We start from the raw sequence: 126,076 nt of genomic DNA on the forward strand, positions 1-126,076 counted from the left end.
AGCAGGCATAGCAGGACCCATTCCAGTGCCCACGGCTACACCTATTGTTTGAAGGAAGAGGGAGGAGCCAAAGGAGAAATTATTTCGAGTGAGGACAAGTTCTGCTAGGTGGAGGAGAGTGGTGGAGGAGAACAACTGGTTGGGTCTGGTGTCCAGAAAGAAACCAAGAGCTTTGAGACTTTCCTGGTGGGGTTGGAGGTGTACAGGGACTGAACAACCATAGTGAAAATAAGATGATGGGGGCCAGGGAACTTGAAATCGTTTTCCTTCTCTCACCTTATCCCCTTGCTTGTCTATCAGCTCCCTCTGGTGCTCCTCCTCCCTTTTCTTTCTTCCCTGGCCTTCTGTCCTCTCCTATCAGACCCCCGCTTCCCCAGTCCTGTATCACGTTCACCTATCAACTTCCCAGTTACTTACTTCACCCCTCTCCCTTCTGGTTTCACCTGTTTCTCCTCTCCCAAGCCCCACCATTTAAATTTACTCTCTACCTCTTTTGCTCCAGTCCTGGTGAAGGGTCTCGACCCGAAACTTCGATTGTACTTTTCTCCATAGATGCTGCCTGGCCTGCCAAGTTCCTCCAGCATTTTGTGTATCCAGCTCCTGCAGATTCTCTCTTGTTTGTGAAGTAGTGAGGTATAACCGTTTTCACGGTCTGTGACATTCCTGAGGTGCTCACAAATATGCAAGAATTGAGGGAAATTTCAGAGACAAATGAAGCAGAGAAGTGGATAACACAATAATCTACTTGAAGGGGTATTGCTGGAGATCCAGCTCACCGGTGCTTTGGAAGAGCCTTGAGATCACACTCCTATTTGAACTCCACATTAAACCGCAGTCATATAATGTCAGAACCCGAACCCCCAAGGGCCAAGAACACTCAGTAGGCAGCTGGCAAAATCACAGTGTTGGAAGATGGAGTTTCACTACTGAAATTTGACATTCAGTTATCAATATCAGTTACTTTCCAAGAACTCTCTACCTCTGATGCTCCAACAAAGAAACTATGAAGTGATGTTATTGCATCATATATATTTGTAATGCACCTGCATGTTCAGCACCTGCACGTTGACTGAAGTGTAAATACAATAGGCTCACAGAAAACTAGTTTTTCATCTGGTCTCGGCATGCGTCATAAGTGTTGCGTTATTTCCAGGCTACCTTTCTTCTGCAGAAAGACTTCCCCTCTCCAGCATCCAGACAAGAGAAACCACATCTGCCACTGTGATGTTGTTAGACTAAATGTTGCTAGGGCTGCTGTTTCTTTTAGTGTCAGTATAATCTCAAAATGAGATCTTAAGTTTAAACTAGGGTTGCGGGGTTAAGGGAGCCAATGCGCCAGAACGAATGTGGAGTGGTTGTGGGGAAAGGTGTTGTTAAGCCCACGTATAAAGTCAGGAGTCAAAAGGTCGAGCACTGAGGGACTAATGCTCTGAGCTGCATATATTTCAATGAAAAGAGTATTGCAGGAAAGGCGGATGAGCTTAGGGTGTGGATCAGCACGTGGAATTTTTGAGATTGTAACCGTTAGTGAGACTTATTTGCAGGAGGGGCAGGACTGGCAGCTCAGAGTTTCAGGGTTCTGTTGTTTTAGGCGTGGCAGAGCAGGAGGGGTTAAGGGGATGTGTTGCAATTATTAATCAGAGAAAACGTCACAGCAGTGCTTAGTCAGGAGAGCTCCCGAATCAGAATCAGAATCAGGTTTATTATCACCAGCATGTGACATGAAATTTGTTAACTTAGCAGCAGCAGCAGTTCAATGCAATACATAATCTAGCAGAGAAAGAAAATAAAATAAGTAAATCAATTTTGTATATTGAATAGATTAAAAATGTACAAAAACAGAAATATTGTATATTAAAAAAAAGTGAGGTAGTGTCCAGTATTTCAATGTCCATTTAGGAATCGGATGGCAGAGGGGAAGAAGCTGTTCCTGAATTGTTGAGTGTGTACCTTCAGGGTTCTGTGCCTCCTACCTGGTGGTAACAGTAAGAAAAGGGCATGCCTGGGTGCTAGAGTCCTTGATAATGGACGGTTCCCTTCTGAGACACCGCTCCCTAAAGATGTCCTGGGTACTTTGTAGGCTAGTACCCAAGATGGAGCTGACTAGATTTACAACCTTCTGCAGCTTCTTTCGGTCCTGTGCAGTAGCCCCCCATACCAGACAGTGATGCAGCCTGTCAGAATGCTCTCCACGGTACAACTACAGAAGTCTGGTGATGCTTTATGGGTAGAATTGAGGAATAACAAAGCTATGACCACAGTAATGGGATTATATTATAGACCATCCATAAATCCACAGGATTTCGAGGAGCAAATTTGCAGAGATCACAGACTGTTGTGATAGTAGGTAATGTTAACTTTCCACATATTGACTGGGACTCCCATATTGTAAAAGGAATAGACGGGAAAGAAATGGTCAAATATGTTCTAGAAAGCTTCCTTACATAGAAATCCCAACTAGGGAGAGTTGAGTCAGAGCAGGTGACAGACATTTGCATCTAGTGATCATAATAACTTTAGTTTCAATATAATTATGAAAAAAGATGGGCTTGGTCTTCAAGTTGAGATTCCAACTTGGAGAAAGGCCAGTTTTGATGGCATCAGAAAGGATCTGGCAAGTGGGGAATGGGAGAAGTTATTTCCTGGCAAAGGTGTACTTGGTAAGTGGGAGGCCTTCAAAAATGAAATTTTGAGAGTAAAGAGTTTGTATGTTGCAGTCAGAATAAAAGACAAAGATAGCAGGTTTAGGGAACCTTAGTATTTGAAAGGTATTGAGGCTTTGGTTAAGAAAAAGGTGCATAGCAGGTATAGGCAGGCAGGAACAAATGAGTACAAGAAAAGGAAGAGACCACTGAAGGAAGAAATGCGGAGGGCTAAAAGAAGGCATGAGGTTCCTCTGGCAAACAAGGTGAAGGGGAATCCTAAGGGCTTCTACAGATTTGTTCAGAGCAAAACGATTGCAAAGGACAAAATTGTTCTTCTGGAAGATCAGAGTGGTAATCTATGCATAGAGCTCAAAGAGAAGGGGGAGATCTTAAATGGATATTTTGCATCTGTAATTATACAAACTTCAAAAGTTCAAAGTACATTTAATACTGAAGTATGTATTCTTTATACAACCTTGAGATTATTCTTCTTATAGGCAGCCACAAAACAAAGAAACCCAATAGAACAAAAAACAAACCATCGAGCACTCAATGAGCAGAGACAAAAAAAACAAATTGCGCAAACAATAAAAGTAAGCAAATAGCTTTCAAAATTGAAGTTCATGAAAGTGAGTTAGTTGCAGGCCACAGCCTCAGTTCAGCGCAGGGTTGGCTAAACCTCACCGAGCAGTGAGCTGAACACTGGCCTGACACCCTGGCCTTTTCAATCTGGCCCAGTGCTTAAATCACCCAAAGCTTGGGTCTTTCCTCGCTCTCTTGACCGGGCTCCACCTCACCTCTGCTCACCCAGCCTCAGTTCCGCTGCATTGAATTTCCCCCAAGTCCACTCCAGCAATAACCAAACATTGGCTCATCCCCTGCTCTTTGCCCTGGACCCCGCCTGAACCTGCTTCACCACAATGCGAGGCAATGCAGCAGTGAGGTCATGGACCCTATCCAGAGTACAGAGCAGGAGAGTTTGCTGTCTTGAGGCAAATTAAATCCCCAGGTCCTGGTAATATGTTCTGTCGGTCCCTATGGGAGGCTAGTGCAGAATCTGCAGGGGCCCTAGCAGAGATACCCTTAGCCATGGGTGAAGTTCTGGAAGATCATATGATAGCTAACGTTGTTCCATTGTTTAAGGAAGATTCTAAGAATAAGCTGGGAAATTATAGGCCAGTGACCCTGACATCAGTAGTGGGTAAGTTATTGGAAATTATTCTAAGGGACTGGATATACAGTCGGCCTTCCTTATCCACGGGGGATTGGTTCTGGAACCAATCCCCCGCGGATACCAAAAAACGCGGCTTAAGTCCCTTATTTAACTTGTCTCAGTGCGGTGATCTTTTGAACCCAATGGAACCCCGGACCTTATTTAACCTGTATCAGTGCGGAGGACTTTAGGACCCGGCAACCTCTGAATCCGCAGTGTTTCTGTTCATGAAGATAATCACGATCACGAATGAAAATAAAATGGAAGTAATAAAGTGATCGGAAAGAGGTGAAATACCATTGGTCATTGGAAAAGCGTTAGACTAAAGTCGGTCAACAATCGGTACAATTTTAATTAAGCATTTGAAAGGCCCTACCCCAATGAAAGCTACAATTATTACTAAGCAACACAGTGGTTTAATTATTGGAATACATATGTTTCTTAAGTGTTTTATATGCATATAAAGGTAAAATATGTACTATATACTAAGCAAACATTTTACTAACTGAGGCTGCATAATACTAGATGTACCTGTTCCAACTTCAAATCCAACTCAAAGACAGACTCAGGAACGGAACTCATTCATAACCCAGGGACTGCCTGTACTTTTAAATCATCTCTAAATTACTTATAATGCCTAATACAATGTGAATGCTATGTAAATAGTTGTTATACAGTATTGTTTAGGGAATAATGACAAGAAAAAACAGTCTGTACATGCTCAAACAACGAGTGCTGAAGAGAGAACTTCTGGGTTTTCCTGGTCCACAGTTGGTTGAATCCGCGCCTGCGGAACCCGCAGATAAGGAGGGCCGACTGTACAGTTATTTGGATAGGCAGGGACTTATTAGGGATAGTCAACATGGCTTCATGGGTGTACATCATCACGTCTAAGCAATCTGAAAGAGTTTTGCGAGGAAGTTACCAGGAAAATTGATGAAGGCAAAACAGTGAATGTTGTCTACTTGAACTTTAGCGAGGCCTTTGACAAGGTCCCGCATGGGAGCTTGGTCAAGAAGGTCCAGTTGCTCAGCATTCAAGATGAGGTAGTAAATTGAATGAGACATTGGCTTCATGGGAGAAGCCAGAGAGTGGTAGTAGATGGTTGCCTCTCTGAAAGGAGGCCTGTGCCAAAGGAATCAGTGCTGTGCGCACTGTTGTTCATCATCTATATCAACAATCTCGATAGTAATGTGATACACCAGATCAGCAAATGTGTGGATGACCCCAAGATTGGGTGTAGTGGACAGTGAGGAAGATTATCAAAGCTTGCAGCAGGATCTGGACCAGATGGAAAAATGGGCTGTAAAATGGCAGATGGAACTTAATGCAGGCAAGTGTGAGGTGTTCCACTTTGGGAGGACCAACCAGGATAGGTCTTACACAGTGAGCGATAGGGCACCAAGGAGTGTGGTAGAACAAAGGGATCTGGGAATACAGATCTGTAATTCCTAGGAAGTGGCGTCACAGGTGGGTAGGGCGGTAAAGAAGGCTTTTGGCACATTGGCCTTCATAAGTTAATGTACCAAGCGAAGGAGCTGGGATGTGGAAGACTGCAGAGAAATTTTACAAGGATGTTGTTAGCACGGGAGGACAGAGTTATAGGGAAAGGTTGAGTAGGTTAGGACTTTAATCTCTAAAATGTAGAAGACTGAGGGGAGGTTTGATAAAGGTATTCAAAATTATGAGGGGTACAGATAAGGTAAGTGCAAGCAGGCGTTTTCCATTGAGGTTGGGCGAGACTAGAACTATAGTTTATAGGTTAAGGGTGAAAGGTGAAATATTTAAGGGGAACATGAGGGGGAACTTCTTCACTCAGAGGGTGGTGAGAGTGTGGAACGAGCTGCCAGCGGAAGTGATGGATATGGGGTTGACTTCAACATTTGAGAGAAATCTGGATAGGTAAATGGATGGGAAGGATATGGAAGGCTAATGTCTGGGTGTGGTTCAATGGGGCTAGGCAGATCAATAGTTCAGTACAGACTGGATAGACTAAAGGGCCTGTTCCTGTACGTAGTGTTCTATGACTCCATGACCAAATCCACTTTGGTATGTCAACAAGTTGGCTCTGCATTTTACTGTGATGTCAGTTCAAAGAACTTAAATACCCAAAGAATGACCCACCTACCATCTCTGTATGGTATCAATTTTCTCACACAGAATGCCGATGTGAAAAATGCAGCTTAATTCCCATTTTTTTAATCTCTTTATGATTGAAGACATAGATGAATTAGGTGCTTGCAATATGCCAACATTCACAATTAATATTGTTGCCAGAATCTGCCAAAATAGTTACTGACAAAAGACAGCAGTATAAAGCTTTGTCCATTGTGTGGTTCCATGTGGAACTAATTGTATTTTGTGCTTTACACATTTTTATTATTAATGTAATGAGACTGAGTAGTTGGTTTTTGAATCAAAATCCAATTCTCCTTTCACTGCTTTGCAAACGGCCATCCTCAACATTGTTCAGTTTATATTTGACACTGAGATGTGGTGGAGTTTGTATCATTTACACAATACCATTTAATTGCAGTCATACGAACTGTTCCCAGATCAACGTTCATGTAATTCACATAGCTCATCAAAAAATGCTGTTTCACAACCTAGATATATATAAGTTTATCAAGTAACTCGACCAGAGTAAAAAAAAATGACTTAATTTCAGAGTAGGAAAAGTAGACGTGGCCTAGATTTATGAGAGTGTTTGATGGTCAAGCATTGGAAAATATTCAGACATTGTTCAGGTTAAAGATGTCACATTGATTACACAGGAAACACCAAACTGAAATAGCTGGGACATAACCAACAGACTTCTAAAAAAAAATTGTATATTGCCACTATATGGGAAAAAAGTAGAATAATTGCAAATTTATATCTTAGAAACAAAAATAAAGTAAATGAAAGAGTAAGAAGTCTGCATGTGGTCCGTTACACAATAACATCATTAATAAAAATACTAGAGACTGGAGCTCAGTTAACAAGGCTTTTCACTTACGGAACCCGAACTGAACACAGATATACAGATCAATACGCACCCAATAGCACATGCTCAATAATGTGTTACTACAACATAAAATAGTCCCATATTTTAGAGTAGGTTGTCTGGTGAACTCCTCCCCTTTTATTTAAAAAGTGTATCATCTGTTTTTTTTACGCTAAACAAATATTGTATGTGTACCCTTAATATACAAATGCCCACCCACAGTTAATAACTTAATATGAAATTATAACAAAGTAATGCAATAATAATAACTCGAGTCTTTGGGGGGGGGTCTTCTCGGCTTGTCCGGGTAACGTCTTCCCTGCAACATTTGCTTTGGGGAAGAGTCTCCACAGGTGGGTCCTCTGCACTGATGACAGGCTCATCTGTGGGCGAAGCTGATGTGGTCACATCAGAAGTGTTATGTCCGGGGAGTCCGGGCAAAGTGTTGAGTTTTTCGCCTGAACATCCAGGAGTTAATAAACACGACGTCTCCATACATTCTCTCCCACCTGTACTCTATGCATCAGTGGCCCGTCAATGGCGGAAATTATACCCGGCTGCCACTTTTCAGTACAGTAATCCCGTGCAAGAACTGGCTGTCCCACATTGAAGCTCTGTGTGGACTTGGCATTCAAGTGTTTGAACTGTCTGTTCTCTACATCACGACATACATTTGGTTCGGGACCTCAGGTTCTTGTTCAGAAACATCATCACCGGAGTCTGGTTAGTGGTTGCATGTACTGCATTACAATAGGCAAGGAGGGAGTTGTCCACCTTGTGTTGCAGTGGTCAATCACACAGATCTTAAACTGGTCGTGCCCAAATTTTACAAAAATGTGAATTTCCCAACACAAGAAAATAACGTACTAGACCAAGTCTACACACATATTCCAGGAGCATTCAAAGCATCCCCATCTGTAGACCTAGGACAATCAGACCATATCTCCCTCACACTGAGCCCAGCTTACAGACCACAGATCTGCAGAGTGAAACCAACTATCAAGACAGTCCACGTGTGGTCTGAGGAAACCATCTCAATGCTACAGGACAGTTTTGACAACACAGATTGGGGCTTGTTCGCAAAGGGAGCAAACCTGGAGGAATATGCTGGTTCAGTCCTAGGATATATTAAGTTTTACACAGAAAATGTAATAGCACAAAAGACAATTAAGGTGTTTCCCAATCAAAAGCCGTGGTTCAACAGCAACGTGAGGGCACTACTCAGAGAGTGCAATGCAGCCTTCAGGTCAGGAGACAAACAAGCCTACAGTGAAACACGGGGGAATCTCCGCAGGGGCATCAGGGATGCAAAGCGCAAATACAAATTGCACATTAAAAATCAGTTTGATATCAACCCCCACAGTATGTGGAAAGGCATCAAGGCGCTAATCGTCTGCAGCCAGATGATGGCGCCACACTGCCTGATGTCCTAAACCAGTTGTCTGCCCGCTTTGATACTCAGAGGGAGGAGGCTGGTCCACTCATCAGCCCACCTGACAATGAGTCCACACTGGTCCTTAAGCAACATCCGGTGAGATCCACCCTGAGGAAAGTGAATGCGAGTAAGGCAGCTGGCCCAGACGAAGTGTCCGGCCGGGTACTGAAAGCATGTGCCGACCAGCTTGCTGAGGTGTTTACAAGTATATTTAACCTCTCACTGCAACAAGCCGCTGTTTCAACATGCCTTAAACCTCCACCATCATCCCAGTGCCCAAAAGATCAGCTGTGAAGTGCCTGAATGACTATCGCCCTGTAGCACTGACACCCATAGTCATGAAGTGGTTTGAGAGACTTGTGCGCTCACACATTAAGGCTACAATCCCAGCTGATCTGGACAAACACCAGTTTGCCTACCGGGCAAACCGCTCCACAGGGGATGCAATCACAACAGCCCTCCATATTGCTCTGACTCACTTAGAGGAACTGAACACCTATGTGAGGATGTTCTTTGTGGACTTCAGTTCTGCATTTAACACAGTCATCCCCCATAAACTGGTCAGCAAACTGAACTCTCTTGGCCTTGGTTCCTCCCTGTGCTCGTGGGTCATGGACTTTCCCACAGACCGACCACAGCAAGTCAGAGTTGGTCAGCACACCTCCACCACCCTCATCTTAAAAACAGGGCCATCTTAAAAACAGGGCTGTGTGCTGAGCCCTATGCTCTACACACTCTTCACACATAACTGCACCCTCATCTACACCTTCAACTCCATAATTAAATTTTCGGACAATAGCACAGTGGTTGGCCTGATCTTGGACGAGGATGAAACAGCCTACAACCTCAAGGTGGATCATCTGACGGAGTGGTGTAAGGACAACGACCTGGTCCTTAACACTTCTAAAACAAAAGAGATGATTATTGACTTCAGGAGATCAAAGGACAGAGTACACACCTTCTCCATATACATGGAGAGGTAGTCGAAAGTGTGGAAAACCTAAAGTTCCTTGGAGTTATGTTGTCAAAACAGCTGACATGGACCACCGACACCTCGCTGCTTGTAAAAAAGTCACAACAAAGACTCTTCTGCCTCAGAAAGCTGAAACAGGCCAAACTCCCACAAAAGCTGTTGCTTAACTTCTACAGAAGCACAGTTGAAACCATCCTGACCAACAGCGCCACAGTGTGGTGAGCCAGCTGCACAGCTGCTGAGCGACAGGACCTGCGTCGCGTGGAGAAGTCGGCCCAGCAAATTGTCAGGATGGAGCTCCCAGGACTGGACACCATCTATTCCAGCAGACTCAGGAGGAAAGCAATCAGCATAACCAGAGACACCACACACCCCGGCCACTCCCTGTTTGATCTGCTGTCGTCCAGCAAAAGGTTCAGAACACTAAAAGCCAGAACAAGTAGACTGAGTAACAGCTTCTACCCCAGAGGTGTGGCCTCCATCACACCACTCCCACAGAACAATGACTGAAACTGTGAGCACACACAGGGACTCAAATACTTGCACTAACGGCACTTTGTGCATTACTGTGATATTCTGGTGCTGCTGCAACTTATTTTCTGCCACTTATCTATTTAATCCCGTTTTTCTATTACTGTCTTGTTTTTATCTACCACTTTGATTGATTGCCTGAGAGGAAGCTAAACAGAATTTCATTGTACCTATGTATAATGATTATAAAGATCATTCAATTCATTCAATTCAATTTTCACTGTCCATTGCCTTGAGAGCTTTCTTGAATGTCTGTACAAATCCTTCTGACAAGCCATTTGTGGATGGATGGTAAGGAGCCGATGTAAAGTGTGTGATTCCATTGCTCTTCACAAAACTTTGGAATTCTTCAGAGACAAATTATCATCCATTGTCTGTGCAGAATTGCTGTGGTATGCCGTTTCTGGTGATCATGGCCCTCAGCACTGTAATGGCCTTTTCCGATGTGATTGTCTTCATATTGATGACCTCTGGCCATTTGGAATGTGCATCAACAGTGATTAAAAAGATAGAGTCCATGAATTGTCCAGCAAAGTCGATGTGCACTCGTTGCCATGGTGATGAGGGCCACTCCCATGGATGGAGAGGGGCTTGCGGTGGTGTGTTCTGGATCTTTGCGATCCAGCACAGTTCTTGGTCACGTCCTCAATTTTTTTAAATCAAATTCTGGCCACCATACATAGACACGGGCAAGACCTTTCATCTTCACAGTACCCAGGTGCCCCTCGGGCAGTTCTTCCAGCATCTGGTGCGTAGCTTGGGAAGAATCACAACTCGTGAGCCACACATTTGTGTTCCCTGACACACTGACAACTGCTCCTTCCTCACTGAGAAGGCTAGAAACAGTGTGTTACCAGGGCTGGCCATCCCTTTACCGCGATGCCATACACCTTTGACAATGTAGGGTCTTTGCATGTTTCTCTTTCAATGCGGCTGTTTGCTACTGGTAATTGTTCAACTATTGTCGTGTGAAAGATCTCTGCTGAGTAAATTTGCGTAGTTCCTTGGAAGTGGGCAGTGGTGAACGTGACAAACCATCTGCGTTGCCATGTTGCTTGGTCCCCTTGTGATCAATGTCATACCTGTGTGACCTCCTAAGAAAAGGGACCATCGCTGCAGCCTTTGTGCTGTCATCATTGGAATGCCTTTTCTTGGGTTGAAGATTGACACGAGGTAGTGACTGAATTTCTTGGCTCCCCAGACAAGGCTTCGGGCCTCGCTGTCAATCTATGCATAGTTGCGTTCAGCTGAAGTTAGCGTTCTTGAGGCAAAGGCTATTGGTCTTTCTGACCAACTGGAAACTTATGAGATAACACAGCTCCTATCCCATGGGGCAAGACATCACAAGTCAGTCGAATTGGTAAGGAGGGGTCAAAGTGCGTGAGCACCCTGTCTGAAGTTATGAGACTTTTAGTTTCCTGAAATGCTTTCTCACAGCACTCAGTCCACTTCCATTGTGTCCCAATCTGTAATAGTGCATCTAGTGGGTGTAGGACTGTGGATAGGTTAGGCAAGAACTTGTGCTAGTAGTTCTCTCGTCCAAGATATGCTCTCAACTGAGACATATTTTCAGGTGGTGGTGCCTTAAGCATCTCTTCTATCTTGTCTTGAGACATGTGTAAGCCATCCTTGTTGATCACATGCCCACAGTATGAGATTTCCCTTTTGAAAAACTCACATTTCTGTCGACTAGCTCTGAGCCCATATTCTCGTAACCAGGTGAGCACTTGTTCAAGGTTAGAAAGGTGTTCATCGTCATCTTTGCCAGTGACAGTGATGTCATCCAGGTAACACTGAGTCCCTGCAGCACCTGGTCCCTTGCCCTTTGCCAGACTGCAGGCGCTGATGCTATCCCAAACACCAACCTGTTGTACTGGTAAACTCCTTTGAGTGTATTTATTGTCAGGTATTTCTTAGATACTTCCTCGGTTTCCATTTGGAGGTTAGCCTAGGTCAAATCAATTTTTGTGAAATGTTCCCCAACTGACAAGGAAGCAAAATGTCCTCAATCTCAATCTTTTCTTTCATGCCCTGAAGTGTTCCTATTCCTTTCATGAACACTTTCTCAGAGTCAGTAACTTGTGACAGTCTCTCAGATGTAGCCTCGCTGCCCTCCTTTGCTGACACAACTAGTGTCTTGATGGTGTGCCAATCCAACTGGATTTTCCCGAGCAATTCACGTCCCAGAAATGGTGGTCCTCCATTTTTCAGTACATGGAGGATCAGCTGCTGTTTTTACCTCTTGTGGGTCACTGTCTCTTTAATTTTGCCTTTGGGATGCACTTTCTGTCCGGTGTAAGTCTTTAGCAGTAGTTTAGTTTTGTTACGTACCCTATAACTAGATCACTTACCAGCAAAGATAGAGAGGTCCGTTGAAGTCTGATGGTACTATTTTTAACAGTATTTATTGATAAAGATACACAAAAATAATATCAATGCAAACATACAGATAATATACGTAGTCAATACTAAATCTAAAAGTGCGGGTATTATAATAATCGATAAGGAATAGCTCTATCGTTGTCTCGGGGATAATGTATTATCCAATGGGAATATAAAAGTCACTTTAGTTCATTCAAGCTGCAGCTGTTTGGTTGGAGAGAAAGACGGGTTAAAACTTGCCCATTCCTTTTATGATGTCAATCCTTCGAGAGTCGTTGGGAGTTGATTTCCCCGTTGTTAGCTAAAAACCGTTCTTCCGTGGTAAAGGACCACCGATACCGGGGCAAATGGAAACTGACGCACATGCCCTTCCCACCGGCTTTCGCTATTACGGGATCGCTAGCATTTCTTCTGGTGCGTCTGAGGGGCTGTTCCCACAGACCCTCTTTTATCCTGACTCACAGGGTCTCAGATGTCAATCAGGTTGGGATGATGCAATCCCTCCACCAACCTCCTCCTCAGTTCATTGCCTGGGGGCTTCGATACATCGTACAGGATTCAATACACAAGTCTGTCTCCAAGAGACAATAGCTGGTATCAATGGTTCCGCCTTTTGGAGGCCAGGACACATTCCAAATTCTTTGTGGATTCTGCATGTCTTTCTCTCATTTCCTGGGTCTCCTGAACTGACTCAATAGTGATCTTGCGATTCTCAAAAAGGAGGGGGCCACGGACGTAACACCCCATTTCTTCAACGTGTTTTTACCATCAGTAAAAACGGAGTAATACAGAGTCTTGCAGGATTTTAGAATCTAACACAACACCAAAGTTTTTTTTCTACAGAGTAATACAGGTATACATTCAATCCAGCATCTAAACAGTTAACGATTACAGTGTCACTTCCTGTAATATCTTAACATCTTGTACCTTACTAAAGTCTTATAGCATCAGACTTCAATTTAATAACCGTCTATTTTTATTTCTTTCCTTCAGCAAACAAAAACTAAAGAGTTGTGATCTTAGCTTACGGGTATACTACAAAAGTTCATGCAAATACTAATCTTTATGCTGCTTTCAAACTTAACAGGCAGGCTTCCATGGGGTTGTCTTTATTATTCACATGCTTTGTCAAAATCCCGTAAAACCGGCTTTTGCTATTTAAAAATAGCGTCCCCATTAACTCTCGCCTCTTTTCCGATTAATTCCCACATGGGGAGCTTGGGTACCCTGGCAAAGTAGGCTTTCACCCGTTTCTTCCATAGGAGTTGTTTTATCAACACTGTGTCCCAAACTTAGACCATCTTCTGAATTTCCACCCAATTCTTTAATTTTACACAAGTTGCTAGTTTTCTCTTCAGGACCCTTCAGGCTATTAGTTTTCAGTTCGAACTCTTTGTTCAAGCAGCATTTCAAATTCTGCCTTTTCACACCACACTCTGGAATAGCAATAGCGTGTGGGGCACCGTCACCTTCCAACCCAACCTGTAAGTGATCCGCAGGCTTTGTGGTACCACGCCACTGAAATGACTGGAGCCTGGTTGCTGCCTTTGATATTCTTTGATATTAATCCAGCCTTTAAATTTCCTTCATTTGATTTGGGAACTACATATTTCCCTTTTCCTTCAATAATAATATTCATCTCTCCACTTTTGATCTCCACATTAACTTTTAACACACCTTCAAGCACAAACACCTGGGAATTCTCACTTCCCACTATTACCAAGGTTAACCCTTTCTTCCCTGAACCAAGTCTATCTGACCCACAAGGACTGCCTTCCTTTTCAACTGAATCAAATACCTCAGACTTTTTCTGAGCTCCATTACTAGGTTCAGTACCACGTGCATCCCCATCTTGGACACACTCAAACGGAACATCTGCCTCTTCCAGGCTTTCAATACCCGTACCTGGTCCAAACTCTAAATTCCCCTGATTCTCCCGGCTACTCTCTGGGCAACTCCCTTCCAGAGTAAACTCAACCCCGCGGGCCAAAACAACCTCATCTGCCAACCCAGCAGACTTCTTCAAGGTAAGGGCATCTTTTTCATCTAGGACTGCCCTCATTTCATTATCGGGAACACCTTTAGAATTTTCAACTTCTTCAAACATTTCTGCCAAACCAGACAGATCATCCCTGTCCAACTCTGGACCTTTAAACAGCTCTATCTGTTTCTCATCTTTATTTTCTGCCTCTAGAACTTTTCTCCTTGCTAAGGGCAGATCTACCTCCTCTCCCTTACTCTCTTTCACTTTACTACTCTTTGTTATACCACCCTCTAAACCCTCGTGGTACAGGGTCGGTAAAAACTTCTCGGCCAAATCGAAACTGGCCGGATTTAAACTGCTCCCTTTCTCAGCTGCCTTTCTCGACATGCTGCGAGTGATCGCACATGCGGGATAGATCTTGGAATCTAGGGGCGGGGCCGCAACACTCACCTGCCGGCTTGTCAGCTTCATTGCTGACCAAACCTTACCACCGGCTAAATCATTACCCAGAAAGACGTCCACGTCAGTTCTCGGGAATTCTGATCGCACCCCTATTTCAACTGGTCCAGACACCAGCTCACAATCCATAGTGACCCTATGCAAGGACACCATTTCCGTCCCTTTTCCTATTCCTTTCACAGCTACCATTCCCGTCTTGTGACCAAAATCTAGTACCTTACTGCTGATCAATGATAGTTCAGCCCCCGTGTCTCTCCAGATCCGTACGGGAACTGGTGTGTCTCTCTCCCTCACAGACACGGTTCCGTTTGACATACAAGTCTCAGACCCTTCTCATACTCTGTCTACCTGGGGATCTCTTGTCGATTTTCTGATTACCATGGCACATCCGATAGGGACTGCTGCTTTCCCTTTTCCTGTCTCTTAGATGCAATTTGCCCCCCCTTTCCACAATTAAAACAGGTCAAGCCCGGAAATCTCTGGCCGTCTGGCCTTTCCCCCTCAATCTTACCACTAGCTCCCGGCGGGACCTCTGCCTCAGCCGGAGCGCTTTCTCGATCGTTCCCATGGTCTCTCTGGGAACTTTTATTCGAGGAAAACTTTGTCTTGTGGGTTAGGGCATATTCATCTGCGAATCTAGCAAATTCTGAGATGGACTTATTCGGCTTCTCATTCAAATACATCCGGATATCCTCCGAAACACAATCTTTAAATTCCTCAATCAAAATTAACTCCCTGAGACGCCAATAATCCTTGTCCACTATTTCCGTTGTACACCACGGTCCAAGAGCAACCCTTCTCATAGGCAAACTCGGTATACGTCTGATTCCACCCTTTCTTTAAATTCCTGAACTTTTGTCTATACGCCTCAGGTACTAACTCATAACTCCGGAGAATGGCCTCTGTCATAACTTTCCTCCTCTTCCTCCTCCATGGCCAATGCCGTATATGCCCACTGTGCCTTCCCTTTTAACACACTTTGTGACAGCGCCACCCACTGACCTCTGGGCCACTTCTGATTCACTGCCACCTTTTCAAGAAGCAAGAAATAACTATCAACATCCGTCTCCTCGAACGGAGGTACTAACCTCAACTCCCGACTAACATCAAACCGCTCCTCTCGGTCTGACCCTTGATCTCTTCGCCCTTGCCTTAACTTCTCCATCTCCAAGTCATGTTTCCTTTGTTTCTCTGCCTCCCCATACTCTCTGTCCTTCTCAGTGCTCTCCTTCTCTTTCTCAGATGTTTTCAACTGTTTTAACTGATTCTCATGCTCTCTTTGTTTCTCAGCTCTTTCCTTCTCCCGTTTCACCTCTAACTCATTTAGCTGGAGCGCATGCTCCCTTTCTTTCTCGGCCCTTTCTTTCTCTTTCTCTCTCTCCTTCTCAGCTGCTTCCAGCTGCTTTAACTTAATTGCATGTTCCAACCTTAATTTCTCCAACTCTAACTGAGCCGTCCCATTAGCTGGTACCTTTTCAGGGATATTTTCCAACACCTCGGCTGCAAACACATTCTTCGCAATATAATACTGAGTTATTGCCCTTCGCACCTCCCGCTTTTTCATGGACAACCTCACCTCTGCGAGGTTTAACCCCTTCGCCAAATTTATCAAGTCTGATTTGGTGGCCGCCTCTAGCGCCTCCAGAGTCGGGTTTTCTATAAATTCACCCATGTCCATCTTTGCTGGTTTCCCGTCTGACTACCCGCATAACCAGATCCAAGTTTGGACTTACAAGCCCGATTCACTGGCCTCCCAATTTGTTGTCAAATCCTGAGACGAGAACCCCAATTGTTACGTACCCCATAACTGGGTCACTTACCAGCAAAGATAAAGAGGTCCGTTGAAGTCTGATGGTACTATTTTTAACAGTATTTATTGATAAAGATACACAAAAATAATATCAATGCAAACATACAGATAATATACGTCGTCAATACTAAATCTAAAAGCGCTGGTATAATAATAATCGATAAGGAATAGCTCTATCGTTGTCTCAGGGATAATGTATCGTCCGATGGAAATATAAAAGTCACTTTAGTTCATTCAAGCTGCAGCTGTTTGGTTGGAGAGAAAGACAGATTAAAACTTCCTTTTATGATGTCAATCCTTCGAGAGTCGTTGGGAGTTGATTTCCCCGTTGTTAGCTAAAAACCGTTCTTCCGTGGTAAAGGACCACCAATTCCGGGGCAAATGGAAACAGACGCACATGCCCTTCCCACCGGCTTTCGCTATTACGGGATCGCTAGCATTTCTTCTGGTGCATCTGAGGGGTTGTTCCCACAGACCCTCTTTTATCCTGACTCACAGGGTCTCAGATGTCAATCAGGTTGGGATGATGCCATCCCTCCACCAACCTCCTCCTCAGTTCATTGCCTGGGGGCTTCGATACATCGTACAGGATTCAATACACAAGTCCGTCTCCAAGAGACAATAGCTGGTATCAATGGTTCCGCCTTTTGGAGGCCAGGACACATTCCAAATTCTTTGTGCATTCTACATGTCTTTCTCTCATTTCCTGGGTCTCCTGAACTGACTCAATAGTGATCTTGCGATTCTCAAAAAGGAGGGGGCCACGGACGTAACAGTTTGTTTCAGAGGTACGTGCAAAAACAGTCGTTTGTAGTCGCATACACAGATCACTGTTAAGGCTGAACCTGTATCCAACTCCATTTTCAGTCTCATGCCTGCCACTTGTGGAGTGATCCGTATTACTCTTTGATCATCTGTTTCTTTCACGCTGTGAACTGGCAGACAAGACAATTCACTTTTGTCTGTGTCATTTTCATCAGAACTGCTCTCTTTCATTTTGTATTCTCATTGTTGTATTTTCCTTTCTGGAGTTTCTTGTTTCTCTGTATTTTTCTCTTTTCATACTGTGTCAGTGTGGCCCTGTCTGCGAGTTACAGCATTCTTTATCTCTAAACCAACAACCATCAGGGTCATGTGACCTGTTCCCACAATGGTAACATTTCTTTCCTTCATTTCTGCTCAGTGACATTTTATTCATAGCATATTCTAGAGACTTTTGTTGTATCTCTGAAGCACCTCATGTGGCTGTTTCTAATGATATTCAGATGTTTAGCACTTTCTTGAATGTAAGGTCTTTTTCACATAGGAGCTCCTTCTGTGTGGTTTCACAATACATGCCACACACTAACCTATCCCTCAATGCATCTGATAAACTAGCTCCAAACTGACAATGTTCTGATTATTTGCGTAATTTGGCACAATATTTGGAAATGCTTTCATCTTTGCTCTGATTCCGTATGTGGAATTAAAATCTTTAAGCAATGACCAATGGTTTTGGGTTTAAATGCTGTTGGAAAGTGTCTGCTATATGCTTGAATGATTTTTCAGCTGGCTTTTCAGGGGTTAACAAACTCCGTAGCAGCCCGTATGTTTTCGCGCCCATTACACTGCCTTTCTTGCCTTCATTCACATCATTAGCATCACAATATAACTCTATTCTTTCAGTCTTCAATGCCACTATTAAATGCTGTAGTGGTTCCAATTAACGCCGTTCTTGTATTAATTTATCCTTGTTATGTTCATTTGGCCTTGGTCTCTTGTTTTCTTTTTGACTCACGTGACCTTTTCCCCCGCTAGCATCGTGAGCGTACTCTGGCTAGAGGCGCGTGTCGCTCCTTTTATTTCTCTCTCTTCAGATGCAGGCCGACCCTCAGCCCTGGGCCTCAGCGCCCGCTGTGGTCTTGCTGGACGCGCCGCGGCTCTGACTGTGTCTTTCGGTCTCCTGACGCTCCCGACTCCGGCTGAACTCCTGCTTCCTTTCAGACTCGCGGCCTCACTCTGCCTCTTCTGAGTGCACTTATCAATTAAAGCACAGCGTTCCGATATAATGCAGGTTCATTAACCCTGTTGCCAATTTGTTATGTGTGTGGCCCTTTGCACAACAATATCATTAATAAAAACGCTAGACACTGAAGCTATGTTAGCGGGATTATTTACTAACTAAAACCCGAACTGAACACATATATACACACCAATACGTGCCCAATAGTGCATGTTCAATAACGTGTTACTACCATAGTCCCATATGGTTATATGGTACATCGATAAAAAAACAGATATGGCTATTTACTCAGTGGCCATTTACTAGGTACACCTACTTGTTAATCCATATATATACTCAGCCTAGCATGTGGAAGCAACTCAATGCATTAAGGTTCAGCTGTTGTTCAGAACAATCATTAGAATGGGGAAGAAATGTGACCTAAATAACTTCGACCGTGGAATGATTGTTGGCACCAGATAGGGTGGTTTGAGTATCTCAGAAACTGTTGATCTCCTGGGATTTTCACATAGAATTCACAAAGTATGGTACAAAAAAAAATCCCCAGTGAGTGGCAGTTCTATGGGTGAAAATGCCTTGTTAATGAGAGAGGTCAGAGGAGAATGGCCAGACTGGTTCAAGCCGACAAGAAGGTGACTGTAGCTCAAATAACTAAGTGGTGTGCAGAAGAGCATCTCTGAACACATGTTGAACCTTGGAGTGGATGGCCTACAGCAGCAGAAGACCATGAATGTACAATAGATAATAGACAGTAGGTGCAGGAGTAGGCCATTCGACCCTTCTAGCCAGCACCACCATTCACTGTGATCATGGCTGATCATCCACAATCAGTACCCCGTTCCTGCCCTCTCCCCATATCCCTTGACCCCGCTATCTATAAGAGCACTATCTAACTCTCTCTTGAATGCATCCAGAGACTTGGCCTCCACTACCTTCTGGGGCAGAGCATTCCATAGATCCACCACTTTCTGGGTGAGAAAGTTTTTCCGCATCTCTGTTTTAAATGGCCTACCCCTTATTCTTAAACTATGGCCTCTAGTTCTGGACTCACCCATCAGCGGGAACATGCTTCCTGCCTCCAGTGTGTCCAATCCCTTAATAATCTTATATGTTTCAATCAGATCCCCTCTCATCCTTCTAAATTCCATGCATATGGCAATTCCACATGCATAATAAATTTCATATGCACAATAAATTCCAGCATAAATTGCATTCATGCTGCTACTTTGAATGGAACACACTTCTATGAATTGAAAATGGATACTAGTGGCTAATGATCAGTAGCAAGGGTAAACTCTCTCTTATGCAAGCACTGGTTGAAATGTTTTACACCCTAAACCAGACTCAAATCTTCTCTGTCAAACTGTGCGTGATTTTTCTCTGCAGTGGTGAGGAAATTTGATGCAAAGGCTACGGGGAGTTAATTTCCATCACTCATAACATGTGACATGACAGCACTCGTATATGTTTGTGGATCATACAATGTGAGTACAGTGTCTAACGTCACCATTACCTTTGCCCTTTGGAATGCCACCTCACACTGCTTTACCCATTGCTATTTCTTAATCTGTAGTAATATATTCAAGGGGTAGAGCACTGTAGCCAGGTTTGGCAGAAACCTGCTATAGTAATTAGCAATCCTAAAAATGACTACAACTGTGACACATCCTTTGGCCTTGGGGCATCCACCACAGCTTGAATTTTCTCAGCACTCCTGTGTAATCCTTGTGTGTCAATGATGCTTTATTTAAGGAAGTCACACTTGTCTTATTGTGCTCTGAGCCCATAACCTTCTAATCTTTTTAACACTGTCTTAAGGTTTTGGAGATGTTCCTTGTCATTCTCATTGATAACAATGATGTCATCTGGCCAACACTATGTGCCTGGGGGCGTTGTAACACTTTCTGTTGTAAATAGCTTTCTGCCAGAGTGCTGATACTGATGTTACTACAAAAATAAGCCTATTATAGTGATTAAGGCCTTTGTGAGTGTTTATGGTGAGAAACACTTTGGACTCTTCTTCCATCTCCATCTACAGGTAGGCCTCCGCTAAGTCCACAGAAAGGTTTGCAAAGATGGCCTCTATCCTGGGCAGAAGGTATCGACCTACTTTTAGAACTTGGTTGATGGTGATCACTAACATCACCACAAATCCTGACAGACCCACCCTTTTTGGTTACTGGGACCATGGGCTTCACTCAAACTTTGAAAGATTCCTCCCAGCCTCCATGCGATAAAGTAGCATCACTGATACTACTTTATCAAAGATGATATGAAGAGCCAGACAGGCTTTGTAAAACTCAGGTGTGGCATTTTCATTTAGCACCTTTTTTCCCTTTGATATATCTGAGTTTTCCAGTGCCATCCTTGAATATTTCTGTGGCATGCAAATAGTGGATGGATCTGCAATCAAGTTGTAGTTGTCTCAGCCAATCACAGCCCCACAATGCTGGCCCTCCTGTTTTTGCATCAATGTGGCCTGTCGGTTATCATATTTCACTGTTATGAATGTCACTGGAGTCATCTTTTCTCCTGTGTGAGTTCTTAGTTGGATAGCTGCAGGCTTCAGTGTCAGTATCTTCGAAATGCCATTTAAACTCATTTTGTGATATGACTGAAACAGCTGAGCTAGTGTCTAATTCCATTTTAATTAATTTGCCATTCACTTCTGGTATATGCCATTTTGATTCTCTTGCTACTTTTCACTTTGTAAATCTCAGGATTACCCAGTCCTGAGTCACCCTCGTCATTATCGTAATTTTCATCAACAGCATGCAGAGTAGTGCTCTCTTTGAAACTGCAACTTGACTTTTTATCTTTTTCTCTTCCCTGTGCAGTCCATTTATTTTTGTCTGCCTGATGTGCACTTTGTATGTGCCCTACTTTGTTGAATTTTCTAAAAGTTTTACCTTTAAACTGGCATTGGTTTGGTGTATGTGAGCCCCTGCCAACACAGTAACATAATTAGATTGGCCAGGCTGGTTTCTGTTTGGATGTTGCAATTTTGTTCATGCTCACTTTAATTTCTGACTGCAACTCAATTGCATCTCTATCCGTTGTTTCCATTGATAAAGTGATTTCAACTGCTTTTTAAAATGTGAGTTGTGCTTCAGTTAGGAGCCATTTTTGAATGCTCTTGTAAGATTGCACAAGCTAAGCAATCTCTCAGTGCATCAAAAATCCCATCACTGAACTGACAATGCTCAATTTCTTCATCTCAGCCATGTAATTTTTGATTCTAAATCTTGCTGCATTTTGTTCATGATATCAGTTAGGCTTACTTTGTCTGTTTTGGTTGGAGCTGTTAAACCTCTGAGCAAACTGTATGCTTTGCCTCCAATTGCACTCAGCAAAACTGGGATGCAATTTTCATCAGCTATTCCTTTTGTTTAAAATACTCCTCAATTTGTTCAGTATACGTACATCATCCAGTTATCTGTCGTGCAACAGAATGCATCAGTCCTTTTGATGTAACCAATCATTTCTGCTTCACTTATTTATTATTATCGCCTAGTACTCACTGTTTATGAACCCGTGTTAATTAACATTATTTGTTAATTACATCCATTTTCTGCCTTTTTTTAAAACTCAAATGGCTCTCTCTCCCCTTCAAAAAAAAATGTGCTGGCTTCAACTGGTAGGTAGTCATCTCAGGTTCATTTTAAAACTTTGTTGCCACCGTTAAAGTTTTGTAGCTCCAGAAACTAATTGAAAGAAAAACACAGGAGCCAGAATATGTTCTGTCTACTTAACATTTGACTATCGCGTCCAAACTGACCCATAAGTCTGTCGTGCCTGTACTGATGCTTCACCCAATTGTGTCCGTCCACTCCCTTCAGCTGATTGTAAAAAACTATGGGTAACCCAAGGTAATTTCTAAAGTAAGTACATGTTCGGCACAGCACTGTGGGCTGAAGGGCTTGAATTGTTCTGTAGGATTTCTATCTTTCTTACACGGTAGGGATTTTGGACACTGGTCTCTGCCGATATTGTCTCATTAAAGCTGTTGCATTTTAAAGCCATAGCTTCAATAAATCTTTTATCACTATTGTCTCTCCTCCAAGGGTTTCACTCTGAGATTTTCAAGTTAGTAGGGTAAAGATACTCACTACTAATTCCACTCTTAACAGTTCATGTCTTCAGCTTCTAATCATTGTTAGGTTTCTCTCCTTGTCTGTCCTGTGTCAGCCACACCCTGCCCTCATATGGTGCTTTTTCCAAATTCTCCTTTTTCTTTAAAATCAGTAAACTTCGTTTTCATTCCTCCATAGGTAGAACTTTCTAACATTACAGCTTTGGGTTTATTTAACTTGTGTAACGTTCTCCTTCGCGTGTAACGAAACGCCGAATTAAACGTCGAGATAAATCACAGTCAACACGAACCAGATCGCAGTAAGATTAACCATTTACTGTTCACTCTTCACATTAACATATGGTGAAAACTGTTGATAAAACAATACAAGATTGATACAGTATTTGTTCCTTCCTTAATATCACATTTCAATTGTAAATACTTGCAAAGGTGACTATAACTATCTTACACTAAGGTGCAGTATACAGGCAGAGTTTACCTGCTCCATTGACTACTTTAAATACACTTCCATGCAAACTATCCACAACTCTTTAACTAACGAAAGCATAAACATTATCGACCGTCGTTACTTCTAACAGGATCGGCATTAACATCTTAGTTCAATATATCGATTATCTATTAACTTACAGCGTTGCTCTCACTGTGATTTCTCATGCCTGCAAAACAACTTCTGCTCAGGTGTGCCTCGTGGTAAGCCCCCACCCTCGCGCTAATTTCAAACCGGTACTTTCCCACAAGACGCGGCGAAACCGGATGTGACGTCATCGCATGCCGATATATTTTACATGCAATGAATATACTTTAAACACTTCTAATTCTAACTAGAAAACACTATCGAATGAATTACTAAGCGAAAATATTATAAACTAAATAACTGTCGTAAAGACAGCACACTCCCCGCTTGACCTTCGTAAGGTCACAATGAGCAGAGTACAAACTTAGTCTCTTAATCAGTCATTGGGTAGAAGTAGAATAACCTCTGTAACTGGCCTTTGGTAAGTTTTCACATCGCCTTGGTCGGTAGTCTTCAATTCGATCTTCCTGACATGTCCATCCCCACTAGGGAATGTAGCAGTGATTCTGGCCGTTGGCCAGCTGTTGCGGGCGATTTGCTTGTCCCTGAGCAGGACTAAGTCTCTAACTTGAAGATTCCTGTGGGGTTCTGTCCACTTTCGTCTCTGTTGCAACAAAGGTAGATATTTTTGTCTCCAGCGAGGCCAGAACTGATTTGCCAGAGCCTGGACTTGTCTCCATTGCTTTGTGTACAAATCCTTGTCTGAAAAGTCTCCTGGTGGAGGAGGTGCTCCTGCCTTCTGCGTAAGGAGCGATGAAGGCGAAAGTATAAAGGGGTTTTCTGGGTCAGAAGACACAGGTAGGAATGATTGTGCGTTTATAATGGCTGTGACCTCTGCCATTAGGGTGCACAGTACCTCGTGGGCCAATCGGGTGCGTTGCTGCATCTCAGGTTTCCTTTTCCGGGTTTTCCGTAAGGACATGAACCGTTTGACTGCCTGCTCTTTGTTATCTGGTGAGCGCTGGCGTGGTTCTCTGAAAGGCAACGGGGCAACCCCATTATTTGCTTCATCTCTGAAGACCTTGGTGTCTTTAGGTTTTAAAGAAATGGTATCTTGAGCTGATTGTGCAAGTTTGTTTCCGTGCTCGGTTTGAACGAAAACTGACTGACCTAGCGTCTCGTCGGTTACTTTACGCTTGGTAATGTCTTGTTGTGCTTCTTTAGGGTACACCTCAGTGAGGCAGATCTTGGAACAAGAACGGCTTGACTGAGTTTGACTGCAAACTTCTGTACAGTTCGAGCTGACAATTGTTGTCCTGGAGTGAACCTCTCCCTCCCCGCCGTCCTGTTGTGGGGGTGAAGGAGCGTTGTCGGTTCTTTCATTCTTGACTTCATCACGGAGCCGTGAGGGTAAATTTCCTTCCTCGTACGGATGTGATGCAATCGTGACTCTCTGAGGTTCCTCGTAGCTGGGGAAGTTATCGAATACGTATGGAGAGGGGAGACGAGCCTGCCTGTCTATTTGAGATTGTACATAGTCGCTTGTGCGTTCCAGTCTGGTCCTTTCTAAAGTAGATCTTACTTCGGTCAGATCACGCGACCCTTCAGCTTCTTCTATGTACTTTGCTTCCGCCATGGCAGCTTCTTCTTCTCTTTCTAGCTGCAGCACTTGCAACTCTGTCGATATTTTTGCCATTTCCAACTGGGTTTCGGCTTCTCTGTCGGCCTCTTCTCTTTGTCTGGCGGCCTTTTCGGCTTCTCTGGCAGCCCTTTCTTTCTGGATTTCGGCTTCTCTGGCGTCCCTTTCTTTCTGGATTTCGGCTTCTCTGGCAGCCTCTTCTCTTTGTCTGGCGGCCTTTTCGGCTTCTCTGGCGGCCCTTTCTTTCTGGATTTCGGCTTCTCTGGTGGCCTGTTTCATTTTCAAAACTGCTTCTTGTCTGGCGTAACGCAGTCGCACCTTGGCGGCTTCTGCCTTGGCTCTTTCCTTGTTGGACTTACTTGATGTCGGTTTACTGCCCTTGTCACTGGGCGGCGTCGACTTGATGCTGGATCGAGCTGACATTGCAGCACTTGAAACACCTGATAATGCCGCTTTTTTCACTGTAATGTACTCCTTCGCGTGTAACGAAACGCCGAATTAAACGTCGAGATAAACCACAGTTAATAAGAACCAGATCGCAGTAAGATTAGCCATTTACTGTTCACTCTTCACATTAACATATGGTGAAAACTGTTGATAAAACAATACAAGATTGATACAGTATTTGTTCCTTCCTTAATATCACATTTCAATTGTAAATACTTGCAAAGGTGACTATAACCACATTACACTAAGGTGCAGTATACAGGCAGAGTTTACCTGCTCCATTGACTACTTTAAATACACTTCCATGCAAACTATCCGCAACTCTTTAACTAACGAAAGCATAAACATTATCGACCGTCGTTACTTCTAACAGGATCGGCATTAACATCTTAGTTCAATATATCGATTATCTATTAACTTACAGCGTTGCTCTCACTGTGATTTCTCATGCCTGCAAAACAACTCCTGCTCAGGTGTGCCTCGTGGTAAGCCCCCACCCTCGCGTTAATTCCAAACCGGTATTTTCCCACAAGATGCGGCGAAACCGGATGTGACGTCATCGCATGCCGATATATTTTACATGCAATGAATATACTTTAAACACTTCTAATTCTAACTAGAAAACACTATCGAATGAATTACTAAGCGAAAATATTATAAACTAAATAACTGTCGTAAAGACAGCACAACTTGGGTAACATTTTTTTTCTCTTCTTTTAGCGAGGCACTCATATATGATGTGGCGGCATACTATCGTATATCATTCACATACTTCTACATATAACCCATAATGAGTTATGCAACCAAAGAATGCTTCATCAAACAGCATATTTTTCAATATTATTCAAACATTACTGAAATGGTAAATACAGTCCACAGCTCATCACTAACAACAAGGTGAACGAGCGTGAGGCCTGGTGCCTTTAATTTTAACACGACAAAGGAGATGGTTATTGACTTCAGGAGAACTCACATAAATCTCATCTCTCTTTACATCAGTGGCCCAGCAGTGGAAATTGTAAATAGCTTCCAATTCCTGGGAGCAAACACCTCACACTACCTCTCACGATCCCAGAGCACATCCTACGCAGTCAGGAAAGCTCACCTACACCTCTGCTTTCTGAGGAGGCTGAAGAGAGCCGGACTATACACATCTATACTCACATCCTTCTGCAGATGCGCAGTAGAGAGCATCCTAACAGGCTGCATCACTGCCTGGGACAGAAACTGCACTGCGGCAGACAGGAAGGCTCTACAACGGGGAGTCAAAACTGCCCAATGCATCACCGGCATACATACCAAAAGGTGCCAAAAATGGGACAGTAACTTCACGGAAGGTCTCACCTGCCGTGCTCGTAGACAGTTTGTCCCACTCCAGTCAGAGAAGCATCCACATGAGGACCGCCAGACTGGATCACAGCTACCTTCCCCAAGCAGTAAGCCTGATCAACACTTCCAACCACTAACACATCACCACTATTTTATCAGATCCTGTCAGTCACCTTATGTGGACACACCTGTGCCTAAAATCACTTTATGGCTATACTGTACAATTGATCTACGCATATAAGCTATCTTGTGTATTTATATTTATTGTGTTTTTAATTATTCTGTTCTTTATCCTATTATGTTTTTCTGTGCTGCATCAGGTGCAGAGTAACAATATTGTTGTTCTCCTTCGCACTTACGCATTGGAAATGACATTAAACAATCTCGCGTAGTTTCACTTGACTCAGGAGCAAAATCTTTCAGGAACAATCAGCATTCGCAAGAAAAACAGAAATTAAGCATATTCAATCAACTTGTCAGAATTTTTAATAAATCTGTGAATGGACAAGTTTTACAAGATGAGGGCCGAAGTATTCATAGTATGGCTTCACTATAACGATGAGGTTTTTCTCGCTGGTTCCAAAACCGAATGATTGAAGGGAAGGAGTTGATCTTCAATGTCTGTGCCCACGTTTCTGTACATCCTGCCCTGTGCTAGCAGCCAAAAAATGGCACGGCCTGAGTGGTGGGGCTCTTTGAAGCGGTGCCTCCTGTAGATACTACCGGTGGTGGGGGTGTTGGGGGATACCTAAATTCAACCTCGGTTGTGGTAGAGTGACCAACCCTCCGGCTGATGGATTCCAATAAGAATGGAAACTGGGCTGGAGTTCCGGCTGTTGCTATAATCGGCCCGCCGAAAGTTAACTGTACCAGATCTGAACTTGGCAGTAGCATGAGAGAAAGCGGGAGAGAGCTGGGAGGAAGGTGGTCGGAGGCGGCAGCAGATGGTCTCAATCACTTTGATTAAAGTGCTGGCGACTTCTCTGATCTTGAGCTCCGTGATGTTTTAAACATGCAGGGTCGCTCGGAGAAAAGCAGTCAAACGTGAAAGCAATGGGATCCGGGATGTGGGTTTTCATTGTAAAAGGACTGGTTGCTAATCGGTATTTGTATCGTCACTCTGAGGTAGTTCATGTTTTAATCTATAAACGATGCACAAAGGGCTCAGTTTAAACATTGAAGCAGCGGGACTTCAGGACTTGAAGTACTGTGGCTAATTATGGTACAAAAAGTCGAATTAACCACCTTTTTTGCTATTTTCCTCAAAAGCGGGTTTGCTCATTATTAGTGACCCGGTTTACAACCGCTCCCCGACTGAAGCAGCTTCTCCGGTTTGCGGCGAAATGCCACCGCGCGTGTCCCGACTGCAACACACTCAAAATGTAAGAAGTGCTGGCTTTCCCGGGCTGCGAGGGCTCGGTGTATCCCTTCAGATTAAAGTGAAAGTTCTCACTGTCTTTCCAGCGTGAAAAAGCAGCCTAATCTTCCCTTAAATTGTCTTTCACAGAAACTCGAAATCAGCGTCCCAGGCGTACTGGTGACTTGCCGGCTCGCAGCGCTTAACAAGAGCTCCCGGCTGAAGAGTCAAACTCGGGTTCCTTCTTTTTATATAGTGAACTTTATTACCAAACTGGCGAATTAAAAGAAGCTGCAACTATTTAATCTCGTGCAAATTTTCATAATCCCTCCTCCCTTTGTGACTACTCGCGCTTTTCGAATCGTATATAAATACCGTGTCTGACTCTTGGACCAGCTGTAAGTGTTCCTCTACCGGAGCCAATGGAGGGTTATCCCGCATCCTCCTTAGCTTATGCGTGTGTCATCAGCGTAGTAGGCACTATTGCTTTTCTGAGACTGATCATGGCTGAAATACAACTGACTCATCGCCTGGTCATTTACGCGATACTCCTCGTCGCCCTGGAAAGGATCTGTTGCATTTTTCTGGCGGGCTTTTCAGGAATTCTGATCTTCACTGCTGCATGTTTCCTAGTCATTCAAGCACTGTCCCCGCCTAAATTACCTGTGCAAGGGAAAGCTGTATTCATTACAGGTAAGACCCGGAATCAGGTTATCACTGGCATGTTGTGAAACCTGTTTTGTGGTAGTGCAATAGGTTAAGTCTATGCATTATAATAAGAGATGTGTATATATAGAAATATGTAGTATATAAACAAAAACAGGGAGGAGGTGTTCTTGGGTTGGTTCATCGAACTTCAGAAATCTGATAGCCTAAAACTAGAGTGTGTGTCTTCAGGCTCTGACCTGCTACTACAAACTGAATAAATGTAGTGATTTCAGATTTTCTTTGTCCTTGATGGATTTTTTAATATATATAAATGCAGTCTGAAATAGGGTTTCTAAAACAATTATTTGAAACAGTGAAAGTAATGGGCTGTGAGCAACGGAATGTGAATTCAAGCTGAGAATGGATGGTTTTACCACTTTGAGTTTGTGTCAGACACCTAGGGCTCTGGAATAATAAAATGTCTTGTGTGTAAAATAGTTCTGTGCCTTTGCCCCATAGTGACAACAAATGAACTATGTTTGGAACAGCTCTCAGAATGCTATATGCTAAGTTGTAGAAAGCAAGAATATCTTGCAAATTCAGTGTGTTGGAACTCTCAGCGTAATCTCACCCAGACACTGCTTCGTACTATGTTTAAAACAATTTCAGATTTTCTTTCTGAAACAAAAACAGCTCGAGTGTTTATTTACTGCTTTTAAAACATAACTCACTTTGCAGATTTGATCTCAACTGCATTAAAGTAAATCTTGGTCTCTGTTCTGGTAAGCAGTGGGAGAGATTGTGATTTGCTGCTTCAACAGAATCTGTAATGAAATAGAGAATGCAGTTTAGTTTGTGCTGGGTGCCCTTGCAATTTGAATATTTTGCAATGAATTGAGTGAAATGGATGATGAGTTTGCCCTAATCAGTGGGAAAGCAGATCCTAACGCCCACTCGTCTTTTCAGCACTAGACATCACTGTCCACTTTCACAGCTTCCTGATCCATTCATTCCCATCAATACCAGCAGGAGGAATTGGCAATGATCTACCAGGCCCATAAGGGCCATCTGCACTGAACCATGCCCTTCATTGGAATCTGTATGTTTATATTCCTTTTAATATTCCAGCTTTAGTTTATTGGATATTCCATGGATGAAGACCAAGCACTGTAAAAGCTGAACTTGAAAGGCATTTCTGTAGAGTAAAAGGTTATTTTTACTTTCTTTCATCCCTCAACCATGTATTTGCCATGTTTTGTTTCAATGAACAAATATTACTGAAAGTTGAGCAAAATTTCTGCAGTCAGGATCAATGAGAAGGCTAGTCAGGTCCTTGAACCTGATCCAATTAAGAGCTCATTCACAAAATTCTATCATTTGGTTGTGATAAGTTCATGGAACTTGATCTTTATTGTTGGCTGCCTAGTGTTCCAGATATTTATGTTTATTGCATGGTTTGAGAAATTCTTCCTGATATCATTTCCAATTGGCTTGCCTTTAATTTCCCTTATAATCATAATTTAATCATCATAAACACCTCAATTGGATCACTCTAGCTGTTCAATGTAAAGAGTCTGGAATGCTCCTAAATGTCCAACCAAGCATCAATCCAACACTAAATAAAATGTGTTGACATTTGGAATGTTTGGAACTGTGTATGAAGGAATAATCTATTTGTACGTGGCGCCTGTTAATAAAATAAGATATTCCAAGTTTCCTCGCAAGGGATGAATTAAGTTCAAGTTAACACCAAGTTGAAAGAAGAATGATCAAGCTGGCATTTAGAATGCTTTGGCTCAGATTCTGATTTAATTAGCACAGGTTAATGCACAATGAAATGTGTCATTTGCACTAGCAACCAACACCTAAGGATGAGCTGGGGCCGCAAGTGTCTCCACACATTCCAGCACCAATGTAGCATGCCCACAGTGCTAATGCTATGCTGCTGATTAAAGAATGCGCGGATTTCTGTAACAAAGATTAGACTGTGTAGGGAGAACGTGTGGAAGCCTAGAGCTTGCTTATGCAGCTGAAGGTAAACCTTCTGGTGGTGGTTGATGGTACTGCAAATTTACAGAAAGTTACTTTGCAGACTGACCAGAACTGCACCAAATAAAATCAGTCTGTTTCCAGTCTGCAATGGAGACATTGTGGTTACCATTTCAAAGAAACTTTAAAACTTGTCAAGTTGAGTTGTGTAGCTTTGAAATTTGAATATTTCATATTGAAAATAATGAAATTGTTGTTGTTTCCCTGAACAGAGGGAGATAAATATTGGCTCCCACCCATCTTTCAGTATAAGATATCACTGTTTTCACTGCCCCCTCTTCCATTAATGCCACCAGGGGAAATTGGCATTGATCTGCCAGCTCACTGGGGGACAACAATACTGAATTGTCTACTTTCCTATTGCAACTTTGTGTTGGTGTTTCCTAATATTCCAGCTCCAATTTATTGTTTCACAGATCAACACTATTCACTCAGTGAGGGCTGAGCTTAAGTGGTAGTTTCTGGATGGAAAAGGGATTTTTCATCCATTCCTTCCCACTGGTATTTAAACAAAATATTCGAGTTTGGCAAAATTTCTGTACTTGGAACCAGCACTAGTTATAAGCTCTGCCACAAAATGGAGTCTCATGTGAGGTGTGAGAAGGCTCTTCTGACCCTTTGAGTTAGTTCCAAATCAACACAAATCTGTACCTCCACAATGTTCTGTTGTTTGGCAGTAAAGCATTCATTTAGTCATAGCTAGACAGCAAGGAAACAGGCCGTCAGGCCAACTTGTCTGCACCAACCAAGATGCCAAACTGAGCTGCCCCTTCTCTTGCCTCTGTTTGGCCCATATCCCTCTAAACCAGGTGTTCCCAATCTCTTTCATGCCACAGACCAATACCATTAAGCAAGGGACCTGTGGACCACAGGCTGGGAACCCCTGCAAAATCTTTCTTATCCATGTAACTATTCCTCTATTTTTCTGGTACCTTTCTATATACTTGCCACCCTCAATGGGAGGAGGAAAAGGGGCAGCAAGAATGGTTGCCTCTTGGATTCCTTTGAAAAAAATTCCCCTCTTTCAATCTATGCTCTCTAGTTTTGGATGCCCCCCCCCCACCCTGGTAAGAAAAACTCTTCACCTATTCACCCTATCAATGTCCCACATGATTTTACAAATCTGTAAGGATTCTTCTCAGCCTCCACACTCCAGCGGGGTGAATACCAGCTCCTACCCTATCCAGCCTCACTTCATAACCAAGTCCGTCAGTCCTAGTAACATCCTCAAATCTTTTTAGCACCCTCTGCTGTTTAATAACATTCTTTAACCTATCTTTCATTGTTGGGTATCTCGAATGGCACGTTCTGGATTTCTAATCCCCATTGTATGGGGGTGGGAAATGCTTCCTGATATAACTTCTGATCGGCCTGCATCAAATTTCATTCTGGATTTCACCACCCAGGAAATGCAGCAAAATCTTAATTGTCAGTTGGCTCACTTTAATTTTCTTTTATTCAATGAAATCCAACCTTTGTCCATGAAGGCCAACCTTGTAATGAAACCTTTCTGGCCTTTATCTACTTCAGCTGGTGTCCTTATTGCATTGAAAGTAAATGCACCCAGCTTGGGGTGTCCAGGAACTGTACTCCACATCTCTAACCAGAGCTTTAGCCTAATACACCTGTGACCTTGCTGCAGTCACAATGGGGGCCATTCATAGAAGATGTTGAAAATACTCAGTAGGCGCAATTTAATGACTTCTCATTTATCTCAGTATGTCCAGCCTCGTTGTCCAAATCATTAATACAGATCATAAGTAAATGAAACCTCACCACTGATCACTGCCTTGCATCTATTTGCACTTTGTCAGCCACTTGGTTTTCTGCCAGTCAATGAGTCCTTTACCCATGCTGGCACGTAACTGTACACAGGGCACACAAGGTTGGGCAGCAGTTAGTGCTGCTGGCTCGGTTTCAACCACCCAGGCTGATTCTGGCTCTGACTCTTGTCTTTGTGGATTTGCACACTTTCCTGTGGGGTTCCTCTTGTGCTTCCCTTTCCTCCTGTCTCCCAAAGTCATGCCGGTTGGTTGGTTTAAAATGCTGCTAAGTGTTCCTGGGTGTAATTGGATAGTATTAGAATCAGACTGGAGAGTTGAAGGATGTGGGAGAGAGCAGATTACTAGAAATATAAGAATGGGACATGCCTAGAGTCAGCAGAACTTAATGGGCCAAATGGCCTCTGTTGACAGAACTGCAAATAAGCCTGAGTATTGCATGCAGCATTGTATTGAATGTCACCTCCACTTGCTCACCATCATCCAGTCTGCTAATTACTGCATCAAAACCTTTCAAATCTTGCCAGACTTTTTAGTTTGCACTGTGATCAGCCAAAGGGCTGGTATCTGTACTGTTCTATGACACTGACATTTTCTTTCTTGGAATCAAAGGTTGAGAACTATCTGATTCTGCTTGAAACTATGATGTGGGAAGAGTTGACATGATCTATTTTCAACTGGCATTTTAAAGGTCCGTTCTGATTTGGTTGAACATGTTAGCAACTGGATTTATGGAATGCCTACTGTCCATTGGCATGAGAATGGATATTTGATGGAGCTATTCAGTACAACATTAGAAGGATAGAAATACCTTTGGCATAAATATTTATTCTATATATAAAATAATATAACATGAAGAATTAAATAACCATGATGTTATTGAAGCCCATCTTCTCTACATCAGCTCTATGATGTCGAGTTCCAGTTACAATGAAAAGGTGTGTGTGTGTGTGTGTGTGTGTGTGTGTGTGTGTGTGTGTGTGTGTGTGTGTGTGTGTGTGTGTGTGTGTGTGTGTGTGTGTGTGTGTGTGTGTGTGTGTGTGTGTGTGTGTGTGTGTGTGTGTGTGTGTGTGTGTGTGTGTGTGTGTGTGTGTGTGTGTGTGTGTGTGTTTCAATAGCAATGATTCTCAAAGTTCAAAATAAGTTAATTAAAGTACATACAGGACATCGTATACTACCCTGAGATTCAGTTTTAGTGGACATTCACAGTAGGTACAAAGAAATAAATGGAATTGATAGGGGGGAAAAGTATTCTACAAAAAGCAATATCAAAAATTTAACCCTATTCATAAATATTAACTGATGAAGGAAGGTGATTGCTGGGAAGATTTATCACCTCTGGTGTAAAGATCCCAGAGGGCACCCATTTCAATTCTACTTCCATTCCCATGTCAGTCCATGGCTGTCTCTGCTGTTACCATGAGGCCACACTCAGGTTGGAGGAGCCACACCTTGTATTCTATCTGGGTAGCCTCCAACCTGATGACATGAACATTGATTTCTTGAACTTTCAGTAATTCCCCCCCCCCAACATAGCCCCATTCCTGTTTCCCCCTCCCCCCAACCTCATTTCCTTACCTCATCACCACCCTCTGGTACACCTCCTTTACTTTCTTCCATGGTCTTCTGCCCTCTCCTATCAGATTTCCCCTTCTCTAGCCCTTTATCTTTTCCACCTATCAGCTTCCCAGCTCTTTACTCCACCCCTCCCCATTTCATCTGTCACCTTGTTCCTCCCCCTCACCCACCTACTTGCTCTAACTTCTGATCTTTTTCTCCAGCCCTGATGGAGGGTCTCTGCTCAAAACATTGACTGTTTACTCTTCCCCATAGATGCCTGCTGAGTTCCTCCAGCATTTTGTGTGTGGTGTTCTCTGTATTGACTGAGCTGGCAGATTCCTGCACTAGAACCTAGTATGCCAGTGGTAAGGGAAGAGACTATTTCTGCAAGTGCATTTGTCAATAGCTGGAGAAAAATGCAGCTGGTATTTCCAACAAGAGTGATGTCTGAAATTTTCTCTTGACCAAATCCATTTAAGTATTGTGTCTGTGTGTGTGGCCAGCCACCCCCATTCCATGTGTTCATTTTAAACAATTACACTTCTAAATTAGTAGTTCATGCCATTATGAAAGGAAATGCCGTAGTCTGTGTTTGTGAATTAATGCAGTTTTTGTACAACTGTGGAATGAGAAAAGTAAATGCAAATATTTAAGTATTTCTGTGCTTCCCACCTTTATAAACTTCTGACTTCTCTACATTTATCTTTAGAGATATGGGGCAGTAACAGGCCCTTTTGGCCCAATGAGAGTGTGCAGTCCAATTACACCTAATTACCCTACTAACCTGTGCCCCTTTGGGATCTGGGAGGAAACCAGAGCACCCAGAGGAAACCCACGTGCTCATGAGAGACAACCTCATACAACCTCCTTAGAGGCAGCAGTGGCAATTGAAACCGGGTCACTGGCACACACTTCATAGTGAGAGTGTGTTCCTAGTGGTGTGGAAAGCTTTCCAGGCTTTCTCAGAATAAGAAAAAGAATCTGAAGACACTTCAGGTCAGCAAGCATCAGTACAAAAGAAACATTTAGCACTTCAAGTCCTAGACGTCACGCCAAAGTCAGTGGAACTTTTATTTCAATGTTATTAAAATTCTGATTTATGAAAGATGTTGATTTGGAAACCTTGCAACATTTCAATCTTTCACGTGTGTATATATATATAAAAAATTAAAACTACATTTTGTGGAGATGGATTTCATATAGAAATAACATTTTTTTTCCTTTTAATATAATGAATTAATGTAACACATGAGCTTAATTTCAGGCTGAGAATTTTGGCAAACTACAATGCAATTGATATTTCTTTCTTCTAATAAATTAAGTACTTTAAAGTGTTTTTAAAAGGTTTTTTTTAAAGTGCTTTGGAGGGTTGAACCGCTGAGCTTAATTGAGGCAAGTAAAATATAGGTTCAACTGTCTTTGAAGCTGAGCAGATCCATTTCTACATAATGTAACAAGCATTTGGAAATGTAATTTACACTACAAAAAACAAGTTTGCAGAATTTCTACACAACTGCAATGTGTGTGACTGGTTGGGGGAATCTTCTTTCATTCCTGAAATACTTAAAGTGCTGTCCTATGTAGTGTCGTTGGTCCTTCTCAATAGCTGTCTGGGCCGTTTAGTGAAACAAAGTTGTGTAATCTCAGTCGAGCTCCAAATGGGCAGGAATACATAGTACAAAGCTGCCCCATAATTTTGCACTAATGGACAGAAAATTGGCAGTTTCACAAGGAGGCCACAATGAGCAAGAAATAAAAAAAAAATTCGCGTGTAGGAGTACTGTTGTTCCAGCTTTCTTTGGATGCTGGAAGTGGAGATTATCAGTAGTCACATTGTGTGTACAACATCAAAAGAGAAAATGCTGTAGTCCCCAACCTACAGGCCCACTGCTCATGGGAACTAAATTCTATAGACCACTTTCATGAGAAGACTTAATTTAAATTTAATCCAGTAAGAAAAAAGCAACTGCTCCTGTCTCCTTGGCCATCACTGCCCTACACAGCCAATAATGCTTCTGGCACGATATTTCTTCCATGGTCGATGATGGCTGTGAAGCTGGCTTGAGGTGTAGTGGAGAAAGCACCTATCTTTGAGGCGAATGGGGTTGATTTCGAATCTGGTCGGCCCATTGCACGCTTTCCATCTGTCATGAACATGAGAAAGTCTGCAGATGCCGGAAATCCATGCAACGCACACAAATTGCTGGAGGAACTCAGCAGGCTGAAGTGTTGACTGTACTCTTTTCCATAGGTGCTGCCTGGCCTGCTGAGTTCCTCTAGCATTTTGTGTGAGCTGCATGCTTTCCATCTGTGCTGGCTTGAGGTTCGAGCTAGCAACTCAGCCTAGTTTTATTTTTAAAAAAGGGAATAAACAGTCAATGTTTTGGGCTGAGATGCTTCGTCAGGACTGGATAGATGTTCCCTGATTTGAGCTCCTCCAGCATTGTGTGTGCTCTGGATTACCAGCGCCTACAGAATCTGTGCTTTGCATCTCCTAAAGAGTTTTGCTTCTGCATACCCACTCTATCAAGGTCTTTCACCATTCGATAAGTTTCAACTGGGTTACCTGTCATTCTTAATTCTAGAGAATACAGGTCCAGAGCCATCAAACACGCTTAGTATGACATTCCATCCAATCCTGAATCATTCTTGTGAGCCTCCTTTGAACCCTCTCCAGTTTCAGCACATCCTTTCTAAGATGAGCTAAGATCATCAACTGCTAGTGTCCATTTTCAATCCACAGAAGGAGTTCCATTAACAGCAACAGCACAAGTGCAGAGATGGGCTGTTTCTTGGAGGACACAATCACAAGATTGAATTCGAGGATGACCGGTTATGGAAATGCTGACGGATTATCCCATTTACCTTTGCGAAAGGAAATCTGGGAAAATTGACAAAAAAATACACTCCTCTTGATTAATTCTCCCTTTCACAAATGAAAGTCCCTATTGCAGCAGGGATGATCCAAAGACAAGCCTGAAAAGACCCCATTTTGCCTCGGATCTACATGGCTACCCAAACTGTGGATATGTGTAGCAGAAGCTCCAGTTCTACCATTTTTACCAGCACACACCACAACCAACAGCTCACCAGCTGTACTGTTCCCTTGTGCCCGCACTTGGGTCTCCTCAAACGCAATCTCAGTAGCCGACACAAAGTGAAGGTTTCTCAACCGGAGGTTCGATGTTTCACTTGTGGACAAGAATTCTTAGCAAGGGATTGCAGATGTGATCAAAAGTGGGTACTCAAAGATAAAGGACCAACTTGGACTCTCCTGCTGTGGAGATGATGTCTGATATCATTTGGCAACACATCGTTCAGTTGAGGAGAGCGGAGTGAATTTTTTTAAAGAAAGGTGGCCAGAGCTGTCATAACCACACCCAGCAGTCTCAGTCAACTCCTGCAACCTCCACGGAGGAGGCCCCAGAACCTGAGATTGTTTCTCAGCCACAAGTCTCACCTGCCAAGCAGAGTGATCCCCTTGTCAGGAAAGTTGTTATCCCACCAGAGTAAGAAAGCCTCCTCAGTGATTAAATTTTTAGGCCTGAATGGGGCCGTTTAAAATTTAGTCTGTAGATAGCAGTTGTATTATTTAGTGTACTGTGTATATAGTTGAGATGCATTCTCTATTGAGTTGGGACTTGGAGCTTAGTGGAGCGGAGTGTTGTGTCTTTATTTCAAAAGTATTTGAGTAATTGTGTGCGTGTATGGGGAGATAAGGCATTCTTGGTCATTTGAATAATTCATTATGGGTTGTACGTATAAATGTATTAATTACATGTCTCCTTACACTACCACATGATTAATACATGGCTCACTTAATGTAAACATAAACTAAATCTTGCATCTTAGCTCTTTTCCTTTGAATTAATTTAATGTTCTTCAGTTACAAATGAACTGAAGTGAACATATGTTATGTTACAAGTGAACATAACACTATTTTCATAAGTTAGCATCTGCTTGGCAAACAAGTTCATCTTTTATAATGTATTCCTCCACTTCTGCTCTCTCAAGTACCCTGGCATTTTTTTATTTAATGGTAAGTGATTGTCAGTCAACAAAACCCCGCACTCGAGTTTGTTCTTCTAAGGTCTGCCACTCCTCCTCTCCCTTCCTTGTTTAAGACCCTCTCTTTGACCAACCTGATCTCTTCAAAATTCTCTGTAATTTGATATACAACATCACACCAAGTACTGAAGAAAAATGTTAACAAAGAAAACTGACTTTTAAGGAGTTTGTATAATGTTCATGTTATCTTAACTGGCCCTTTTGTGCATGTAGCAAATGTGGTGACAAGCCATCAAAGTCCTAGGATGGTAACCTATCTCACAGGCACAACCTCCAAATAGAAGGGCATCCCTTGAACAGGGGTAAGGAGGAAGCGGAGGTTGATGCTGCTGTTTAGTAACTTTGAAACATTAAATTAGTTCAAAAGAAAATTTGCGAGTCTGGGAATACTGCTCTAGTTCAAGCTTACTTTAAGTGAGGAGCCTATGTAATGCTTGCAATTAACGTTTTTACATTTAAACCGTTATTTAAACTAAAAGGATATTTAATCAACCAGTTATGTGCATGTATATGTAAATATATATACAAGACTACTCAAGTAACAAATATTAAATACACATAGGTTCTTGATAAGAGCGTAAAAAGCTTATGGAGAGAAGATGGGAAAATCAGCCATGATCAAATGGCAGAGAGGACTCAGATGAATGGCTTTATTTGGCTGCTATTTCTCATGGTTTTGCCTACTGGCTTGTATTCTTTCTTCCGCTTCTTACTCCCCCACCACACTTTATTCTAACTTCTTCCCCTTCCTTCCAGTCCCGATGAAGGATCTCGGCCCAATATTTGGTTTATCTCCTTCTACCGATGTTGCTTGACCTTCTGAGTTCCTGCAGCATTTTGTGTGGTGCAATAGATTCCTGACCCTTGCTGCTTGAGCTGTCCTCAGCGATGATAACTGATCAAGGCTGTTATTCACTCCTACAACTGGCAGAGGAACGTGGTGCAGAATTCCTGTCTTGTGGTTTTGCGTACATTCTGAGCCAAGTTTAGATTTTGCTGTGACCCTACCTAGAGCCTGTGTGATTGCTTGCGTTCACTTTGCATGCCTGTCCGTGAAGAACAGATGCTTTAACAAGGTCAGCTGACGACATGTACTAACAATTAATCCCATCACCTTGTGGGCTGTGTGGCGTAGATGATTGATGTGCGGTCCCATTGGTCAATCAGTGGAGTTTACAACTCAGCTGTTACAACTCATTACTCCAGCCTTGGGCTCTGAAATTGAGTCATGACCATCTTGCTTAGCCATTTAGTTCAACAACACTGAAAAATACTTGGCTCTCATTCTCCCCTATGTTGGCGTCAGCTGTGAAACTCAGCTGGAGCTTCTGAACAAGGGAGGACAGAAGATGATGTAGAAAAACATACAATTCAGAACTTTTTGGGTTTTGCCCACTCTGAGCTTTTGTGCCGAGCGTACATCTCTACACTTCGGGTAGTAAGGGGATTTGGGATTAAATAAGGGGTCGACAAATATCTATCCTTAATCTGGCCCCTAAAAGCAGGCAATCTGAAATCCTGTGCATGTCCGTTAGGCATAATGAATGTGTGGCAAAGTTATTTCTGTGGCAAGCAGCAAGGTAGGGTGCACTGTGACAACAAGTTGCGCCTTCTGGAGAAGCTTTTTAAAGGAGGACCAACAGCTAGATAACAAGAGAACTTTTCAACATGCCCTTGGGGTTGGGGACAGACATTTGAAGATAGAAGGCCTGAATTTAGAATTTGCCTCGATGTAAATTCAGTGCACTTGCTACCAAGGAGCCATGTGAAAGCTTGCCCAGAAATGTCATGACTTGTACTTTAACATGACATGAAAAGCATTTACCCCTGAATATTCTTAGTCAGTTGCTTGTTGCTTCCTGAAATGCTGAGCAGAGAGAGTGAGTGCCTCTTGCCTAGTACAATGCAGGAAACTATCCATCTCCACAGGTCCATGAGCTTCCAGTCGAATCAGTCCCATGGGTCCTGTTCTCTGTTCCCTCTCCTCCTGTCTCCCCTGTAGCCCTTGCTTGCATTTCCACCCTTTGCTTTTTTTGCCACTTGCTGAGGTAATTTACACTAGGCAATTAACCTACCAGCTCATCTTGTAACTGGGAGGAAAAGTCCTACAGATGAGGAGAATCCAGACTCCATGCAGACAGGCCAATGTCGGGATCAGTTCTAGGAGTTTGGAGCCATCAGTTAGCCAGCAGTGTTAGCTGCTATACCACCAGGCTGCTTCCTGTAGCTGTCTGAGACGCAGCCAACACCCACAGGCCTTGCCCTGAGTGGAAAAGCAAAGAAGCACTGAAAATCTGTTAAAGGTTTTTCCCATGACTGACTGACAGAATTCATTGAGGACTTTGCATCTACCAATTTAATAATGCAACTGGCTTATTACTGCCACATGTACTGAAATGGTGAAAAGCTCGTCTTGTATATTGTTCATTCTGATCAGATCATTACTGTGTATTGAAGTAGAAAAATGTAAAATATCAATGAAAAATAGTGTTGGAGGTACGGAGATGGTGCTGTGCAGGTAAACAATGAGGTGCGAGGTAGATTGAGTAGAGTCCAAGTTGGCCTACTGGGGAGTTATTTAATAGTTTTTTAACAAGGAGGTTCTCAAATGTTTGAGTAGTGTTTGTAACCTTGTGTCTGTTGTAGTAAAGTTCACGCAGCAACTTTTCAACGGCAAAAATCTCCTCCTAGCTTGTTCTTGTTTCATTTCACCTGAGCATGGACCTACAGCAGTGAAACCATTGCAGGGCAGGCTTCATGTTCAGAGGTTCAAAAGGAATGGGGGTGGGTGGGGAAGCTCATAGCTAATCAGTAATAGTATCACAGCTGCAAAAGGAGGGTGGTGTGGTGGGATGAGCTGTGGAAGTCAGAAACGGGAAGGGACTGGAATAATCACTCTATATTGGAGTATTCTGTGGACCCCACCCCCCAATCCACACCTCATTTGCAACAGGCAGAGAATGTGATCAAGAGGCAGATTTTGGGAAGGTGCAAAGATAACAGGCTGGTGTTGTAGGGAATTTCAATTTCCTTAATATTGGTTGGCAAAAGGTTTGAATAGGCTGGAATTTGTTAGGTGTCCAGGAAGGATTTCTAACTCCATACAGAGGGAGACTGACTACAAGAGGCCACATTGGATTTGGTGAACCAGGTCAGGTGTCAGATCTCCCAGTTGGCGAGCATTTTGGGCAGTGACCCCCAACTCCCTGACCTTTGCCCTTGGGGAGGACTGGGAACAGATGAAATCGGAAAGTATTTAATTGGGGGAGGAGGCATTGTGATGTGGCTTGGCAGGACCTGAGGAGCATAAAGTAGGAGCAGATGCACTTGGAAAAAATGCACAACAGAAATGTAAAGGTTTAGGGAGCACTCACTGGGAGTTCTGCCTAGGTTTGTCCCATTGAGGCAGAAACCAGGTTGACAAGAGATGTGGGACATCTAGTCAAGAGGAAGAAAGAAGCCTGATTAAAGTTGAAGAAGCAAGGATCAGACAGGGGTTTAGAGATTTACCAGATAGCCAGGAAGGAGCTTATGGATTTGGGAGTGCTAGAAAGGAGTACAAGAAGGGCTTGGTGAGTAGGATTAAGAAAAATCCCAAAGTGTTCTCAATATGTGTAGAACAGAAGAATAGCCAGAGTGAGGGTAGGACTGATCAGAGATGGTAGAGGAAACAATGTGTCTGGAATTATAGGAGGTAGGGGAGGTTCATAAAGAATACTTTGTTTCAATATTCACCAGCAAGCAGGACCTTGGTGATTGAAGACAGCATAAAACAGGCTTGGCCATCTTGATGTTAAAGACCATGTACTAAAGTTCTGCACAACATTGGGATAGATAAGTCAATGAAGCCAGAGAGGATTTTCCCCAGGCTATTACAAGAAGCAAAGGAAGAGATTGCAACACCCTGGTGATGTTTGCATCCTCATTGGCCACAGGATTAGTACCAGATGGTTGGAAGATTGCAAATGTTATACTTTTGTCCAAGAAAGGGAGTAGGGATAACTCTGGGGATTGTAGACCAGTGAGTCTTTCTTCAGTGGTTGTCAAATTCTTAGAGAAGATTCTTAGATGGGATTTAAATATTTGGAGGAACATTAACCAGCATGGCTTTATGAAGGGTAAATTAAGCCTCTCAAGCCTGATTGATGAGGATGTGATAAAAAGCACTGATGAAGGTAGGGCAGTGGATGTGGTGTATAGGGATTTAAGTAAGGCATTTGATAAAGTTCCCCATGATGGGATTCTTAAAATCAGGAGGAATGGGATTGAGGGAAACATGACTTTGTGGCTTCTGCATAAAAGGCAATAGATGGAGGGTATGCTGCCTGTAGGCTGGTCAGCGGTACTCTGCAGAGATGTGTCCTAGAACTCCTGTTTGTGTTTTTTGTTTTAAATAAATGACTTGGATGGGGAAGTGGAAAGGCAAGTTGGTAATTTTGCAGTTGGCACAGAAGTTGGTGGTGTTGTGGACATTGCAAAGCTTTCCATGGGTTACAACAGGACATTGACATGAGAGAGCTGGGTTGACGAGTGACAGATAGCATTTCGCCCAGGAAAGTATAATATGATTCCTGTTTGGAAGGTCAAATTTGAAGGCAGAATATGGGGTTAATGGCAGGATCCTTGGCAGTGTGGAGGAACAGAGGGATGTTGGGATTCACATCCAGATCCCTCAAAGTTGTCACGCAAGCTGATGGGGTTGTTAAGGAGAATGACGTTGGCCTGCATTAATTAGGGGATTCAGTTCAAGAGCTGTGAGGTAATGTATTCACCAGATAGAAGGACCTGGCAATTGTGGGGATGACTTAAACACTTGAGCATACAGACATTAAGAAAGAGGATGTGCTGGAGCTTTCGCTGGGTCCTGACTAGATATACCCCAAGCTTCTTTAGATATCGGGAGTGGGTGAAGATTGCTGAGCCTCTTGCAATGAGCTTTGCATCATCAATAGGGACAGGAGCTTACCATATTTTTGGAGGGTTACAGATTTGTTCCATTGTTCAAGAAAGGGAGTGGAGATAACCCTGGAAATTATGGACCAGAGACTCTTATTTCAGTGGTGGGCAAGTTGTTGGAGAAGATCACGAGAGGCAAGATTTATGAGCATTTAGAGAGACTTAATCTGATGAGGGATAGATAGCATGGCTTTGTCAAGGGGAGGTCGTGCCTTGCAAGTCTGATTGAATTCGTTGAGGATGTAACGAAACACATTGATGTAGATAGAACAGTGGATGTAGTGTATATGGATTTCAGTAAGGCATTTGATAAGGTTCCCCATGAAAGGCTCATTCAGAAAGTAAGGAGGCACGCAATCCAAAGCAACCTTGCTTTGGGGATCCAGAATTTGCCTGCTCACAGAAGGCAGAAGGCGATGGTAGATGGTTCATATTCTGCATAAAGGTCGATGACAAGTAATGTTCAACTGTCTGGGACCCCTCCTCTTTGTGATTTTTAAAAAATAACATGGATGAAGAAGTAGAAGGGTAGCATAAAAGTTGGGAGTGTTGTGGATAATCTGGAGGGTTGTCAGAGATTACAGCAGGGCATCGATAAGATGTAGACTGGGCTGAGAAGTAGCAGATGGAGTTCAACCCAACCCAGATAAGTGACAAATGGTTCATTTTGGTAGGTCAAATTTGAAGACGTAATATTAGTGCTAAGACTCTTAGCAGTGTGGAGGATCAGAGAAATCTTGGGGTCTGAGTCCATAGGACATTCAAAGCTGCTGCACGGGTTGACTGTGTTAAGAAGGCGTACAGTATATTTACTTTCATCAACCATGAGATTGAGTTCAAGAACCGTGAGGTAATGTTACAGCTATATAGAACCCTGGTCAGACCCCACGGAGTACTGTGTTCAGTTCTGGTCCCCTCACCACAAGGTAAGGCATGTTCAGCACAGCTTTGTGGGCTGAAGGGCCTGTATTGTGCTGTAGGTTTTCTATAAAACTCTGGTCAGATCGCACCTTGTGTTCAGTTCTGGCTGCCTCCTAAGAAGGATGTAGAAGCTTCAGACATGGCATAGGAGGAGATTTACAAGGATGCTGCCTGGTATAGAGGGCACGTCTTGTGGAGATAGGCTGAGTGAACTAAGGCTTTTCTCTTTGGAGAATAGGAAGATGAGAGGTAATTTGATATAGGTGTACAACAGAACTGGTGTAGATAATGGATAGTTAGAAACTTTTTCCTGAGATGGAAATGGATAATACAGTTTTAAGGTGATGGGGGAAGTGTAGGGGATGTCAGAGGTAAGTTCTTTACATAGCGGTGCATGGAACACCTTCCAGGGATGGTGATGGAGACAGATGCTGTACATTAATAAACTTGGACAGGTGCATGGATAACAGAAAATTGAGGGTTGTGTAGGAGGTAAGGGTGAGATTGATCTTGGAGCAGGTTATTGTGGGCCGGGGGACCTGTCCTGTACTGCAATCTTCTGTTCTTCCTACTCATTTCTTTCCAAACTGGAACTGGTAGCTTCCACGTGTAGAGTAACCTGAGTTGGGAGCAATGTAAGTTCGACCATCAGACATCTCAACAGGCTGTCAGTTTCATTTTGGGTTCTTGTATCAATTTTAAAATTATTCTTCAATGTGGAGAGAACATGGTTATTTGGAGGATATGCTGTTATTTGTGTTTACATGATTATATGCAATTTTTCTTTGAATCAGTGCCATGGTATCACTTTTTCCAAGCCTGGGTTGTTTTATGTCTCCCGCAGAACTTCTAAAGTTGTAGTAACTGTCAAAATTTAGGAATGAAGGCCATTTTAATGGGGCTTATCAAAAAATGGAGTCATCAGAGGATCTAAACAAATACACCATGGTTGTTAAGGACTATAAAGACAGTGTCACCACAAAATCCCAAATAGAAACCTTGGATGAACAAGAGATCCATAATCTTCTGAGGCCTGGATGAATGGCATTCTTCACACCCGACGACCAAGTAAAGTACAAGAGGTTCAGGAGTGACATCTGGCAAACCGTGTGCGCTAAGTGACAATTCTGGACCAACTTGAGTCTCAGAAGGATGCTCAGCAGCTGTGGAAGGGCTTGAATACTACAGCTCCCACAAAATAAAATAGTTTCACGTGTCACAATAAGATTTTGCTGTCAGGTGAGCTCAATTCATTCTATGCTCAGTTTGACTGACAAAACGTGGCACCTTCAGTCCCTGTGATTTCGGTTTCTCAAGCGGATACAAGAACATCCTTCAGAAAGGTGAACCTACAGGAAGGATCGGGCCCAGGTGGGGTACCCAGGCAAGTACTGAAGACCTGTGCTACTCAACTGGCTGGAGTGTTCATCGATATCTTTAACCTCTCACCTCAGCAGACTGAGGTACCCACCCACATTCTCCAGAACTACTGCTCTGCATTCAACACGGTCATCCCCCTCAAAATGAATCAATAAACTCCAAGGCTTGTGGTAAGCATCATACTTTGTACAACTGAATTCTCGATTTCCTTACTGATCCCAGTTAGTTCGGATTGGCAACATCTCCACATTCACCATCAGCGCTGGTGCTTCAGGCCATGTGCTTAGCCCCCTGCTCTATTTACTTTATACTGGTGACTGTGAGGCAAAGCACAGCTCCAATGCTACATTTAAGTTTGCTGATGACACCCCTGTTGAAGGCAGAATCGAGAATGGTGACAGATCAGCATATAGGAAGGAAATTGTAAATCTGGGTGAGTGGTGCTACAACAGCCACCCCTCACTCAATCTCAGCAAAAGTAGAGAGCTGATTATTGACTGCAAGAGGAGCAAACCAGAGGTCCATGAGCCAGTCCACAGGATCAGAGGTGGAGAGCATCAGCAACTTTAAATTCCTTCACGTTATCATTTCTGAGGATCTGCCCTGGGTCCAGTGTGCAATGCTATTACAAAGAAGACACTACTTAGAAGTTTGTGCAGATTCAGCAGACTATTAAAGTTTTGATAAACTTCTATAGATGCGCAGTGAAGAATATTCTGGCTGGTTACAGCAAGGCCTACTATGGGAACACAATGCTCTTGAATGGAAAAACCTACAAAAAGTAATGGATACAGCCCAGTCTATCATAAGTAAAGCCCTCCCCACCAGTGAGAACATTTACAAGGAGCACTGTCGCAAGAAAGCAGTCTCCATCATTAGGACCCCCACCATACAGACCTCTTGCTGCTGCCATTAGGAAGAAGGTATGGGAGCCTCAAGACCCACACCACCAGGTCCAGGGAAATTGTTGCCCCAGAACCATCAAGCTCTTGAACCAGAGGGGATAACATCACTCATTCCAACAATGAACTGGTTCCACAATCTTTGGAAACGTCAGGAAATCTGCAGATGCTGGAAATTCAAGCAACACACACAAAATGCTGGTGGAACACAGCAGGCCAGGCAGCGTCTTTAGGGAGAAGCACTGTCGACGTTTCGGGCCGAGACCCTTCGTCCTGACATCGACTGTACTTCTTCCTATAGATGCTGCCTGGCCTGCTACGTTCCACCAGCATTTTGTGTGTTCCACAATCTTTCTACAACTTGTTATCAATATTTATCAATTAATTATATTTTCTTATTTGCACATTGGTTGTTTGTTCAGCTTTTCAATGATTCTATTCTTTGTATCCTACTGTGGATGCCTGCAAGAAAATAAATTTCAGGGTAGTATATGTTTACATTATGTACTTTGATTTTTTTTTCTTTTTAAAGAATTATTTGAACATTGATTAGGATCTTATAGATACAATCTGCCGCAGCTGCTTTTCAGCTTTAATCTTGCAGTCTCTGGGCTCATTTTCAAGTCCCACAGAAACCAAAATATCAACTAAAGATGGTTGAGTCACAACTAGCAGAAAGCTTTATTCATTTATCCTTAATTTTATAGACTAGCACTAAGTGCTGTTTGGCCTAGTTTTTTTTTCAAAAAGATTTGACCCATAGGTCCTGGGGATATTGCAGATCTTGAGAATGCACACAAAATGCTGGGGGAACTCCACTGGTCAGGCAGCATCTATCAGGGAAATTGAAATTTCAGACTGAAATTTCAACAAGACTGGAAAGAAAGGGAACAGAACCCAGAATAAGATGAGGGGAGGGTCGGGGAATGAGTACAAGCTGGCAGATGATGGGTGGCTCCAGAGGAATGTGATGAAAGGGGATGTGATGGGTGGAAGAGGTGAAAGTTGAAGAAGAATTTGACAAGATGGTTTCTCTAATTTCCATCCCAGCCATTCTCCCCCCGCCGCCTGTTTTCCTTCACTTTGCCTACTCTTACTCCTCCCTTTTCCCCCTACCTGACCTCCATGACCCACCCCTCACCTGGACTCACAAATCACCTGCCAGTTTGTACTCCTCCTTCCCTCACCTCTGCCACATCCTTTCCAGAACTAATGAATGGGTTTGGCCTAATGTCAACTGTTCCCTTTGTGAATGCTATTTGATGTACTGCGGGCCTCCAGTGTTTAAGCAAGGTTACATTTAAGTGTTCTATTTCTGTCATTACTGTATCATCACAACAAGCATAAGGTTGTACTACTAGTGAGTCGTTTTCCCCTAGGCCTCGCTCCACCAGCCTGTGCTGAAAGAAACCAGATTTGGCCTCCATCTGAACATGAATCATTTGGAAAAGTCTGTTCAATTTCCCCATTCCCACCCACTGTCGGGCAAGACGTTTAAACTTTGAATTCTAGCATGAAGAGTCTGTATGAATATTAAGATTAAACACCTCCTTAAATTCTTTGCAAGTAGGAACTCCCAGAAACTGACTGTTTCTCCTCCTCCCCACCCAGGCTGAATTTAAACTAGTGACGGTGGAGGCGTTAGTAATGATATCTCAGGAATCAGCAAGGTCTGGAGAACTGGGAAATCGCAAATGCCACTCTTCCCATAAGAGGGGAAAAAGGAAATCTAGGCCAGTTGGCCTGACTTCGGTGGTTGGAAAGATGTTGGCATCAATGGATGAGGTTTCAGGGTCCTTGAAGGCACATGGTAAAATAGGCCAATGTCAGCATGGTTTTCCAAAGGGGGAATCTTGCCTAACAAATCTGTTGGAATTCACTGAGGAAATAACAGCAAGATAGACAAAGGAGAGTCAGTGGATCTTTGAATTTCTAGAAGGCCTTGGACGAGGTGTCCCACATAAGGTTGCTTAACAACATGAGGGTCCATAGTATTACAGGAAAGGTAGGAGCATGGATAGAGGATTGGCTGACTGGCAGGAGGTAGAGCAGAAATAAAGGGGGCCTTTAGTGGTTGTCTGATGGTAAGTAGTGGTATACTGCAGAGGCTGATGTTAGAACTGCTTCTTTTTGCAGTATACATCAATGGTTTGGATGATGAAATTGATGTCTTGATGGCCAAGTCTGCAGATGATATGAAGATGGATGGAGAGGCAGAGAGTGTTGAAGGAGCAGCATGTTTGCAGAAGGACCTGGACAGATTGGCAGAGTGGCAGATGGACTATAGTGTCTATGGTCAGCATTTTGGCGGAAGGAATAAAGGTGTAGACTATTTTCTAAATTGGCAGGAAAGTTAAATGGGTACAAAGGGACTTAGGAGTCTTCAGGCAGGATTCCCTATAAGTTAACTTGCATGCTGAATCGGTGGTAAGGAAGGCAAATTCTAAGTTGGTATTCATTTTGAAAGGACCAGAGTATAAAACCAAGGATAAAAGCTGAGGCTTTAAGGCATTGATCAGACTGCACTTGAAGTATTGTGAGCAGTTTTGAGCCTCTTGTCCAAGAAAAGATGTGCTAGCATTGGAGGAGTCCAGAGGAGGCTTACGAGAATTATCCCAGGAATGAAAGGGTTAACATGAGGCGTGTTTGGCTCTGGGCCTGTACTCGCTGGAGTTTAGAAGAATAAGATGGGTGGGGGGGGGGAGAGATTTTATTGAAACCTATCAAATATTGAAGGGCCTAGGTAGAGTAGATGTGGAGATTGTTTCCTATAGTGGTGGAGTCTAGGACCAGAAATGGGGGATGTCCATTTAGAACAGAGATGAGGAAAATTTTTAGCTAGTGGGTGGTGAACCTTGGGGATTTATTGCTGCAGATGGCTGTGCAGGCCAAGTCATTGGGTATTTTTAAGGTGAAGTTTGTAGTCCTTGATTAATCAGGGTGTCAAAGGTTACATGAAGGCGAGAGAATGGGGTTGAGACGTGATAGAATGGTGGAGTAGACTCAATGGGCTGAATGGCCTTATCCTGCTCCTATGTCTTGTGGTCTTGCAGTTCCTGCTGGTGAAAAGTTGTGACCAGCTGATTATTACAAAAATAACTCTCCAAGCACCTTATTCTGGCATGTACAAGATGAATGTTACAACCAGTTTCAGTCAACTCACTTTTTCGGATATGAGTTGTAGAGCGGGAACTGCAGGAAGTTACTGGAAAGGTTGCGGAGAGGAGTTTCAGCTGCAAGGTTAGAATGGAAAAGATGGCCCTGTTCTGCCGGGATCAAAGGAAGTTGAGAAGTGATTTGACCATTGTGGGAGATGATCGTGGTTCAGTTGAGGCAAATAGAAATTATTATGGTTGGCAGATCTGGTTTGTGGATTCTGAGCAGTGGATTTAAAGTTTTGGGTGAAAAGGTCCCAGTGAGTTGTGTGGAGGTCAATTGGTGGTCTGGAATTCAAAGCCTGATGGCTGAATATTGGACGCCTGTTGTGGAGTTGGAGAGAGGGAGGAAGGAAAAGGTCTTGAGTTGCTATTGATGCTGTGTTCTGGAAAATTATGGGCATGCTATGTGTGGTGACATCAGCACATCCCTAAATTGTTCTGGTTGTTATTGCAAGCGATGCATTTTACTGGTTCAATGTGTGTGATAAGTAAATCTGATTTAGAACTTGCTTCTAAGGATGGAGGGAATTGTCAGTTGGAACTGCACAGCACAAGATGAGGTGACTCAGCTGCAAACCTGACGGCACTCCTCAGCTGAGTGCGATTCTGAGCGTGGAATGAGTGCTGCTGACTGTTGGGTATTGGGATGGGGTTGAGGGCAGGGCCCGTGGATGAATTTAAAAACTTGGGAAGTTGACTCTGCCCATGTTCCAAATGCTGAAATCCTAAACGTGCTGGAAATGCACTGCACCCTGCTGGCAATGTAGTGCCTGTAGCTGAAAGGATATCGGTCCCCTTGTGCCTATGAAAGTGTTCATCCCAGTTTTGGGTTGTGAATCCTCACTTCATCCAAAAAAAGCTATGTCTAGGATATAGTTAAATGTTATGGTTTGCTACTCTGAGATCACTAATTCAATTTAAATTGCAAATAAAATATGGCTTTTGTCACGGAACAAAGAGGTGGTCTTGGAGTATGGAACAGATAACTGGATATTTAGAGATAAAACAGGCCCTTCAGCCCTGCACTGCTCATTACACCCACGTGACAAATTAACCTGCTAACCCGTACGCCTTGAGAATGTACGAGAAAAAAACGAGCACAGGAAACACACATAGTCAAGGGAAGAGCATACAAGCTCCTGGTGGTGAACTACATATACCTGTCTGGACACACCCCTCTGCTGACTGCTCCTGTGGCTCCTCTCACAGACCCCTGTGTGGTGAACTACATACACCTGTCTGGACACACCCCTCTGCTGACTGCTCCTGTGGCTCCTCTCACAGACCCCTGTGTGGTGAACTACATATACCTGTCTGGACACACCCCTCTGCTGACTGCTCCTGTGGCTCCTCTCACAGACCCTGTATAAAGGCGGTTGGAGGCACTGCTCCCCCCTCAGTCTCCAGGATGTTGTGTGGTGGGCTCTTGCTGCTAATCGTGGTCTCTTGCATTTTTAATCTATAAACTTGAAGAGAACTTAGATCTATAATCTAAGAGCAATGAAGAGTGTAATTGCCATTGTTTGCCACGCAGTGAATCCTTGTTCTGTTTAATGTCATACTGAATATGTGTTGTGTGATTATTTTTCTCTCTCACCTGATTTATAGGAATACTACTTCTTGTCATGAGAACATGCCAGTGTTTCAGTGTGATAATTATACCATTTGCACGATACATTCTCTCCTGTTAATTTGTGGACATTGGTATTAATAGATCGCATAAGCAAAGAGCATTTATATTGTAGTCTGGCATTGTGCCTGTGTGTGAATTTTCATCTGGTTCCAAACATTGTGATGTATTTATCTTTTAAATTTCTACTTGTTCAAGGATGTTCCATATCCCCTTGTACTTCACACTTGGCTTTGAGTTGCTGCTCAAAGCACATGAGCTGGTGGCATGACTTTGCATTGTGGAAGTCGCAGAAAGCAATGGTTAAAGGCAAGTGTCATCAAACCCAGACAAGGGAGACTGCCCGAGCCAGCCTTACTGCTGAGAATGGCTTATGGTAGTGTGTAATCAACCTAGAAACACACGGATTCCCTTTGCTCAGCAGAGGATGCCGGAGACAGACGAGAGGGGAATGATAAAGGGTGTGAAATACACCCTTTATCAGCTTGGTTGACTTTTAACATCTCTCGTGAGAGGTGAGTGATCTTGCAAGTGAGGAAATCAAATATGAACAATCTGTCACTGGTAAGCCATTTCTGTATTTAAAAATAGCAGCTTTCTGTTCAGACTTGTGGGTGACAGGTGCCATGCTGTTCTCCTGCACAGGTCAATAAGTGTGTGTGCCCTCTGTACCCCTCCCATCCACATACCTATCCAAGCTTCTCTAATTCTCTAACCCTGCATCCTCCACTTCCACTCGTTCAACACTCCTCCCTCTGAGTGAAGACGATTCTCTCTGTTTCACTTAAACATTTCACCTTTCAACTTTGACCCATAACCTCTAGTTGAATTCTCACCCAACCTCAGTGGCAGAAGCCTGCTTGCATTTACCCTAGCTATACAAATAATGAAGGCTGTAACCTGGGGTAAATTTTAAGTGTAACAAGCCTTCATTCTGCTTTATTAGGTCACTTAATTGTTTTTTTTTTCATCCTTTTCTTAAGATGGCATATGGTTTCTGTTCAGAATAATGATCCAATCAGCACACACTTGTATCTGGCTCGAGTTCAGATCTTTCACAAGTATAGTTTGTAGCTACATACAATGTATCTTTCAATTTGAGTGTTGCTTGAGAGAGAAGTACTGTATCAAATTGACAACAGGTCCAGTAACTACACATAGTACTATTCTACCTGCAGCTCTGATTCTGGTAAAGTGTATGTCAGGGTGGTGCTGAATATCTGACATGACAAACTAGGATTGATTGTTTATACACTCACTTCATTTTGCATTAAGTGCCCATCAATTGCATTTGATAACATTCCACACAGTAGGCTTATTCAGAAAGTCAGAAGGCATGGGATTCGGGGAAGTTTGGCCAGGTGGATTCAGAATTGGCTTGCCTGCAGAAGGCAGAGGATCATGGTGGAGGGAGTACATTCGGATGGGACGGTTGTGACTAGCGGTGTCCCACAAAGACCGTTTCTGGGACCTCTACTTTTAGTGATTTTTTTTTTATTAATGACCTCCATGTGGGGGTAGAAGGGTGGGTTGGCAAGTTGCAGACGACACAAAAGTTGGTGGTGTTGTGGATAGTGTAGAGGATTGTTGAAGATTGCAGAGACATTGATAGGATGCAGAAGTGGGCTGAGATGTGGCAGATGGAGTTCAACCCGGAGAAGTGTGAGGTGGTACACTTTGGAAGGACAAAGTAAATGGCAGGATACTTGGGAGTGTGGAGGAGCAGAGGGATCTGGGGGTACATGTCCACAGATCCCTGAAAGTTGCCTCACAGGTAGATAGGGTGGTTAAGAAAGCTTATGGGGTGTTAGCTTTCATAAGTCCAGGGACAGAGTTGCGAGGTAATGATGCAGCTCTATAAAACTCTGGTTAGGCCACACTTGGAGTACTGTGTCCAGTTCTGGTCGCCTCACTATAGGAAGGATGTGGAAACATTGGAAAAGGTACAGAGGAGATTCACCAGGATGCTGCCTGGTTTAGAGAGTATGCATTATAATCAGAGATTTAGGGAGCCTAGGGCTTTACTCTTTGGAGAGGAGGATGAGAGGAGACATGATAGAGGTGTACAAGATATTAAGAGGAATAGATAGAGTGGACAGCCAGTGCCTCTTCCCCAGGGCACCACTGCTCAGTACAAGAGGACATGGCTTTAAGGTAAGGGGAGAGAAGTTCTAAGGGGATATTAGAGGAAGGTTTTTCACTCAGAGAGTGGTTGGTGTGTGGAATGCACTGCCTCAGTCAGTGGTGGAGGCAGCTACACTTGTGAAGTTTAAGAGACTACTAGACAGGTATATGGAGGAATTTAAAGTGGGGGATTATATGGGAGGCAGGGTTTAAGTGTCCGCACAACATTTTGGGCCGAAGGGCTTGTTCTATGTTCAATTGGTGATGTGAGGAAAATGCCTGGGGGAAAAATTTGTATAGCTTGTAAAAGATCCACAAGGTGAGGAATTTTTTACCCCATTAAGTCAGCAGCAGTGCAGGAGCTTTCAGTTGGCTGAGGCCCCATGCAATAGTGCACTGTGCACACAGGCAATATCCCTGAGTAAGAAACTGCACATCATGATCATGTACGTTTGGCATCCCTGGGACTTGTCCATAAGTCATTTAGCAGACCAAGACTCCTGTGCACAATGTGACTTCTCTGATCTCCTGTCATGGTGGAAGCTTTTGGAAAAACTTGCTTGACAGAAGTCATCATCCAGGAAGGAGCTCTAGTCCTGGATTTTTCTAGTTCAGCTCTGGAGATTGGGCAAACTTGGATTTTGTCTGCATGACCTGACAAAAGTGTATACAACTGAAGTATAGATAAGGTAGACTTTTTTCCTCTGGTGGGGAGGGGGGGGGGGTGAACTATCAAATAAACAAGCATAAGTTTAAACTGAGAAGGGGAAGAGATTTGAAGCAACTTTTAACGAATACCTGAATGCACTGCCAGAGAAGTGGTGAAAGCAAGTAGCAACATTTGGGACACTAAGCATTTAGCAAAGTCCACAAAAGGGTTAGGATGGACGATGGGATGTGCAGGAGATGCGATTAGTTCTGACTGGCACTGGCACTATAGGCTGAAGGGTTAGTGTCTGTGCTGTGTTGTTTATATAGGTTCAAGTTCTCTGTAACAAGCGCTCCAGGAAAGGCCAGCTTCTAGTGCAACTGTAATTCCATTAGAAAGCACGCTTGCACTCAATGCAGTGGCCTTTATGTGGAGGCAAGCCATGTGCAGGAAGGCCCAGAACTGAACTCCGAGAAGCATATTGTACGCAGACCAAATCAAACTCAAATCTGGGGCTCAACACCATTTGTGCTGTGCAATTGAATTCTGGGATATGTGTGTAAAGTGGATTGATGAATCATAGACCATTAGACATGGGAGCAGAATTAGGCCATTCGATCCATTGTCTGCTCCGCCATTCAATCACGGCTGATCTTTTTTTTTCCTCTCCTCCTCAACCCTATTTCCCAGCCTTCTCGTAATCTTTGATGCAGTCCAATCATGAGCCTATCAATCTCTGCTGTAGTTACTCAATGAATGGCCTGGTTTCCACAGCTGCCTGTGGTAACAAATTCACAAATTTCTGACTAAAGAAATTTCTCTACATCTCTGCTTTTAATGAATGCCCCTGTATCCTGAGGCCGTGACTTCATGTTCTGGACTCCCCCACCATGGGAAACATCCTTTCCATGTCTACTGTCTAGGCCTTTCAACATTTGAAAGGTTTCAATGGGATACCACCCCCCCCCCCCCCCCATCCTTCTAAGTTCCAGTGAGTACGGACCCAGAGCCATCAAATGGTTTTTCATATGAGAACCCTTTCATTCCTGGAATCTCCTTGTGAACCTCTCCTTCTGAACCATCTCCAATCTTTTCAAAGATGAGAAGCCCAAAACTGTTCACGATACTCAAAGTGAGGCCTCACCAGTGCTTATAAAGCCTCAGTGTCATTTCCCTGCTCTTGTAGTCTAGACCTCTTGAAATGAAAGCTAACATTGCATTTGCCTTCCTCACCACCGACTCAACCTGCAAGTTAACCTTTAGGGTGTTCTGTACAAGGACTCCCAAGTTCCTTTGCACTCACATTTTTTTGGATTTTCTCCCCGTTTAGAAGAGAGTCTGCACATTTATTTCTACTACTGAAGTGGATGACCATGCATTTTTCAACATAGTATTTCATTTGCCACTTTCTTGCCCATTCTCCTAATCTAAGTCCTTCTGCAGCCTCAACACTACCTGCCCCTTCACCAATCTTCATACTATCTTCAAACTTGGTAACAAAGCCGTCTACTTCATCTAAATCATTTATATACAGCATAAAAAGAAGTCCCAACATTGACCCCTGCAGAACACCATTAGTCACTGGCAGCCAACCAGAAAAGGATCCTTTTATTTCCACTTGCTACCTCCTACCGATCAGCCAATGCTCTCAGCATGCCGAGTGTTGCACCTTGTCAAAGGCCTTCTGTGTCGTCATACTCTTGAAATAGGAGTTTGCCTCTGAGGATCATTCCGTGCTGGTGGTTTGTATCCCATACCTTGATGTGCATTCTTGACTTTTCAAACTTTTGCAGATTGTAGCATAACAGAATCACTTGAGGGATTTTTTTGTTCATTATATGCTGGTTATATGTGGCTGCTTTTAAGGCCAGTGGTGTAATCCATTCTACTGGGAACGTCTGCATCAGTTAACCACACAACTTTTGGCTGAAGCCTGCATGGCTGGCTTGTTACTTCTGTGGTTCTGATGTGTGCAAGAATCACGTCATTTTGTGGGACATCACTTACTCTCTGCAGCTTGTGTCATCTGCTTGCAGCTGTCTCGCTGTCGTGCTGCGTGTGAGCCGTACAGAAGCAGGTTTGTACTCTTCATAGCTCCTCTGCATGCAACTCGTTCATCAATCTTTCTATGGCTGCAAATCCAACCATTTCCTGTATCTACCCTTTATTCCTGCATTTATTTTAGATTCTCTGCTCCCCCCGCTCCTCCTTTTCTCTGGATCTTTTCCCCGACAATCTGTGTGCAGGTCATTCCCCTACTGTTGGTGCCTTGCTGCAATGCCTCAACATTTGATGGTTCCCAGTCCTTGCGCACAGTTCTGGCTGCTTCCCGGTCCATCTGCCACCCAGGTTTACACAATACAACAAAAAAATCCAAGTGGGTACCCCAACTCTGGCAATCTACAGACTGTGCTCGAGGGTCAGCATGGTCGCGTTAGACTGAAGGTCCCGATTCTGTCAGTCATACAAGCCTAAAGAATTCACAACCAACTTCAGCCAGAAATGCTGAACCCACCATAAACCTTGACTTGTTTATGATTCTCCAAGGCAAACCAATCTTTAACCAATTCCATTTAGTCCACAGCATAATCAGAAACAGCTGTGAGCACCAGATACAGAAGGGAACACTGTACACTTGAGACCAAACAAATGCAGCTCTGGGTACTGGAAACCTGTGCCAGATCTAGTCTGTCCTCCGAGTCCTGCTGGTCCAGTACTGCAACAGTGCTGACCTCTGCCTGTGCAGAAGATTGCCTGTATTTCCTGTCTGGAATGAAAAACCGGATCAGTTAAACAATCTGCTCTCAATCACCAGTGGAGTGATGAAATGTATTTAAGATCAAGTTGTCTTGGCAAAGCCAAATTCTGCATTGGCAAGTTGGTTAGAATTATTCATGGCCAACTTGCCAATGCCCAACTTGGCTCCAGAAATCATAATGAGTTCGGCCCAAGCAGGGGCCAACCAACAAGCTAAATGCCAGAGGTGATGTGAGTGACTGGTCTTGCATCAAGACAGCATTTGATGGAATGTGGCATCAAGGAGCCACAATTCTGCTGACAAGCTTCAAGGGGAAAAGCTTCAATGACTGGAGTTGCACCTTGCTCAAACGTTTGGTGGTCAATAATCCCAGTGCCGGGCATCAGAGCAGGAATACCTCTGCTGTTTTATCAATGACCTTCTGCCATTGGCTCAGAATTCTGGGGGGGGGGGGTGGTTATGCAGGGTGGATAACGATCACACAATGTTTTATTCTGTTTGTGAAAGCAAATGAGGCAGGTGCATGGCTATCTGCAATCAGATGCACGGGCTGATCGTTGATGCAAGGGCTAGTAAGAGCAAGTAACATTCATAGACAAACACAGCACACTTCAGGCCTTTGGCCACCACATTATGCCAACTCTTCAACTTACTACAAGATCAATTTAACCCTTCCCTCCCTCTTGGCCCTCATTCTAAGAGACTCTTAAATATTATTAATGTATCTGGCTTTATTGCCACCCGTTGCAAGCCTGTTGCATATACCTACCACTTCCTGTATACTTAATAAAAACTACACTTTCCTCACACCTTAAAACGCCCCTCATATTAGCCATTTCCATCTGGGGGAGGGGGAAAGACTCTGGCTGTCAACTATGCTTCTTGTGTGCCTCTATTCAAACTCAAATGCCAAGTAAATGTCATTAATGAAAGAGCATTAAACCATCGATCCTGACATTGAAGAGCATTGCCATTATTGAGTCACCCATTATCAATCTACTGGGGTTCACAATTGACTATTGATTAGTAAGGGTGCTGAAGGTTATGAGGATGGATGGAAAGTAAATAAGCCACGATCAAATGGTGGAGGCCGAATGGCCTAAAGATGCTCCTGGTCTTGTCTGTATTTATGTTTTTAATTTTCATTGATTGCAAAGATGCCATTTGCTCCAGTCTTTGCTAGCCATTTACAGTGCCTATAAAAAGTATTCACCCCTTGGAAGTTTTCATGTTTTATTGTTTTACAATATTGAATCATTGTGGATTTAATTTGGCTTTTTTGACACTAATCAACAGAAAGACTCTTTTGTGTCAAAGTGAAAATAGATCTCTGCAAGTGATCTAAATTAATTGCAAATATAAAATGTCCGGGGGGGGGAGGTGAATACATTTTAAAGGCACAGTACATTTACAGAGGAGTGTTGGGGCAACATGCAACAAAATCAACAACATTCAACAATTATAACTATAAAAGTTTGAGGTTTAAAGTACAAATATAAAATAAAATGTGCTTAAACACACAAGTACCAACATGTATCAGAGCAAAAGAAAACATCAATGAATGTGTATTCATCCGATGTGGTATTAACTATTTTTAAAAGCCATGGATTGAGGTTGTCCACCTAAGTGTAACACTTAGTTTCCTACCCATTATACATGGATACCTCAGCAGCCTTTCACTGGCAATTTTGCTGTCTGGCCAGGATGTTTGCGGGCTCGGAGTGAGTGAGATCTGTTCCTGTGAGTGACGAACAGAAGGATGTGGTGGGGAGAGGGGGTACATGGCGCCTGGATCCGTTGGCTTGTAGCTTCAGTAGAAGTCCAGAGGTAACCTCTGCCATCTTCCATTGAGAGAAGTCAATGTGGAAGGGTGAAAGAGAAATTGGGTCATTCGGGTATTTTTGGACAGGTGGGAATTTAAAGGAACAAAGGTCAGACAATAAAAGCCTACTGGTTGTACATGTGATTCTACCAAGTACAGTGACTTGTTCCCTAATCTCCTTGAACAGGGAGATGGAAGGCATCCAGTTTAATTACATTAAGAATTGTGTGAGAAGTAAAAATCATTTAATGTACTTGTGTTAAAATATCTCTAGCTTGGTCTAAAGGTCCCAGTGCTAAGCAGTTGAAAGCAATTTTACTCTGAATAAATTGTATGTGCAAACTTTGCTCATTGTCTCTCACCTTCAGGAAATGTGATTGGACACAGCTGGCTGAGTTGTCCTCATGAGCACAGAGCCAGTTCCACATCCCGGATCGTACAAGATATTGCTCCTTCCTTTTGGTCCACGTGTCCGGGAGGCACTCAGGAGCACAATTAATCTTCAGGCATTAATAAGGGAAGACCAGCAAAAAAAAAATCTCTTGCTAAATAATTGCTGTCCCTCATCCTCACCCCTATCAGGGGCCTCCACCTCTTGACACTTCCTCATTCCAGTCACTTTTGCCTGTTTTTTTTTGTTTTCTTTTCTTGGTCACTAAACTTTCACTTTGTCCATCCACATGCTGTGTTCCAAAGCTACTTGCCACTCTTTTCCACTCAGGCCATCCCTTCCAACAATAAGCAAACGGACAGTAAAACTTGTGACAAGGTTTGATGCCTGCTGACAATGACCGTGTCATTCCAGTTCGCCCTTCAGGAGGCACTGATTTCCAGTCACTCTAAAAATGCTTTCAGCATCTTGATTGGGAGTTTTTAACTGTTTGGGTAGTTACAACTCACTGTAACAGTGTGATGCACCATCAATAACTCACTCTGAGACATAAGGCGAGATATCGGCTTTTATTGACTGGAAGAAGGAACCAGAAGTGAGCGACCATCATACTACATCCTGGAGACTGAGGCTGAGCTCAGGCCTTGATCGCCTTTATACAGGGGTCTGTGGGAGGAGCCACAGGAGCAGTCAGCAGGGGGCGTGTCCAGACAGGCACATAGTTCATCACATTCACCCCCCCCCCCCCTTTGTTTAAAATAGTCCCCATGTGGCGAAGTTTCTTACAAGTCAAGTCTATCAGGTGGTCGAATCTGTCGCTGCGATCTACGTAGCACCGGCTGTGATTGCACAGATGCCAGCAACATTGGTGATTGCACAGGAGATGGAGGTTGTGCTGGTTCCAGCCCACTAGGCGCCGGTGATCCCTCACGCATGTGCGAGGCGCCTGGTATAAATGCGTACGAAACGCCCGGTATATAAGTGTCGTGAGGAGTCTGTGTAGGGCCTGGTGAGCACGGTGTCACCTCAGGTGCAGGGTTCATAGTTACCGGAGAGTCTTCAGGGTAGTGGTCTGCTGCTCCTGCGGTCGCCAGGTCGCAGATGGAGACCGTGTCCTCCCGCCCATCAGGTAAGACCACGTAGGCATACTGGGGGTTCGCATGTAGAAGGTGAACCCTCTCAACCAGCGGGGAGTATTTATTGCTCCTCACATGTTTCCAGAGCAGCACTGGCCCCGGGGACGTCAGCCAAACTGGTAGGGTGGTCCCAGTGACAGACTTCCTGGGAAAAGAGAATAGGCGTTCGTGAGGGGTAGCATTGGTGGACGTACATAACAGGGAGCGGATAGAGTGGAGTGCCTCAGGGAGGACCTCCTGCCATCGAGAGACCGGCAACCCTTTTGACTTAAGGGCTAAAAGTGTGGCCTTCCACACTGTGGCATTCTCCCGCTCCACCTGGCCATTACCCCGGGGATTATAACTCGTGGTCCGACTAGTAGCAATGCCCCTAGCCAGCAGGTACTGGCGCAGCTCGTCACTCATAAAGGAGGACCCTCTATCACTGTGGATATAGCAGGGATACCCAAACAGAGTGAAGAGCTGGCACAGGGCTTTTATGACGGACGTGGCAGTGGTGTCGGGGCAGGGGATGGCAAAGGGGAACCGTGAGTACTCGTCGATAACATTGAGAAAATAGACATTGTGGTCAGTGGAAGGAAGGGGGCCCTTAAAGTCAACACTCTGTCACTCAAAAGGGCGGGTGGCCTTGACAAGTTGCGCTGTGTCAGGACGGTAGAAGTGTGGTTTGCAATCAGCGCAAATTTGGCAGTCCCTGGTCATTGTCCTGATTTCCTCCAGGGAGTACGACAGGTTCCGAGCTTTCACAAAATGGTAAAATCGGGTGACCCCCGGATGGCAAAGCTGTACATGAAGGGCGTACAGCTGGTCGAGCTGTGTGCTAGCACACGCTCCCCGGGATAGGGCATCAGGGGGCTCATTGAGTCTGCCAGGCCGGTACAGGATATCATAGTTGTAGGTGGAGAGTTCTATTCCCCACCGCAAAATCTTATCATTTTTGATTTTGCCCCGCTGTTGGTTGCTGAACAGGAACGCAACCGAGCGCTGGTCGGTCAGCAAGGTGAACCTTTTGCCAGCGAGATAGTGCCTCCAGTGCCTAACAGCCTCCACTGTGGCCTGGGCTTCTTTCTCCACCACGGAGTGCCGAATTTCAGAGCCTTGGAGGGTACGAGAAAAGAATTCTACTGGCCTGCCTTCCTGATTGAGGGTAGCAGCCAGAGCGAAATCGGAGGCGTCACACTCCACTTGGAAGGGAACGGTCTCGTCCACCGCATGCATCGTAGCTTTGGCAATGTTCTCTTTAATGCAGTTGAAGGCCACGCAGGCCTCAGCAGAGAGGGGAAACGTGGTAGACTTGACCGGGGGCAGGCCTTGTCTGCGTAATGGGGGACCCATTGGGCGTAATAGGAAAAAAAACCCAGGCACCGTCTGAGGGCTTTGAGAGTGGTGGGAAGAGGGAGTTCTAACAGGGGGCGCGTACGGTCGGGATCAGGGCCAATGACCCCGTTTTCCACAACATACCCAAGGATAGCGAGTCGGGTGGTTCCGAACACACACTTGTCCTTGTTGTAAGTGAGGTTCAGAGCTGCGGCCACTTGAAGAAATCGTTGGAGGTTGGCGTCGTGATCCGGCCAGTCGCGACCACAGATGGTGATGTTATCCAGATTTGGGAACGTGGCCTTCAGTTGGCACTGGTCCACTATCCGGTCATTTCCCCCTGGAAGACAGAAACCATTTGTGACACCAAAGGGGATGCGCAGGAAGTGATAGAGCCTGCCGCCCGCCTCGAAGGCAGTGTAGGGGCGGTCCTCCAGGCGGATGGGGAGCTGGTGATAAGCGGATTTCAGATCTATTGTCGAGTACACCTTGTACTGAGCTATCTGGTTGACCATATCCGCGATGCGGGGTAGGGGGTACGCGTCAAGCTGCGTGAACCTATTGATGGTTTGACTATAGTCCATGACCATCCTATTTTTCTGCCCAGTCCAAACAACAACCACCTGGGACCTCCAAGGGCTTGTGCTTGGCTCAATGATCCCCTCCCTGAGCAGTCGCTGTACCTCTGACTGCATGAAGGCCCTGTCCCCCGCGCTGTACCTCCTGCTTTTAGTTGCCACAGGCTTACAGTCAGGGGTCAGGTTGGTGAACAGCGGTGGGGGAGGGACCTTGAGGGTGGAGAGACTGCAAGTGGTGTTGGTAGCACAGCTGTCGGCATGGTGCTGGATGGGACGTGTGGGCCCGTGTGTGTGTGTGTGGTCAGTAGTGATGAAGTCCCACAGAACTGAGGATTCCAGACAGTGAGTGGTGGGAGTGGCCCGTCATATACCATAGTCACACATTCGAGATGGCTCTGGAAGTCCAGCCCCAATAGCACAGGTGCGCACAGCTTAGGCATGACCAGTAATGCAAAGTTCCGATATTCTGTGCCTTGCACCACCAATGTCGCTACACAACCCATCCGGATGTCTGTGGAATGCGACCCAGAAGCCAAATTGATCCTCCGACTTACCAGCCGTGTTGCAAGTCCGCAGCGTTGCACTGTGTCCGGGTGAATAAAACTCTCAGTGCTGCCCGTGTCAAACAGGCATCTAGTCCTGTGCCCCTCCACCAGGATGTCCATCATTGACCTTGCAAGCTGGTGTGGGGCGCTTTGGTCGAGGGTTACGGTGGCCAGAGTTGAACTGCCGTCTTGGTGCCTGGTAAGCATCGGAGTGTCGGGGGCAGGGCATGCTGACGCCGACAAAGATGGCCGCCCACATCCGGGCATGCAACGTCTCACCCGCAGCGCTGCACGCCGCTCGTAGTTTAGACTTACAGACCTTGGCGAAATGGCCCCGTTTTCCGCAGCTAGAGCAGGTCGCTTCTCGCGCTGGACGGCGTTGTTGGGGGTGCTTTTTGAGTCCACAGAAATAACAAAGCACGGGCTTCTGACGGGCCGCAGCCGTGGTCAGGTTCGGGGAGCTCGTGGAATCACGACTGGCAGCAGCTTTGGCGAATTCGCTCCTGGGAGCCGCCGGTGGCGGGGTCTGAGGTGTCCACGGAACCGGCGGGGAATCGCGCAACTGGACAGCATCAGCATTGTGCAGAGCAGCTTCCAGAGCATTGGCCATCTCGATCGCCGAGCGTAAGGTAAGATCGGCTTTTCCCAGCAGCCTCTGGCGCATGTGTGCTGACCTCGGTCCGTCACAAAGGCGTCTCGCACCAGCAGCTCCGCATGCTGTTCTGCCGTGAGCGTCTTGCAGTCACAAGTTCGGACGAGTGTCTGTAGTGCTCAGAGAAACTCAGCGCACGATTCGCCAGGCCACTGTCGCTGGGTAGCTAAACGATGTCTTGCGTAGACGGTGCTCACCGGCCGCAGGTACTGTCTTTTGAGGGCGTCCAGTGCCCCATCGTAGGTCGGCAGGTCCCGGATAATGGAGCAAACTTTTGGGGTGACCCTTGAGAGGAGAATTCTGTACATAACGGCGGGTTCAGTTGCACGAACCCGTGATTGGAAGCATGCAAGCCAGTGTTCAAAAGCGAGAGCTGCTTCAGGGTCTTGAGGGTCCAAATCCAACCTTTCCAGATGTAAAATGGTTTCCATGTTTTAAAACTTCCAGTCAATAAAATTGATGCACCATCAATAACTCACTCTGAGACGTAAGGCGAGATATCGGCTTTATTGACTGAAGAAGGAACCAGCAGTAAGTGACCACCATATTACATCCTGGAGAATGAGGCAGAGGATCAGACCTCGATCGCCTTTATACAGGGGCCTGTGGGAGGAGCCACAGGAGCAGTCAGCAGTGTCCAGACAGGCACACGTAGTTCACCACACAGTGAATGTTTAATCAGGTTAAATAGACTGCCTCTCTCCAGTAGAACAATAACTATGACAGCTGCTACAAATTCTGCTGGGATCCTGCACGGTCTTCTGTCAGCAAAATACTTTCTCTCTACAATGTGTCCCATCACTATTCTTGGATGTAGCAAATATACAAAATAGAAGAGTCCTAAATATTTTTTATAAAGCAGCATAGAAACATGACCCCCAAACTAAAACTCTGGTATAATCTGACAACAGTTGCCAAACAAACCGGAAGATGAATGCTAGAAGGCTTGGTGGCTGCTTATTGTTACAATGCAAGCAGCATGCTGACTGCTCTTAATGTGACTCTTCAGGATGTGATTCAGGCTTTGGAAAGTCCATTGCTCAACATCTTGACTCGCTGGGCCTCCAGGTTTTTGCTACAGTACTGAACAAGGATGGGCAAGGAGCAAGAGAACTGCTTCAGTGCTGCTCAGAGAAGCTTACCTTAATCCAGATGGATCTCACTAAACCTGGAGACATTGACAAAGCCTTGCAGATCACAAAGGACAAGCTTGGTGAGAAAGGTGAGTTCATTAATTAGTCCAAATGTTCTGCCACTTGCCCTGATTTGATCAATTATGTTCAATCGAAGTTTGATTTGAGAGAATAAAGCAGGCCACAAACTTTTCCACTGGAAGAGAAGTGTATATCAGAAGGCTTCAGCAATCAGATCTGGAATAAAACTAATAAATTTGGTGTCCAAGGTGCCTCAAGTGCAATACTGATATCTTGCTATGAGAAGTATCTTTCAAGAATTTGTCAGATCACACTTGGAATGCTGTGAGCAGTTCTGGGCCCCTTGCCTAACAAAGGATGTGCTCCTTGGTGTTTTGGGTGTTGCAAAGAATGTGCTGGCATTTGAGGAGGTTCATGAAAATAATCCCAGGAATGAAAGGGTGAATGCATGAGGAGCATTTGGTGGCTCTGGGCCCGTACTCACCAGAGTTTAGAAGAATAATAAGATTGCCCCATCAAATATTGAAAATCCTGGAGTGAATATGGACCGAATGTTTCTTATAATGGGTGAGTCTAGGACCAGAGGGCACATTCTCAGAATAAAGGGTATTCCTTTGGAACAGAGATGAAGTATTTCTTGAGCCAGAGCTTAATGAATTTGTGAAATTCATTGCCCCATACAACTATGGAGGCCAAGTCATTGCATATATTTAAAACGAGGTTGATAGGTTGTCAAAGGTTTATGGGGAGAAGACAGGATAATGGGGTAGAAAGAGATAATGAATTGGCTACAATGGAATTGGATACTTGATGGGCTAAATGGCCTAATCTGGTTCCTATGTCTTGTGGTCTTACTGTGTTTGCTGCTTGTCAGAGAAATTGAAACTTGTATGCTCCAATGCAGCTACATTTTTTTTAAACTGTGTGCTAAGTCTTCATACAAACAACCTCTGGCATTGAAAGCTAACAGCTAAATTTGTAGAATCTCCAACATTCAGGTTTGCATCCCTACAATACCCAAAACAGCCTGTGTAGAAACTCCACTTTGTCCAGGATCTGGAGAGGACATCAGAGATGACCGTGATGTACTATTACTCAATGATTCATGCCTACCCTTTACATTATTGGGGTGCACTTTAACGACTGGAAACTTGCTGAGTTTATCACGGGAGACTAATATCTTTTTGTCCACTTTACAAGATACAAATTTCCTTTGGGACCAATAAAATTTGTATCATAGTAGCATTACAAGTACACAGATCTACAAACATTAGAAGAGAAGCGAGAATAAAAAGTTAGCTCAACGGTCTAATAGGAGGGGTAATCACTTCCCCAGCTACAGGTTGACTCACTGGAGCCTCTTACCCAAGGCTAAGAATAACCTCAAATAGTGCTCCTTGGAGAGCACGGTTGTCTTACTCTATTACTAAGCGTTCCTCTGTTCAGCCAAGGTGGCATGCAGAGGGTGAGAAATATTGTCCAGAATTGCCAGGATTTTCTGTAGGGTCCTTGTTCTACCACAGTCTCCAGTGGGTCCAATTTGACTCCCATAACAGAGCCAGTCTTTCTGATCAGTTTATTGAGCCTGGTGGCATCACCCATGTTGATGCCATTGGCCCAGCACCACCACACAGAAGATTGTACTGGTGACAACACACTAGTAGAACATGAGGGAGAGGCCTGCATACTTTGAAGGGCCTCAGTCTCCTCAGGAAGTAGAGGCGACTCCGGCCCTCCTTGTGCACAGCCTCTGTGTTGGTGCTCCACCCAGGTTTGTCATTCTGGTGCACCCCCAGGTACTTGTAGGTCCTCAATACATTCATGTCCTCGGTATCAATAGTAACAGGGAACAGTGCAGGCTCAGTCTTCCTAAAGTCCATCACCATCTGCTTTGTCTGACTGATGTTGAGCTGCAGATGATTCAGCTTGCACCATTTGACAGTCCTCCACCATCCTCCTGTATTCATCCTCCTGTCCGCTGTTTATACACCCAAGTGCTGTTTATAGCCATCTCTGACACAGCTCTGAAGTCACACATACCGCGGCCTGCCAGTCAGGTAGTCCGTTATCCAGGGTGCAGTGGAAATGCCAACCCACACTGAATGGAGCTTTTCCTCCTTCAATGAAGACTGAGGTATTGAAGACACTGAGAGATCAAAAACATGATCCTCACAGTGTTGCCCTGCTTAGATATAGGAGCAGAATTAGGCCATTTGGCCCATCAAGTGTGCTCTGCTATTTTATCATGGCTGATCAATTTTCCTCTCAGCCCCAATCCCTGTATCCCATCATGCCCTGACCAATCAAGAATCTATCAACCTCTGCTTTAAATATATATTAAGGCTTGGCCGCCACAAATGCCTGTGGCAAAGAATTTCACAGATTCAGTTCACAGACTCTGGCTAAAGAAGCTCCTCATTGTTGTTCCAAAAGGATGCTCTCTTCTGAGACCGTGTCCCCTGACTCTTAGACTCTCCCACCATAGGGAACATCTTCTCCACATCCACTCTATCAAGGCCCTTTCACCATTTGATCGGTTTCAATTAGATCTCCCCTCATTCTTTATTTTAGTGAATACAGGCCCAGGACCATCAAATGTTCTTCTTTTGTCAAGCCATTCAATCCTGGAATCATTTTTTGTGAATCTTCTTTGAACCCTCTCCAGTTTCAGTACATCCTTTCTAAAATAAGTGGCCCAAAACTGCTCGGTACTCCAAATGAGGCCTCACCAGTGCTTTACAAATTCTCAACATTGCATCCTTGCTTTCATATTGTAATCCTCTTGAAATGGATGCTAACAGCACATTTGTCTTCCTCACCTCACTCAACCTGTAAACTAGCTTCTAGGGAAACCTGCACAAGGACTCCCAAATCCCTTTGCACCTCTTTTTAATATTTTCTAACCACTTAGAAAACAGTCAGCCTTTCGTTGCTTCTACCAAGCTGCCTGACTACACACTTCCCAAGACTGTATTCCATCTGCTACTTTGCCCATTCTCCTAATGTGTCCAAGTCCTTCTGTAGCCTCTTTACTTCCTCAAAACTACCTGCCTCTCCCCCTATCCGTCTAACATCTGCAAACTTTACAACAGAGCCACCAATTGCATCATCCAAATCATTGGCACGTAACATAAAAGGAATCAGTCCCGACACAGACCCTAGCCACAGACTATAGTTACTAGCAGTCAACCGGAAAGAGCTTCCTCATTCCCATACTTCACCTCCTGCCAATCAACAACTGCTTTATCCATGCTAGAATCTTTCCTCTAATAAAACTTGTTGCAAAACTAATGACATTCTTGGGGAAATACTTTGCCTGACATTATTGATGTTTTCTCCAAACAAGTTTCAGTGGACGTTCAAGTGGTTATTCTAGATTCTGACTAAAGAGACATCTAATTTTCTTTCTTCCCTCAGGTTTATGGGGTTTGGTCAACAATGCTGGAAAGTGCTTCAATATTACTGATGCTGAACTCTCGGCTATGTCCAATTACAGAGACTGTATGCAAATCAACTTCTTTGGTGCTGTAGCCATCACACAGGGCTTCCTTCCATTGATACGCAGAACAAAGGGAAGAATAGTGAATGTTTCCAGTCCAGTGGGTAAGTTGGAACGAGAATAAAATTTGCATGTAATCAATTCCTGCAACTGTCTGTGAGGTGTTTGTACTCCAGAAACCATGTGGGTTTCCTCCGGGTGCTCTGGTTTCCTCCCACATCCCAAGGATGTATGGGTGACTGGTTTAATTGGTAACATGGGTGTAATTGCACAGCATTGTCTCGCCGGTTGGAAGGGGCCCGTTACGGTGTTGTATCTCTAAATAAAAATGAGGAAAATAAATTTTTAAATAATTAATTTGGTGTGAAGGTCAACATGGTATGTCCAGTGGATTCCAGTTAATTGGGATACATGGGACAGTACATGTTGGCCCATTTAAGTGGCTGCCCCAATAGGCCAAAGTTTCATGGAATTGGTTAAATGGATATAAAAAGACAAACTACCGTTTAACTGTGACCAATTTTTCATTTAAATTAAATACAAACTAATTATTATCACTGCCAATACTAGTACAGTACTATAAAACTGTATTAGTTCCTCATGGTTATTGATAGAATAAATTATCTAATGTATACTGCTGTGTTTTGACTATATACAAACAAAATCAATGCAAACACCCAGTACAGATGAAGGACTGCCTACGTAAATACTTTTGACGATTGCATCTGCCAAGTCTTCATTGTAATGTTCAACATGATAAACAATACTTTCAAATTCTTTGTGGGTCCTAACTTGGTAGTAAAATTGCTTCATTTTCACGTTGGCAAGATGTTCCCATGGTGACCTGGGACAACGACGTTTGTTGCCACACATTCTGATGCTCGCAATGCCCGATTGAGTGACTCAGAACACAACAAGCAACAAAACAGCGAAACAAGCTCGGATCCTTTCTCTCTCCCTCCCACCCACATCTCCCTTCAATCCCAGCACTAGTGCCAGCCTCCAGCAGAATTCGGGTTTCAAACACCCCAGCAGACTCAGAGGTTTGCAGACCTTGCTCTGGCCAATGGGCTTCAACTTGCATACTTCCATTTTGACCCTTGGGTCTTGATCCTTGGCGTCAGTTCAAGGACAAGCTCATCATAGAACACTAGGCCGTGAGCTCTGACCTCACTGACAGAACCCCAGAACAAGCTTTGAACTCCAGTACTCCAGTCCCTCCAATTTGCAAACAGGTGTGGAGGTGTTATCAAACTGTTCCTCCTACCCAACTCAAGAACCCATTGACAACTCGGTGGGGGGGGGGGAATGGAGAGAGAGGGGAAGGGGGCCTCATCCATCCTCAGGTGCTGGCTTGTCGTTTGACCACAAATGTCCCAGGCCTGCATCTCTCACCTTCAGACATGGAGCCTGACATGTAATTTCCCCCCATCCCTGTCCCTAATCTCTAACCTGTTCCCTAACTCCCCTCTATCCCCCAAATAATCCTTATTGACCTAAAAAAGCAATTCAAGTCAAACAACTAAAATCTCATCATTAACCCAAAGGTGATCGTGGCTCAGCACCACATTATCTAAAAAATACTTGACTAATAGATATGAAAATTGTCCTAATTTTCTGATAGCACCATCTAGTAATAAGGTTTCAACAAAAGAACCCAAATGCAGTGTTGCATTCCATCCTTTCCAATTATGAATAAAGATTTTAATCTTGTTCTGCTTGTACCTTCAGGGGATTTTCCTTTACCATATTTATCAGCTTATGCTGCTTCAAAAGCTGCACTCTCTGTGTTCTCAAGTATCTTGCGCCTGGAGTTGAGTAATTGGGGAGTGAAAGTCTGCACCATACTTCCTGGATTCTATAAAACGGGTACGTATTATTTGGTAGAAGTGGTGTAAGATGGTACAGACCATACTTCAGTTCTTCACATTCTTCAGCTGTGCATCTCTCAAACGCTGGTACAGGACCATGAATGATCTAAAATACCACGTTGTTTTTTTTTAAATAAAAGCAACATGTCAAAGTGATATTGAGAGAATTGTTAAACAGGAGAAATTGCCTGAACTTTATGATTTCTTTAGCAAATAAACAGCACACTGGGAGACCATTTCGCTGAATACCTATGCTCTGTCCGCCAGAGAAAGCAGGATCTCCCAGTGGCCACACATTTTAATTCCATGTCCCATTCCTGTTCTGTCTATCCATGGCCTCCTCTACTGTCAAGATGAAGCCACACTCGGGTTGAAGGAACAACACCTTATATACTGGCTGGGTAGCCTCCAACCTGATGGCGTGAACATTGACTTCTTTAACTTCTGTTAATGTCCCTCCTCCCCTTCTTGCCCCCATCCCTGATATATTTAGTTTTTCTTCCCCCTCCTATTTTTATCCCTCTTTCTGCCCATCACTCTGGCTATTCTCCATCTCCCTCTGGTGGTCGCCTCCCTCTTTTTCTCCCTAGGCCTCCCGTCCCATGATCCTTTCCCTTCTCCAGCTCTGTATCCCTTTTGCCAATCACCTTTCTGGCTCTCAGCTTCATCCCACCCCCTCCGGTCTTCTATCATTTCACATTTTCCCCTCCCACTCCTACTTTCAAATCTCTTACTATCTTTCCTTTCAGTTAGTCCTGACGAAGGGTCTCGGCCCGAAACGTCGACAGTGCTTCTCCCTGTAGATGCTGCCTGGCCTGCTGTGTTCCACCAGCATTTTGTGCGTCACTAGGGCCTTTAATAGGTTGAAGTTTGATATGAGATTGAGGAAGTATTGGAGGAACACTTGCCAGCCCTCAGAGAACTGATATCATTGGCACCAGGACCCCTGGCAGCTGCAGCCCAGTCCTTGCATTAACTGGTAGGAGGATCAGTGACCAGAAGCAGAAAGATGAACATCGGAATCCAGGGGGAGGGTTAGGAATCACATCTTTTAAATCGGCAAGTTGTGGTTTGGAATTTACTGCCTTAACTACTAAACGAGATTTGGCTAAATTCTCAAAGGAAAATTTGCGGGAGGCAATGCTCGTTCAGAAGGTGAATGAACTCATTTGTGTTCTTAGTGAATGATCGTGCCAGCTACCTTTATGTGAGAAAGTTTAAAAATAAAACCGTACTCGGTAGTTAGTTTTAATGCACATTAATTGGGTTCCGAGGCCTTTGATTGAGCAGGTAGAACATTCCTGTTATCCTCTCAAACTTGATGAATTGATTGGACAATTTCAGGTTCAGATTTATCCTATGCATATCAAAACGTGAAATGCGTCATTCGCTTCAACAACCCAGTGATGTGCGGGGGGCAGCCTGCAAGTGTCGCCACATGTTTTGATGCCCTCCTTGGCCAATCAACACAGCAAGTGACAAAACAACAGTGGCAAAACAAGCCCCATTCCTCACTTCCCCACTCCCCCTTTCCTACACATACAGTCCCTAGGACAGGCAGTCTTCCGCCTCCAGCCTTCTTGTAGATTCACACATTGGGCCTTTGACGTCGTCAGCCGAATGAGAATTGCAAGCTCGGTGCTCCAGCCTCGACTTCTGATCGACCTCTGGGCTTCCGCCTGGACTTCTGATCAACCCGGACTCATTGATGATGACAACTGAGAACCCAAACTCCAGGCTTCAAACACCAGTCCTGCTGATGTCAAGACCTAAGTACTAGGCCGTGAACTCCAATCTCACCGATCTGCATACCCAAGGTCGGCGTGCCTCCTTCCCACTAGGAACTCCAATTGTGGAGTAACTCACTAACCTGGCTTTGATAATGACTATACTCCTTCCATCCACCTGGACTACTGCTTCTGAGTTATCTCTAAGAATCACTATAGCTGTGTGCTATAAATACCAAGCCTCCTTAAGCCAGAATAATAGTTCAGCACGGAATAGATGGCCCAAAGGGCCTGTTTGAGCCGTCGTGACTCTATACAGTATGCCAGCAAGGCCTTCAGCCAGAATCCATGCCAACCATCAATTCATAAACTAATCCACTTTACACTAGCCATTGACTTTACACTAATCCTACATTAACCCTTTTTCTTCTCACAATCCTGGATAATTTACCAGTGTCAATCCACAAACCTGCCTGCCATTCTTGTAATCCTTCAATTCTTATTAATCTAGACATTGCAGCTATAGAGGAACCATTACATTAGCAGTGAACCTTTTCCCAGAGCGTTACACTCCCTCCCCCCCCCCCCCACCAAGTTTGTCATGTCCTCATGACGCTGAGATAATTCACTAACCCTTCCTGCAAAACACAAAGTCCAATCCAGGTGTAAAAGGCAGTGGCATAGCTCCCCAACACAGGAGTCACACTCTGTTCCCCCGGTGCTACATAGGCCAGCCTATAAGGTGGTCTCCTAGTTCTCCACACCCCCTCACCTAACTCTTCGGGTTCGGACACTACTGGGGATACCTCTGGTCTGCCTGGCGAGGCCCCTGGCCTATCACTTGTGCCCCACCTGCAACTCAGACCCCTCGGTCTCCTGGCCAAAATCCACTTCATCCCTTGCAGGGTCCTGCTGCAACCCAGGCTGTCCACAGATAGACGCCCACTTCACCTGACTCAGCGGGAGAAGGGCTGGAAGTCCCTTCGTCAATCAATAGGGAGCAAGCAAAAAGCAGTGTATACCACACATCCAGGTCCTCATCCTCCGAATCAGTATCCTACTTAGGGGTGGGGGTCGGCCTAACCTCGCCTGCAGTCACCCCACGTTTCTGCAGAGTCCTCATACTAGGTGTAGGCTCCAGATTGGGCTCTGGGTCTGCCTGTTCTTCTTGTCCCAGGGCAGCAGGTGGTTCCAATAGACAATCTCAACAGGCCCATTCTCACATAAGCCGTCCGCCAACTTATGTTTCCCAGGTAGCTCCAAATTCCTTATGTGAACCTGGTCTTCCAGCAGGAGCTGGGAGAACCTCACCTTGGCAGCCATGACCCAGCTAATTCATAGGCTCTTTTCAGCTTTCTTATGTCAGGTAAGTTGCCCTCATCAGTCCCAAAACAAAGGTCAATGGGCAACCTCGCTTTGTGTCCAAACATCAAGTAATATGGTGAGAATCCAGTAGCTTCATCTCGGTACAGTTGTAACTGTGAACCAGATGTCCAATATGTTGACTCCATTTGCTGATCTCCAGTGGCCTGAACATTAAACTTCTCTGGCTGGAGATCACCCTGTGGATGATAGGGCGTGGTCCTCGACTTCTCAACTCCAAGCATGCCCAGTAACTCATGGATGAGTCTGCTCTCAAAATCCCCCCCAATCACTATGTATCCACCTAGGAAGGCCATAATAAATGAAATACTTCTCCCATGACACCTTGGCCACTGTGGATGCCTTCTGGTCCTTGGTAGGAAAAGCCTGTGCACATTTGGTGTAGTGGTCTGTGATGGTTAAGACATTTGCTGTGTTGCTGGCATCGGGTTCTATTGACAGGAAATCCATACACACCAGGTCCTTGCACTCTGCAAGTGGGACAAGGGAGCTGCCTGCATAGGCAACGTCTTCCGCCATATGCATAGAATGTACATCTTCAAGTATTCTTCGACCTCCAACCTCATTCGGGGCCAGTAAAACTGGCCTCTGAGCAATCCATAGATCTCTTCACCACTCAAATGTCCAGAGACATCATGAAGTGACTTCAAAGCAATCCTCTGATACTTCTCCGGCAGAACCAGCTGGCAATGCCGAGTTCGGTTCAGGGATGATGTGATCCAGTTTAGGATCTGGTTCGGCAACTCCAACCAAGGCCAAGTAATAGATGCACCACCACATGTTTTGTCTTCTCTGTCTGAACCACGTCTCCCTTTTCAACTGCTGACCAAATGGTACCGATGCCCAGGTCACCTCGCTGAGCAACTGCCACTTCCCCAGAACTCAACTCCGGCAGCAGATTTGATTTCAGAGCAGTCAGGTTACAGTAAACTTGTGGAATGGCGTCATCAGAAGCTCCCGATTGATCCACCGCTTGATCCTGCCCCTCCTTTCCCTCTGCCTTCATGGTGATGGAAAACTGACACATGGCCTTCACCCCCAGGGCAGGAACGCTCTCCCCCTCTTCGTCCCTGTACAGTATCTCGTGCCCATTGGGAGAAAGCTGTTCCTGCTTCCCTGCTGGTACTTCAGACTGAAATCACAGGCAGACAATGCTGCCAACCCCCAATGGCCTATGGCATCTGGTTTTGCTGAGGTCAGGATATAAGTTAGGGGGTCGTTGTCCATCCTTACCTCAAACTTGGCCCCATAGAAGTAGTCACTCAGCTTATCCACCACTGCCCATTTCAACACCAAAAATTCCAACTTGTGCGTGGGATAGTTTTTTCTTTGGAGGGCGACACTCCAGCTGACAAACACAGTGGGTCTCAACCAGGTGTTCTGATCCTGATACAGGATGCCCCCAAGCCCGCTCGGCTGGCATCCATGTGCAGTACATATGGCAATCGGGGTCCGCAAAAGCCAGCACTGGCTCCTGGGTCAGCAGCTCCTTCAGCGACTGAAAGGCCTCTTGACATTTTGCATCCCACCTCAGTCCAAAGGGCTCCAACAGGCTAAGATATTCTCCACCCTCCTGTCCTCTTATTTTAATTTCCCCCTCCCTTCCTTCCCCAAGGGAGGGTAACAGCATAGAAGCTGGAAACTCACTTCGCGTAGCCTTTCACGATCCTCCGATAGTAACCACAGAACCCGAGGAACGAGCGCAGAGCGCTCACGGTCTGGGGTCTTGGCCAAGTGGTCACCGCCTCTGTCTTAGCTGGATCGGTAGCTACTCCATCCCATAAGACTCTGCCAAACATAGCTAACAGACGTTTGGCAGAACTGGCACTTGTCCAGGGAAAGTTTTAACCCTTCAGCTTTCAGGCAGCCCAGCACCTTCAGCAGCCTCCCTCATGTTCTTCCAAGGTTGATCCAAACACTGAGGCCATCCCGATACACCAATACCTCGAGCAGGTTCATATCCTCCACCATCTTCTCCATGACCCGCTGGAAGGCTGCAGGGGCTCTTGAGATGCCCTGGGGCATCCTGTCAAACTGGAAGAATCCCAGGGGACATATAGATGCCGTCTTCTCTTTGTCAGCCTCACTCATGGCGATCTGATAATATCTACTCCTCAAATCCAGCACATTGAATCACTTCGCACCACTTGTGCAGGCCGGCGCATCTTCAAACCTTGGGACTGTATGCTATTCAGAGACGGCACACATCCCTACCTTCCCATTCCTCTTGGGCCACTGCTATTGTGTTCACATAGGGGCTTCGGGACTCGGTAATGATCCCAGCTTCCTTCAACTTGCACAAATGCCCTCGGACATCCTCCACCTCTGCAGGGGCCAGTTTCCACAACCTCTCTAAACGGGGTGTCCTCAGTCAACCGGATAGTGTGACGAGTGCTCTTGGAACAACCCACGTCAAACTCGTCAGTGGAAAAGACACCTTCAACATCTCTACCAACCTGCGGGAACCAGGGAGTCCCTGAAGTTGAATGACTCGGCAGTCAAATTTCCCCCTTTTCCCAGTAGTTTCTCCCCGGCTTGTCTCGGGGACACTAGATATTACTGTCACTGGGAACAGATACGTCAGAGACATCCCCTGCTTTAAGGTGACCTCCCTCTTTGTGGTGTTCCTGCAAATCACAGCCATCCTGCTCACCTGTACAACTGAGGTCTTCTGCAATTCAGGCCTCGCCAGTACCCCAGCAGGAAATCCCGATTTCCCCCTCGGGGGTCTTCTGGAGTGTCTACTAAGAGGGCTTCACCCGGGCACTCTGGGGAAACGTGGGGGTCCCCATCATTCTCACTACTCCCCTGGGCCATACCACCATTGGCTTCGACTGGGTGAACCACACAATCCCTCGACTAAATTCGGTATCCGGCCCAATGCAGCCATGCACTTCCTCAGAAGCATCCTGAAACACTGGGTGCATGGACAATGTTCCCAGAAAGCTCTCCCCAGCCTTTTCCTTGCAGGCCCCCATGAGCCTCCTGACCAGAGGAGTGTTGGTCCGCACCAGGATTGAAACGCTGCCCTTCTCAATGGGGTCCGGACAAACCAGCACTAGTGTATCAAGGCCCACATCGGCCTCTGAGAACTCCAGCCTCACTGACAAATGACCATTATGTGGATAATCATCAATGCTGAGACCCCAGATCTCCAGTGCCCTTAATGGTGTCAATGGTAAATGCTTCAGATACCGGTTGTAAAACGGAATGTTACATCGTGACCTGCGACCCAGTGTCAAGTATGGCTTTAGTGTAAATACTCTATCTGTAGCAACACACTGGAGCATGATTCCACTAAGCCCTCAGGAATAGGGTCTTTTGCTTTCAGGGATTCCTTGGTACATTGCTGGGAACTTCTTCCCCCAGAGACATCAGGCCGTTCCCTCACTGTCTCTCTAAGTTTTCCTAACGACTCTCTCTCTCCTCCTCACGTGACACCAGCTGCCAGCAGCCCTCCGCGATGTCCGTCCCCTTAGGGGATCATGTGGGGGAGTCGCACCTGCTGATAACAGGCGACATATCTCTGTTTTCAACTCTGCCACTATCTCCTCTACTGTTCCCCAGGGCAGGCTATCCATGGTCACTTCGCCACAGGGGACCACTGCCGAGGACTGAAACCTGCTGACGGAGGCCTCCTGTGCCTCCGAGGCATTCCCTCCTTCCCGTACCTCTCTGATCAAATCAACAAAAGTTGAAGGGGGGGGGGCGCAACTTATGGGACTGTCAGAGCAATCAGGTCATGGGACCAGGCGCCCCTGGCTATCTGGTCCAATCTTAACTGTTCCACCTCTGCTGCCTGTAAGACCCCTCTGCGCCACAAGCAATTTAGCCGCCTCTCTAGCCGAAAAATAAAAGCAGAAAGCTTCTCCCCCTTCTCCTGATGCATGTTCTGAAGCCCCACCAGGAGCTCCATTAGGCTTCCTGTTGAGCCAAAACCGTTGCCCTGTGCTTGCATGTAATTGACAGCTGTTGCTACGGGATACCACAACCTGGCAGCTCTCACAATGTCAGTAGCCCACCCACTCATACACTCAGCCAATCTCTGTTGCTTTGTCATCGGAACACTGCTACTCATCTGACCTCTGAAGTCTGCTCTGCCCAAGCCTCATTCTCCTCTTCCCCTTTAGGGCTGGGTGTTATTCCAGAGAACAGGTGGAGCCTGCCATAGCTGGGACTTTGAACCTGGGCATTTTTCCATTTATTTTCGAGAGAGGTGAGGGAGGATACTACCTCAGAATTCTCACTCTCCCCTGGGGGACGGAGACTAATTAGATATTCCAAATCCAACCACTCCTCCCCCTCACTCCTCAGAAATGATAGAACCCAGTCTTTGAAGTCTCCACCCCCAGCTACCATTATGTCAGCGCTGGTCTGCATTAAAACAAGAGCCCCGTCCACCATTTTATCAAACCTCCACCCCACAATCACAACTTTAACAGAATTTAACAGGCGAATGAACAATTCATCCAGAGTACGAATATCTACCCCACTGGTTTAATGCTCAGGGGAATCTCACAGTATCCAATGAAATTAATCCCAGATGAGCCTCCACAATTGTATCTCCCAGTTTGGCTTGTCGCTTAATCTAGGGGAAGACAGCCCTCAGCCCAGCAGAACTTGAGAAATCTTGTTTGGGCGGATGCTGCGCAGTGTTCCCTGTTACAAATCAGTACCACAAAATAACAGACAGTATACAATATGTGATTAAATGATTGAGCTTTATAATTAATTTGACCACATGGTTAGTAAAGACACAAAACAAAGAAAAGGGCCCATTCTCGCGAAACAGTCTAATGCGCAACGTTGGAGCTCACAGTTCAATCCACTGGTTCCCCGTCGAGTGACCATCCCTCCAAGTCCACTCTGTCCAGCGGTCTTCCAGCTCTCTCCATTTGTGCCTTCCCTCCTCATCTCTCCCTGGCAAAAGTCCATGAAATCCCTGCTCCCTGACCCACAAGAAAGAACAACATCCCTCTCATCGGTTAGCCCCACATTCCAAAGCCCTATTATCTCTGGTCATAACCCAAACATTGCTGCTACAGAGAAACCTGTACATCAGCAGTGAAACCTTGCAGCACGTTACATTAATGCAGCATAACTTACAGCATGTGATATTATGCAACACACCAATTTGTTGTGTGAAGCCAAGGTGTTCAGACCTCAAAGAATTTGCTTTAAACCTGGCAGGAGAACCATCCACTTTAAACCCAGCACAGGCCCTTAGTCAATCGATACAGCCGCAGACTATCTCGGGAGTGAGTTAAGCTGAGACCACTCTATCATAAAAATCTACCATACTGCTCTGAGATCCTGGTGTCTCTGACTTCTCTGCCATGCCAAGGAATTGGGCTTCGGGGTGTTAAACAGAATGAGCCTATCTGTTTATGGACTGATGGATGTTGTGAAGACAAGATACCACTTTACCTCACTTCCGTTGCAGGAACATTGACGTTTCTCAACAGCTGTATAATGAATCTGTTGAGCTGGAAGAATACCCAGTGTAAACACATCTATTGAACCTGTCTAGACAATGCTGATGGACAAGTTCTACTTGTATGCTGTATTTGGATATTAGTTCAGTGTCTGATTCCTTAATATCTGCATACTGAGGCATATTGTGCATAATACATTTACTACCATATGCAGTAAACCTGTATATAAAATAACTAAGTATGTTCAGCTATTCTTGGGCCATTTCTCAGGCATGCTGAAGAGTATAAATGGTTGCAAAACTAGGAAGTTGCCATTCTAGCGCGTTCCTGTCAGCCTATCATCAATATCAAAGGCTAGTCACTAAATCATTGTGTATACATTGATTTTTCTTGCTGAATGGAATTTGGTATTTGTATCACTGCTTTGCTTGGCATCTGACCACTTATTTTCACGTGGTTGTTTTCATAACGTGGCCGTGCTTACAGCAGGAGATGCTGATTGAAAGCTCCCTTCAGAGTGATTCGGATGAGAAGAACTGTTAAGCAGTACAGGCCATTCTACATTGAGATTCAATTAATAAAAGCACGGAGTTATTTAATTTTCTGTAGCATGTGAAAACCACGAGAGAGAGAGAGAGTGTTTACTATCTGCAGATTATCAGCAGACCTGTCAATTGAGAATGCATTAGACATCGGGATACACCGACAGAACGTCTAACCTGTCAGAAAGTTTCATCATTTGATTATCAGTAAATAGAACATCTCAAAGGGCTACTTGGACCTGTGAGCAAAGATGCAATGGTCCAGTGTGCATGTTAGTGAGGGTTTCTGAACTCCATGCTCTCCAAACAGAATGATTTCCAGTAACCAATAACTAGCCTCCTGCATTGGTCAAAGACCAAGTGGAACTTGCTCAAACAGAAATGTTCTGGTCTTGCAATCACTTTTGGAACTCTTTGTAAATTATTGTTGGCAACTATTTCTTGCCCATCAGTTCACCATGTGATCTACAGTAATTCTGTTTTCTATGAACAAAATGCCAAGTTGTATGTATTTTTAGCTCTTCTATTTATGGAATAGAAAGTGTGTAATATGCCCGTTTGCTTTTATAGTCAGTGTTATATAGCCCTTCACCCCAAGCTGACAAAATTGCTTTCTTCAATGAGTCTTGTATTGTTCTGCCTAGAGAGGTCCATTACATCTCAGTGGTGTTTTATCTGAAAGCTCAGTTAGCTTATTCAAACCAACTCCTTTAGTCGTGTGTAGATCTGGTCACTGCATTACAGGAAGGATGTGGACATTTTAGAGAGGGTGAAGAAGACGTTTACCAGGTATAGCCTGAATTAGGGAGTATTAGCCTTAAGGAGAGGTTAGACAAACTTAGAATATTTTCTCTGGATCATCAGACACTGAGGGGCAACCAAATAAAGTATGTAGTATCATGAGGGGTATAGATGGGGTAGATATTAAAATTATTTTCCCCAGAGGAGAAATTTCAAATGATAGAGGGCATAGTTTTATTTCCTAATTAATCCTCTATTTCCCCCTTTTTGAGTTTTCTCTTCTATCATTTGTGTAGGCTGGTGCAAAATATTGGTCAATCCTTAATTCTTTGGAGCAGGCTTTGCCTCTGTCTTCTGCTCTGCCCTGACGGGTCTGTGCTCAGCGCCTTTCCACAAGTCGGTGCTGGTACCTCCACACTTGAGATGCCTATGTAAATGATTTGATTGAAAATGTAGGTGGGGTGACTAGGAAGTTTGGGGATGACACAAAAATGTGCAAGGTATTTTCTTTTATTTCTGTAATTATTTGAAAACTCAATTAAAAAAAAGTTTAATAAAAAAAAATGTGCAAGGAAGGCTGTCAAAGGATTCACCAGGATGTTGGCCAGTTGGAAATGTAGGCAGAGGACTGGCAACCAGAAGTTGAGCAGACAAGTAAGGAGCATTGCAGTTTGAAAGGTCTAATGTAAGAGGTAAGTGGACAATGGGAGGCTCCTTCAGAACACTGAAATGGGGATTTGTGGGAGAAATCCATAGCTCTCAAAGTGGCAACGTAGTTGGATAGGGTGGTAAAGAGGGCGTATTAACGTGCTTACCTACATCAGGGTGTTGAGTATTAAAGTTGAAAAGTCCTACTGCAGCTGTGTAAAACTTTGGTCAAGTCCCAATAGTGTGCATTCCGGTCACTGCATTGCAGGATGGATGTGGACAATTTGGAAAGGGTACAGAAGAGTTTTACTGGGTATTGTCTGGTTTAGGGAGTATTGGCTTTAAGGAGAGGTTAGACAAACTTGAGATATTTTCTCTGGACTAGCAGTCTGAGGGGCAACCAAATAAAGTTGTTGTATCATGAGAGGTAGAGATGGGGTAGATATTAAGGTTGTTTTCCCAGATGGAAATGTCAAATGCAAGTGGGCATAACTTTATGATGAAGGGGATGTTAATGGGTAGTGTGTGTGTGTGATGCAAGAGGTATTTGGACTGGCCCATTTGTAGGCAGATTGGCATCTTGCTTGGCATAGCCATCATGTCTGTTCAGTGCTCCACTGTTGTATATTTTAAAGACCTTTTTAAATGAATTTGTTTCTACCTCCTGAATTTCATTTGGGTCCCATTTATCAACCATTGGAATTTTCCATTATAATGTCCCTATAATACTTGTACTTGGCTTGGTATTCAATGTTTAGGGGAGGTAAATGATCTCAGTGAAGAGTTGAGGTGATACAGTATCTTGAAACGTGATGTACTGGAAATAAAATGTATTAGCAGCAGTAAAGATGGATACTGAGAGCTGTGATAATGGTGACAGTCAAACAGGTGAAGTTTGTTGGCGGTACCAGGACACGTCCATGTCTATATTGTTGGAGTTGCTGCCTTTGTACTTCAGTGTTTATTGAAAGTTTTATTAAACAATGCATTAGCCGAAGTTTCTACTGTACTTCCAATCAAGTCAAAAGAATGCAGCAGCTGAGAATCTGAAGGAGTTCTGGATTAAAGCTAGATCATTCTATCAGTGTCGTCACTGTATGAGAAGCAGAGCTGCTGCCCCAGCTTGCACCTTCACCTTCTCCCTGCCAGCATGGGGGTTTTCTCCAGGTGCTCGAGTTTCCCTCTTGTGCCCCAAAGATGTGCGGGCTGGCAGGTTAACTGGTTGCTGGAAACCTTCCCTCGTGAATAAGTAAGAGGTGTAATTGGGAGAATTGTTAGGGAATTATGAATATATGATTAGTTGCATGGTGTAATTAGAAGGCCCAGGCTCTTTGGGCCAGAATGACCTGTTACTGTGCTGTATCACTCAAACTTTTAAAATAAAATTGGATTAGGGCAAGTGGATGTTTAGTTATTGGTATGGTCAAATGGCTTGTTTCTGTAATGTATGACAATGGCATTTGTTAATTTATTAATGTTAATGCCTAGGATCCATCATTTTGGTGCTGGCAAAAGGTGGGGGGAAAGTATACTTTTCTGTTCTGTTGGTTATACGGTTCAGTTTTTGTCATGTCGATCTTTCAGCTCCATCATGTAATCCTGAATACTGGGAAAACCAAGTGCAGCACCTCATAAAAGACATTTCTACAGAGCTGCTGCAGGACTACGGAGAAGACTATATGTTAGAAACAAAGGACCTGTTCCTGAAGTACATCACCACCGCCAAAGAGGACTTGAGCCCAGTGGTTGAAAGCATCACAGATGCCATCCTATCTTCAAATCCAAAGCCAAGATATTATGCCGGAAAGGAGATGATCATTATGTACATTCTGCTTTATGTTTTACCAACATCATTAAGTGATTTAATTTTCAGCAGGTCTTTCCTACTTAAGAAAGTCTTACCAAAAGCTTTACAAAAATAGGCTGATATGGGGAAAGTCCGGAAATGGACATTTTCTTAAATAGTCTGTTTTAATCATTCTCAATGTATTAATTGCTCATTTGATTAGGGAGTCATGAACATGTGTGACTGGAATTAATGAAGGTGGATGTGGACATATGGGATAAATTTTCACCTTCATTTCAGGGTAATATTCTGATGGGTCAGATTGTCAAACTGTTGTAGAATCTCAACCTGCCCAGTGGAGTTCAGAATTCATTCCAATAGATGGTACTGATGAAAATTACCAAACATATGATGCTTGGGCATTTTACATTTAAAATGCCGGGTGTAGAAATGTAGCTGGTTTCACATAACTCCATCCCCAGTCAATGATTACACAATGTTCTGCGTTTACAGATAGATAGATAGTTAGATAGATAGATACTTTATTCATCCCCAAGGGGAAATTCAACATTTTTCCAGTGTCCCATACACTTATTGTAGCAAAACTAATTACATACAGTATTTAACTCAGTATAAATATGATATGCATCTAAAATCACCCTCCCAAAAAGTATTAATAAATAGCTTTTAAAGAGTTCTTAAATAGTTTACTAAAGTGCATTGAGTGGTAACTTAAGATCAGTCCTAACCCCGGCACTTTAACATGTCTTGCCCCTGGTGGTTGAATTGTAGAGCTGAATGGCGTTGGGGAGTAATGATCTCTTCATCCTGTCTGAGGAGCATTCCATTGACAGCAACCTGCCGCTGAAGCTGCTTCTCTGTCTCTGGATGGTGCTGTGCAGAGGATGTTCAGGGTTTTCCATGATTGACCGTAGCCTACTCAGCGCCCTCCGCTCTGCCACCAATGTCATACTCTCCAGTTCAGTACTGTATGAGTTGTTTAACTTGTACAGCATCCACTGACTTGCTTCATTGATAGTGTGGGGACTATGAAAGGTAAAACTCCAATGCAGTTTTAGCTACAAACAATTGTAAAATAGCATCTGCAATTGAAGTTCAACATAAATTCTAGAACTATTTTTGTACAACATTCTCTTGCTGCAGACTAAATTATTAGGAAAATTCGTAATGTTTCTACAAGTTGTTTAAATAATCAACCAATTGTTTGGCCAAAAGCTCCTGGAACTCATTGCCTACAAACAGCTTTCTAAGAATTTTGTATAATGGCTAATAATTTTCTCTTTTAAGAAAGACAGAGTTGTGGGTTGTGTCTGGAAGTCTCTCTAGTTAGAAATAATCAGTAATGTTATAGGAAATGCTGATCAATATGAGCCCAATGAGGGAATTTTTTTTAAAATCCCTAACCAATGCTTAAGTCTGCATTTGCAAAGAAAATTTACACCTGGGATTGGACGTAAACTACACCAAACAAGTTTAAATTTGTGTACTATTGCTGCTTGTTACTTATTGCCAAATGTCTTTTGAGGTTGATGAACTATCTGCTATGAATCTTAAAAGTATCCGATAAATCTGGATGTGGGATGTATAGTATAAAAAAAGCTATGGTATAAAAAATTGCATTGGTTGTTACTGCAGTCTTTTGTTATGTATACTGGATATACATTTGTTTGTGTCTATACTGAATGGATACATATTGTCATCTTTGCCAAAGTTGTGTATTTATCATGAATTGTAATTTTGGCTCCTGGTTCAGTCGTTAACATTTGCAAACAATATTGACATCCTTGGAGGTGGTTTAGTGTTTCTTAATGGGTGCAATGGCTTGCATGGAAAGTTAAACTTTGATATTTGACCTCTTTAAGACTGATTTATGAATGTTCTGAAATAAATTCAGCAAATGGAGAATGACCTTCTCTGTTTCACTAACGTCCTTTTCATACCTGCAGGTTACTTCAGCAATGCATATAAATCTTCCAGGCTTGAATGTAACTCTATCTTCTTCTCTAAAACAATATTTTATTGAATTTTACATATTTCACATTTACAAATAAACAATAAGAATTAAACTAAATAGTGAAACATGTCCTTATGTTTTTCACAATCATCAAAGGAAAAGAGATATAACATCTCACATACTTCACATATTTAATAAAGAAATAAAAAACATCAGGAAAAAACCATAGGAGCAGTCAACAATACACAGCTATTTCAAAATGACTGTGTACCTTGTCGTCCAAGAAACTCCAATAAAGGTTTCCACTCATTTTCAAATTCTCCTGCCTTACCCCTGGTTAATTGAGTCGGTCTCTCCAATACAAGACAAGATGCCATCTTCACCCATACATGTATCAAAGGGGTATCCTTTTTTCTCCAAGATAAAGCTATCATCCTCCTGGCCTGTAGGAGTCCAAAGTCAATTAAAGTTGACTGTTTTGGACTAATAGTAGAGTTCTTTGGATATATACCTAGTACACTCATTTTTGCTTGGTGAGGCACCTTTACTCCAACAATCTCAGATATAGTCTGAACGACTGTTTTCCAGTATTCTAAATTTAGGCCAGTCCCATACGCAGTGAAACCGAGCACCCTTTTCTTCTAAACATTTAACACAAGTGTCCGGGGTTCAGCAGTTCAGTTTGACCGAGGTACTGTAAGTTCTCATTAACCATTTATATTGTAATAGCTTCATTCTTGTATTAATTGATTGTTTTTAGGCTTTTAAGCATGCCATTTGCCACTCAGTTTCTTTTATGTCCTCTTGAACATCCAGCCTCCATGCCTCCATGCCTCCAGCCTGTTAACGGTGGACTCCTTATCACATGACATCAAAGCTGTATAGAATAAAGAAATCTGACTCCTCCCCTTTAGGTTTAGAAGTGTAAGATTTTCAAGATGTGATAGTGGTGGTTCAGAAATTAAATGCTTATATTTTGATAATATGAAATGTCTCAGTTGTAAATATTTAAAAAAGTGTTTTTTAGGAATAAGGTATGTCTGACACAATTGATCAAATGTAATAAGATTACCATTCATATAAAGGTCATCTGTTTTCTGCTCACCTTTGTCTGCCCAGATTTGGAAACCACCATCCACTTTTCCTGCCCTGAAGTATGTATTGCCCCATACTGGAGCAAAGCGAGAGATGGGAGGAGTATTTTAATATGCTGATGTGCTTTATACCAGATGTCAATAGTATTTTTGAGGAAAGGGTTCTCAGTTGTCCTGTTCAGAATTCCTAGGTCTGCAGAGTATAGATAGAGCTTTAATGAGAGGTTTGATAGTGCCTGTTCAATACTCACTGATGCACCATCAATAACTCTCGGAGACATGAGGCAAGATGTAGGCTTTTATTGGCTGGAAGAAATCACAAGCAGCAATTGACCACCACACTACATCCTGGAGACTGAGGCCGGGGCTGTGTCTCCAATCGCCTTTATACCGGGGTCCGTGGGAGGAGCCACAGGAGCAGTCAGTGGGGGGGAGGTGTCCAGACAGGTATATGTAGTTCATCACACTCACCCAGGCTGGAAGGGCCTCCATTGAGAAATAAAACATTGCAGAATGTAACTGAGCAGACCAATAACACCATTTCAGGTTCGGGAACCGTAGCCCTCCCCTTTCATAAGGCAGGTATAGCAACCTAGGTCTCAGTCTAGATTTTTTTAATTATTCCACATGAATTTACTAAAAATACTATTAAGCTGATCAAAAACTGATTTTGGTAGTGGGAAAGGAAGTGGTTGAAAAAGGTATAGAAATTTTGGTAATATATCCATTTTGATCATGTTTATTACAGCCAGTCATTGATATGGGCATTGTTATCCATCGATCCAACGTCCCTTTCACTTCATCCACTAGTTTGTTGGGATGATCGTTTTAATTTCAGGGGTAATTTTGACACCAAGGTAGGTAAATACTTACTTTACATTTATAAAAGGGGTTTTTATGACTGGTTTCAGTCTTTCTTCTTTGTTCAAAAATAGTATTGATGATTTGGAGTTGTTAATGTTATAACCAGAGAACTGCCCAAACAATTCAATCTGTTGCATTAACTTTGGAATACTGATGGATAAATTTGTTAAAAAAAGAATCACATCGTCAGCATATAAGGATATTCTATGTTCCTGTTCTCCTAGCTGGATCCCAATAGGCCTGTTTGTGTTCTTGACATACAAACAAGCTGGATGAACTCAACAGGTCGGGCAGCATCCATTGAAATGAGCAGTCAATGTTTCGGGTCAAGACCCTTCATCAGGACTGAAAAAGGAGGGGTCAGGGGCCCTATAAAGAAGGTGGGGAGAGGGTGGAAAAGTGCTTTCCCCTTAGATTCCTTCTTCCCCTCCCCCACCCCTTGATCTTTCCTCTGATTGGTTTTCCACCCTCTCCCCACCTTCTTTATAGGGCCCCTGCCCCCTCCTTCTTTAGTCCTGACAAAGGGTCTCGACCCAAAACGTTGACTGCTTCTTTCAATGGATGCTGCCCAGCCTGCTGAGTTCATCCAGCTTTTTTGTACGTCTTGATTTGACCACAGCATCTGCAGTGTACTTTGTGTTTACTGTCTGTGTTCTTATTGCCATAGCCAGGGGTTCTATGGCCAGTATAAACAACATCGGTGACAAAGGGTATCTCTGGCAAGTAGATCACTCCAGATGAGTGGTTTAGAAACTGTACTATTTGTTAAGACACTGGCTATTGGGTTTGTATATAAAATCTGAATCCATTTAAGGAAGTCCTTTCCAAATTCAAATCTAGGCAATACACTAAACAAATATGGCCATTCTATTCTATCGAAGGCCTGCCGAGCATCTAGAGATTATACTGCTGTATCTTCTGCATAAAATTTTTCAGGAATTACGTTAAGAACTCTTCTAATATTATGGAATCTTTGGTGTTTTTGCACATAAACATTCTGATCATTATGAACTAGTTATGGGATATAAGGATCCAATATTCTTGCTAAGGCTTTACAAAGTATTTTTGTGTCCGATCCAATTAGATTTATCGGTCTAAATGAGGAGCATTCTGTAGGAGGTTTGCCTGGTTTCAAGATCAGCGCTATCATTGCCAGTCTTGAAGCGAGTGGGAGGGTTCCATTCCGATAACATTCATCATACATATTTAAGAGTGGGACTAGTAATTTTTCTTGAAATGTTTTGTAGAATTCAGTAGGTAGGCTGTTAGGCCCTGGCGCTTTACCACTGTTAAGATTCTGGATAGCCTGTGATAACTCTTCAGTTGCTAAACCTCTATCTGACTCCTTTTTTGCATCTTTTGTCAGTGTCTGGAATTGAAACTGAGTGATCAATAAATATGTCCCGTTCTTCTGAGGCTTGGGGGCATTCTGATCTCTATAAATGTTCAAAAAATTCTCTAAAACTGTTATGAATTTCCAATGGATCTACTGTTAGGCTTCCTGAAGAGGTTATTATACTGTTAATTGCTCTATCTGACTGTATTTTTGTAATTCTCCATGCCAAGAGTATCCCAGCTTTTTCTCCTTGATCGTAATAAAATTGCTTCAGCCACATTAAACTTTTTGCAGCTTTATCAGCAGATAATTTATTATATTTGACTCTCAAAAGTAACAGATCTCTTTGTTGTTCATCCCTTTCATTTAGTTCTATCTCTAAAGATTTAATTTGTTTTTCCAAAGTTTGCATCTCTATATTTTTTTTGTTGTTTGGACTTGGAGCTTGTATAACTGATGATTTCTCCTCTAACATACGCCTCCCATCTCATGCCGGCACCAGTTTGATCTGTATTTAACTCAAAATAACTATCTATCTTAGTTCCCACAAATTTAACAAAGTCTGGGTTTTGTAGCCGTCTCACCTGAAATCGCCAGTTAGAGGGACTATGAATAAATTTCTCTAAATGAATATTTAATGAAATAGCCGCATGATCGCTTATTACTATGCTATCATACCAGCAACTTTCAACCTTTGATAAGAGCTCTCTTGAGTCAAGAAAATAATCAATATGAGAACGAGATTTACATATACTTGAATGGCAAGAGTATTCTATTTTGCCAGGATTTTGTTCTCTCCATATTTCAACACAATTTATATCCACAATGTATTGTTTTAGTAATTTTCTAGTTTGTGCCTTATAGGTATCACAGACTGCAGAGCGATCTATTACTGGGTTTAGAGTGCAATTAAAGTCTCCTCCAATGATATAAAAGCCTTGTAAAGTGAGCTAAGTAAGGAAGAAATCATCAAAAAATTTAGGATTGTCCTCATTTGGGCCATATATACTGACTAGGTTTAATGTGAAAGAGAGGATATTACCTCGCACAATAACATACCTTCCGGCTGAGTCTTGAATTGTTCTCATAATTTGAAATGGTATCATTCTATGAATAAGTGCACCTCTAGCATAGTTGTTGTATGTTGCATATATTACTTAATCCGGCCATCTATTCCATACCAGTTTAATATCTGAAATATTTTTCTCGAAGAAAAATTATTTTGGACTTAAGCTGTTTGATCCTATTCATAACCTGTTTCAGTTTGGTTAACTTCTTTAGTCCCCGAACATTCCAGCTCGTGACTTTTGTATTAAAGATATTCTGAGTGCTCGTCCGTTCCGTATATAGTACGTGTCAATTAAACCAGGGAAAGGAGTAAGAAATATTACTGTTGTGTTGGGTGCATGACATACATATAGAAAAACAAAAAAACACATTTACATTTACACATACAGACATTTGAACTCTTGAATTCCCCCTCCTTTACTCAAAACAAAGAACTGTAGAGCTTGTGCTGATCCGCTCTGTGGAGGAGCAGCTAAACTCTGCAATCCTAACTCCATAGGCAATTAGTGGTGTCCATCAACCACGCACCTCATTCTGTCTTAGAGCATTATACACACAACCCATTTAGCATAGAAATAAAGTCGAAGTAGCCACTGAACTGTATGTCGGTATTGCCTATTTTAAATGTTCATTCAGGTCCATGGAGTCCCATCTCAATAGAATTAAGGTTTCAACAAACAAAAATGTTGTACACAATAAAAATAGGCAAAATAATAAAACAATTCTGGCGGTATAAACAACCTCTTAAATACAGTATCTTTTCAAGAATAGAATAAGAGGCTAAAGTGGCGGTTCCAGTAAAAGAAACATAAAGGAAGAGAGAAAAAAGATGTCTTCTGGGACTCAGTGTGGGCTTATTCCTGTTACGCAGTCAGTATCAGCTGATTCTCATGGGTATGGAAGTAAACAAATCTCACGGTTGCCTTAATCAGACCCCTCAGCGTGTCCTCAATGGAAATCTTCTGCCTCTTTTGGTGATGAAAACAGGCGTATTTTCCCATTGTGAAGGACCCTCGTCTTGCATGGATTATGTTGAAATCTGAGGTTAGTTCCTTTTTTGATGAACACTCTTCTACCGTGTTAAACTCATTTCGCTGTCGTATGGTCTCAGCGGAGAGGTCTTGAGCAAAGAAAAGCTCGTTTCCCTCATACATAATATTACACTGTTTAACGGAGCAGAAAACAAACTCCCAATCTTGAAATTGCAGAAACCTAATGAGAACCGCTCTGTTCTGGTTTGGTTTCGACGTTGCTAGAGTTTAGTGAACTCTTTCTAGGATGTTGGTGTCCAGCTCCAGCCAGCACGGTAGCATGTTTTAAATGAATTCCAGCAGTGGTTGGTTTCCTTCAGCGCCCTCCCGGAGGCCGAATAACCGCAAGTCTTTTCTTCAACTCTGATTCTCCAGGTCTTCAGTCTTGGATTCCAGGTAGAGGATTCGTTTCATGGTGTTGGTTAGTTCAGCCTTGTTCTTTTCCACGTGCTCCTCTGCCGCCATTATTCGGTTTTCGGCCTCTAACATCCGCGTGGTATCAGAAGCAACATTTCACTTCACCTCCAACATACTGTTTTCCAAAGTGTAACTCTACCTTGGTTAACAATAGATTTAGGGTGGAGTCAAAAATGCCAATGACTTGAAAACATGAAATTACAGAAAATGGGAGTGCATAACACGGCTTTTCAGTTTTGTTTAGGAGTATTTCAACTTAAGAATGAGTCAAGTTTCTTTATATTTGTTTTTGCTTCCCAGGATGAGAAAAATATTACTTCTGAAATAAAACAGCATGTACCAACATGAGGGTTTATAATTCATAATTTATTTTGGAATTGAATCCTATATTACTCACATGCCACCATAGATCTTGTAACAACATGAATAATGCTCTTTAGATCATAAATCTTGTGAATATTCTTGGCATGATGCTGTACTTTGTGTAACAAATGAACTATATGATCAATGGGTAGAGGGTAAGTATTCCATTCCATATTTTATGATCCTGAAAACTCCTTCAGAAAGAGGACACAAATTGACTATTTGGCTCTGTAGTTCAATGAATTTGAAAGCTTTGATAACTTTATTATCAAACTACATATTTCTCTTCTGAGATTCATTTCCTTGTATTATACAGGTAAATCCAAGAAATGTAATTGGATCAACGAAAGATTGTACCCAACCAGGTGGGCAAACAACCAAGGTGCAAAAGACAAAACTCTGTGCAAATACAAAGTAATGATAAATATTGAACATTAAGAGGCCTTGAAAGTGAGTCCATGGGTTGTGGAAACATTGAAATGATGGGGTGAGTGAAATTATCCCCTTTGGTTCAAAAACCAGATGGTTGAGGGGTAATAACTGTTCCTGAACGTGGTGCTGTGGGTTTTGAGGCTCCCCTGCCATCTTCCTGCGGGCAGCAGCGAAGAGAGCAAGGTCTTGGGTGGTGGGAGTTCTAGATCGATGCTGCTTTTCTGCAACAATACCTCATGGAGGTGTGCTCAATGGTGGGGAGAGCCTTACCCACAATGCATTGCTGTATCCACTATTTTTTTGTAGCATATTCCATTAAAGGGCATTGGTGTTTTCGTACTAGGCAACCAGTCAATATACTCTCCACCACACATCTATAAAAGTTTGTCAAAGTTTTAGATATCATGCCAAATCTTCAAAAACTTCTAAGGAAGTAAAAATGCTGTTGTGCTTTCTTCATAATTGCACTTGCTTGCTGGGCCCAGGACAGATCCCCTGAAATGATAACACTGACATTTAACATGACTGACCCTCTCCACCTCATGCCCTGATGTAGAGAGTTTTCACAGTTTTCCAGTTTTCTTCTGAAGTCATTTATCAGCTCCTTGGTCTTACTGACATTTGTGTGAGATGTTGCTGATGTAACACCACTCAGCCAGATTTCCAGTCTGCCTCCTCTATGCTCATTTGATTTGGCCAATGGCATTGGTGTCACTGTCAAACCAGTATGTCATTGGAGCTGTGCTTGGCTTCAGTCACAAGTAGAAAGCAAGTCGAGTAGGAGGCTGAGCACACAGCCTTGTAGTGCACCTACAATGGAGACATGGTTGCCAATCCAAAATGACTGGAGTCTGCAAGTGAGGAAATCAAGGACCCAATTCCACAAGGAGGTATAGAGGCCAAGGTATTGAAGCTTTAGTTTTGAGGGGATGATGGTATTAAATGCCAAGTTGTAGTTGATAGAGAGCAATCTGATACATGCATCTTTGCTGTCCAGATGTTCCAATGATGTTGGATACAATTTAGTTTTAGAATGTACTGTATAAATGTCCTTTTATTCTATATATAGACTACCAGAGCTGATAGAGTGAAACTACATCTACAGAATCATTTGGATTTAAGATTCTGTTGAAAGATTTTAAACTTGTGTCCATGACATGGCCTCCATCAGTAATGTGTGAGACCAGGACAATAGGTTGTACAGTTTCCATAAGTAAGCACCTCAGACAATTTGGCTTGCAACCTGGTCCTAACATGGGACCAGTGTTGTGTCCTTTTGCACGTCAGTACTGTCTGTCTCTCTTTTTTTTTTTGGTTGCCTTGCATCCTTGGCCCTCACTTGGAGACTAGGCAACTGTTGATTACGTTTCCAAGCACAAACCATGAATGTGACAATGTGCCACAAGAAAAGCTGTGTTGTTTGATTTGTGAAGCAGTGCCCAGGACATGGCAGCAGAAGATGACCACTTTCATTCTGCAGCATCCAATTAGTGATGCTTAAATTCATTGTCCTCATCAAATTGCCCTTTCATTTGGAGTTCATTGCTGTAGTTTATAAAGGTTTCAGCTATAGTATTAAAGCATGCAACAGAGAATTGGAGCTGTTCCCTTTGTTCCACCCTTTCCTCGCCAACCTTTTTTAAACTAACTTGTTTTTCCCTTCCCCAGTTCTGATGAAGTGCCAAGACACAGACTTGACTTTTTCCACAGCAGCAGCCTGAGCTGCAGCATGTTTCTAGTATCTGTTGTTTATTTTGGATTTCCAGTACCGCACAGGACCAAGCTCTTCATCCCATACCTCAATCAACCCCCCGGGCAGAGCATTCCAGCCTCCAACCACCCAACCTTTTCTTTCTCTAAGGAGATTTGTAAGCTTAGTCTTTTCACAAACCACCTTGAAATTAAGCCATTTAAAACTTCATCAATCCCGTCTTGACATTTGAGATAATCTCAGGGAATTGGACTTAATCTGTCTTTTGGATCCAGCTTTCTTAAAAACTTGGCAAATCATTGATTACTTCACTGATTTCAATCTAACTTGTTGAAATTGATTTGGTTGGATAATGTGAGTGTGTTGTTATAGATTTCTTTTAACCAATAGTAGCTATTATCATACAGGGGTTGAATATAATTCTTTCACATTGATCTTCCTTGTTCTATGGTCACTCCAGCAGATGAGTGTTGTATCTGTCTGTATTTACTTCTATTTTTATTACAAGCACACTGACCTTTGTTTACATGGGAGCATGATTTGCTGGAGCTATCAAAACATTCACATCTTTCCAACTACAGCTACCAGTCATAATTCAGGAAAGCAAACACGTGATGCTCCAGATCATTGACGTGCATCATAGAATTTGTTGTTTTGCAGAAGCAGTGCAGGTCATATTTAAAAAAAAAATTACTATTTGCAAAGAAGTGCAGAGGAGGAGGAATAGGGAGGTGGTGTTCATGGACCATTTGGAAATCCAATAGCAGCGAAGATGTTTTTCCTGTAATGGTGAGTACTGATACCAGTAATGGAAAAAGACATGTCCCAGATGGTGAAGTTCTTTAATGATGATTGCTGATCCTTTTGAGCCCCCTCTTTTTGAAGATGTTCTCGATGTTCAGTTTGTGATGGATTCCTAAGATTCTGGCCACGAAAGAAAAGATTTAGAACAAAACATAGAAATCTACAGCACATTACAGGCCTTTCGGCCCATAATGTTGTGCCGACTCTAGAAACTGCCTAGAATTTCACTAGCACGTAGACTTCTAATTTTCTAATCTCCCCGTACCTATCCAAGAGGCTCTTAAAAGACCCTATTGCATCTACCTCAACCACCTTCATTGGCAGTGTATTCCACGCATTCGCCATGCTCTGTGTGACATACATACTTCTGACATCCCCCTTGTATCTACTTCCATGCACCATAAAACTATGGCCCCTTATGTGGCCATTACAGCCCAGGGAAAAAGCCTTTGGCTATCCGCATGTAATGCCTCTCATCATGTACATCTATATCAGGTCACCTCTCAAACTCCATCACTCCAAGGAGAAAAGGCCGAGTTCACTCAACCTATTCTCATAAGGCATGCTCTTCAATCCACGAAACATCCTTGTAAATCTCCTCTGCACTCTCTCTATAGCATCCACATCCTCCCTGTAGTGAGGTGACCAGAACTGAACACAGTACTCCAAGTGCGGTCTGACCAAGGTCTTGTATAGCTGTAGCATTACCTCACAGCTCTTGAGCTCAATCCCACGGTTGATGAAGGCCAACACATCATACGCCTTCTTAACAACGCTGTCAACCTGTGCAGCAGCTTTGAGTGCAAGATCTCGCTGACCATCCACACTGCCAAGAATCTTACCATTAATATTCTGTCTTCAAATTTGACCTACTGAAATTTACTTGTATTAAATATCACTTAAACCCAGTTTTAAAATCAAAACAATTGTGTGGAATCCTAATGGGTAGTTGGTGAGAGTATGAACTGCTTTAGTCAAATATCTTAAGAGTATGACCATGTAATCATTCTGAAGTCTATGGTTGTGTTAAGTGGGATTGAGAATGTGATGTCTGTTGTACAATTTGAGGCCTATAGCAGTATAAGTGCCATTCACTGCATTTAAGAGTGATGATTCAGTAAAATAAGTTCAGAATGGTGAAACTTATTTATCCATTAAATATATTGTAACTATTTAGTGACTAAGTCATTGAAGGCACTGTGATCAAACACTTGATCTGTTTATGATTCTCAATAATTAGGCTGGGTCTCTCTACAAACTTGGCCTCCAGCTGCAAATTCTCATTCATCTATGCCTCAGATTTAATCACTCTAAATACTTCATTAGGTATTCCTTTTATATGCACATGGCCATTGTACCCATTGTGCCAAGATCGGTGCATCAATGTTTTTCCCAGTTGTCTCAGATATTTCTTTCTTTTATGGTTTTGCTTCAAAGCGACCCATAACAAGAGGGATGTATGCTTCCAGCTACAGAACTCCAACCCTTCACAGTAAGTAAGTTCTTGTTTAAAGAATGGGTGGTAGAGCACAGCAGGGGTGCAACAAAAAGAGGAAGGGAAAAGTGACCTGAGTTTCATATTGACATACTGCTTCTGGCCTCCTAAAAGCACCATATTAACCTTCAGTTAATCATTTTATTTCCATGATGTTAACTCTACTTCTCGGAGTAGGTTAACATCTTACTCCAGGCGTGATGAAGGAACCATATAACTCACATTGTCTACTCTTTGTGCTGTTTTTGTATCTGCAATCATTTCATTCATTCTACATACTAGGTTTCATTCTCTAAGGAGAAGAAACCGTGGGAGTGTGCTTTGCATTGGGCCGGGCTAAATAAGCGGCTCCTGGCCAATGTTTTACCGGTCTTGATTTTGAGCAGTGATCCTACGGCAATGAAGTTGCTGAAGCACTGTAATTCCCATCCCTCAGTGTTTTGACGAAGTGTCAATCAGCAGCACGTGTTGGACGTTTAAGGGGATGTTTTGCATCACTAAGGATTATTAAGGGGTGCGTAGTGACTGGAGAGAGAAGAGTTTCTCAAGCGGTGATTCTCAAGGGAGAATGTGACCTGTACTACTAAGGAAGCATGTGAGGATCTCAGTGCCATGTCAGAGAAGACAGTTACTTCTGGCTTCGCTAGACTTGGTGTAATGTTCAGTCAGGTTCGTGGGTCTGACAAGTGAGACGGGAAATGCACCAACTTTGAACAGGTATATTAATAATTTATTTACAGACAGTAAAAATTCGACCAAACATTCATGTTCCCCAGGTTACAGACACTACTAAGATGAATATTCAATAAACATACTTGGTTAAAAGTGTGTCCAGAGCATACCTTCCCGATGGTCATGTGCACTATTGCCTTAAACAAAGGAAGGAGAGCAAGCCCCTTCCACCTGCTATTGTGTATACCCAGGATATTTGAAACTGGACACCTGGCAGTTATCCCATTGGAAAAGCAGCTGCAGTTTCTAAATTAACCAATTACAACAGAAGCGACTTTTGACCATCAGCAAAAGGCACGCCTCCACAAGACACTTGGTGAGTAATCAGTCAATCCTCAGTGAAGATTTGGCTGATCCAATTGCCAGCATTTTGGTAGCATCAAATATATCAATAGTTAAGTTTGGGTCAAATCTCAATTCAGATGTCTTAGCTGACATACAAACAAGTAATGGTATCTCTCATACTGCAGCATGTGTTCCCTCAACAACGGGCTTGTTGGCTACTTAATAGCATCAGAGTAACTTGGCTCCAAGATGCCTGTGGTAATGTTATGGATGATCATTGGCTAAGTGACATCTGCTCTGTAACAATTCTTCTGAAGATGAGAGACTGCAGATACTGAAATCTAAAACAAAAGCCAGACTGTTGGGAGAATTCAGTGACTCAAATGCATCTGTGGAGACCAGAGTACCAGATGGCACAGCCTTGCAGCTTTCGCCTCCACAGATGCTGCATGACATCTTCGGTTCTTCCAGTGTTCTGTTTTTTATAACTCTTTTTATAGTGGGCTTTGAATTTTGAAGCAATAATGTCAAATTCAACCAAGGTTAACCTCAACTGACATCTTGTGGAAAAAAATACAAGTTTGTGTTGTAAATAAATACTGGAAAACTTTCCCATCTTAGTTGGGATGCCAAGACCAAGATCCGTATGTCAGTCACTACTACCGAACTTGTATTGTTTTCAGTCACAAGCAGTTACTGTATAACTGTATGTGAACTTTTGCCATATTTCAAACAAATCCATCACTGGATATTTTCCATTTGGCAGTTAAGTAAATTTAAAATGTTATGGACTCCAATCAGTAGATTTTAATTATTTCCAGGCTTGATTTTGAAATACTATTTCCACAGAAAAATGTCAGTTCTCATAGTGGCACTGGGATAACTGTACACTACCTACAGCATGGAACAAGATCCTGTCAAATGTTATGTAACACAGGGTGATTATTGAAGCTGTGCAGCACCACGGAACTTTCAAGAATTATGGCTTTTGCAAGAGATTAGTTAATCATTTCTTTGGGTATCATTAATCATGCCTTTATCTTGTCAATACCCTGGTACTGATTTCCAGAGCCCGTTGTTCCTGAAATGAACCTATCCCTTGTTTTTCTATGTGGAAGATGGATATCTCAAGCAAACATTCTCTCTAAGTTATGTCTGAAGGCTATAAATGTGACATTGTAGCGGTGTGCTACACGCAGCGCTAAAATTATGACACGGAGTCGGTAACTGCAGTCGAAGGAAAAAACTTTTTTCGAAATCTTCAGCCTCACTTTTAAGCCTCCCTCAACCTGCCCCCCATGGCGCAGAGGCTCCAAAGCTCTGTGCTCGCAAACCCCCGTAGGCTATCTAATTGTGAGTCGGTTCGGATGTGCCAGGAAATGGGTCGCCACAACATCACAATATAGAGAAGTAACCTGTTTTAATCTTCCACATATGCCCTATATGAGGAAGTTAGAAAATATCCAAACCCTTTTCAACAGAATAGGTATAATCTTCATTTGCTTCTTTATAGTCCACTAACTTGTGGTAGCGTTGTGGTTAGCTGAAAATTGCAAAGGAGTCTATTTTTCATTGGTGTAACTAATAGAGTCTGGAAACCAGAATCATCTAGTCTGCACAACCAAAACATCTCAAGTTTGTTAGCATGCAGAAAGAATTCTATTTTCCATCAGAATATTGAAGATACCAATTCATATCCTGCAACATGAACAATCTGACTCTCACCAACCATCTCCTCTCTGCTGAACAACACTCAGAAGTATAAAAGCCTGAAACATCAGTGGCTTAATACCTTCTCTCTCCGAAGCAGGTTAGGTCCTGAAGGACACAACTACTGGAGCAGGTTAACGTGAGTGATTACCTACTTGACCTTATCCTTACCAGCCAATCTATGGCAGATGTTTTTGGCTCTCAGAGCGTTGGCAGATGTGATCACCACACAACCTTTGGCGTAAAGCTGGGACTTTCCATCACCTTGCTATGTGCAGAACAGGACAGATGCTAAACTGGACATCCATGAGACTGCTGTGGACCAGCAGTAGTGGGGAGGTACATCACTGAAAGCTGTGACATCATGACCAGCACTTCATCGTTAAGGGGTTAACCCTGCTTTATTGAGTGGTGTAGGTGCGCTTGAGATCAGAATCGGACATCCAGAAATGATCTGGCAAATTCGTGACAGTACAGCTCAACACTATAGGTGCTAAACAGTGGACAGAGCTAAAAAATCTCACAGCCAATGCACCCGGTAAAAGTCCTGCTGCACCACAATATCTAAGAGCAAATGGTGGCAGACAATTTGATAGGTAACGTGTGGCAGAATCTCTGGGAGCAGTCCCAACCTGAAGCATTTGCAACCTGGTTCAGCCAGAAGTATGAAATGGATGATCCACCTTGGATGTTTCCTGAGATCCCCATCGTAGAAACAGCCCTCAGAACCTGAGAAAATTTAACCATGGCTTTCAATGCCATTGGAAACACAGCTGCCACCATTGGTACTGATGAGAAACTCAACTGAACTAGACAAACAAATCCTGTGTCTTCAAGAGAAGGTCCAAGGCTGAACAAGCTGCGGGGAGTGACTTACCTACTGACACCACGTGACCCTTCCAACATCTACAATGGACAACTCTGGAGTGTCAACGGAATACCCATCACTGTCTGGTTGAACGCCGTTCTCTCTGAGAGGGTATGATATAATCTAGTGAATAAAACAACACACCTGATTGCCTTTCTACATCACGTAACACAGACCGGCTGCAGTATGTACCATTTATAAAGTTTGTAGCAGTTACTCATCTAGGCTAGTCCAACAGCACCTCTCAAACCTGTGACCTCCACAAAAACAAGGGCTTCAGACACGTGGGATCAGGCTTGCCCACGATCCTGACATGAAAATTCCATCACTACTCCTTCACGCTTATTAATTCCAAACCCCAGAATGCCCCATCCAACAGCAGTTTGCAACTACAGTACCTTCACCTAATGGACAATTGAGATTCAGAATTGAAATCCCTACCATCAATGGGGATCAATGAGGGATGTGCATTCCATAGCAACTCTCCGATCCCAAGCAAACAACAATTTAAAGAAAAACTGCTGTAGAAATGTGTGTGGTATGCTGAGTTGCATCGACATGAAGTTTTATTGAATTTTGGCTTCAGCTTGGATGTGTTATGATCTGCATTTAAATGATGAATGGATTTTATGAGCCTTTGGTTGTTGTGAAAGTTTTCATTCTGATTCATCTGTTCTTACAGTTAAGCCCTAAATGAAGGATTAGACTATGTCCATTAGGAGACATGGTTATTGCGAGAGAAAAAAGTTGATTTTGTATTTTATTTTCAGTAACCACAGACAGGAATTTATGCTGGAGGCATGGCAGAAAACAGACTACTTGTGAAGCTATTTGAGACTAGGCTTAGCTTAGAGCAAAGTGCAGCCAGTAGAGCCGAGTTAGGACACCAGCATTGCAATATTTTTTTTAAAAACACATCAAATGACTTAAGTGAAGCTTTGATTTTTGTTCTGCAAATGGCTGAGTTACAATTTAACTATTTCTCCACATCCCATACAAGCAAAGAGCTGGCCTTTGTTTCTCGCTTTTAGTAGAGAGCTAAGGGAATCAATTCTGCTTCCATAGAATCATAGAGAACTACAGCACAGAAATGAGCCCTTCAGTCCCTCTAATCCCTGCTGAACCATTTAAGAAACCCAGTCCCATTGATCTGCACCTGGACCAGAGCCCTCCATAACCTTCCCAACCAGGTACCTTTCCAAACTTCTCTTAAAAGCTGAAGTCAAAATCACATACATACTTGTGCTGGCAGCTTGTTCCACGCTCTCACCACCCCCTGAAGTTTCCCCTGATGTTTCCTTAAACATTTCACCTTTAACCCATGACCTCTGGTTTCAGTCTTACACAACCTCAGTGGAAAAAGCCTGCTTGCATTTACCCGATCTATAACCCTCATAATTTTGAATCCCACTATCAAATCTCCTCTCTATCTTCTATGGTAGAGAATAAAGTTCTAACTGATTCAATCTTTCCTTATAGCTCAGGTCCTCCAGTCCTGGCAACATCCATGTAAATTTTCTCTGTACTCCTTCAATCATGTTTACATCTTTCTTGTAGATTGGTGACCAAAACTACACACAATACTCCAAATTAGGCCTCACCAGCATCCTATACAACTTCAACATAACATCCCAAGTCCTGTACTCAATACTTTGATCTATGAAGGACAATGTGCCAGAAGCTTTCTTTAACTTCCAGTGACACCAATTTCAATGAATTATGTACCTGTATTCCCAGATCCCTTTGATCTACCACATTCCTCAGTGTCCTGCCATTCACTGTAAGACAGGGATGTGAAGTGGCGCATTGGATGATTAGTGGCACATTGCACCCCAGTGATAATAATAAAAAAGTGAGCCTACTCATGCAAGTAGTATTAACCAATAACGGATTTGTAGAAAAAAAAATCTATAACAGGAATTCAAGTAGCTTAGAGCTAGAAACGGGTTTTACTGAGAATAAATCTAAAACTTAGCAATTAATTTTTAGCGATTTTATTATTTCATGCACATCTTTTGGCGAATGTTACCTTCTTTCACGTTAATCTGTTTTCAATTTTTAAAAATGTTCAATGAGTCAAACTAGGAAAGAAGGACTTTTGTTCTGCAGTTGTCCCTTAACTGTTCAATACACATTTGATATGTGTTTGATCCTGAGGCGCCAGGCGTCTGCACCAACGGTATGTCACAGGTTTGTGCCAGTGAGTTTACAATTGACACTTTGTTTTGTTAGTCCTTTGTGAACATTTGTAGTTTTATACTTTTTTGAAAATTAAGCCTTGTTTTTACATTCAGTTACCCATCACAGTGCAAAAGAAAATGAGCAAAAGAAAAGCAGAAAGTGATAGTAAGCTTGAATTCAATGAACAGTTGCAAAATAAGTTCTTATTTATCGCAGATCCATTAGGAAAAATGTTTGCATTGTTTGTGAAAACACTTTCTCACATAATAGAAGACATGATATTAATAGACACTATAAAACACAACATCAGACTGAAATAGAAAGAAAACTGAAGCTAGTACTTGGGTCTGAGTTACGGAAAGAATATGTGATTAAGAAAAAGGAGGAAATCAAAAGAAGACAAAATATATTTGTTAAATTAAGGTAAATAATGTTTATCTTGTTTTTATATTATATCAATATATCATGTAAAAATGCTAAATATGTCTATATTAACATTTTTTCAAGAATTGAAAGGGGCTACAAGAGTTGTATGGTACATCTGAACTCGTGCGTGAAAAAATTGACGCATGGAATGTAAAAAGTTGGCCACCCCGCTGTAAGCCCTACCCTGGTTGGCCCATCTGAAGAGCAACATCTCACACTTGTCTGCATTAATATCCATCTGCCATTTTCAGCCCATTTTGCCACCTGGTCCAGATCTCACTTCAAGCTTTGATAGTCTTCCTCGCTGTCCACTACATTCCCAATCCTGGTATCATCTGCAAAATTCGCTGATCCAGTTAACCATATTATCATCCAGACCACTGATATAGATAGCAATCAACAATGGACCCAGCACTGATCCCTGTGGCATTCCACTAGTACAGGCCTCCAGTCAAATTTACAACCATCTACTACAACTCTCTGGCTTCTCATGCAAAGCCAATTTTTAATCCAATTTACTACCTCATCATAAATGCCAAGTGACTGAACCTTCTTGACCAACCTCCCTTGTGCAACCTTGTCTAAAGCCTTGCTGGAGTCCATGTAGACAACATCCACTGCCTTGCCTTTATCAACTTTCAGAATCAGGTTTATTATCACCAGCATATGTTGTGAAATTTGTTAACTTAGCAGTTCAATGCAATACATGATCATAAATAACAGTAAGTGTATATATGCATATTAAATAGATTAAAATAGTGTGGAAACAGAAGTAATACAGATTTTTTACAAGTGAGAAAGTGTTCATGGGTTCAATGTCCATTTTGGAATATTATGGCAGAGGTGAAGAAGCTGTTCCTGAATCACTGAGTGTGTGCCTTCAGGCTTCTGTACCTCCTTCTTGATGGTGACAATGAGAAGAGGGCATGTCCTGGGTGCTGGGGTGCTGCTTTTCTGAGGCACAGCTGCTTGAAGATGACTTAGAGGCCAGTCCCCATAATGGAGCTGACTAATCTTACAACTTCCTGCGGCTTCTTTCAGTCCCATGCAATAGCTAACCACCATACAGACAGTGATGCAGCCTGTCAGAATATTCTCCATGGTACATCTACAGAAGTTTTTGAGTGTCTTTGGCGACAAACTATATCTTTTCAAACTCCTAATGAAATACGGTCGCTGTCTTGCCTTCTTCATAGCTGAGTCAATATGTTGGGACCAGGTTTGATTCTCTGAGATCTTGATACCCAGGAACTTGAAATTGCTCACTCTCTCCACTTCTGATCCCTCTGTGAGGATTAGTTTGTGTTCTCTCGTCTTTCTCTTCCTAAAGTCCACAATCCTGGTAACTTTCTCAAAAAACAAAGGTTTGTTAGACATGACCTATCATGCAGACTACCCTTAATCAGGCCCTATCTAATGAAATACTCATATATCCAGTCCCTTAGAACACCTTCCAATAGCTTTCCCGTTACGGATGTCAGGCTCATTGGCCTATTTATTGAGCCTTTATAAAACAGCGGAACAACATCAGCTATCCTCCAATTCTCTGGTACCTCACCCATTGCTAAGGACGATTTAAGCATCTCTGCTAGGGCCCCTGCGAGTTTTGAGTTGCCTCCCGTCGGATCCAAGGGAACACCTTGTCAAGTTCTCCACCCTAATTTGCTTCAAGACAGAAAACCCCTCCTTCTCTGTGATCTGCTGCTGTTCTGCCTCACTTCTGTGTCTGTCTCCTGAGTAAATAGAGTTGCAAAAAATCTATTTAAGTTCTCGCCTGTCTTTTTTGGCTTCATGCATGGATTACCATTCTGATCTACGAGAAGACCAATTTTGTCCCTTGCAATCCTTTTGCTCTTAACATATCTGAAGAAGCTTTTAGGATTCTCCCTCACCTTGACTGCTATAGCAACCTGCTGACTTCTTTTAGCCCTCCTGATTTCTTTAAGTGTTCTTTTGCATTTCTTACATTCCTCAAGTACCTCATTTGTTCCTACCTGCCTATACCTGCTATGCACCTCCTTTTTCCTTTTTAATCAGGGCCTCAATATCTCTCAAAAACTAAGGTTCCTATTATCCTTGCCTTTTATTCTGACAGGCACATACAAGCTTTGTAATCTCAACATTACACTCCTGAAGGCCATTGCCACCACCCTCCACCTGGCCCTAGCCCACCTGGACAAAAAAGACACATATGTTTGGATGCTGTTCATAGACTTTAGTTCAGCATTCAACACAATCATCCCTCAGAAACTGATTGGAAAGCTGAGCCTACTGGGCCTGAACACCACCTTCTGCAACTGGATCCTAGACTTCCTGACTGGGAGACCTCAGTCAGTCCGGATCGGGGGCAGCATCTCCAACACCATCACACTGAGCACGGGGGCCCCCCAGGGCTGTGTGCTCAGTCCACTGCTGTTCACTCTGCTGACCCACGACTGTACTACAACACACAGCTCGAACCACATCATCAAGTTCGCCGATGACACGACCGTGGTGGGTCTCATCAGCAAGAACGACGAGTCAGCTTACAGAGAGGAGGTGCAGCGGCTGACGTACTGGTGCACAGCCAACAACCTGTCTCTTAATGTGAACAAAACAAAAGAGACGGTTGTTGACTTCAGGAGGGCACAGAGCGACCACTCCCCGCTGAACATCGACGGCATCACGGTAGAGATCGTAAAGAGCACCAAATTTCTTGGTGTTCACCTGGTGGAGAATCTCACCTGGTCCCTCAACACCAGCTCCATAGCAAAGAAAGCCCAGCAGCGTCTCTACTTTCTGCGAAGGCCGAGGAAAGTCCATCTCCCACCCCCACATTCTCATCACATTCTACAGGGGTTGTATTGAGAGCATCCTGAGCAGCTGCATCACTGCCTGGTCCGGAAATTGCACCATCTCGGATCACAAGACCCTGCAGTGGATAGTGAGGTCAGCTGAGAAGATCATCAGGGTCTCTCTTCCTGCCATCACGGACATTTACACTACACGCTGCATCCGCAAAGAAAACAGCATTATGAGGGACCCCATGCACCCCTCATACAATCTCTTCTCCCTCCTGCTGTCTGGGAAAAGGCTCCGAAGCATTCAGGCTCTCACGACCAGACTATGTAACAGTTTCTTCCCCCAAGCTATCAGACTCCTCAATACCCAGAGCCTGGACTGACACCTTGCCCTATTGTCCTGTTTATTATCTATTGTAATGCCTGCACTGTTTTTGTGCACTTTATGCAGTCCTGGGTAGGTCCATACTCTAGTGTAGCTTTCTCTGTGTTTTTTTTTATTAAGTAGTTCAGTCTAGTTTTTGTACTGTGTCATGTAACACCATGGTCCTGAAAAACGTTGTCTCATTTTTACTGTGCACTGTACCAGCAGTTATGGTCAAAATGACAATAAAAGTGACCTCACTTGACTACAAGTACCACCTTTACCAGAAAATAGTCTGACCCAAATGAAAAAACATAGATCCCTTCAATAACCATCAAAATTGGCCTTTCTCCAATTTAGAGTCTCAACCCAAGGATCAGACTACCCTCTTCCATATCTATCTTGAAACTACTGGCATTGTGATCACTGAATGTAAAGTGTTCCCCTACACAAACTTCTGTCACCTGCCCTGTCTCGCTCCCTAATAGCGGGTCAGGTATTGCATTCTCTCTCATTGGGACTTCTACGTACTGATTAAGGAAACACTTTAAACACATTTGACAAACTGTCCTATTTAGTCCTTTTACAGTAAGGGGTCTCAGTCAATATGTGGAAAGTAAAATCCCTACTATCATAACCTATTGCAACAGTCTGCAATCTCCCTACAAATTTGATCTTCTAAATCCTGCAGTTTAATCTTCTTCCTCAGTTCCACCCCTAAAGGCCTACTATACGAGTTCTCCGGTCTGTCCTGACTGATATTTTACCTGACTTGAAATGCCACCCTTCCCCCCTTTAATCCCTCCTGCTCTGTCATGTCTAAAACAATGGAACCCTGGGATATTGAGCTGCCAGTCCTGACCTTCCTGAGGAAGTCTCACTCATGACCACAATATCATAATTCCATGTGTTGATCCATACCCTGAGCTCAGCTGTTTTTACTACAATCCTTCTTGCGTTGAATATCTGTAATCAGATTATTAGTCCCACTGCAGAGCAGTGGATACTGTCTACATAGATGTTAGTAAAGCAAGTGCCTCACAGGAGGCTAATCCAGAAGGTTAAGAGGCATGGGGTTCATGACAAATTGACTGTTTGGATTCACAGCTGCCTTGCACATAGAAGACAGAGGATAGTGGACTTACTTGAGCTGGTGGGCTTTAATTAGTGGTGTTCCACGGGGACCTGCGCTGGGACCTCTGCTGTTTGTGATGCATATAAATGAACAGGATGAAATTGTAGATGGGTGGGTTAGTAATGTTGTGGATGATACCAAGAATGATGGAGTTGTGGATAGTGTAGAAAACTGGTAAAGAATACAACGTGATATAGATCAGTTGCAGATATGGGCAGAGAAATGGCAGATGGAGTTTAACCCAGATAAATGCGAGGTGTTGCACCTCAGTAGGGCAAACAGAAGGAGACAGTGCACTGTAAAGGGCAAGATCCTTAACAGTGTTGCTGAGCAGAGAGATCCAGGTTCAGGTCCAGGTTCATAGCTCCTGGAAAGTGGCTACACATGTCGATAAGGTGAAGGAGGCTTATGGAATGCTTTTGTTAGTTGAGTTCAAAAGTCAAAAGGTTATACTGCAACTTTATAAAACTCTGGTTAGGCCACACCTGGAGCATTGCACCACTATATCTGGTTGCCCCACTATAGGAAGGATTTTGAGGCTTTGGAAAGGGTACACAAGAGGTTGATCAGGACGATTACTGGTTTAGAGGGCATGTGCTATCACGAGAGGATGGATAAACTTGGGTTGTTTCCTGTGGAGCGCCAGAGGCTGATGGACGGGATCTGATAGAGATTTACAAGATTACAAGGTACAGATAGAGTGGACATCTGAGATGTCTAATAGCAGAGGACATGTACTAAAGGTGAGAGGGGGTAGGTTCAAATGGGACGAGAGGGGTAAGTTTTTTACTCTGAGAGTTGTGGGTGCCTGGTATGGGGTAGAGGCAAATACATTAGAGGCTTTAAACAGATGTTTGGATAGGCACATGGATGTAAGGAAGATGGAGGGATATGGACATTGTGTAGGTAGGCGGGATTAGTGCTTGGGTGTTTTTTCATTTGATCTTTATCTGGTTTGGCACAACACGGAGAGCTGAAGGGCCTTTTCCTGTGCTGTACTCTACTGTTTATGTTCAACCCTTTGATCCCTGACTTTCTATACAAAGGAAAGGAAGAGGATGGCAGCAGTGATGGGGGACTCTATAGTCAGGGGGTCAGACAGGCGATTCTGTGGACGCAGGAAAGAAGCACAGATGGTAGTTAGCCTCCCAGGATGCTCCTGATCACGTCCATGATATCCTGAAGCCGGAGGACGTGGTACATATTGGTACCAATGACAGAGGCAGGGAAAGGAAGGAAGTCCTGAAAGCAAATACAGGGAGTAAGGAAAGAAGTTGAGAAGCAGGACCTCAAAGGTAGTAATCTCAGGATTACACGACAGTGAGTATAGGAAGAGAATGAGGTGGATGATAAATGCATGGCTGAGGGATTGCAGCAGGGGGCAGGGATTCAGACTTCTGGATCATTGGGATGTTTTTTGGTGCAGGAGTGACCTGTATAAAAAGGACGGGTTGCACTTGAATCCCAGGAGGACCAATATCCTGGCGGGGAGGTTTGCTAAGGCTACTGGGGAGAGTTTAAACTAGGATCGCTGAGGGTTGGGAACCGAACTGGAGAGACTGGGGAAGAGGCAGCTGGCTCACTAGTAGAGAAAGCTTGTAGATAGTGCGAGAGGGAGGATAGTCAGATGGTAGAGAAGGGGCACACTCAGACCAAAGGCTTGAGGTGTGTCTATTTTAATGCAAGGAGTGTTGTGAACAAAGCAGATGAGCCTAGAGCATGGATCAGTACTTGGAGATATGATGTTGTGTCCATTACAGAGACTTGGATGGTGCAGGGGCAGGAATGGTTACTTCAAGTGCCAGGCTTTAGATGTTTCAGAAAGGACAGGGAGGGAGGCAAAAGAGGTGGGGGTGTGCCACTGTTGATAGTGTTACGGCTGCAGAAAAGGAGGAATACATGGATGGAAGGATTGTCTACGGAGTCTCTGTGGGTGGAAGCTAAGAACAGGAAGGGGTCAATAACTCTACTGGGTGTTTTTTTTTTATTGGGCGCCCAATAGTAACAGGGATATCGAGGAGCAGATAGAGACAGATTCTTCAAAGGTGTAATAATAACAGGGTTGTCATGGTGGAAGATTTTAATTTCCCAAATATTGATTGGCATATCCCGAGAGCAAGGGGTTTCGATGGGATGGAGTTTGTTAGGTGTGTTCAGGAAGGTTTCTTGACCCAATATGTAGATAAGCCTACAAGAGGAGAGGCTGTACTTGATCTGGTATTGGGAAATGAACCTGGTCAGGTGTCAGGTCTCTCAGTGGGAGAGCATTTTGGAGATAGTGATCACAATTCTATCTCCTTTACCATAGCATTGGAGAGGGATAGGAACAGACAAGTTAGGGAAACATTTAATTGGAGTAAGGGGAAATATGAGGCTATCAGGCAGGACTTGGAATAATAAATTAGAAACAGATGTTCTCAGGGAACGTACATAAGAAATGTGGCATATGTTCAGGGGTTATTTGCATGGAGTTCTGCATAGGGGTGTTCCAATGAGACAGCGAAAGGATGGTAGGGTACAGGACCCATGGTACACAAAGGCTTTTGTAAATCTAGTCAAGAAGAAAAGAGGAGCCTACGAAAGGTTCAAAAAGCTAGATAAATGATGGAGAGCTAGAAGATTAAAAGGCTGACAGCAAGGAGATCATCAACAAAATTAGGTAAGCCAGAATGAGCCATTAAAAAGCCTTGCCAGGCAGGATTAGGGAAAACCCCAAGGCATTCTACAAGTGCATTAACAGCTAGAGGATAAGACGTGAGAGAATAGGACCAATCAAGTGTGACAGTGGACAAGTGTGTATGGAACCAGAGGAGATAGCAGAGGTACTTAATGAGTACTTTGCCTCAGTATTCACTATGGAAAAGGATCTTGGCGATTGTCCGGATGGCTTACAGTGGACTAAAAAGCTTCAGCATGTAGATAGTAAGAAAGAGGATGTACAGGAGCTTTTGGAAAGCACCAAGATGGATAAGTCACCAGAACCGGACGAGATGTACCCCAGGCTATTGTGGGAGGCAAGGGAGGAGATTGCTGAGCCTCTGGCGATGATCTTTGCATCATCAATGGGGATGGGAGAGGTTCCGGAGGATTGGAGGGTTGTGAATGTTGTTGCCTTATTCAAGAAAGGGAGTAGAGATAGCCCAGGAAATTATAGACCACTGAGTCTTACTTCAGTGGTTGGTAAGTTGATGGAGAAGATCCTGAGAAGCAGGATTTATGAACATTTGGAAAGGTATAATATGATAAGGAATAGTCAGCATAGCTTTGTCAAGGGCAGGTTATGCCTTATGAGCCTGATTGAATTTTTTGTGGATGTGACTAAATGTATTGATGAAGGTAGAGCAGTGGATGTAGTGTATATGGATTTCAGCAAGGCATTTGACAAGGTATCCCATGCAAAACTTATTGAGAAAGAAATGAGACATGGGATCCAAGGGGACATTGCTTTGTGGATCTAGAACTGGCTTGCCCACAGAAGGCAAAGAGTGGTTGTAGATGGGTCATATTCTGCATGGAGGTCGGTCACCAGTGGGGTGCCTCAGGGATCTGATCTGCGACCCCTACTCTTTATGATTTTTATAAATGACCTGGATGGGGAAGTGGAGGGATGGGTGAGTAAAGTTGATGATGACATAAGGGTTGGAGGTGTTGTGGATAGTGTGGAGGGCTGTCAGAGGTTACAACGGGACATTGATAGGATGCAAAACTGGGCTGAGAAGTGGTAGATGGAGTTCAACCCAAATAAGTTTGAGGTGGTTCATTTTGATAGGTCAAATATGATGACAGAATATAGTATTAATGGTAAGACTCTTGGCAGTGTGAAGAATCAGAGGGATCTTGGGTTCCGAGTCCATATGACACTCAAAGCTGCTGTGCCAGTTGACTCTGTGGTTAAGAAAGCAGATGGTGCATTGACCTTTATCAATCGTGGAATTGAATTTAGGAGCCGGGAGGTAATGTTGCAGCTATATAGGACCCTGGACAGACCCCACTTGGAGTACTGTGTGTTCTGGTCGCCTCACTACAGGAAGGATGTGGAAGCCATAGAAAGGGTGCAGAGGAGATTTACAAGGATGTTGCCTGGATTGGGGAGCATGCCTTATGAGAATAGGTTGAGTGAACTTGGCCTTTTCTCCTTGGAGTGACAGAGGATGAGAGGTGACCTGATAGAGGTGTACAAGATGATGAGAGGCATTGATCGTGTGGATAGTCAGAATCTTTTTCCCAGGGCTGAAATGACTAGCTCGAGAGGGCACAGTTTTAAGGTGCTTGGAAGTAGGTACAGAGCAGATGTCAGGGGTAAGTTTTTTATTACACAGAGAGTGGTGAGTGCGTGGAATGGGCTACCGGTAATGGTGGTGCAGGCAGATACGATAGGGTCTTTTAAGAGATTCCTGGATATGTACTTTGAGCTCTGAAAAATAGAGGGCTATGGGTAACCTCGGTAATTTCTAAAATAAGTACATGTTTGGCACAGCATCATGGGCCAAAGGGCCTGTATTGTGTTGTAGGTTTTCTATGTTTCTAAAATGGGCACGTTTAAACTTGCAGAAAAGGGAAAAGGATGGATAGAGCAAAGAAAGTGTTTGGTGTGAAGATGAAGGGACGTTGGATGATATGGATTGGTATTGATGAGGAAAGGGTGCTGAAGACTATTTAGCTATAGTTCATCTGTCTAGAAGAGGAGAGAAATATTGATGATGTAGCTAGTGGTACTGCTGAACTAAAGGAGAATGCTGAGAGAGTCCCAACAGGTCAGGCAGCATCTGTGTAGTCAGGAATAACTGAAGCATTAAGCAGGGCTTGAAGTCTGGAACAAAAGCTGAAAATCCTGGAAAGTCAGGAGACCAGGCAGCATCCACAAAGAAGGAAGAACATCTAATGACCCAAGCTGCCAATCTGCTGTCTGACCTCTGAGCAATCCCAGTTATGCCTGAACTGTTCACTAAGTCTATTCACTCCAAGAAAAAAAGGCCGAGTACACACAACCTATTCTCGTAAGGCATGCTCCCCAATCCAGGCAACATCCTTGTAAATCTCCTCTGCACCCTTTCTAAGGTTTTCAACGTTTGTATTTTTCTCTGAGACCTTAACAACATCTATTTCCACAACCCCTCCACTAGCTGTTCTGGTACTCTAGTTCCCATTACCTTGCAGCTCGAGCTTAATCCCACCCCAGCCGTGTGCAGCACTATCAAACCTTCCCACTAGGATATTAGCCCACACCCCCAAGTCTAGGTGCAAACCATCTGTTCTGTGCATGTTCCACCTTCTCTGGAAGAAAGTCTGAAGCCCACCCTCCCCCTCCTCCAGCTTCTTATCCATGTGTTAACCTGGTCACATCTACAAGGATGAACAGTAACCACAAAAACCTTAAGTTAAATGACTCGAGGCATAAATTGTGGGGACAAAGTAACATTAGTATCAGTAAGAACATTCAGATATTGCACAATTATTCAACCCACACTATTTTTTGAAACATAAGCTTGCATTCATTGTGTGTACACATACATCTGACTATATAATTAATTTGTGAATGTGCAAGAAATTACTGAACTCTCTTGCTGCAAACTGTCATTCCTTGTGTAAAAACACAGACAATACTTATAAATTTACCTTTCAATTATTTCAATAAAATGTGTCAGCAGTTTAATTGTAATGCATTTTGGAATAGTTGATCTTTTAAGAATCTTCCAGTCTGCACTGATGTAGATTTTTTGTTGTTGCAAAGAAATCCTCAACAAAGTAAGAGCACAAACCTATAACAACTCCTAAACTGGCCCATCTATTTTCTGCAATTCGATGGCTCCGTTCCTCAAATGTACTCAAGATAGAGGGCTCCACATTCACCATCGGCACAGGAGCACCGCGGGACTGCTCTCTTCACTTTATACTGGCTAAGCACAGCTCCAACGGTTACTGTTGTCACCTCTGGCCAAATCAAAGGTAACAATGAATAGGTTAAAACAACAACCTCTCACTCGAAATCAGCAAAACCAAAGAGCGGATTATCGACTACAGAAGGAAGAAGATGGAGGTCCACCAGCCAGTCCTCATTGGAGGTGGAGAGAGTCAGTCGCTGTAAGTTCCTTGGCGTCAATGTCTCAGTGGATCTATCCTGGGACCACACGTAAAGGCCATCACAAAGAAGGTGCAATAGAGCTTCTACTTTCTTAGAAGTTTGCCTAGTTTTGTCATGCCCTCAAAAACTTTGTCAAACTTCTACAGGTGCAAAGTGGACAGTATCCTAGCTGGTTGTATCATTGTCTGGTACGAAACTAAGACCCAGATATGGAAAAGGCTACAGAAGTGCTGGAGGCAGCCCAGTGCATCAGAAGTGAAGCCCTCCCCACCACTGAGAACACTGACATGTAGTGCTACCGCAAGAAAGCAGCATCCATCCGTTGAAGGACCACCGCACAGGCGACATTCTCCTCTCTCTATTGCCATTGGTAGGAGGTACGGAAACCGTAGCTCCCACACTACGAGGTTCAGGAACAGTTAACACCCTACAAGCATCAGGCTCCTGGGCCAGTGTGGATAACTTCATTCACCACTACTCTGAACTGAGTCTGCAAAATACAGACTAACTTTCAAGGACTTTACAACTCATTTCCTCAGTGTTTTTTTTTTATTTGCACAGTTTGTCAGTCTTTGTATTGTTTTTCATAAAATTCTATTGCATTTCTTTTCCTGTAACTGTCTGCAAGAAAATGAATCTTATGGTAACAAATGCATACTTTCATAATTTACTTTGAAATTGGAAGATGAAAAACTGTGTTGAAGGTCAAACAGTCCCATCTCTGTTGGACCCATGCCCATGCTGTAGTTCCCAGACACATGAAGGTCAGGCACTTCCTTGACACGTTGTTTTTGTGAACTCTATTAAGAGGCTTGGATTGTTCAGCTTGATAAACTGCAGTTAGCAAAACTGCTCTGCTCTTTCAAGTTTGATATCATGAAATTTCTAAAACTAGCAATCAGCCTACGAACTTTGAAAAGGGTAAACCACAAACTAGCTTTTACCTTCCATCAATTAGCCAGGATTGGCAAGAACATAAAGTACAATTTCTCAAGCAAGTTCGGAATTAAAACTGGCTCAACTGTAATGGAGATTGATTTCAAATAGACACTTGGGCCGAAAACTGGTGTCAGAGAAATATGTGCAGTTTTCAGAACATTAATACCAATTAACTTAAAAATAGCCTAATTTCGCTGCCAGTTTTCCAGATGACAACAAATTAAATATTCACAATGTTCTTGCTCGGACAATTCAGCTGATGGACCTTTCCTTCCTCTTACACAGGGAGGTTTGCCAAGTGCCTCTAACCATTTCCACGATTCTACTCCTTTGCTGGGTCAGTGAAAATATACTGGAGACAAGAGACTGCAGATATTGAAATGTGGAACAATGGAACATCTGCAAGAGGAACAGGTCGAGCGGTAGCTGTGGGAGGATTGGAAATGTCGACAACTGGAGTGATGTAACGTCTCAACCAGAAACACTAACGATTTTTTTGCCTCCTCCAGATGTAGGAAGTGGTGAATGTGGATACAGAGCAGTTTGGATAAGTATATGGATGGGATTGGTGTGGAGGGCTAGGGTCCAGGTGCTGGCCGATAGGACTAGGCATGGGCTAAATGGACTAAATGGCCTATTTTTGTGCTGTAGTTCTCTCTATGACTCTAAAATGCCTTCCTCTCTGATCATCTGGCTCTTTTAATGTTGCAAGCCCTTCACAACTTACAAACACTCAGATTATGTGGATCTCGTACACGTGACCAGCAGCTTGAAAGACTTGCAGGATGGAGACAACCAGCATGTTTAGAATCTGCAATGCACAGATCTGCACTAATTAGCCACGATCTATAATTATCTAAGATATATACTAATCTACAGCTAATAATCTACCACTGTGACTTCTGTGATCTCAGCAGATCGCACTTCCTACAGTTGCTTGATCTGGTGGTGTTTATAAGACTGTAAGTGATTAGGCCATTCAGCTCTTTGAGTTTGCTCCATCATCTCATCATGGCTGATCCATTTTCCCTTTCAATCCCATTCTCTTGCCTTCTTCCTGTAACCTTACATGCCCTGACTAATCAAGAACCTAACAACTTCTGTCTTAAGTCACCAAATGACCTGGCCTCCACAGCCACCTGTGTCAGGAATGCGGTCGGATGGACCCAAACGCAGGACGCAGACACTGAAGTACTAGGGAGAGGACAGGATGGGGTTGCCATGGCACTTAAGGGTAGAGCTGGGGTTCAGGTAGATAGAGTTCAGGCAGGCAGAGCGGAGCGGGCTCCCGGAGTTCGAGTTCAGGTAGACGGGCTCCCAGGGTTCAGGCAGGCAGGCAGGTCTAGGTGGCTAGATAGGCTGGCGGAGAGCCTATGTCATATGTCCCAGGTAGGGCCGCCTCCCAGGCGGGAACACCGGAGGCCTGGACACGACGTGGACCCCTAGGCGGGTGCAGGGCACAATCCCAGGGTTCGGGCGGAAGAGGAGGACGGGGCAGAACCCCTGCCGGGCAACAGCAGACCGGCCAGGCCTGCCCGACGGAAGCAAGGTGTAGGAACGGGCTTAGGTCCAGGGTGACCAACACAACAGTCATGATAACGGGAAAATTGGGAACGGCGACCGCGCAAAGAAAACAAACGAGCAGAGAAGTGGGACCAGCGCATGGGTAGAAAGGTGGGGGAGCGGACCAACCTGGCAGTACTGGTACGGGGCAGAGAAGCATGATGAGGAGTAGCTCTGAGCCCGGACAGGATAACAGAATGCAGAGAAGAGTTCGGAGCCGGCGGAGAAACAGAACAAAACAACCGCCCGCCTTGTCCCAGTCCCAAGGCCCCTAATAAACACCTGCAGCTCAATGAGTCACAGGTGTGCCTCCTTGAGCCAGGAGGGTCCTAACTAGATCACGGGTGACGGGAAGGGCAACTGCAGGACCCGGAATCCGGAGCCCTCGGACCGGATCAAAACCCGGAATGCAGATTCTGGACCGGACCCTGACAACCTGTGACAATGAATTCCACAGATTCCCCATCCTCTGGCTAAACAGATTGACCTTCATCTCCATTCTAAATGAACATCCCTCTATTCTGAAGCTGTACCATCTGGTCCTAGATTCCCCCACTATAGGAAACATCCACATCCATTCTGTCTTGGCCTTTGAACATTCTACGAAATCACCCCTCATTATTCTGAATTCCAGTGAGTACAGGCCCAGAGCTATCAAATGCTCCTCGTACAATTGCCCTTTCATTCCTGGAATCATTCTTGAGAACTTCCTCTGAATCTTCTCCAATGTCAACTCATCATTTCTTAGATAAGGGAGCTAAAACTGCTCACAGTACTCCAAGTGAAGCCTCATCTGTGTGTTATAAAGCCTCAGTACCACCTTCTTACTTCTATCTTCTAAAAGGAATGCTAACATTGCATTTGACTTCCTCGTCACTGACACAAGCTGCAAGTTAACTTTTAGGGAATTCTACATGAGGACTCCCAAGACTCTTTGCACCTCAGATCTTTGAATTTTCTGCTCATTTAGGTAAGAGTTGATCTTTTTGTACCTTCTACCAAAGTGCACGACCATAAACTTCCTTACATTGTATCCATCTGACACTTCTTTGCCTATTTTCGTAATCTGTCTGTCCATCTGCAGCCTCCCCACTTCCTCAGCACTATCTGCCCCTCCACCTATTGTCGTATCATCTGCAAACTTGGTCACAAAGTCATCAATTTCATCATCCGAATCATTGACATATAATGTGAAAACAAGAGGTCCCAACACGACCCCTGCAGAACACCACTAGTCACTAGGAGCCAGGCAGGAAAGGCTCCCTTTATTCCCACTCTTTGCCTCCTTCCAAAAAGCCTCTATCCATTCTAGTATATTTCCTATCATACCACGGGCTCTCATTTTGTTAAGCAGTCTCATGAGTGGCACCTTGTCAAAGGCTTCTAAAAATCCAATACACAACATCCACCGATTCACATTTGCCTATCTCCTTCAGAACCCTGGGGTGTAGTTCATCTGGTCCAGGTGACTCATCCACATTCAGACCTTTCAGCTTCCCAAGCACCTTCTCCCTAGTAATAACAATTCCACTCACTTCTGCCCCAACACTCAAACCTCTGGCATACTGTTACTGTCTTCCACAGTGAAGACCGATGCAAAATTCTTATTTAGTTCACCTGCCATTTCCTTGTCCCCCATCACTACCTCCTCAACATCATTTTCCAGCAGTCCAAGATCTAATCTCACCTCTCTTTTACTCTTTATACTGTATATCTGTTAAAAAAAATCTTTTGGTATGCTCTTTGATATTTTTGGTAGCATATCTTCATATTTCATCTTTTCCCACCTTATGGCTTTTTTGGTTGCTTTCTGTTGTTTTTTAAAGGCTTCTCATTTCTCTAGCTTTCCCATTAATTTTTTCTCTCTTTTGCTTGTATATTGTTTTTGACTTCCCTTGTCAGCCATGATTGCATCATTCTGTGTTTAGAATACTTCTTCTTTGCAATGTACCTATCTTGCACCTTCCGAATTTCTCCCAGAAACTCCAGCCATCACTGTTTTGCCATCATCACTGCTAGTGTCCCCTTCCAATCAACTTAGGCCAACTCCCGCAAAATTCTCAATATTTTGTATGCTGATTATGGGAAAGATGATAGAGCTGCTATACTGTCTGTAGATGCCCACAAGGCATTAGATATGATAGAGTTGCCCTATCTAATTGCAACACACAAGAAGTTTGGATTCGGCGACACTTTTATAGAACGGGTTAAAATATTATATACTAATCCAAAATCCTTCATTTTCACAAATGGGTTTAAATCCAATCCATTCTCTCTGCAATGGGGTGTTCGCCAAGGGGACCCATTGTCCCCCCTGCTGTTTAACATAGCGCTGGAGCCCCTGGCAATTGGCATCAGGGGCCACACACACATTAAAGGTATTAAGTTGGGCAATATTGAGACCCATGTGACCCTATACGCGGATTACCTCTTTGTTTGTCTAGCCGACCCAGCGGTCTCTATTCCTGTTCTACTAGAATATATAAATTCCTTCGGGAGTATTTCTGGCTATACCATAAATTGGGGAAAGAGCAAATTCATGCCCTTAGTGGATCAATTTCCTAAAAACTTCCTGAAAAAGTTGCCTTTTAGAATAGAGAAGGACTGTTTCATCTATTTGGGGATTAAACCGACTAAGAACCCAAAGCATCTTTTCAAATTTAACTTTACAGAATCCTTAGAAAAACTCAGAACAAATATCGAGTCCTGCCCTTATCCATGATTGGACGGGTAAATGAGATCAAAATGGTGACCCTACCCAGATTTCTATATCTTTTTCAAAACCTGCCTATATACTTAAATGCATCCTTTTTAAAGAAAATTGACTCTACCATATTGCCCTTTGTGTGGGGCTATAAATCACACAGGATATCTAAGGCTCACCTACACAAACCTCTTAAGAAGGGCGGTCTTGGTCTGGCAATTTTCAAACATGACTATTGGACAGCTAACTCCAGGGCTCTTACACACTGGAAACGTGGAGGTGCTGAGACCGAAGAGAAACCTTCATGGCTACAGCTGGAAGCCTCTGTTGTTAAATATTCTTCACTTCCTGCTCTTCTGCTTTCACTTATGTCTCAACAGACAAGCTAATCCAACAAAACTTTACCTCAAAGAATCCTTTACGAATGTTAAATCAGATAAAAGTGGCTCACCAAATTCCCAGTGTTTCCATACACGCTCCCATTTGTCAAAATCACTCATTTAAGCCTGAACAATTAGATTGGTGTTTGCAGTCTGGAGAGAGAGGGGTATCAAAACTTTCTTAGATCTATACATTGATGACCAATTTGCATCATTCACACAATTAAGCACTAAGTTCAACCTTCCAAATACACTTTTTCTTCGCTATCTCCAAGTTAGACACTATGTCAAGGAAAAGTGCCCACACTTCCAGCCTATTTCCACCACCCACCCTTTTCTTGAAAACCTCTTGCTCCCTCCAGACTCCAAACAGTTAATATAAAAATTTGTGAATTGCTTTACTCCTTCGGTTTGTACAGATTTTACTAGGGAAGCCTGGGCTGGGGACTTGAACTCAGAGATATCATCGGAACTTTGGGAGGAGGCAATGTCCCAGGTTCACTGTTGTTCTGGTAATTCACACTACAGGTTAATCCAGTACAAGATGATGCATAGATTGCATTATTCAAAAACACAACTGAATCGCAGCTTCCCATCTGTGTCTCCTGATTGCGACAGGCTCGCTAGCACATCTTTTCTGGTTTTGCCCTACATTATACAACTTTTGCACTGCAATTTTTGAGTGGCTCTCAAAAGCCTATTCTAGAGACATTCAGCCCAATCACAACCTCGCCATCTTTGGATGTTCTGCAGTGACTCTTGAGTTGCTGCACGACCTGCAGATTGCTCTGCACCTAGGAATGGTGGTGGCTAAGAAACTTATTCTTCTGACCTACAAGTCGACTACTCCACCTACCTTTGCACACTGGCTCAAGGAGATGTTGTCTATTACACAAATGGAAAGACTGCGTCTGCACAAACCATATACACAGAATATATTTGAGAGAATATGGTGACCTTTCTTGGCTCAGTGTCATAACACCTCACATACATTACATAGTGATCATGACTTGTCTAATCTCATGAGTGGGTGTGGAGCCTAACCAGATTCCTTTCTTCATTTTATTTTACATTGCTTCAGTGATACCACTATTGTGTCAACTTTTTTTGAAAGTCTATTTATGTGATCTTGTAAATTGTCTGGCAGCCTTTTTGTCTTTGTTTCTGATTTGTTTTATCTGTGCTCCACATGGAGCTGCATTTCCTTTACGTTGTTTTGTACGTCTTCAATATGTTTTGTTTTTGTAAAACTGAAAATTGTAAATAAAGTATTACACAGCTTAGGCCAACCTCCCTCTCATGTCCCTACAATTCTATTTACTCCACTGTAGTGCTGATACATCTGACTTTAGCCTCTCCCTCTCAAACTCCAGGGTGAATTCTATCATTTCATGGTTACTGCCTCTTAAGGGTTCCTTTACCTTAAGCTCACTAATCAAATATGTTTCATTTCACATCATCCAATCCAGAAAAGCTTTTCCCCTTGTGGGCTTAACCACAAGCTGCTCTAAAAAGTCATCATAAAGGCATTCCACAAATTCTCTCTTTTTGGATCCAGTGCTGACTTTCCCAGTCTACCCGCATGGTGAAATCCCCCATGACTATTGTAACGTTGCCCTTTTAATGACATGCATTTCTATCTCCCTTTGTAATTTGTTCCTCACATCCTGGCCACTGTTTGGAGGCCTGTATGCAATTCCCATCAGGGTGTTTTTGCCCTTGCAGTTTCCTAATTCTACTAACAAGGATTCTACATCTTCCAATCCCATGTCAACTCTTTCTAAAGCTTTGATTTCAGTTTTTACCAACAGGGCCACCCCACCCTCACCACCTCTGCCTGCCTGCCTGTCCTTTTGATACAATGTCTATCCTTGGACTTTAAGCTCACAACTATAATCTTCTTTCAGCCACGATCCAGTGAAGTCCATAACATCATACTGTGCCTATCAATCTCCAAATGTGCAACAAGATCATCCCCCTTATTCATACACTGCATGCATTCAAATATAACCCCTTCAGTCCTGTATTCACCTCTTTTGTTTTTGACCCACGTTACATGACAGCTCATCCCACTGACTGCCTGTACTTCCTGACAGTCTCACTATACTGTGCCTGGTTGTATACCAAATGCCCCAATTTCGTTTTACTCTGGTTCCCAACTCTTTGCCAGTTTATTGTGTACCTCCCTAACATGCCTAGCAAACCTTTCCACAAGTATCTTGGTCCCCCTTGAGTTCAGGTGTAACCCTTCCCTTAAACATTCACCAGTTGTGATGAAGGGTCTGGCCCCAAAATGTCAATTGTTTATTCCTCTCTGTAGGTGTTGCCTGATCTACTGAGTTTCTCCAGCATTTTGTGTGTCTTACTGAAGATACATGTAGTTAGAGAGCCTATAGACTTCCACAAGAACCATCAATGGCCTAGAGTTTGGGGATGAAAGACTCAAAAAGTTTCCTTGTAGGCTATTCATAAACAAACATGTTAGTCCACTGAAGTTCTAGAGCATGAATTTATTTTCCCACCAGGAGAAACAAGATCAAGCAAAGTTGAACCTGATTTGATAGCAGTTTTATTTAACAGACAAGCCAATATGCAAAGTTTATCAGTCATATCTGACCAAGTGTTTTTCTCATTAAGAAAAAACTGGGATAGTGTTCAATGGTTCCACTAAGTACAATCAGAACATGTTTGTTATTAGGCAGCTTTGTCATGTTTAGCATGGAAGCATGTGAAGATTAGTTATGTTGTTGGGGAGAGAGAGCACGATTATATCTGACTAGCCCACAGTTCACGAGGCAGTCCTGAAACATAGAGAACTCATAAGACATGAATGGATCTTGTAGAAAGGCTGACTTACATCAGCGTTTGTGTCAGCCATAGGACTGCTGGGAACCATTCTGTTATTAATGAATGTCGGCAACTGGATATCAGTTCCACATGCCTTGTGTCTGAAATTTTAAAAACCGGTTGATTAACTACAAACCCCATTTCCAGAAAAGTTGGGATATTTCCAAAATGCAATAAAAACAAAAATCTGTGGTATGTTAATTCACGTGAACTTTTATTTAACTGACAAAAGTACAAAAAGATTTTCAATAGTTTTACTGACCAACTTAATTGTATTTTGTAAATATACACAAATTTAGAATTTGATGGCTGCAACACACTCAACAAAAGTTGGGACAGAGGCATGTTTACCATTGTGTTACATCACCTTTCCTTTTAATAACACTTTTTAATCGTTTTGGAACTGAGGATACTAATTGTAGTAGATTTGCAATTAGAAATTTTGTCCATTCTTGCTTGATACAAGACTTCAGCTGCTCAACAGTCCGTGGTCTCTGTTGTCTGATTCTCCTCTTCATGATGTGCCATACATTTTCAATAGGAGATAGATCTGGACTGGCAGCAGGCCAGTCAAGCACACGCACTCTGTGTCTACAAAGCCACGCTGCTGCAGCCCGTGCAGAATGTGGTCCGGCATTGTCCTGCTGAAATAAACATGGACATTCCAGGAAGAGATGTCGCCTTGATGTCAACATATGTCTCTCTAAAATCCTAATATACACCTCAGAGTCAATGCTACCTTCACATACATGCAACTCACCCATGCTGTGGGCACTGATACACCCCCATCACAGATGCTGGCTTTTGCACCTTTCAGGATGGTCGTTTTCATCTTTGGCACGGAGAACTCGATGCCCGTTTTTTCTGAAAACTAGCTGAAATGTGGACTCATCTGACCACAGCACACAGTTCCACAGTCTTTCAGTCCATCTGAGATGAGCTCAGGCCCAGAGAACTCACCGGCGTTTCTGCATAGAGTTGATGTATGGCTTCCTCCTTGCATAATAGTTTCAAGTTGCATTTCTGGATGCAGCGACGGACTGTGTTAAGTGACAATGGTTTTCCGAAGTATTCTCGAGCCCAGGTGGCTATAATTGTCACAGTAGCATGACGGTTTCTTAGGCAGCGCCGCCTGAGGGCTCGAAGATCACGCACATTCAGCAGTGGTTTCTGACCTTGCCCTTTACGCACTGAGATGTCTCTGAATTCTCTGAATCTTTTCACAATATTATGTACTGTAGATGTTGAAAGACCTAAATTCTCTGCAATCTTGCGTTGAAAAATGTTCCTTTTGAACTGACTAACAATTCTCTCGCGAATTTTGGCACAAAGGGGTGAGCCACGACCCATCCTTGCTTGCAAAGACTGAGCCTTTGATGGACGCTACTTTTATACCCAGTCATGATACCTCACCTGCTACCAATTAGCCTGCTTAATGTGGAGTCTTCCAAACTGGTGTTACTTGAATATTCTGTGCACTTTTCAATCTTATTTTAACTCTGTCCCAACTTTTGTCTAATGCAAAAGTTTGTCTAAGGTCTAATGCAAGTTCAGGGTAAACTTATTGTCAAAGAATGTATGTGTTACCATATACAACCTTGAGATTCATTTTCTTGTTGCCATTTATAGGGAAGAGAAGAAATAAAATAGAATTTTACAAGACACTACTGATTATGAAACTATTTTTTACTGGGCCCCTCGCTAACAGCCTCTGGACACCTTTTTCAGGTGGTGTACATCTCGGGTGTATACGACCTTGCCGTGAGGCTGGGGTCTCGCTCACCCAAACCCCGGTTTGTGTGATTGACTGCCCCTGGCGATCGGCCTTCAGCAAGAAATAACAGATCTTACACTGCATACAATTATAAAGAAACTGTATTTATGAATGTTAACCAAGAAGTTATTAAAGGAAAGAAAGAAAAAAAAACAAAAAGGGCCCACAGTAATGTGTACGTAAGCTGGAGCTCACCTTGAACTTGTCTGTAACCCACACACTGGACCCTCGGTCTACATGAAAGCACACACCACCTTCCGAATGGCACTCAAAATCTTTGCATGGTGGCGTCTTTGGAGGGTGCTGTTTCCTTGTGCTGGACAGTAGCTCTGTCAAAATTTTAATTCTGAAGCTGGACTGCTGTGCAGTTTAAAATATTCACTTATTTCAAAAGAGATTGTCACTCGGCATCCATACCTTGGTCGGGGGTACTTAATTCCTCCAACTTCAATTAAAAGTCAGCTTACATACACTCAGAAGCTACATGCAGAAGTTGTCAACCTGGAAGAGATATTTGAAGCATCCTTAGCTAGATATGAGTTGCCAGAGGGTCGGAGGATAGCTAATTGTCTAAGAATAAGTGGGAACTTATTAGCTGGTGAGCCTGACGTCAGTAGTGGGTAGGTTTTTGGAAGGTATTCTAAGGGTCTGGATATATAAGTCTTTGGATAGACATTAAGGATAGTCAACATGGCTTTGTGCATGGTAGGTCATGTCTAATCATTCTCTCTCTGGTGTAATACCCTAACTGTCCCTGCACATCACCCATTAAGTGGCTTTTCCTGCTCTCCTTGTTCTGCTGACAATTATCTGATCTGTTCAGATATTCACACTCGTTTAATTATTGACGTCTGTGCATGTGACCGTTCTGCTAATTACTGATTGTCCATGGCTGTCTGCAGAATTGTGTTGTAAATTGTTGGATGCTATTGCGTAGTCTCTTAATGATATTGTCCTGTGTTTTATCCCTGGCACTAAACCACAATCAATTCTCACACAAAACGCTGGATGAAGGGTCTCGGCCCGAAACGTCGACAGTGCTTCTCCTTATAGATGCTACCTGGCCTGCTGTGTTCCACCAGCATTTTGTGTGTGTTGCTTGAATTTCCAGCATCTGCAGATTTCCTCGTGTCCACAATCAATTCTGGTCTGTTTCACATACTGGCAATAAAATGCTTCTGACTCTGATTATAAAAGATTTATGAAGAAGTTACCAGGAAAGTTGATGAAGGCGATTCAGTGGATGTTGTCTACAACTTCTTTAGCAAGGCATTTGACAAGGTCCCCCATGGGAGGTTGTTCAAAAAGGTTCAGTTGCTTGGCATTCAAGACGAGGCAGTAAATTGGATTAGGCATTGGCTTTGTGCAATTAGCCAGCAAGAGAGCGGTAGTAGATGTTTGGTGCTTTGACTGGCTGACTGTGACTAGTGGAGTGCCGCAGGGATCAGTGCTGGGTTCATTGCTGTTTGTGATCAATATCAATTATCTGGATGATAATGTGGTAAAGTGGATCAGCACATTTGCAGATGACCCTAAGACTGGGGCACACTGGGAAGTAAGAAAGGCTATGAAAACTTGCAGTGGGATCTAGACCAGCTGGAAAAATGGGCTGAAAACTGGCAAGTGGCATTTAATGCAGACAACTGAGGTGCTGCACTTCGGGAGGACCAAGTATGGTGAGAGAGTGAGTCTTATATGGTGAGTGGCAGGGCACTGAGCAGTGTGGTAGAACAGAGGGATCTGGGTATACCGATCCATAATTCCTTGGTGTCACAGGTAGATAGGGTCATAAAGAAAACTTTTGGCAGCTTGGCCATCATAAATCAGAGTACAGAGTACAGTTGGGATGTTATGTTGAAGTTGTATAAAATGTTGGTGAGGCCTAATTTGGAGTATTGCTAGCAGTTCTGGCCACCTACCTACAGAAAAACTATCAATAAGATTGAAAAGAGTACAAAGAAGATTGGCAAGGATGTTGCAAGGACTTAAGGATCTGAGTCATAGGGAAAGGTTGAATAGGTTAGGACTTTATTCCCTATAGCAAAGGAGAATGAGGGGAGATTTGATAGAGGTATAGAAAATGAGGGGTATAGATAGGATAGGACATCTATACCCAAAATCGATAGGATAGGGTAAATGCAAGCAGGCTTTTTCTACTGAGATTGTGCGAGACTAGAGACTAAGGCAGGGAGCTCTGAATTTTTTATGCCATGTACCCTTACCATTAACTGAGGAGTCTGTGGACCCCAGATAGGGAACTGCTGATTTAGAGGGAACATGAAGGAGAACTCCTTCTCTCAGAAATGGTGAGAATGTGGAATGAGCTGCAAGCAAAAGTGGTGCATGCAGATTCCATTGCAGCATTTAGGAGAAATTTGGATAGGTGCATGGATGGGAAGATTACAGAAAGCTATAGTCCAGGTGCAAGCCAATGGAACTAGGCAGATTAATAACTTAGTATGGACCAGATGGGCTGAAGGGCCTATTTCAGTGTTGTACTGTTCTATGACTCTACGTTCAAAACACATTTAGCTCAGATTAGGCGATGACCTTAGATTGTCCAAAAAGTAGGTACAACGATAATGCCAACACCAAGGTTGTTCAGGAAAGAAACATAATACCTTTGAAATGTATGATGCTCATGGTAAAGGTGTCTGCCACATATCACTCAGCAAGTCTGCCTCCCTATGCAAGCAAATTTGCCAACCAAATTCCTGAGATATCGTTATACAGTATACAATACTGCGGCCAAAAACACCAGGCATAGAATGGCAGATATTTTGGCAGGCCTCCATGCAACGTAGAGGGTACTGATCAGAGAGACCTTTTCTCTGTGCTGGGTGCAGCAGTGATTTGTCCAACTAGGATATCAGGCTACTGCTTAAAGGATCAACTGTTTAGTGGGGGTCGAGGCATGAGATACAAAAGCTGAATATTCTTTTATGTGACAACATTTTTTTGGCTTAAAACCAAATTCAATTACTAATTTAACTGGTTTAACACAACTCTCAGAAAGCAAATGTCTTGTACCTGATAGGGAAATATTAATAATGCAGTGTTTGCAATTACCAGTGAATGAATAGCTTCATTCATTCCTCGTACTCATCGAAGCCAAAGGCCTGTTATGGGAGTTAGCACTGAAATGCAATTAGAAACTTGCTTTAGTGGTGCAGCTTCTACAAGGGAACTGAGAAATGTAAACTAGACAAACAATAGTCCTGATGAAAAGTCTCAGCCCAAAATGTTGGATGTTTATTCCTCTCTACAGATACTGCCTGACCTGTTGAAACCCTCGGCATTACGTATGTTGATCTGGGTTTCCAGCATATGCAAAATGTCTTGTGTTGGTGTGGAAGCAATAATAGATGTCCTTAACCATACAAACTGAAGAAAGCAGGAAACATAGATAATTTCACCATTTTATTTGTAACAATATCATAACTGGCTCAAATAGACCAATGTGGGATGTTATGGTGGTCATTCAATACACAGGTAGATTGGGAAAATCAGTTTGATGTTGGATCCCAAGAGAAGGAATTTGTGGAATGCCTATCAGGTGGCTTTTTAAGAGCACCTTGTGGCCAAACCCATTAGGGAAAAGGGAACTCTAGATTAGGTGTTGTCTGATGAACCAGGTTTGATTAGGGAGCTTAAGGTAAAGGAACCATTAGGAGACAATGACCCTGCAGTTTGAGAAGAAGAAGCTCTAATTGGATGTTACTGGTATTACAGTTCATTAAAAGTAACTACAGAGAGGAATTGGTCAAATTTGACTAGAAGGGGATGACAGTACAGCAGCATTGACTGGAGTTTCTAGGACTAATTCAGAAGGTACAGAATCAGTTCATCCCAAAGAAATAGTAGTGATCTTCTAAGAATCTCTGGATCTCACAGATCTCACAGATCATAAATGTCACTCTACGCTTTACGAAGGGAGGGAGGCTAAAGGCAGGAAATTATACACTAGTTTGCCTGTCTCCAGTGGTTGGCAAGATGTTAGTGTCCATTAAGAATGAGGTTTCAGTGCACTTGGAGGCACATGATAAAATAGGCCAAAATCAGCATGGTTTCCTTGAGGGGAAATCTTGCCTGACAAATCTGTTGAAATTCTCTAAGGAAACAGGCAGGATAGACAAAGGAGAATCAGCAAACATTGGTTACTTGGATTTTCAGAAGATTTTTGACAAGGAACCACACGTGAGGCTGCTAAACAAGATGAGAGTCCATGATAGGACCGAACAGATAATAGCATTGATAGAAGATTGGCTGACTGGCAGAAGACAATAAGTGGGAATATAAAAGAGGTCTTGTCTGGTTGGCTGCCAGTAGCTAGTAGTGTTCTGCAGGTATCATGTTGGGCCTAATACTTTTCACATTGTAAATCAATGATCTGGACGATGGAATTGATGGCTTTGCGGCTAGGTTTATGAATGATATAAAGATAGGTGGAGAGGCAGGTAATGTTGACAAAACTTATTCAACAGAATGACTTGAACAGACTTAGAAATAGGAGGTACGAAGCAACTTGGGGTTCCTGTGCAAGATTCCCTGAAGGTTAACTTGCAAGTTGAGTTGGTGGTAAGGAAGCCAAATGCAATGTTAGCATTCATTTCCAGAGGACTAAAATACAAAAGTAAGGAACTATTGACAACATTTTACAAAGTATCAGTCAGAGCAAATTTGGAGTATTGTGAGCAGTTTTGGGCCCCAAATCTAGGAATAGATGTGCTGGCATTGGAGAGGAAGAGGAAAATTGCGAGAATGGTGTCATGAATGGAAGTGTTAATGTATGAGGGGCTTTGATACCTCAAGGACTGTACTTGCTGGGCTTTAGAAGAATGGACGGGGATCATTCAGAATAGGAAGACATCCCATAAGACGTTGGAGCATAATTCGGCCATTCGACCCATTGAATCCTCTCTGCCATTTCATCATTGAGTTGAGAGTTAGGGGGCAGAAGTTTAGGGGTAACACAAGGGGGAATTTCTTTACTTAGAGAGTGGTAGTTGTGTAGAACGAGCTTCCAGTAGAAGTGGTAGAGGCAGGTTCAATATTGTCATTTAAAGTAAAATTGGATAGGTATATGGACAGGAAAGGAATGGAAGG

The 126,076-nt window shown here is 43.4% G+C and overlaps 2 protein-coding genes across 3 annotated transcripts; one reads left to right on the plus strand and one right to left on the minus strand.

The window, feature by feature from the left end:
• Nucleotides 1-22,825: 22,825 nt before the first annotated feature.
• Nucleotides 22,826-29,287, minus strand: LOC132406766 (caldesmon-like). Of its 2 annotated transcripts, none has more exons than XM_059992727.1 (2): nucleotides 29,179-29,287; nucleotides 22,826-25,257 (listed from the first exon to the last, which is right to left on the minus strand). In XM_059992727.1, the coding sequence occupies exon 2, from the start codon at nucleotides 25,087-25,089 to the stop codon at nucleotides 23,464-23,466; it is 1,626 nt and encodes a 541-aa protein (XP_059848710.1). In that variant the 5' UTR covers nucleotides 25,090-25,257; nucleotides 29,179-29,287; the 3' UTR covers nucleotides 22,826-23,463. The 2 variants fall into 2 exon arrangements, with proteins under 2 accessions (XP_059848710.1, XP_059848709.1); XM_059992726.1 differs by lacking the exon at nucleotides 29,179-29,287 and adding an exon at nucleotides 26,802-26,832.
• Nucleotides 26,827-83,955, plus strand: hsd11b2 (hydroxysteroid (11-beta) dehydrogenase 2). The gene is made up of 5 exons (XM_059992731.1): nucleotides 26,827-28,492; nucleotides 63,834-64,046; nucleotides 67,396-67,581; nucleotides 69,209-69,346; nucleotides 81,409-83,955. The coding sequence occupies exons 1-5, from the start codon at nucleotides 28,222-28,224 to the stop codon at nucleotides 81,744-81,746; spliced, it is 1,146 nt and encodes a 381-aa protein (XP_059848714.1). The 5' UTR covers nucleotides 26,827-28,221; the 3' UTR covers nucleotides 81,747-83,955.
• Nucleotides 83,956-126,076: the final 42,121 nt, after the last annotated feature.

This window comes from Hypanus sabinus, chromosome 17 (assembly GCF_030144855.1).
Source record: "Hypanus sabinus isolate sHypSab1 chromosome 17, sHypSab1.hap1, whole genome shotgun sequence".
NCBI classification, from domain to species: Eukaryota; Metazoa; Chordata; class Chondrichthyes; order Myliobatiformes; family Dasyatidae; genus Hypanus; species Hypanus sabinus.

Excerpts from the sequence above, each read along its gene's own strand:
- LOC132406766 (XM_059992727.1), bottom strand. The coding sequence starts at position 25,089 with ATGTCAGCTCGATCCAGCATCAAGTCGACGCCGCCCAGTGACAAGGGC.
- hsd11b2 (XM_059992731.1), top strand. The coding sequence starts at position 28,222 with ATGGAGGGTTATCCCGCATCCTCCTTAGCTTATGCGTGTGTCATCAGC. Across the intron at positions 67,582-69,208 it reads GAATGTTTCCAGTCCAGTGG|GGGATTTTCCTTTACCATAT; the intron begins GTAAGTTGGAAC and ends TTGTACCTTCAG. Across the intron at positions 69,347-81,408 it reads TCCTGGATTCTATAAAACGG|CTCCATCATGTAATCCTGAA; the intron begins GTACGTATTATT and ends TCGATCTTTCAG.